Source organism: Melospiza melodia, chromosome 2 (assembly GCF_035770615.1).
Source record: "Melospiza melodia melodia isolate bMelMel2 chromosome 2, bMelMel2.pri, whole genome shotgun sequence".
Lineage (NCBI taxonomy): Eukaryota > Metazoa > Chordata > Aves > Passeriformes > Passerellidae > Melospiza > Melospiza melodia.
The window spans coordinates 15,125,991-15,232,450 of record NC_086195.1 but is presented as its reverse complement, the minus strand read 5'-3'; the positions used below and the strand labels follow the sequence as shown (position 1 = coordinate 15,232,450).

General features: G+C 40.2%; 2 protein-coding genes across 9 annotated transcripts; one reads left to right on the top strand and one right to left on the bottom strand.

Moving 5' to 3' along the window:
- Positions 1-11,804: 11,804 nt before the first annotated feature.
- Positions 11,805-53,116, bottom strand: SMPX (small muscle protein X-linked). Of its 4 annotated transcripts, none has more exons than XM_063182504.1 (5): positions 52,965-53,116; positions 49,361-49,420; positions 44,332-44,421; positions 40,594-40,747; positions 11,805-12,296 (listed from the first exon to the last, which is right to left on the bottom strand). In XM_063182504.1, the coding sequence occupies exons 2-4, from the start codon at positions 49,397-49,399 to the stop codon at positions 40,607-40,609; spliced, it is 270 nt and encodes an 89-aa protein (XP_063038574.1). In that variant the 5' UTR covers positions 49,400-49,420; positions 52,965-53,116; the 3' UTR covers positions 11,805-12,296; positions 40,594-40,606. The 4 variants fall into 4 exon arrangements, with proteins under 4 accessions (XP_063038574.1, XP_063038594.1, XP_063038582.1 ...); XM_063182524.1 differs by having other exon boundaries at positions 52,945-53,099; XM_063182512.1 differs by lacking the exon at positions 11,805-12,296 and adding an exon at positions 31,887-32,725.
- Positions 53,117-63,711: 10,595 nt separating this feature from the next.
- MBTPS2 (membrane bound transcription factor peptidase, site 2) lies at positions 63,712-104,335 on the top strand. Of its 5 annotated transcripts, none has more exons than XM_063182476.1 (11): positions 63,716-63,839; positions 68,692-68,840; positions 70,515-70,653; positions 74,436-74,539; positions 76,891-77,018; positions 80,799-80,917; positions 81,754-81,934; positions 84,362-84,456; positions 86,689-86,884; positions 97,091-97,166; positions 98,471-104,335. In XM_063182476.1, exons 1-11 carry the CDS (start codon positions 63,765-63,767, stop codon positions 98,691-98,693), a joined length of 1,485 nt encoding a protein of 494 aa, XP_063038546.1. In that variant the 5' UTR covers positions 63,716-63,764; the 3' UTR covers positions 98,694-104,335. The 5 variants fall into 5 exon arrangements, 4 of the variants coding, with proteins under 4 accessions (XP_063038564.1, XP_063038546.1, XP_063038552.1 ...); XM_063182482.1 differs by lacking the exon at positions 63,716-63,839 and adding an exon at positions 64,111-64,229; XM_063182487.1 differs by lacking the exon at positions 63,716-63,839 and adding an exon at positions 64,144-64,240.
- Positions 104,336-106,460: the final 2,125 nt, after the last annotated feature.

The following is a 106,460-nucleotide window of genomic DNA, read 5'->3' as shown; positions in this document are numbered from 1 at the left end:
GTTTATACATGTAGAACAGTAGATAATCTCTCTGCCTGCACCTTCATTTAGCTCACAGTAACATAAAACCACCAAAAGAAAAGTTAAAATATTAACTTCACAAATTAGACTGGAGGCAGACTTTCAGCCCATCATTATTCAGGCAGATACTATGCACTGCTGGTATAGCACTTCATTATAGCAGCTAAGTCAAAACTTCTAAAAAAAATGGATTGTATTAGGCAAATTCTCCCATACTTCCCAACAGCAGCACCATAACATAATTTCCAGGGTTTGAAGATTGCACTTTCTGGGAAGAAAACACTCAAATTCAGGACATACCTTGAAATAGCCCTATGCACTCACTTTTGACACACACCAGCTGTACATGTAAAATAAACAGTCTGTGCACACAAACTGCACACCCTGATATTTCTGCTATTCCTGACTGTGATTTAGAGGCTGTAAGTTGAAAGTAGAAACAGAATATGAAAGCAGTCACCATACAATCACCTGTCTCTTTTTCCCCAAGCAGGTTATTTGCCTTTGATGATATAAAATTGCTCTCAGAAGTTCTAACAGATCTTCTGCAGGGAGCTATATTTTGCAATTTTCTTCAAATGAACCTTATGGTTGAATAAGTGTTTTTCAGTCCAAAGTTTCCAGAGTTGTATGGAAATGGAGATTGGTTTTGGTTCCTTCAAAGCCAATAGAAATTTTGCCATCAACTCTGGAACAAGCAGAAGCAGAAACATAACTTTCTTAGCGCAGATAAGCTTGGGAGGCTCTCTCAGCTTAATTTTTCAATTATTATTTCAATTATATGCTGTCTTTCTCACCTGATATGCAGAGTATAATCAACTCCCAATGGTCCTGTTAGAATAAAGGTCATTTTAAAGATCAGACCCTTTACAACTGAGCCCTTATCTCCCAGAGAAGAGAGTCTGGTGAGTTTCTGCCTACAGCACTTTATTTTTAATGGGTTAACTCTTGCTGTGTAGAGATTGTCAGTGGCTTGTATGGAGTGAGAAAGGGTGGGGAAGGGCATAATAATCTCTGCTAGGATGTTTCCATTCTGCAGCCTGCACTGATGCTTTGGGGAGCAGAGTCCTCAGGCACCAGTGTTATGGGGGTGCCCAGCTGATCTCACCTGGGTTACTCCAGAAGTAATATTGTTTCCTACTGCTTCAACTTCTGGAAATGTTTAATTAAATTTTTAATAACAATAATTAATTTTTAAAAGTTGATTTTTTTTTTCACCTGCTTGTCAGATCAGGCATTCTCCTGATCTTCCTCTTGTTTTCAGAAAAGAGTTATTGGAGAAAATACTGCATTTCTACAGCTTCTGGAACTGCAACACATTGCCATAAGTCCAGAAAAAAAAATCATTGCAGAGAACTTAATTTCCTATAGGCTATCTGTGGTTTCCCATGTACTGAAATTCTCAACTGAAAAGACAAACAAGAGGATAAATAGGCAGAGCTAAGCATCAGAAACAAAAGTATTCAGGTCACTTTCAAAGGCAGAAAGAGCAGTGAGAAGCCAAGGTCCCATCAGGCAGCTAAACAATCCTAATGGCCACTGCTCCTCATGGCAGTGTCCTTCCTACTCACTAAAATGCTGTGATTCTGTCATCAAGGTGACACCAAACTGTTGGATTTGCTCAGGACAGTGCACGGGGCACTTCTGAAACACTCAGAAGGTGCTGGAAACTGCCCTCCCATGAGACCACTACTGTAAGGCACTGCAGTCAATAAATCCTTTTGCTCTTAATTGTTTGGGTTTCTCTTAGAAACAAATATTTACCAGCTTCTGGTTTGGACAGTGTTCTAAAGGTCACAAATGCTATCTCCAAGGGGAGCCAGGCTATTCAACCTTCAGCTATTTAACCTTGGCTTCCTGGGGCAGCCTGCACTGCCATAAAAGCAGGCATCACTATGGGATGAATGTGCAGGGATGGGAGGTAAAGTTCTTCTCCCCTTGGCCCACCTCAGCATGTTATTTTTAAAAGCTTATGTGTTCAGTGATGAAAATAGACATCTTCCTTCTGCTTATCCTTTTGGGTGGGTTTAATGTGTTGGGTGATAATGGTACGCCAGGAAATTAGAATTACTTTCTCATTTAAAAAATGTGGATGGAGGGAAGAGAAAAGGATTTTTTTTGATTGTTATTAGTAGTGAAAATTTGTATTAGGAATAAAAAAGGGTTCATGTTCTCCAAAACAACTTTAGTCCTTCTACATCCCCTACACTATAGGTGGGAAGCTGTAGTTCCAGCAAAGCTTCAACTCAGCTACTGGTCTCAGCTTCCTAAGATTATTCAGACATGAAATTATCTCTATCAGTATTACTTATACCTACCTTTCACTTCATCGTGACCAAAAATTCCAACCAGGAGAATCGCTGGGGAAGGTATAATCCAACTTTGTGCCTTGACTCTTTTCAGCATAATTTCTAATTACACCAATCACTGCACACTCGTTTGGGCTCCTCACTTGTGAAGGTAAAAAAATGTGTTCTGAGCTGCACTTTCTGCATGGTGAAGTGGTTTGGGGTTTGAATTTTAAACTTTAGTCATCTATCCTCTTCCTTTTTTCCTTGTTTTGGTTCTGGTCTGTTCTCTAGTGGCATTAGAGAAGGTGGAGCCTTCTCTCCATCCTTCTCTGGACTGGGAACCACTAGCTCTTCTGAGTGTGAGCCTTCTTGCTTGGGTTCAGCAAGAACCAGCTCACTTTCCTTTAAGACTCATTATTTTTGTCATCTGACCTAGAAAAATCACAAGAGACCAAGGTCCCCCCTTGCATGTAGATCAGTCATGCCTTGGGAAATACAGGGTTTGCTGTCTCACCTCAGGGAGGGAAATTGATATGGTTGTCATAATTTTCCAATTTGCATATGCAGGCCAATAATAACAGCTTTAAATCAGGTAAGAATTTCTAAAAGTAAAGATAACAAAAGGCTAGGACAAGTTGCCTAGGGAGGTTGTGAGGTTGCCATCGTGCATGGCATCATCTCTAAAATGTGCTGCAAAAAATATATTCCTTATAAATCTGCCTGGAGGCAAGGAGATGGATTAGATGGCATTTTGAACCCCTCTGAGGGCTGTACTTAAGGATCTTCTGCTTCTAATAAGTGTTCAGTCACAAAGTCCTCAGGCTTTGGTGATTCACACAAGTGATTTTCTAAATAGAGGTGCTTTACTGAAAAACAAAAGCTTTAAATAGGAGAAAGCCTGGGATGCATGCTGGTGTGTGGTGCTTAGGAGACATCATAATTGCTGTTTGCAAAATTTACTAAGCATGTCAGCAAGCTGAAAATGTACAGGACAGAGGGCATGCAAAGTGTCTGCCTGAAAGCACAGCCTCTCTTCACAGGAGGAGCCATTGGAAGGCCAGTGCCCAACATCACTGCTCCTTATAAAGCTGCTTCCCAGAGATGTCATGACTTGAGAACTTCTGCTGAGACAGATCCATAAAAACGTATTTTTGACAACTGAATGCAGTAGTGTGGAAATGAACTCCACCATCACTGATGTCAGAGCTAGTTTTTTCTTGTTATTTCTCCTACATGTCATAAAGATGAATAAAACAGGTAATTTTCTTTTTTAGATTGGTAGAGGAGAAGTATTTCTTGCTCTGGATATTAGTAATTTGTATTTCTGGATGTCACTTTCTTCTCCCTTTTCTTGAGAGGGAACAAGGTGTGCAAAATATCACTAAGCCAAAAAAAACCAACAAGCAAGACTAACAACAGCCATCTGCTTCTGATTCATGCTGTTCCTTACCAAGCTGAAAGAGGTGCAGCACAGAGACCCCCCCTTGAAGAACTGGAAGCTGCTCTTGGTAAAGGTTTGCCAGACAATGCAACAGCAGTGAGACTGCTGGGGTACAATGAGACAAATTCTGGAGGAATTGTCTCCACACTGACATACATTGTGTTTCCTGAAATCCTGCAATGCAAAACCACTTCCCCATGGTGCTGGTTCACTTCTGCTCCAGCAGGACAGAATGACCTCACAGAGGCAATCACAGCCACAGTAAAGAAGCTCATGGAGGGATGAGACAGTCCCAGCTTTGTGGGAAAGGACTGGAAATCCTGGCACTGGGCTTTTCCCTGAGAGGTGTGAGGAGCTTCCTGAAGGACAGCAGGGAAGGAAGCCCCAACCAAGCAGGCTAGATGGTACCATCCCAGGAGAGGGTAGCAGAGCTGGCAGAGCTACCAGAGCCTGGGTCTTGCTGAAGGGAAGGGAAGGGAAGGAGGAGAGTTCCTGGCCTGCCTCCACTGCAGCAGGAAGGGGTTTTGGAGGCTGTGGTCCCACCTCATGTCCTTCTGGATCAGGCTCCTCCAGAATTCCTGACCTGCTGGGGCTCTGTTCCAGGTGGAGGCTGGTAGTAAATCCATGGTGCACAGCAGCAGAGCTTCACTTGCAGCTGCAGCTGACCTGGCCTTTGGGTTTAGGTGAGAACAACTGATTTCTGCTGCCTGGCTGGATGTGTGGCCTAGGCAGAGCACGTTCCTCTCCTCTCAAAGGCAAGGGAAGATCCCACAAGTCCCATTTGAGTCATGACTATATGAATTTGATGTCAAATGAATTTTCTCAACTCTGTGGTGCCGTCCAGTGTCATTTTCCTAATCTCCACAGAGCTCTTACCCCTCACACTGCCCCACCTGTTTGCCCTTACTGTGAGGATGCTCAGTAACATTTTATTGTAGAAGCAGCCATAGCAGGGAGTTAAGGGGTGGCCTCATTCAGAGGTGTTAGTCGCTGAGTCACTGGGATGTCATTCAGGCATGGGGACAGACTGTGAAGGCCTTCAGATCACACGCGTGCATGACATTTAGAAGAGGTGGGTGACCTCACAGGAGATTATCTGTGAGCTCTAAATTGGCCATAGAAAGTGGCATTGGAGGCCTTCATTTGCCCTCGATAACCTTCAGCAATAAAAACAGAGGATGAGCATATGGATGTGCATGCAGGGAGCGTACAACGAGTGCTGAGAACGTTGTGAAGGCCAGAGGGCTGGTAAACCATACCCCAGCTCCAGGGACACGTGTCTGTCATGGAAAGAGGGAGGAGGAGGACACTCTGTGCTTCACAGGGCAGAGGAGTTTATTGGTTTTATTTGATTTTGTGTCTGTATGCATTTGCTACCTGTCTGTACAATAAGACATTTAAGAAATTGTGGTTTTTACCTAGTTTCTGTAGGAAAGCACAAATCTGGATATTCCTCTGACCCCTGTAATTCTAGGGGTCATTGTAATTCATCAGGTCAGGGCCAGGCTTGTCAGCAATGGTGACAGCAACCAGCAACACTGAGAAGCAGAGCCCTATTTATTCAAACCTTGCTGTTTCCTCCATTCCTCACCAGTGTCTCCAAATCAGCACCTCAGCACACACAAGCACTCTTGGGGGGAAGGAAGGAGAAAGATGGTTTTCCTAAGTTGAGTAACAATAATGATCCAAAGGGCCTTAAGGTTTGTCTTCAAGTCTTTGGCCTCCTCTAAGCATTTTTCTCTCATGGTTCAATCCAGCCCATATCTTTCACCAACCTGCTGGACCTGCTCGGGTGAACCTGCTGCATTATCTGTTCGAAAATTTGGGAAGAAAGAAGTGGTATGGCAGCAGGGATTTTAGAATCACAGAATCATAGAATTGTTTAATTTGAAAAAGACAGGATCAGTAAGTCCAATCTTTAACTCAGCACTGTTAAGTTCACCACTAAACAGTGTCCATTGACCTTCTTGGACTCACTCCAGCCCCTCAATGTCCTTCCTGTAGTGAGGGCCCCAGAACTGGGCACAGGATTTGAGGTGTGGCCTCACCAGTGCCGAGTACAGGGGGACAATCCCTGCCTTGGTCCTGCTGCCACTCTGTTGCTGACCCAGGCCAGGTGCCTTTGGCCTTCCTGGCCCCCTGGATGCATGTTGGTTCATTCTCAGGCGCTGTTGACCAACACCCCCAGGCTGAACTGTTACACCACACAGCTTTCCATCCTTTTTTCTCCAAGTTTGGAGTGTTGCCTTGGGTTGTTGTGACACAGGTGAAAGACCTGACAGTTTCCCTTACTGAACCTCATACAGCTGGCCTCAGCCCATCAATCCAGCCTGTCCACATCCCTCTGCAGAGCCTTCCTGCCCTCCAGCAGATCAACACTCCCACCCAGCTTGATGTCATCAACAAATTCTGCTGAACAGGACTGGCTCCATAGCTGAGCCCTAGGGATACCAGTTGTGACCAGCTGTCCTCTCAAAGTCGAAGGTGGCAGTTCTGCTGACCCCCCTCCTTATGTCTCTAAGAATCAAAAACTTTTATTGTTTCATGATGGCTTTGCCCGAGACACCCTCCAACCATCACATCACCCACGAGTCCTCTGTCCACAAACAACAGTTCCCCCAGGGCACCTGCCCTGGGCAGCTCACTCACCAGCTGGTCAAGCAGTCTTCCACACACTCCAGGAACCTCCTGGACTTTTTCCTCTCTGCTGGAGTGTATTTCCAGCAGACAACTGGAAAGTTGAAGGCCCCCATGAGAAAAAAGGCCAGTGATCGTGAGACTTCTCCCAACTGCTTATATTTCATCTGTCTTATAAGGATACTTTATCTGCCTTACCTGAAATAAATGTTCTCCCTGCCCCTTTTCTCAAAGCAGTAACCTAACCTAGGCTGTCTTCTGCCTCCCAGCCCCACCTTCCCCATCCCATTTTCTATGGTTCATCCCTCTTGCACTATTCTCCTGCACTTGATGTGTTGATCTGCTGTGTTGGGTTTGCATTAGCCTGGCTTTCCTGGTAGCAGGAAGGCCACAGACATGGCTGTGAGAAGCTGCTGGAAGCTTCCACTATATCTGGCAGAGCCAATCCCTGCTGGATCCAAAGATGGACGGGCTGCTGGGCCAATTAGAGATGGTGGGAACATCTCTGTGATAACATATTTAAGAAATCAAAACAAAAGTTGCGCCACAGTTGAAATTTTTGGCCAGAGAAGAGCAAGGTGAGAACACGTGAGAGTAACAACTCTGCAGACACAAAGGTCAGTGAAGAAAGAGGGGCAGGAGGGGCTCCGAGTGCTGAGCAGAGATTCCCCTGCAGCCCCTGGTGCAGCCCATGGTGAAGCAGCTGTGCCCCTGCAGCCCATGGGGATCCACAGGGATGCAGAGATCCACCTGCAGCCCATGGGGGAGCCCCACACCTGAGCAGGAGGATGCCTGAGAGGAGGCTGTGATCCTGTGGGAGACCTGTGGAGAGAGGGACCCTGCTCCTAGGCTGGAGGAACCTGTCCTTGGAGGGCTGCACCCTGTGGAAGAGTGACCCACACCCCAGCAGTGTGAGGGGGATTGGTGTCCATGGGATGGGTTCATGCTGGAGAAGTTCATGGAGAGCTGTCTGCCATGGGAGGGACCCCAGGGTGCAGCAGGGGAATGACTCCTCTCCCTGAGCAGAGGGAGAAGCCACGGGAGATAAACAGATCATAATCCCATTCCCTGTCTCCCTGCACTGCTGGAGTAGGAGGTGGAGCTGAAAGGAGGGAGGGGTGGGTGGAAGGTGTTTTTAAGGGTTTACTTTACTTCTCATTATCCCACTCTGATTTTGTTAGCAAAATCAGCTAAAAAAATCAGATAGCAAGGGCAAAACAGGCTCAACTTCATATCTCTAAGTTGAGCCTGTTTTGCCCTTGATGGTATTTGATGAGTGATCTCTCCCAGTCCTTACCTCAACTCATGAACCCTTCATTATATTTTCTCTCCTCAGTCCAGCTGCAGAGCAGACTGAGTGAGCTGCTTTGGTGGGTGCCAGGCAGCTGCCCAGTGTCAACCCATGACATCTACTCATATGGATCCTCCTCATGCCCAAAAAAATGTGTGAATCCTGCCCCTTGTGCCCAAACTTGCCTCACAGGTTTGACAGCTATGTGCTAAGGATAGAAGATCCAGGGCTTGGATTGTCAATCTCCTGTTGGAAGGGAAATGTGTTATGGACCACTAAAACCCTGCAATGGTTCAGCTAGGAAAGAAAGTATTAGATGGAAGTGAAGTACCCCTGCATCAGATGAAGATCATTCTCAACAGAAACTATTGCAGTACCTGTAAAAAACATTCACTGTGGATGCAGCATGTGTAAGAAAGACAAATTTAATTCCAGTTTCACTAAAGATACAGTGGACTAAATCCCTTTTCACAGTATGATATCCAGACAGAATCAAATGTGATTAGTTACCAGACAAGATTTACTATCCACCAGTGCTTAAGAAACCCCCAGTTGGTATCAGGGCCAGAGAACTCTCACTTCACTTGCGCTTGCAGTCAGTCACCAATCTTCTGCTGGATGCCTTTGAAAGCATCCACCTCACAGATTACTGCAAAGTAATGTAGTGGGAAGTAAATAGAACATATGGATAGGTGGGCTTACTTTATAAATGGCTTGAAACTTCTTCCAAAGACACAGGAGAACTGGATTTTACCAGGTTTGACTCTTCTTATATCCAACCCTCAGGGTTTTTTTTGTCTCTACAGAATATTTCATCTTGGGGCTGCAGTAATTTTTGAGGACTGAAAACCTGGCTTTAGGGGAAGTTTTCTTTGTAATTATTTATGCACCAGTAGTACTAGGCAGCCCATATACCAAAATTAGGATCTTTTTTCCAAGTGCATTATTTAATCTGTAAAAACTCACTCGAATTAAATATGCACACATTAGAGAAACTGGGACTTAGTCACAAGGGCAAAAGAAAATTGTTTCAATATTCTGTCCCTGAAGCTAAAGAAAAGATACAACTATTTTTCTTGGATCCTCTTCCGTGATTCTCTTCTCTCAACATCAATTTTTTATAATAAAAAATGGTCAAAGTGCCAGATTTTTTAATGCCTTCACATAAATAATTTACAGATTGCATAAAACAAGAGATAAATAAAAGGACCTTCTTCATCACCCTTGTGAGTACACTGAGCACAGTCCTGGTGAGATGCCATTGAACCCAGTGAACTGTGCCTCCAGAATCTGATTTGGGGAACTCACATCCATAAACACAATTGCATATAACTACAGATGTTATGCTGATACAATATGTAAAGCAGTACAGTGGGGAAGAACTGCTTGCTTTTATTTTTTTTAACTGCTTGCTTTTACTACTAGCTTACACCACCACAGAAAAGATAAAACTGCCAGTTTAATTCTATAATTCAAATTAATGCATAAATCCAAGCCTCCAGAGTTTTAAGACAAATAACACTATTTGCCTCAGAAATGCAGAAGCAATATGATCTTTTAACTGAAAGTGATTAAACCAGAGTAACCAATGGAGATACATTCAAACTCCCCAAAATTTTCAAGAACAGTAATTATTATTTTACCTCTATCTTTACCTCTAAGCTAAATGTGTTTGGATTTTTCTGTGCAGATAACCAGAAAAATCATTAAAGTGTGGTTTTGTTCACTAGCCAGTGAATAAAGATCTCTTCCCAGATGTGTTGTGGTCTTGCTGCCTCATTAGACTAAACCCTTTGCTGTGGGCACTGCATGACACCTATTTCTGTTTTTTCTAACAGAACATGTTGTCACAACATCGTTGAGCAATTCCTCTTAGATTAACAAAATCTCTTTTTTGGCATTAGGAGAAAAAAATTTTCAATGCAGAGCTCTGGATAGGGAGTTAACAAAGGAAACTCTCCCCCAGCTTTCATGCCCAGTGCTTGGTGACACAGGGGCAGAACTGTCCCTCTGATTCAGTCTCACACCAGCACCACAAGGAGACCAGGCACAGAGATAGCACTGAAATCCAGGTCATCATTTTGCTTTGTGTCATGGGTCTCCTTCTGGAAGGGTCAGGCACAGGGGTGGAGGGGAGCTTGTCTCTCTGTGTTTGCTTTGGTGCAGCCATTGCTCTGGCTCCACTCTCTAGGGGTGATCACCAGGGAGGTGCTCACACACTGACCCTGTCAGTGAGTTTGGCTCACTCCCACAGGACAGGGAATGATTTTAGCATGATCTGTTATTACGTGTGCTCATTCTTCACTGCAAGACCTCAGTCCTTCCCTAAATTTGTGCCAGACTCTAACATCTGGGGGATGGAATGTCCCATGCCAGAAGCACTAGGCTGCAGAGCTGCCTGGGACAGCTTTCACTGGCCTGTGTGCACCCTACAGTCAGAACCTTTAATAAGGCTTAGATGAAAAATAACTTCACTAGCACAGGATGGTTCAGGCCAGCTGTAAACTGTTTGCTAGCTGAGACAGAATCTTCACAGCCACCTTTTTTCCTAGTGCTTGGTTGCTAATTTCATGTTCTATTGAGGATTTCTTGTAGTCCTTAGACTTAACTCAGGGTTCTCACTGATCCCCACTCCCCACTAGTTGTCAGTCTCAAGGGAGTGTAAAAATTTTAATTTAAAATAAAGACAAAGCTCAGAAAAAGTATTCTTTGCCTCTGACTGGTCCCTCCCCACTCTGAAGATGTTTCAGTGGCCCCCAGTGGTACCCTTCTATCTGGAAGCAAGGATTTGAAATCTGGCAAAGGAACCACACTGTTTGTCAGGGGTAGGTTTTCCTTCTTCCACCTACACATTCAGGTGTGAAGACTGGAATGTAGCCCCAACTCTCTCCATCCCCTGGAATTTATTCTGTGAATTTTCCTAACTATAAAAGCAGGAGGGAAATGAGGCTTTACCTTCCCCCAGTTCTCTGAAATTAGTATTTTTTAAGTGAGTAAAGAAAACAAAAGCCAAGGCCCTGACTCATCTCACCTTCAGTGTGCTTTTGGATCAATGTGTTTTCTCCTTTTTATCGTTTCCAGACTGGTAGGAACAATGCAGTCCAATATCAGTGACTGATAATGCAGTGTTGGGGAAAACTGTTCATTTTTGATTGAACAGACATGTTAATCTCATTGTGATGTAAATGAAAACTGCCCCTGGTACATTCCATCTCTTGACATTTCCATTTCAACCTGTTCTTCAGGGATGCTCACCTTCAAGAAATGTATTAAAGGAAATCAGAGCATATAAGGATGAAGCAGGACAGTAAGCAATGTTGATATTGCATATTCAAAGCAAAAAGTACAATAATGTCATTTTAATTGAGCTGCAAAGAGTACAGCTCCTTTCTAATTTCCTGTACAAAGTAATGCAAATATATGGAAACTTAAAATTCAAAAATCATTTCAGTTAGCTCTGGTATTATCTGATAGAGCAAACAAGAATTAGATGGATGTCATTGTAAGTAATATTCAACTTGAAATCTGTTTTCTAACCAGAATAATAATCTTTATTTTATTTGAATAAACAAGAGCCAGGCAGAGAGTTTCAGAGTATGTAGAATAGTTTCAATCAACATTAGAAGAATATTATTAAAAACAGCTCCTCATATCCCTTTACAGCAAGTAACATAAAAGAGACCATGGAGACACAGTGTATTAAATTTCTCTTACAATAAGATCTCATTTCCAAAAATGGAATATGCATCAGTGTTCTTTTATGTACAGTCCATATACTGCAAGCATCAAGGATTAATCACTCTGTGTAATGGGTGCTGTGATCACACATTACTTTAGCCCAGCATCCATGTTCCAGTGTCCCCTTTTGATTTGAGTTTTGAAGATAATGATCCTTCAAGCTGTATTCATGAACATGTTCCATCAAGGCTGGATGACTCTTTATTTGAATAAAGGTTGCAGGTTTTCTGTCAGAGATGTTTTACCTCACATCTTGTATATTCATTGTATAAAGGCGATGTATAAGTATCAGAACAGCAGTGCATTTTAGATTCCAGAGGAAAAGAAATACTTTGTCTCTACAACAAAGGAAGAATTTAGCTCAACTCACCAGAAAGACCATTGCTTTTAATATTTTAATTTCCTTTATTACACATGATACATGATTCCTCTTCTATAACTAGGAGCTCATAGCAGAACATAAGATGTTATATCACTCATTTATTCTGCACTTTCTGAATTAATTTAAAAACTCTTTTGTACACATTGACATTTTTCAAAAAGAAAGAAACCAAATTAATTGAAAATAATGATGTAATTATTTTAAGTTTTTTCTATTTTTGCTCAAACTTCAAATTACACTACTCCCCATTCTCAGGTCAAAATCATTCCTGTACATACACATATTCATTGCTAGTTGCTTTGTTCTGTTTTATTTCAGCACTACTTTCCTATGTTAAACAAAATGGACAAGGAGAAAGCATTGATATAAATGTACAAAGAAGATGCTTCTTATGGGGTATTGAAGAGTTGGGAAGTTCATAGTCTTCATACAAATATATAAAATATTTGAAATTTCCTCCATTCGTTGGAATCCATTCTGTTTCACTTGTAAGACCTGTGCAACAAATACAAGACCAGAAATTAATCATTATCAGTGCACTCACAGGTATTTTCAGATCATGCAGAAAAGCTGTGAGGGGGATGACACTCCCCACACCTGCAATTTTTCCTTCTCTGACAGCACTTGTTTACAGCCAGGCTTAGGAAATACAAATCTTTGTGATCCAGTAGCTCTTCCCACCTGCTCTCCAGATCTCTGTCTGATGAAACTTCATGATTCTGTCAAGATTGAGGCCTCTAAAGCCTTGAGTGTTGCCCTTGGTACAGGGTGCTGGGGCTCTGCCCTATCCCATCCCATCCCATCCCATCCCATCCCATCCCACCCCATCCCACCCCATCCCATCCCATCCCACCCCATCCCATCCCACCCCATCCCATCCCATCCCATCCCATCCCATCCCATCCCATCCCATCCCACCCCATCCCATCCCATCCCACCCCATCCCATCCCATCCCATCCCATCCCATCCCATCCCACCCCATCCCATCCCACCCCATCCCATCCCATCCCATCCCATCCCATCCCACCCCATCCCATCCCACCCCATCCCATCCCATCCCATCCCATCCCATCCCGCAGAGCCTGGGGCAGGCAGGTCCAGCCCTGCACAGACCCTGAGTGGGGCTCAGCCCCAGGGAAGCTCTGCCACTGCTCCAGCAGGCACAGGAGGCAAATCCTGCCCTGTGGCTCCGCAGTGTGGCTGTGCAGCAGGGAGCAGGGATGCATCAATTCATAAAAATCAAAATGGTATTTAATTTTACCATTAAATAATACTTACTGATATATACATATATATGTCCGTGCATTTTTAATTTTTTAACTGCTTTGGTTTTCCCCTTCTCTTGCCTTTTCTGTTCTACCCATTAGAGTCTTCACTGGTGAGACTCCACACTCCATCCAAACTGAATAGTCCTGGGAAATTTTTAGCCTCTCTTCTTTTGGTAGTAACTACTTTTGTCACAGCTCCACTTCTCCCTATTTCTGCTTTAATTCTCATGACGGACCAGCACTAAGGACAGTATTCTAGAAACAGTAGCAAAGTATCTTCTGTGTTCTTTTCCCACTTATTTCTTTATTTATCTAAAGCAAGGTTGAGGGGGTACTAAGCTTCTGTCTGGGGAGTGATGAGAAATTTCCTTTGACCCACCTACAGACTTTTTTCTGCACAGTCACAGCTAATTTGAAGCCCAGCATAGGGCCTCTTTCTGCTGTCTTTGAAGTTAAAAAATACCATGGTTGCTATTGAGATCAGTGGTTCTAGACAGCTCAATATTGAAAATCCTCAAAAGGTCAAGACACTAACTTTCTCAGCATCCATGTTTAATCAGCTAAGATATAAGTATTTGAAGTGGAGGAATATGTCTACCTTTGGTAAATTTTATTGAACTTGTGAACCTTTAATAAACACTTAGAAAACAGAGAAAAAGTCACAGGACAGAATAAAAAATGACAACCTTCTATATCTCACGATGAGTTACATGAAGGGAGTTTTTTTGCTGTGCTCCTGAACACATGCAGGCTGTGCACATTTGAGCAAACAGTGGAGGGACATTCAAAAGGCTGGGACTGCTTTGCTTTTAGAAGAAACTCTTCCCTGGAGAAGAGAGGTGCTATTAAGAGAAACCTTGCATGGCTTACACTGACTGCTTGAAAGTGATGGCAACCTTTAAATAAAGAAATGAAATGTTAATTAACTTGTCTAGAAAGAGAGTGAGAGGGAGTCATTGCCCACATGAAGTGGCTGTAGCACCACAAGTAGTGTTACCAACACTCTGTGGCCATTAGCAATCAAACAACGTGGCCATCTCATAGCTGGGCTCAGTAAGGCAATGCACTGCTCTGTTTCAGCTGAAATTTCCTTCCAGTCAGGTAATTTAAGGTGTTTCTCTTTCTGCTCTCAAAAACAAAACCCAACTTTAGGGCTGTATTTGATGGCTCCCTGGGATACACACGCACAAGTAATCCTGTCCTATATAATTACCTCCTGCCTACACACACTCTCCATGTGCTTCAGCATTCAGGATTATCCTCCTTTCTCTTTCAAACTCTTCTGTGCCTGTTCCTGAGTATCACAGGGTGGCTGTTTTCAAGTGGTATGTAAATAAAACATTTCTGGCTATGCCTGAACTCAAGGGCTCAAGCCCGGGATCAGGAGAAAGGGTGTGCAGGGCACAGCAGGCAAATCTGAGCACAGTGTGGTCCTCAGCATCACAAGCGCTTTCTGATCCTTCTGCTGAAAGAGGCCAGTGACAGGTTCTGCCTCCAAACACATCGTGGGCAGACTGTGGCATGATGGACAGCTGTAATTTAGCAGTTTTTTAACCTTTCTAGCAGATTCAGCATGTTAGATTTAAGGCTGTGTTTTCTGCAGGTGTCACTCTGGAGGACGCATCTGCCTTGCATGGGAGCTACATGCTTATCTTCTTTAAGTAGTTTAATCTGTCCTTACTTCCTGAGTTCTTCATGACAGCCACCCTGTGCTGGGCACATCAAGCACCCAGGGATCGTGGTAAGACGAAGAAGGTGGGTACAAAGCTTTTGGGTACAAAAGGATGGAGACAGACTTTCCCCACTGAGCTGAGTGACAGGAAAGGAGACAAAAGGCACAAATTGAAATAAAGGGAATTTCATCTAGATAGGAAATAAAACTTTTACCATCAAGGTGGTCAAACACTAGTCCAGGTTGCCCAGGAAGGTTGTGGAATCTCCATTCTTAGAGATACTCAAACCCTGACTGGACATGGCCCTGAGCAATGACCTGAGTAGGACACTGGACTGGATGTTTTCCTGAGGTGGTCCAGGGGGTCAGGCAGTCTGTAAGTCTGGCAGAGGCTTTGCTTGTCCCAGGGGAAGCTGTCCTCTGCTCAGGAGGGCCAAGGTGGATTCATGGGCCATGTGCAGGGGCCCTCTTGCCCGTGCCTGGCCTTGGAGCCATCAGTGAGTTTACAAACTAAAACAGCAAGGTGCTGTAAACTGTATTACTGTGTTGCTAATAAGAAAAGTAATCTGGTTGATGGGATTACTTTTGGTCACATGCTCCATCGTTTTTAATACTTTTTTGTCCTTTCTTTGTTTTCTCATAGTTTGCACACCTTTGACCTTCAGCTCCCATTGAAATCAATATCCCTTAACACCTTCATGATCTGAGGATTGAAAGGTCCAAAGTGGCACTGTGTCCCATCCAGCCAAGCAAGCACCTCTCTGTTCCCCTTCTTCCATGACTCAGATCTCTCACTAGGCAATGGACCACCAAAAGACCTGCTGTGCCCAGTTCTTCCAGTCCCAACTGGGACACAGCAGCTCCAACCAAAGGAAACCCAGCCTTCTAGGAGACCATGTGCCTACAGGAGTAGCTAGTTAGCAGGAGGAGCAAAAAACCCCAAAAACTAGAGTTCCCAGGAATGATGCCACTTGCCACCCAAAATAAACAAAAACCAAATGGCCATGATAAATATTTCCATGGGGTTCAGGTGCTGAGGAAGATCAAGCCCACTTTTCTAAAATCTTGTCTAAAGCATGCTGCTTGCAAGTGGTGCTATCTCAACACCTGGTAACTGTATCCTCTTTCTCTCACGTATACTCTCTGCTCTCTGGTTGCTTATAATTACTACCTGAGCTCCCTTTGCAGTCAGTGGACTCTCTATTATCTCCCTGTGATGCTCTAATCCACTCAGACCTCCCACTGGCCAGCTGCAATTCTCCCTGTCCCAGCTCCCAAAGGCACGTTATTTTTAGAGCACCAACTCCTCCAGAGAGCCATGGGAGCCTGTAAACTCAAAAATAGGTTGCTTATGGTACATTAGCAATGCTCACAGTTATGTTCTCTGGTGATTCTTTCAGCTGCTGCAGGTTATCACCAGACTCCCTCGCTGCTCCAATCAACCTCGCCCCAAACAACCCTCAGACATTTAAAAACAGAATATACTTGAGAACAAATGCTTAAATGTTATCCTGATTAAGGGTGGACACAAGTACATGCTCAGGAACACTTTGAATCATGGAATTAGAGGAGTTTACAGCCCTCAAGACCTTCTCCATTCCCTGAGTGAGAATCTGCAAGGCTGTGATTGCAGTCGGTTGGATGCCAGTGTTGTTTTCTGGAAGAAAAAAGACTGGATCCCTGAGGTTTCTGACCACAGAAAAAAGCAGTAGCTATTTTTATATAAGAAATTATTTAATGTATGTGCTGTTCAACACAGATGCAGATTCAAAAATAAATGCAAATAAAGAAATGAATTGCAAAAATCTCACTATTTTTTTTCCTTTTTCAAAATTACAGTTTTTAATGCTGCATCTCCCTTTTATTCTCTGAACACACTCAACTAGTTAACAGCAAGGACACAAAATATTTATTCTTAAAAAAACACTAGTAGTTCCAGTTGTCAGTGTTTTCTGTTCTTAGAGAGCATGCTAGCTGAAAGAACAAGAAATATGAAATCTATCCAGATTTTGGCTGTGTCTCCATATATGCAATTAAATGACCACATTTGGTGCTAATATTATATAATTAAAGACCATGCATGAATCACTTGAGCACTGAATAATTTTTTTTTTTTATTTCAATTGTTCCCAGCCCTATATATTTAACCCCAAAATTCTGTTAAGGCATCCTATTTTATAAGAAGTAGCTTTACACAGGATGAAAGAGACATTAGCACTTCGAAGAAGATCAGTGATTACAGCAAGTGCACCAAGGTTCAGTAAATGCCTCCCACTCAACAAGCTTCCAAAGTGAACGACCACATGATGTTTACTCCTCACCAGAACCCATTTATAGATCTCTTACTCACCACTACCTCAGCCATAAATGCAACCCTCAAAAAGAGGCAGCAAGGAGAGCTCTGTTTGGGAGCACACAGGGAGTCCACAGTTGGAGAACGGGCCCTTGTCTTCACAGTACTCTTTAGCCAGGCTGTGGATCATGATTTAAGTCATCCACACTCTAAAGATCCCAAACTACTGAAAGTGTTTGTTACATACCAGGTGGATTGCACACAGACAACAGGTGTGGCTGCTTGGGGAAAATTCTACACCATTTGGAAAAATTGATAAAAAGGGTTAAAAAATGCCCCTCCAAAAGTGCAAGTGGGAAATGCAGGTAATGACTTCTTATGGAATTAGGAGTCCTAGGAAAGAGTTTTGTTCCCATTATGTCATTTAAAAGACATCTGGCCATTCCCAGCAGATAGCACACTGGGAATGAAAAGAGTATCAGTTACAGTAAGGTAAGAAGGGGACAGAGGTCGTGAACGTCTGTGAGTCTGGAGCAGAATCAGCCTAGAATTACAAACACACTGCTCTACAGAAGGAAAAACCTGGGCAAAAGGTAAACCCAGGGACATGTCTCTTTTCATTGCTCTAGTGAATTGTCAAGGTGAAATAAAGCCAGACTATCTCCTTAGACTCTCTAATTCTCCTGCACATCTGGTAAAAGCCTTGACCTTTTGGAGACAGTAACCTGGAGTGCCAGGGGATCTGCTTTAATTCCTCTCCCCTCACTTCCCTTTGATGGGCAGCCCTTGCTGCAGTCAGCTTCTCCCATGCAACTCCTTTAATATTTATGTCATATCAAGATCAATGTCCACACAGATGCCAGAGGAAGCAGTAGGAAGTCAAATGTGCTCCAGGTTAACATATTAATACTGTGATGGGATGCCAGAGAGATGTTTTAAGTTGCAAAGGGGAGGGAGTTCATCCCTTGACTCCTTTCCAACAATATCTGGTTGACTAAATGAAAGATCCTACTTTAAATTCAACTATTTTAATTTCCTGTGTGGTTTTTTTACAAATTATTTCAACACATTTGTTACATTTCTGTTAGGATAATGAGAGCAGCTCTCATATACCTGAGCACATATCATATGTCTTTTAAAATATGCTTTCTCTCATTATATTTTCTGAGCATTGTCCCTGTAAAATATAAAAATTCCCTGGAAAGATAAAAATTTTTGCCTTTTTAAAAAATTATTTTTAACTCCTTTGTTTTTTTTGCCCTTTACCTACAGTCAATAAAAATATGTAAGAAAGCAGCTGAAAATTGAAATGTAGGTTGCACATACACATACATGCAGGGTTTCGAAACAAAAAGAGAAAGGTCAGAATTTTTATCCTTCCAATTTGTCTGACAAAGAACACTAGGCAAAAAATATTTTCTACCAAAACACAAAAATAATCTTTTAAATAACAAACATTGCTATCTTCACTATAAAGAAATTATTGAAAGCCATCTGCTCCTTTTGACATGCATATGTTCTTTCTCTAATTTAATCTCAGTTCAGACAGAGTGACCTGGGGAGTGAAGGACAGTTTTGACCCTTTCTCTGTTTGCAGCTCGGTAGTGCACACACAAAGGAGCTGCAGCCAAGTGCTGTGTAACAGCAGGTCTAGCCAGACACAATAAACCTTTTATTAACACAGGAAAAGTCAGGTGGAAACATTCCTTGTGTTGCACTCTTATCAAAATTTCTTGTTACCTGCACTGACACAAAGCTCTGGCACCAAAGGAACTTGGAAATGACACAATTCCACTCAGTGGTTCTGAAATGACAGCTGTCAAATAGAAGTCTTTCAGGTCAACTTGAATTCTAAATATGTGTTCTCCAAAAGACCTAATGTCCATAAAGACATGATACCTGTCATTTATTCTGTTGCCTTTTTTTTGTAAGTGGAACCCCGATGCCAATGATGCACAGGTATGTGGCCCAAGATCTTGCAATAAGTAGCAATTCCAAAAGTGGAAAAAAACCCCCCTCAGATATCAGCATTTTCAGTGAAAAACAAACAAATAACCCTATCTCTTGACTAGTACTAATTCAGAAGTTTTGGGATTTGTAGTGGGCTACAAACACTACAGCCTCTAGAGCATGGAAATGTGTTCTGAACTTCCACATCTCTTTAGCCCTACCAGTTATAATTTTACTTTTTTTGGGCATTTCTTAGCTGAGATCAGAAAGCTGCCTAAAACATTATGCTGGGCTGCCAGTTCTCATTTACATGAAATAGAACCTTAATGAGCATGGGGGTTTTTTTAGCTAATGGATTCACTACAAATGCTGATACAAATATATTGTCTACAAAGATAAAAAATCAACAGTTTCATAAAGCTGGTAAAACATATTTTGAAGTTTATCATATCTGAGTAATTAAAAAAGAGACTGAATTTTAAAGGACTGATTATGCAGAGCGCTTAAAATGCTATTACAAAGGAAACCCTATATAAATTCTAGTATACTTTCTGTTATTTGTATCATTACTACTTCTGCAATGACTTTTTCTAGAGCTATCCTTTACATTTTCTCTCTATCCTGTACAGGTTTAAAGCACAGTGGCTGTAACAAATGCTTACCTCACATTAAATTCAAGTTTTAATTCAATTTTCTGCTTTTCATTAACATTTTTACTACAAATTCTCACAGCTTAAAGTGTCCCCCCTATAAAAAGATTCTGCAGACCCATCTTCAGTTGCTTTGGGACTGTATGAGGTAATTTGTAATTCATAATGGCCAGCAAAGATTAAGCAGCATATAGCATATGCTGTGATTAAAGTTGTTGATAAGGAGCTGCAGTGGCTTTTTTTACCTCTGTTAATTAGAACTATGCTGCAGCACTTTCTACCTTTTAAATTAGTGTCTTCTGAAGGAAAAAAATAAAAAGATTTTTCCTTTCTAGCTCTTCAGTAAGCTCTGCCAAGTCCATGCAGGTGTGTGCCTATAATTATTACTCTTTGCAATTATTTATCAATATAGGGAAAACTGTTCTCTGAGTTTATGTTAAGTGCTTCTCATTCACCTATACAATCTCTGCATTAAAAAGCATTTGATTTCCAGTGTAGGCATCACTCAACAGCTTGGTCACTGCTGTCAGTGTCATCCTGACCATATTAGCAAGTATACCCAAGTTGTCTGTTAATGAAGCCAAATTACTTAAAGAGCTTAAGTAGCAAAAAGTTTATGTCAATGAGATTAGAGAGGGATTTCTTGGACAGTTTAATTGTATTTCATTTTCATTGCCCATAACAGCAGACAGTGAAACTTCAGTAATCATCATTGTGGCAAATTCATCAGTAAGGAAGCCAAAGCCTAATGGCTGATCCTGCAAAGTGTTTATTACCTCCTTTGAGGTGCAACAAATCCCATTGATTTCTCCAATAATAACCATAACCACCCAGCTGCTTGCAGGCACAGAGTGGAAAATAGCCAGTAGCAATGCACCTGGGTGGTGGAGTAGCATCAAAAAGAAAAGAGGTTGCTAGGAGCCATTATGGAGTGGTGATATTGATGTCTATAAGGCAAAGACCTGTAGAGAAGGGACCAGATGAAGTGTTAATACAAATAAAATAATGATTGGTAAAATATTCGGTACAGAAAAGCAATCAAACAAACAAAAAAACCCCAAAATAAACAATAAAAATATTAAAAGAGGAAGTAAAAGAAAGCTGTGACATTTAAAACAATGGGACATCTTTCTTATACTGAGAGCATTGATGCAATATGAAATCCACTCTCTGAGAGTTAATTGCCTGACTGGGGTTTTCCAGCCAGGGAATATCTCTGAAAACAAGTTTCCAGCTAGGAGAAAATGTGCATGGTGCTGAGTGCTCTTGCTGCAGAGGCTCCCTGCAGCCAGCACCTGGCAGCCCAGCCCAGAGATGATGTGGGGAAATAACCTCAGAGGTGTCTGCAGCGGGAGTAAGGGCAGGAACACATCACTGGTGCTGTACTCTGTAACCAGATCAAACACGGTCAGATTGTTACACAGCCACACCACGGGATTCCTGCTGTGAGAGATGAGTAATGCCATGATTGACTCTCACAATTAACAGACAAATATAGTGTATATAGGTTAAGAAAAGTTTTGTAGATTTATAGTTATGTTTTACCTTGTTGCATTGTTATCAAGGGACAGCCAGGGTTGGGACACTTGGGAGGGCTGGTTTGTCACTCTGGTGACATCTGACCTCCAGCTAGGATCTGAGGAAGAGATCTCCACTGCTGGACAGAGAAGAAGGGATCAATGCACAGAACTTTGGGAAGGATTAAAGGGTTGAAAGGCAAAACCTCCATTATGTGGGAGGGAGAGCACATAGTGGGGAAAACCCTTTGCTCCTAGCATTGTAACATTTTCCCTATTCAGTCTTCTGTTGTATTTTTTATAAGGTTTAATAAACCTTTCTAAAATTAGAAAAGTGAGTAGCTATTTGTCACACTGCATTGCTTCAGAAGTGCCTGGTGAGTGTGGGGCGTGGGGCCACAGCCTTCAGGCTGGATGGTGAGGGAGCCCACCAGAAGCACTACAGTTCCAAAAAGCCAACCCCTCTCACATCCCACCTAGGACAGCACAATCAGGGGACCAAAGCCATTTTGCAGCTCCCAAGCCATGGTCCAAAGCCATTGTTATAGATGGATAATGAGATGATTGGCTCTCGCCATTAAAAGATAACTGTTGAATGAATATTAAGAAAAGCTTTAGTGATGTGTAGTTATGTTGTTGTAGTTTAGATGCCCTCTGTTCTCCCCACAGTTCCCTTTCCCCCCTGTATTGTTGCCATCACACAGCCTGGGCTGTCCAGGACAGGTACCAAGAAGCTGCACATGTGTCCCTTGCCTGGGGCAGGTGGGAATGGAAAAGCTTGGTGCTTAGGGGGTGAGGCATGGCAACACCTGACCTCCAATCTAGTTACAAGAAAGCAGTTTTCCACTGATAAATGGCAAAGAAGAGCTGTCTGACAGACTTTGGGAGGGGCCAGGGCTGGCTGATGCAACCCCCAGGGGTATAAAAGACTGAGACTCCATCTTGAAGGTGAACTGGCCATGTGGTATTCATGAGGGCAGTTCCCAGCACTGCGAATTTTTCCTTATATAGTCCTTTTGTTGTATTTTTGTCCAGGTTTAATAAACCTCTTTAAATTTTCAAAGTGAGCAGTTGTTTCTCTTAGGACAGCACAATCAGGGGACCAAAGCAATTTTGCAGCTCTCCAGTCCTGCCCAAAGCCATTTTGCAGCTCCCAAGGCCTGGCCCAGTGCCATTTTGCAGCTCCCCAGCCCTGGTCTAGAGCCATTTTGCAGCTCCCCGGCCCTGCCCAAAGCCATTTTGCAGCTCCCCAGCCCTGGCTGCCCCTCTCGTGGCAGTCCCTCTCACTCAGTGCTGCGGGACCCTCGCCCAGCAGAGCCCAGGCCAGGCTCAGCTCAGACCCAGCAGCCCCAGCCGTGCCTGGCACACATGGGCACGCTTGGGCAGGAACTTCCCAGCCTTGTAAACCCTCCGGCAGCCTGGAGTGGAAAACTTCATCATGATCTTAATGCTTGTGTCTGCACCAGACTCACAGCATCCAGCACTGGAGCTGCTGAACAGCTGTGGCAAGCACTTAGAAATGTTGTTTGGGGTGTACAGAGAGCTGGAAATCGAACAAATCAAAGTCTCTTGACAAAAGGACCTGATTTAGGTTAAAAATTTGGATTCATTCTCAGGCAATGGAAAATCCCCAGATGTGGAGGGATAGAATGTAAGAAAATAAAGATAGTGCAGAAGGTAGTCTCATACCTGAGGAGTTTCAGCTGTGCTAATCAGCAAAGATTAGGAACAGGCCTGCCCTCAATAGGCCACAGCTGTGTCCAATAAGAAGACAAGTGCTATAAAAGAGTGGGTTAACGTGGTGAGGAGAGAGTTGGAGTTTGTTGTCTGTACTGAGAAGGAGTCAGTGCTGTGAGGAGATGTCCATGAGAAAGCACCAAGAAGTTATGGGAGACTTTTGCAATAAGATGACAACACCCTGCTCTTTTCTGGGAAAATTCAGGCCACCCAGTTTTTGTTTTGCTAGAAAAATACTTGATTTGGGGAGGCTGAAATTTGGAGAAAGATGATGTTACTTTTACTGACATTTTTATGGTAGGGGAAAGACTCTTCCATGTGACTCCTTTTGGCAGTCTTGTTGTAGTCCCTCAGAGAGTGCAATAAAAGCCACTCTGGGGTGGGCTATCACCCTCAAGATTCTTCTGCCTCGTGCCATGTGAACTCTAAAAGGCACAGCTGTGTTACATAATTAAATTATGAGCAATGATTTTCAAGCTGTTTTGTACAAAGGAGATTCTGGAGGAGGCACTGGCCTTGGACTTCTTTTATGCTGGCAATTCAATTGTGCTGGCTCTCCAATCAAATATTAAAGCTTTACCTGAAATTATGTATGAAACATTCTCACAAATCCAAATGCAACCTATCACACAGCAAAATGCTGCTGCTGGGAAGGTTCTATGATTTCACACCTGAATGCTCATGTCTTTTGCTATTGTCATGCTGGCTGCCACTTCAGACTCCTGATAAGCTGGCATTTTCTCCAGAGACACACACCCAGTGCTAAGCAGCACTGCTTCCTGTCTGGATGATTTTCACATACAGAGAAGGGTTTAAATATTGTTTGCATTTTTTAAATTAAAAAATGGTAAGCAAAAGGTTAAGGATTTTTTTTTTTTTGCCGGAGATGGTAGAGCTGCAGGGACAAAGACTGTGGAAAGTGAAATATTTGGCATGCTGCTGATTCCTATGGAGTCCCTCACTAATGGCATTTCTAAGGTGCTGTTGGTCTTTGTTGACAGCTGACTTTTGTGGCTTTTTCTTATTCACAAGAAATTGAGGAACTTAATGATAAAAAGCACATATTAAAATAACATTGAGTTGATAAATGACTCATATAAGCATCAGTTAATCAGTCAAAACTGAACATGAAGCCTAATAGTGATTATTAATATATAAATATTAAGAGATCAATACCAAGTTTTTTTTTCCCCTATACTTAAAGTGAGGTAGGCTACTTCAGAGGCTTACTGGTATGTAAAAAGGATGATTCAGCATTGCTGTGCTTGTTTTGCAACCACACATAATTTTGTAGCTATGAGATGGTATGAGGAAAATTGTTATGAATCATAAAATTCAGGCAACACAATATAAAGCAGACTGTACAGTATGCTAATTCACATGCAGTGACAAACACACTTACCCTTAGCTTCCATATTGTCTGATTTTTTACTTCCTATCAGACTTTAATATTTATTGTCCAAAGATTTTTGTTTCATTATCCATAGGAATTCACATATTGTCCAGGATCCTAGCTCTGCCACTCATTTTTTATTGTATATGCTTTCTATTTTCATGCAACTTTAATGGTTGAGAAGAAAGGTCTAAGCACTGGGTGTTGACTGCTTAGATTTTCAAAAGGCATGTGCTCAAATTTTGGCAAGGCAGACTGTTGATTTATGTTGGTGCCTGAAAAATAGGCACATTTTATGTTGATTTTGGAAATGACTATGTTAAAAAAGTTTTATATAAAAAAGTCTAATCATGTGTATCCTGTAGGTAATTGATTTTGGGGTTATTAGTGTATGCTTACTTCGGGATTAAAATTATATATATATTTAGATCATGACTTTTTATGAATTTCAAGTTGCTGGGAAATGGAAATAGAAGCAAACGGCATCTTGGTGTGCTGCAAACACGCCCTTTCTTCCTTCAGTGAAGCAAAAGGGTGAAATGACAAGAGAATTATCAGGTTGGATAATTACTGGAGAAAAAGCCCAGTTTGCTTGATTTGTTGCTTGAGAGTTGGCATGGGCTGAGGCTGCTGAAATTTATTTAAAATGCAATCAGTTTTTGTACCTTAGAATATGCCAAGAGTCAAAATGGTCCAACATTTTTCTGATGGAACATTTCTCCACTGGGAAAGTTTTGTGATTTGAAAATATAACTTTTTATGGAAAGATTTTTCTTTCAGCAATTCTCCTGATACAACATGGAACACTGAGAATGACTGATCTGGCCAGGTTTTTATCCCAGCAGCTGCCCAGGAGGCTGGTGCTGCTCTTTGGCTTTGGGAGCTTCCAAGGGTCAGCAATTTCAGGTCTGACAGACTCAAAAACCCTAATCCCTGCACAACAGTTTTAACATGCAGAAGCTGCTGGACATAGCTTCCTAAGTGAGAGGAGAAATATCCAATTTTTAAAACTGTAAATAGTATGGTTTAACTCCAGCTATTCCTGCTCCCTTGTGGTTCAGCTGAGAGCAGGGGCTAAATCTGCAGAACAACATAAACTTGGCATTTCCAAACTGGTTCCACAGTCTCTGCCTCATCTCAGTCTCCTGCTGCATTGATCTGCACCTTCATTCAGGTGTGTGATGCCAAACACTTTAATGCTGCCCTTCAAGATTCATTTTGACAGCTACAAGCTCTAAAAATGAGCTGTATACCCAGTTTCCCCCAGACACAAAGACTGACCCACAGGAAATGAAAAATTATTTTTATGAATAGGTCAGAAGCCAAGCCCCATGTAGATGCTAAGCAATACTCACACATACAACAATAAAGATAACAACAATAATAATAAGCCCCGATTTGGCCCACAGTGATTTCTAGTACACAATAAGACACAATTCATGGCACAAAAATTTGAGACAAATGGAGGGATAGGCAAAAGACAGCTCAGTTATGTTGGGTATAATAATCAGCAGACTTAGAATAGGAGCTGCTTGACTGCTGACACACAGCAATGACTATTATTTTTATGCAGCAGGCTTCCTGAGCCCTCCCAGGGCAGTATTTTGAAAGCATTTAGCTGATTAAACATGCCAGCCCCAAGGAGTGAGGCACTTAGCATTTCTTTGGGAAGCTGAGGAGATACCTAATTGCAGGTTTACAGAGCTCTAAGTACTTTAGAAGTTTGCCCTCTAGTTTCCCTGAAGAGTTACTGCCATGATGCAGTATTTACCGATATATTTTGACTGGGATTTATCTCACTGTAACAGTTATTTCCCCTGTTTTTTTTTCCCCACCAAAAAAAAGAATTCCCAAACCACATCCTACCAACAATCAACAGTGTAAATTAACTAGATTCACCATTAACCCTTTGGGCAGTGTTTTGTACTAAATCCTTATATCAGTAGAGCTGACAAAACCACAATTCATTTGAAAATTAGTGCTTGGGGGAAAAAACCAATCTTTATTAATGGCAAACTCAGAAGCATAAGAAGAAAAAAGACTGTCAGAAAAGAGTCTTTTGCATTCTTAGCACTTCAGATTGCTGAAGGACACACTGTTCCTTTACTTTATTACTAGTGAGAAGAGGCTGGGGAAAGTCAAACAACCACATTTCTGTGGTAGCCAGGGAAACACAGAAGAGCAGCAGCACAACCTACCCGCTTCTGCTATTGCAGTTAAAGGGAAAAAAATGCAGCAGTGTAACCTGTACAGACCCTTTTTGAACAAAGGGCTGCTGCCCCTTGACCTGCCACCCTGGGGAAGAGGGATCATCCTGCAGATGCTCCCCTGCTGCTGCCTGATGTGCTCCCCACTTTAAAACTAAACTGCAATTGAAGTTACACAGAGAATCCACTTCAGAAGCTTCCCAGAGGTGAGCACTAGTGAGGGCTTTGCCAGGATCTGTTTGTTTGGAAACCTCAGGAAAGGAACACAGCTCTGCTGTAATTTCAGCTCTTTCAGGACTTTGCAGGGATCTGGTGGGCACTTGGACAGGCTGAACCTCTGTGAGAGTAACACCCAGTGTTGTGTGCTGCTCTGCTACTGAAGAAGATGAGCCCAGAGATCCCAGTCAGCTGCAGTGAGATTCAGTGGTCCCTACTGGCCTCTGAAGGCAGGGGAAGTTCCTTCTTCTCGACTGTGAGGCTGGTGTGGAGCCAGGTGGCTCCTCAGTACAGCTGCACTGCAGGAACAGGGATGGGCAGTGTGGGGCTGGGACAGCCAAGTGCTGCCAAACCTGAAGCAATCCCCATCCCTAAGCTCTCTGTCTGATTTCTTTGCTCTCAGTGCATTAGCAGCAAACTTTGTGATCTTGAAGTCACTGAGAAGAGGCTCCTCTCCAAGAAAGACAAAAGAAATCTCAGCTATCTCTATTTGAGCAGCAATACCCAATTTATTCATCGTGAGTTCTGCCTCTTCTGCCACTTTACCCAGTCTGTACTGCAAATAACCCATGTTTGACTTTCTGTGCTAGTTACAGTTTCTAAAAATGCTGCTTTCTCCTGGTCATATGGCTGCTTCTCACAGAATTCATAATGTGTGAGTGAGTGTTGTTCCATATAAATATAGTGTATGTCTGATATGCCTACAGATAATATCACAGCACGACTGAACTATGATTAATTGTGGTACTTATCATCCCCCTGTTTTCTTTCAACATAACTCTGGCACGTGCAGTAAAAAGAGTGGGCCTGAGACAATGGTCACATCCCTGCAAATATACTCACAGATGAGACAGAAGTTGGCTCTGGTTTTATTTTCAAGACATTTAAATTGAGGCTTAGTGGTCTCTGGGCACTTTGCAAATACTTTTCCTGAAATTCTTAACACTTTGTATGAAGCAAAATATATTGAAAAATACAGCAAATGGGAGGAAAAAGGAAAGGGCAGTAAGAAAATGATTGCCAACTCAAAACCCAACATAGTTTTTACAAAACCCACATTCTCTGCAACCTCTTCTGCATATCTAAGTCTCATTCTAGGTTTTATTGCTCCTTTGCCATGGAAAAGTGAGAGTTCTTAATCAGCTTGGGAAATTTGACAGCCGTCTTGCTCCTAACCCAGAGGATCGCCTCAGAGATGGAAAAGCATGAAGCCAAGACATCATATACAGGCTGTTAATTTAACTTGACATGTTACTGACTGCATCAGAAAACTCTGCATTCTGACATCTGGTCTGTACAGGATATGCTCAATTCTTCACATTATCTCACTTCTGCAGGTAGTGGGGCAGTTTTAATACATAAATCTACAGCACACATGTTTTCATATCAATAACCAGTATATATATATATAACCAGTATGTATATATATATATATATATATATATATATATATATATATATATATATATATATGTTGTGTTTATAGAATTTTGTCATTTATTAGGGTTTCAAAGGTAAGCCCATATTTTTCCAAGGAATAGACAGGTTTCTTCAAAACATAAATGAAAGTGTTACAACATGTTGCCTGTCGTGTTAATACTTGATTTGCAATCTGTGACAAGTGAGCATTTAGAAATGAGTTATTAGGATTGACTGGAAGACATATGGGAGAACTAAACTTTCTCACAGCACTGTTTCAAAATAGAAAATTGTTTTTTGACTATACAAATTGAAAAGGAAAAGAATATGTTTCCACAGAGAAATAGAAGGAAAAGCTGTGAGGAATCACCTGCTGTTAAAACACAGGCACCAGAGACCAATTATATTTTGGTTTTGAATTTGCATGGCCATGATGTACAGTTTCTGTGGAAAATATTTCTTTAGCTCAGCTTGGCAGAAAGGCTCCTCTCAGAGGTGAGCAGCAGCTCCTGCTGGAGCACTCACACAGCTGTACCAGCACAGCTGCTGGCTCTGGCTGCAGAGACAGAGCCCCATTCACTCTCAGCAGTGAGCAATATGCAATTGGAAGATTCAAATTTGGAGTGTGATTTTGACATGCTCTTAAGTGATTTATGAGCACAGTTCCCACTGAGTGACCTTGGGGTTGAGCTCCTTACCACTAAAGGACAGCCCCAACAATCTGGAGGCCTCAGGTGCAAATGGGATGCAGGTACTTAAATCCAAAATTGTGGTCCTCAAAACCAGCTACACCATAATCTCAAACTGTGCTCATGCCCATCTAAAATGACCTGAGTTTAAATAACCCTGCTCATCTGAGTGCCAGGGAGATGTGTAAACCTGAGCAGCACTCAGAATCTTGGTGGTTTTCCACAGAGCCTGTCCTCCTCAGCACCTATTTGATTGCATCAGACTGTACAAAAACACAGCAGCAGCCATCCTGGTTTCTTTCAAATCATAGCTTGAGGAGACTGTTGCTGTTGTTGCTACACAAATTATCCTTTAGACATGGTACACAGCAATCCACAGGCTAAGGCACATGGAAGCAAGTTTCCTCAGTGCCAGGTGAGCTCCACATTGCTAAGCTGCCATCAGGCTGACTTATCTAGAGATTAATTCATTTCTGCGCAGAAGGTGAGCTTTAGCTAGAAGTCTAGGAAGGGCCCCCCTGCCAAGCTAGCCTGGAGTCTCCAGGGAAGGAAGAACTGTGGGTTTTAATCCTTTTGAGGCAAAGAAAGACCTGACCTGGTTTATTCATGCTTCCTAGCTGTGTATGTGTGATAACCACTGAGCAAAGGCAGAAGGGAGGGGCCACCAATACATCCCTTCTCTTGCATGTTTGCAAATTTTTCTACTTGCTTTTTTAAAAATTTGAAGCATATCTGGAGGAGACAGTTCACACTTTATTCAGGGTGACGGGAAATGTCTCCTGGCTTTACTGAGAACATTGCTGAAGCTCCAGGGGAAAAAAATCTGATTGTTTTCATTTTTTTTCTGTTAGCTATGTCTAAACAGCTTTCCACACAAGCTTCACCATGCTGCTTGCAGAAATGTTTCAAGGGTTCATAACAGCACATCCAAAATCATCTTCTCGAGATGGCAGAAGTGTGGGTTTCTGCAGGGCAGAAAGTTTCTGAAGGGATCTATGTGATCAGAGGCACTGAGGACTATGGGTGAGACAGGACTCTCTGCCTCCATTTTCCTCTCTCTGTAACCTTGTACATCTCTTTGCAGCCTGTTGGGGGAAGCCAGGACTTATCCCTGAGCAATGCTAGAGCACCTGGAGGGGAAGACAATTCTGGCCTTCATCCGTCCCTTGGGATGCTGCAACTGAGGCAGAAGGCAGTGCCATAACGTGGGCCAGCTGCACTCCACTCCTGCCTGCTTTCAGGGTCTGAGGCACTCAGCTCCCCTCTTTAGTGAGGGAGCCAGTGAGCCAGTGAGTGTTTACAGAAGCTGCAGTTCAGGCAGCTGTTCCCCCTGGTAGATCCTGCAGAGGATCACCTCCCTGGCCAAGAGAGCACTGGGGGACACAGAGATGAAGTGTCTCCCTGAGGCAGGTCAGAACAGCAGTGCAAGGTCTGTTCTGCCACCCTGGGTGGCCATCTGGAGCTGCCTGCTCCATTCTGCCCAACATGGATCTGGTCCCTGTGCTGCTCATAAAGTTCCAGACATTGCTGAGGGATGTGAACTAAGTCTCCATTGGCTCAAGGTATTCCTCTGCCATTGCACATGGTTTTTGTACCATGGGTTTGCCTTGATGGAAATGGTTAAGATGCCAAAAATCTCACTGGAGATGGAGCCCCAAGGACTTGACTTTGCTGAAGCATGGTTAATCTTTAGTTCAAAAATGAGGCTTGTAGCTGCAGGTCAGCACAAGCTTCTCTGAGAGCCAGCCTCTACTCATCTCTATAGTGTCTATTAAAGCAAGGCATTGAAGCTGACACCCTACTTGTCATCCTGCCTTAGGTGTTCTTAATTTCAACCCAACTGCAGATAACTTCACACCTGGACATGGCCCATGACTGCTTGTCAAGTGAGCTGTGGTGTTCTGTGGCCAGGATTAACACAAGTTTGGCCAGGTTCTTGTTCTCCACACATGTAAGGCAAAACACAGACGTGGTTTGTGACAGACTTTGAAGCGTTCACAAGCTCAGTCGTGGCTCAGGTGTTGTCTGCTAATGTGTTAAACTGTAGTAACTGGAGACAGACAACACTTAGCTGCAGAATTAATTTGCCCTAGAGTAATTATTCACATATATAGCATATTGATTCTGTTCCAGAATAAAAAACTTAGAAGCATATAAAAAGCAGAAAGAGATGCACTACTACGCTATTCGTTACTGTTTTAATTAAGGGTTTAAACTAAAAAAAGGGTACATGTGTGACAGACCCATCTGGACTCGCTTTCAGCAAAATGGACTGAAAAACTGAAAGTATGCCTCGTCTTGACAGAGACAGCTCTTCTTTTCTTGAGAACTAAAAGAAAGAAATATTACATATTTTTCAAAAATAAATGCTTCTATTCAAAGCCTGGAGAGACAGATCAATTTAAGTGTTTTCAGACAAAACCACAAAACCAAGGAAATTGAGAAATTCAAATTTAAAAGGTTTGGGATCTTTCATTAGGTATTTAATGGAGGTCTGAGATCCTTCATTAATTTTAGTAGAGGACATACTGTATCCCATCTTTAACAATCTTTGGGAAAGGTACTGCACTCAAGAGCAGTGTGAGTTGTAAACACAGAAAAACTGAAGGTATTATTTTCCCTGTATTCTGCCTATTTCAGCTCAAATATTTGTTTTCAAGTCTTTGCATATGCATTTTCTTCCATTTCAGTACATACTTCATGTTGGTTTCATCTTCTGTACAAAGGCAGCAAGCACGTTTCAAAGCTTTGAAACAGCAATATCCAGTTATTGTCATCATCCTTCCCTCAGAACGGGAGCAGTTTGGCTTTGGGGGAAGCTTTTGGTTCTTTGATGTTTCCCCAGTAAAAGCCATTGCTGTCCCTTTGTCCCAGCCCCGTTCCTGCATCGCTGCCAGCGGGGCGATCCCGGCCAGCGCCTCCCTCCCCGAGTGCATCCCTGCCCTCTGCCATCACTGCTCCAACATCGCTCTGCTCTGCCCTCAAAGGCTCTGCAAATTCACGTAGGAGGAACAGCAATTTTAAGACAAGGTGTGCTCCAAGGCAATAAATGAGAACAAAGACCCAGGAGAGCTGGAAGCTGAAGGACTCGATTTATTTCTTTTATCCACTGAATAGCTGAATTATTAAATTAAAAGCAATGCTACATCAGCTTTACCAAGGTGGGGGAGTGAGTTCTGAAGAGCAAGACTGAGGGTTTTATTCTGCTATTATGGAATCCATGTCTGTACATGAACCTCAGCCAATTGCAGTCAGAAGCAAATACAGCCCTACTGTTATGACCAGTAAATGGCAGGACAGAAAACCAGGCATTATACTTGTTCCCAAGTTGAAGTAAAGGTTAGTTCAGCTGAGTCTCCCTTCAGCTAGCTAAAACCCATAGCAAATCAAATTTGAAAAATAAGTTATGAACAACACTGAGAGTAAAACTAATACATATTTCTGCAGGGAAACGCTCATTTATGCTGTGTCCTTTGTTCACATGGAAATACAGCGTATTTGAGACTCCATTGGCAAATCAAAGGGAAATTAGGAGATTAAACCAGCAGCAGATAGGGTCGGCAAAACCCAGCTACATTGGAAGCTTAGCATTTCCTCTGCAGTGTTGACAGTGGGGCAATGGATCTTGGGATCAGTGTCATGGTGAGCTCCACCTACATAGGATGTTCTACCCTAACACACAGGGAGCTCAAGCACTACAAAATGTTATTCTCTGAAGAAATTTGCAAACAAGTGTGACACAGAAGTAGCCTTGGCACTAAAAGAGCTACATTTTTTTTAAAAGAAGGCACACCAGGAGCAATTTGGTGGCTGAAGCAGATGTAGTCCTGAGTACAAAGCAGGGCTTGGAACACTTGTAGATGGCCTGCTCCTGGACAGGGGGGACAAGGCTCATGCCACATAGAGCCAGTTCTGCAAGAGATGACAAAGTACAGTAATGCAGCAATTTATGTGGTTTTTAAGCACAAGGCTGTGAGAACATAATTAGGTAGTCTTCTATCAAATGAAATGAATAAAATCTATAAAACAAAATGATGAGGCACTAAATTTAGAAGAAAATTCGTTTGATTATCACATCAGAGCTGAGATATTTCAGATCATACTGTCAACTTAATTGGCTACAATTTATGTAGATTTGATAAAACTATCTGAGCTGTTACTAATGTGGGAAGTCACACTTCATGTGTTCCAAAGCAGTTAGCCTTTTCACTCTGATGTAGTGCTTGAAAACCTTGTGCTGAACACATTTTGAACTGTATAAGGTGGGAATGACTGGAATTGCTTATTATTTTGTGTTTCAGATGATTTCTGTCATTGCAGTGTCTGATTGCTCCAGGCATACCTAACACTGGCAGGACAGTTCCCAGGAAGAGACAAACAGCATTGCTCTCATCTCGCTCATACCCATCTAGCAGTGATCAGTAGGATCTTGTTCCTGCTCTCCAGCTTCTCATGTCCACAGTTCCCTGGTCACAGCTAGTTCTGCATGGATTTATATGAATATGACTTGGGATAGGCGCCTTTCAAGTCACAGTATTCATCTAAATACTTGGACCTGTTCACACGGCAAATAACTGAAGTTTTAGGGATTCCTGATATCCTGTTCTGAGATTTCCAAGAGGAGTACATTCCAGTAGTACCTGTTGTTAGATGCTGTAGTTCATGGGCTAAATCTTAACACATCTAGCAGAGATAAGCCAAAAAAAGACTGTTGACTGTATTCCCTCTTCACATTTTACTGATCCCTCAACATCTAATATCTCATGAGACCTCCTGCCTTTCTGAGCTTCCTCTGAGGGATGTCACCCCAGAAATTGCATCTCACTCAGGCAACTGAGTGTAAAGTTTATTTTTTATGAAAATCTTTCATGAACAGCACCAATGGAAAGAGAGGGGTTATTTTTTATAAAAGAGTTCAGGACTAAGTCATCAACAGAATGACTACAGGGAAGCAGTTATTAAATAGCAGTGAGCTATGAAAATTTTCAGCTTTCAAAGAAAACTCTTCCAGAAATGGTTCTCACTTGAGAACAGAGCAGAGATTTGTGGGTCCACATTGCTAGCATTGGAAATATTTTGTTACTTTAAGTGCATTAATGTTTCAAAGGAGAGGGTCAATGAAGACATTGCTCCTGTCCCTGTGTAGAGGCCTGTTCATCTCCACATGTCTGCAAACTCTCCTGTGTATGGTGTGGATAGAGCAGTAAACAACATGCTCATCTTCCAAAAATTAGGACAGACTTCTTCAAGTTATTACTTTATGCTTGTCTCCTCCAGAAATAATAATTTAAAAATCTCTGTTTGAATATACAGTTTGGAAATAAAAGGCTATTTTTTTTCGTATTTGTTTTGAAGAAAATACAAGCATCTATTCTTGTAGTTTGCTTTGAAGCAAAATATTTTCTGATTCTTCAGTGTTTGTTTCGAAGTTATTAGTCAATTTCCAGAACCACAAAGCAAAATCTTTTCCTAACTAGTTTATGTAGAAGCATTTGTGGTTTATAAGAATATGCCCTGCTCTTTACTTGGCAAAATTAACCTCCTAACACACACCTTCAAGCTTTCTTAGGCCTCCAGAAAGCGGACTCTCTCCAGTCTGTTTTCCCCCTCCTCTTCCACAATTCAGCTAGAGAATGAGAAGGAAATTTCTCCTTGACTTGCAAAGGACTGATGTGTGCTGGGCTAGAGACTCAATCCAGGACAGACAGCTGCAAACCACGTTACAGGAAATTGGGCTGGTTTGGATGGGGTGGAGTTAATTCTCTTCACAGTGGCTGCTATGGGGCTAAATTTGGGATTTATGCTGAACACAGGGCTGATAATATGGAGGTGTTTTTGTTATTGCTGAGCAGGGCTTGCAGAAAGCCAAGACCTTTTCTGCTTTTCCTACATCCATGCTGGTGGGAAGCTGGGAGGAGACACAGCTGGGACAGGGGACTCCAGTTGTCCAAAGGGATATTCCAGACCCTATGGCATCATGATCAGTATATAGTGGGGGAAAAAAGGAGGAAGAGGAGATGTTTGGAGTGCTGGTGTTGCTGGTGTTTGTCTTCCCAAGTCACTGATGTGTGCAATGGGGCCCTGCTCTCCAGGAGATGGCTGAGCTCCTGCCAGCCCTTGGGAAGCTGTGAATGAATTCCTTGTTTTGCTTTGCTTGCTTGCATGATACTTGCTTTACCTATTAATATGTTTTTATCTCAACCCACAAGTTTTCTCACTTTTACCCTTCCAATTCTTTTCCCCGCAATACTGGTGGGGGAGTGAGCTCCTGTGTGGTACCTGGTGGCTGGCTGGGGTTAAACCATGACAACTAAATTTTTTGTTCTGCTCACAGAAACTCTGGGAAACATGATTTTTTTTTTCTTAAGGAGGTAATAGGATTACAGCGGTTCCTCTGATACTAAATAATGTCCTGGATATTCCATTTTTCTCTTTGAAAAGAAATTTCTAGCTCTTCCATTTTAAAGTCTGAAAGCACATCTTAAATACACCCAAAAAACCTGGAAGGCAAACCAAAAGAACTTTAAATATGCTATTAAAAAATCCTACAAGCCTTCAGCTACCCAGTTTCTTAGGACAGTTTTACAAGAAGAAGGGACCTGACAAAGTTGATGGCTGGCCATAAAACCCTCGAGTGCGGCTGGTCTGGGAGTTCTGAATCTAAAACAGCACAATGCTGGGAAACCATAGATAGAGGAAGACAAGAAGACTTTGAAATTAACACAGGCCACATAGCGAGTATGTTGGGGGATGCCACTACCAAGAAGAGCCTGGCTCTGTCCTCTTTGCACCCTGCCTTCAGGCACTCATGCACACCGAGGAGATCTCCCCATGACCCCTCTCACTTTCGCAGAAGGGTTCTGTAGAAATTCTTGATGTACATCTTCCCTCTTCACCCCATAGTTCCCACTCCAGGAGATTTTATATCCTGACCTACCCTGGCATCCTCTGGAAGCAGGATTCCCTTCTCTCACAGAAGCTTTGGCTGCTGGGACTCAATTAAATGAACACATATTCCTAAAACTGCAGTGCTCTTTCAAGAGCTCACAGCAGGTCAGAGTTCCTCTACTAGCAAAGCACTGTTGTGTTTCTGAGAAAAAAGCAATAACCTTGCTTGTGACTGTTCTGCAGTTTAACTGTAGCCCTCTGATCCATGTGAGCACAGGGACAAGATGCAAACACTAAATTGTGTGTAAGAGCAGGGACACCAGGAGAGGTAAATGGCTGCTGCAACTGAGGGGCAGCTTTAGAGCAATATATAGCAGGAAACTGTAATTAAGTCTTTAGGGGGCAAAGTTATAATGTGCATTTTTAGCCTGAGGTGGTAGACAAATTTTTTAAGGTAAATAATTAATAGCAACACCAAGGAATAACTAATAGCACACCATCTTGTGTGTATGGATATAAGACCTTTATTCCCTTCTGGGACTTCTGTTATGGCTTTTCCCCCTTTCTTTTTTCCCCAAGTGATGCCAATCTCAGAGGCTGCTCTGCTGACAAGATTTCTCATTTTATGTGGGGCAGAATTCTCTGCATAGTGCAAAGGCTAAGCTGCCCTAGAAAGCATTTGCTAGTTCTTTAGACTTCAAAATAGAGTTCCCTTGCTTCTGTAACCTGACAACAGAACTACCTTCTGCAATCACACCACCCTCCCCAGTAGAGCTCCAGGTAAAGACAATGATTTGTCTGCAAGTACTGCATTAGATGGTGAGAAACCATCTCATCAACATTGTGATGGGGATCCTGACAATCTCTTTCTCCAAACACAACCAGAATACAGTGCTGGGAGTGCTGCCCCATGTCCATGACAGACTGTTTTGTAACTTCAAGATAGTAAATTTCCCTTTTTGCCTTTTGAGAAGTTCTTCCACTAAGAATGCTTTCTTCAAGAGGAAAGGACGAGACCCCTTTAGCTGAAGGTTTAGGTCCTCTGAAACCAAAGTCCAGCATTTAGATTCCATGGCCCATCACCATAAAAGATTTGTTACACAGCCCTCCACATTAGGACACAAAGGTGAAGGGATGCAGAATGAAGAATGAACATGAGCTGCAGAAGTAACTGGCTGCCATTATCTATATTCTCAGGGGAAATGCCAGTTTGTGCTCAGTCCCATTTTCAAGTACAATCACCATGCTAGTTATCACATGAGATATCACAACAATTGGCAGTAAATCTCAGCCACAGCAGGCTCCATTTGTCACAAACTGCTTCCTACCATTGCTTATTCAATAGAGCATATATTTTTAGTGTATGATATTTTGCTACTATTTTATTTTGCATATGCTTCATTCCTGTGCATGTAGAAATGTCCAGGTGTGAAAAGAGCAGAAAAAAATTGTAGATGGAGAAAAGGAAAATTGATCATATCTCACATTGTATATTAAAACTAGCTGCATGTAACACATCATCTACAGGTATGGAAGAAAAAAATCTTTACTACAGATTATGCTAATTAGCTAATTATAGATGATAGACCAGATCCCCATAAGGGATGACTACAGTAATATCTTAACTGAGGAGCACTTGATGACCTTCAGTGGATTCAGCTTCATGACATCTCCCAAATTACATTTCTCCCACAAACTGTTGTAGTCACCACTATGATCCTAGCAAGTCTATTCATGTTTCCTAATTTGGCGAAGAGCAAGACCAAAGACATTTAACAGAAGTTACTCTAAAGTGAAAATTATGTAGGAATGGGTTTGCAAATAATGAACCAGCCTAATGCTTTGTAGGTTTCTTATTTTTGCTACTGGGTTTGCATGCTAAACTGAGCAAGAAAACATGGGTCAAAATTAATACAAAATTAATCATGTCAGCTTACAATTTATTGAAACTAACCATGAAATATGAAAATACAGGAGGTAAAGCTGGAAATACCTGCTGTGGTTCTAAAAGCTTTGATATCTGTGGCATGTTAAAGTGTATTTGTGATTTTTTTTATTGCATGATATTATAGGATCACAGAATAATGGAAATTATCCAGAGTATTTGGAGTTATTCTAACTGTTTCAAGTAGAAACAGAGTTTCCTATAGAGTACCACAAGAAAGAAAAAAATAATATCAAAGGGAAATCCCTCAATAGTGAATATCTGAGAAGATTAAACTACTGATGTAAGAGAGAATTAATTTCCAAACTGTGAAAACCAAAGAACACTCTCATCTATCAGTACATTCTCTGCACTGGCATATTCTATTGACCAGTCAGCTCACCATTCTTTTGAGACCATCACATCCAAAGGATGATCTCTAACCCATTCTTGTAGATGGAGCAAAGTATTAGGTATATGTGATTGTGAATTTCTTGCAGACTTAGATAATCTTCTCTAGATTTGTACAATCAATCATAAAACAGCTCTCTGGCAATATCACACTTTATACAAGGCTGCAGGCAGGAGGCCTTAAGCACTGGATCTGATTAATTTCCTCTTACAGGGGTCAGTCCTTACATTCAGTATCACTCAAGGTTGCTGGATGTGGCACCTGATTAATTTACATCTCAATTTTATGTGGAATTCAGGCACATGCTTAGTTTTGCACAACATCCAAACTCACAGGCTACAGTGAGAACTGCACCTGCAGCTCCTGTGAACACTGAGTTTTCAGATCTGATCTGTGACTGCACTACCCAAAATCTAGAAATCTATATCCCTATCAGGACCTGATAACCAATACATCAAAAGAAGGACAGAGACGGAAATTACTTCTTAATAACGTCACTGCTTTCAAGATGCCCTTTACATGGCTGATGTTTCTGTAGAAAACTTTAGAGTGAACATCTGAGCCTGCCCTAAATGTTTCTGTCAGATTCTCAGTAAGGTAATTACTAAAAAACTTTTAAATGTTAAAAATAGCAATCATCTGAGAATAAATATGGGGGTAGATTTATGTTGGAATATCTCTTATAGGAAAAAACCTCCTTAAAGCCTCACATTAAAAATTCGTATTTCTCTGGGCAGTGCTTTACTGAAATTACTAAAATGTTACATTTTACAAAATGTTTTTTCCCCTCCCCCAAGTTTCCTGAAGAGAGAGACTCTGTTGCATGTTTAAAATATCAGGAACATTATGACACAGCAGGGTAAAAGCAAGAAAAAACTCAACACTCTTTTCTTCCAAATGGCATATTTATGCTGTACATAAAAAATAATTATGTTAATGATGCAGAGTGCACTGGGGTAATGCACTCAAGTTATACACAATTTCTTTTCATATTCTTGGTTCTTAGCATTTCTGCATTCCCAAAACCCCTTTGCATGGCTTTCTGTTTTCCTCTGTTTTTCATTTATGTTTCTGTGCAGTAAATTCCAGATGATTTTCTCCTGCTCAACTCCTCTGTCTCTCTTCAGGATAAAAAGGATTTATCAGTCAGCATGCACAACTAGCAATTCAGGTGAGTATTATGTGACACAACTATCTTTTTCTTACTGTAGCCAGGGTGGGGATTTTTTGGAATTAAAACTTCTCTGTACATCTGGGTTTTCATTGTAAGTGCCTGACACATCTTTACTGACTCAGGCTTTTCAAAGAAATCAGAGGATAATTTCATGGACAGAAGTTATCATAAATTTCTATAAGGTTCAGAATGTAGAAGAACAAAGGCTTATGGGTCTAGTTTGAAATCAGATATAAATTTTTCTGAAGTTGGCACTGAAGTGCTGAATACTTCCTTTTGGAAATATTCACTTGGCACTGAATATTTCCTTTTAAATAAAATGATCATAGAATCATAGAGTGCTTTGGGCTGGAAGGGATCTTTAAAGATCATCTAGTCCAACCCCTCTGCAATAAGTAGAGTCATCTTCACTAGAACTAGACCAGGTTGCTCAGAACCTCATCCAGCCTGATCTTCAGTGTTTACGGGGATGGGGCATTTATTTACAACCTCTCTGGGCAACCTGGTCCAGTGTTTCATCAAACTCATTGCAAAAAACTTCTTCCTAATATCTAGTCTGAATCCAATGCCCTCAAGTTTAAAACCATTACTCATTATCCTACGACAAGAAGACCTACCAGAATTTCTGTCCCCTTTTTTCTATGAGCCCTCTTTGAGTACTGAAAGGCCACAGTGATGTCTGCCCAGAGCCTCCTCTTCTCCAGGCAGAACAACCTCACTCTCTCAGTCTGTATTTCACAGAGATGCTCCTGCCCTCCCTTCACCTTTGTGCCCCTCCTCTGGATTCACTCCAACATGTCCATGTCCTTCCTGTGCTGGACTACAGCAAGCCCTGGAGTGCCACAAATAGCATGGGGTATGTTTGTGTGGTCAAATACATGGAACCATTTGTATGTAAATTTTCAATTACATAATTAAATTATTATCAAATGACTAATGTTCCAAAGAAGCTTTTTAAAAATACTGACCTACTTGTCCACCACTGCAATAAATTTATTTGCATTGTAAAACATTAATTTCTAGATATATAGTAAAAATACACGTTCTATATTTTACAAAACTGGAACTTATGCTTATGAAGCAATACATTCTTATTAAAGTGGTTTTGATATTCCAAATGCACTGAATTCCTAGTATGCTGAACAGACTACTTCAGGCGGGTTGGTGGGTGCCATTTATCACTGGATTTAGTCTCCAACGTGTTTGAAACAACAGCAAATCCTAATTATGAGTTCTAATATTTTCTAATATTCTGATATTCCTTTGAATTATGGTGTGTGACTCCAGGTCCACTGGAGTAGTTGAAAAACCATCTTTTTACTTAGCTTTCTGGATCAGCCTGCTTCTCCCAGAGCCATGCAGAGAACCTCTCTTCTACTCACCTGCTTCTTCCAGCTACTGTTCAGCTTTGGGGACATATTTCAGCTCACTCTTTATGTTCTGAATCTCTGACAAGTTGACAGCAAGACCTGGAAGTTTCTTAGCTCCTGGGAGCAGTTTCTTCTCTTTCTCCTCCTCTGTTGAAGCAGGAACATTCTGCACAAAAGGACACCAGTGACCTTCCTGCTGCAATAGCAATCTCTTGAACATGAGCATAGATCAGTTATTTGAAAAACAGGAAATGATGTTTTTATTCTAAAGGCAATCCCAGTGGAAAAAGGGGTGGAGTCATGAAGAGATAAGTTATTTTGTTGGTTGTTGTCTACAATATCTAAAACCATTCTAAAAAGAATGGAAGATGCTCAGTGTAGAGGAATGAGGTTTAGAATTTATAATGCCAGGCAATTATATTTCTAGAGAATAACTGGAGAATTAAAGGCAACTTTAAATCTTTAATATTTCAAATTATAAAAAAAGCAGAAAAAACATTTTTTATCATCTAATTCCTTTTAGAGTTTCAGAGTTGCCCGACACTTGGAGAGGAAGATCATCATGTACTTCTGCAGCTCTGGAGAAGAGCGTTGATAGTGGGTTATGGACACCAAAAGCTTCATGCAAGATCAACATGAGTTGAAATTTAACTTTTCATAACTTCAGTTGCAAGACCAGAAGGGGTTTTATCATTTTATATTTGAATTAGGGTAGTGCTGCATGGCTATTTTGCTGACATGTAAAAATGCTAGTTAAATAACAGCAACTACACAACAGTGAGCAACTCAGCTCATTTCCCAATGGACCACAGTATTTCAGCCCTTGGTACTTCCTCAGCTCTACTATTGCTTCTAGATGAGTAGAGCAGGTATTTTAGACCATTTCTACTCTAGACTGGGTAATCTTTCCAAGGAGTAGATTTCCAGACATGAGTGTACTGTTGTTCCAGCCTGGTGTGTATTTTATAAAGGTGACATAAAGGAGGAATCAAGTACATGTAGAGATTAATTTCTATTTTACTATAAATAATTTCATTATGAAATTATTTTTTCATTTTTGATTACTCTGTGAATGTCCTCTTGTGATGGGCTTTTTAGAGTTCAATCATGATTCAGATTATTAGCCACCCTTTTTGAAAAGGGGAATTAACTGTGAACAGTCAATTCTTAATATTTAACTTAATTTTTAAAATTCCAACATTACTTGTCAAATATTATTGGCCAGTAAACCCCTCTTTTTGTTTCTCTGTTGACTAATGGACTAATGCTAATCAGGAAAAAGACTGCAATGTCAAACAAACAAGGTATTGGAGAAAACTGTCATTTTCTTCCTATCTGATCTTTAAGGACTTTCCTAAGATCACCAGATATAAGAAAATGGAATTGATAATTACATTTCTTGGCTTGGTAGACTTGTATTATCTTTTCTCACATTTTAGCCAATGCACTATTAATTATTCCAAGATAATAATGATAATATTTGACTATTTTTTGCTAGATTATTTCAAATCCCAGCCAGTAATTCATCCCCAGGAACTGTATGTACTGCCTGATACGTGGTTTAATGATCTAACATCCTGAAACAGTAGCAAAGCACAGCAGGAGTATAAGTAAATTGATACAAAAGCTGTTTGGAAGGATACACAAAATTGTATCAGTAGTCAAAGATGTAATGAGCTTGTACTGTTTCCTTTGACAGTTTTCCTAGATAATCTGAATAATCAGGGGAAACAAGTACTCCCTGAACCCAGCCATACTTATTAGTACATAGCAGAAACTATCTAAAAAAATCCCATTTCAAGTCATGTGCTATACCATTCCTCTTGTAGAACAAGTGGTGCAAGCTTTGCCCACATTTTGGAGATTTTGTGCTCCATAAATTGTTGTCAGCTTTCTCTTCCATCTCAGATGTTTGCTGTTTAGGACCTCACTGCTCCCTGTATCACTCACTCCATGTGCAACACAGAGCTGAGCTTAGACTAAAGCCTTCAGTTTTATGGAAGGAAGCCTGAAGAGTTCCTTAGATATACAATAAGGGTTAAAAAATACAAGCATGGGAACGCTCTGACTGAAGAAGAGTTATTTCCTTTTCATGTTAACATGTCTGCTCCACTGACCTTCAAAAATAGACATTCCTATCTGACTCCACCACCCCTTTGAGTAAGATCCATATTCCCCTCATCTCCTATGTCAAGGCTTTAAAGTTCAGTGGATAATGCACTGTTAGCAGTGATTATGCACGGTTAGCAAAAGTTGCATTTGCCTAAAACTGCTCTGAAAAATCATGAGCTGTATGGCAAAACTTAACAAGATGAGAAAATTGAAATGACAAGTTCACTGGTAGCATTTTTATTCTATTCCTATAACAAGATCTTTGTCTGTAGTGTTTAATCCCATTGGTTTGGTTGAGTATTGCCCATAAAACCTGGGCCAAGATCTTCCATAATGTCTGTCTCCTATAGGTATTCATGCAGCTGAGAAACCAACATTCAATTCCCCAAACAAATGTAATTATCAGCACCAGTCATTTATTTTATTTCTCAAACATTACTAGAACTCACACATGCTATATTAGTTTCTGCTTAATAACACCCACTCCTTCACCAGTTTAATTACTGCAGAGAGAATATGCTTTGATTCCTTTCCAAGGGAGAAAGCCACAATATCTATTCAAGGTCATTTTGTATGTTTGTTTTCTAAATCTTCTGAAGTGCCAAGTCAGCCTAGGTTTGATTATTTCAGGAAAGTTCTCTGTGAACAGAGCTCTGTTTATATCAAAATATGGCAAAACTCAGAGAAAAAAATCTGCCTGAGACAGGAAAAGAAGAATTGGCTCTTACACAGCCTGTCCTGCCCTTGGCTGTGAGGAGCAGTGGGAGCTCTGGCCCAGCAGGATGAGTTCTCATGTGGGGACTGTGAATCCAAATAATTAAACTGGCCAGGAAAACCAGGAGCACCCATCTTTTTTATCTTGCTTGGAATATCTACAACTACATTTTCTTCCACTGTAGGTGTTAGGGTCTCATTTATTATTGAAGTTAATGGTAATTAAGATGCTCTAATATGATTCAGAAATATGATATCTGTGTTTAATCATAAATTTTGTGATCAATGTTACTTAAGGTATAAATTGGATTTTATATTCAAACCTCAGTGTTAAACGCTTCCATAAAACACAAGCATGAAAATACAGAATTCAGTCTAAAACGGAGTATTTTCACCTCTGGGCAGATAAATAGGTTTGGAATTTCTGTTTTAACTTACAAGTGTCTTCACAGTCAATTTCTTCTTGTTGATAAACCTTCTAAAAAGCGTTGTGTTTGAAAACCTGTTCCAATATTGTTAAGCTGTAACAATAAATCACACCACAGGGTGACAGATAGCAGCAAAGTCTTCCAAAGCCTTGCTATAACTTTTCCTGCTGTATCTCATCATCTCCCATCTAGAGAAATACTGCTGGTGAAATCCTGGCTCTCTCCCCTGACAGCAGATATCATCCTCCTGGGAAAGCAGAGCTACACACCTTTAAAGCTGTTTATGTTCCTATAGGTGCCTTGGCACCAAAAGCAGAACTATTTATACATGAAGTGTTAGTAAGTGGACATTTATTTCCGTGAATGATCAGTGCATGTCCGGCCGTGGTACCTAAGAGGGGTATGTGGAGCTATAAGATCACTTTAAAGGCTTTTTCCATTTTATGGCAGGGATTCTCCTCAGAAAAAAACAAATCAAAAAACCTTTTTTGCTTACCTCCTCTACTTCTTCAGGTGTAACTTCTTTTCTTTTATGAGGGTGGCCTGCACCAGGGCGAAATGCTCCCATTGGGATGTTAATATTAGCCTGTGAGAAGGAAATTTGATGCATTTAATAGTGACTGATAAATGAAGATACAGTTGGTAAATGGCAAAACTCGAAAGGAGTGGGACAAGCATACAGACATTATCATGCTTTTTCCAAGCACTTATGTCTTCAATGTATGCATCATCACACCACTCCTGTGGAAAGAGAAGTGCTTTCATCTCCATTTGCAAGAGAGAAAGTGAAAAAACAAACTAGAAAGCTTTCAAATTTCTGCATTTTAGACTAATGCTTTCTGATTTCATTGAACTTTAAAACAAATGAGTACTGGACACTAAAGAGACTTTAGGCACCTAGGTCTGCTTCAGTTTGGTCAAGGTCAAACAGAGAGTGACTGCCAAAAACAATGTTTAAGTGTAAATCATGCAAATCCTTCAATAACAACCAATGACTGGACCACTCTCCATTCTCTAATGACACCACTTTTCACCTCACTTAATCACAGGTATCTTAGAAAGGAAGCCTGTCCTGTGTCATCTTAAGCCATAAGTATTTAAAATGTGATTTTACCAATAAAATTTACCCACAGTTGCTACGAACTGCAAATACTTGAACCAGCTCCAACACCGGGCAGACCACTGGCCCCTGGCTTCTGCAAACTCCCTCCAGAATTACACCCACACAACTGCATCAATCTCATCCTTTATCTGGGGCAGAAAGCCAGCAGCCATAACATAATTGGGGCTGATAATAGATATCTTAAAAGTAAAAATTTTGGGGAATAGAATAGCACAAAACACTGCTTAGGAAAGAGCAGCTGAAAAGTATCCATTTCCCAATGTGACCCAGCCAAGATTGTTTTAAAAGTCAAATGGCACGATCAACTAAATGCACAATTTATACTTATTCTTATCTCGTGATCTCAGAAGAGAATCTGCTCCTAGGAAATGTCATCAAAATACCACAACTCCCACTGGTAAAACCAGGGGTTGAATCGGTAATGTTACAGAGCAGAAGCAGAGAGCCTTCTAACAGAGAGCTCTGCTCTTGTCCTTTACCACCTGACTGATCTGCACTAAATGAAGACAAATAATCCCATCCTCCTGCTCAAGTTATGGTCTTGCAGATCATGACCCACTTGGGCAACCACAGGAAAACAGCTCACGGTTTTCAGTAACAACAACTGTTCTGACAGCTGTAATCAAATGACAAGCAAGTCAAAAATCCATCTGCCAAGAAATGAATGCTTTTCCCTCTATTCTGCTTACCTGTTTCCCATTATCTTATTCATGCAAGATGACACTGTCATTTCAGCGGGGCTGCCAAATATCTGCAGGGTCACAGACAACCAGGCATTTGTTTCATAAAGGTCTTCCACTGGGCATTAGTTTAGATACTGTGAAACTTTTCACCTGCACTTTTAAAGTTCCATGGGGACAGGGCATTTTCAGCCTCACAGTTCCTAACTCTCTATTTCATTTATGGGTGAAAAAAACCCAGCTTTGCTGTTTCTAGTTTTAAGTAACTGCCCCACCAAGCTCTCGTATCTCCAGACAGCTTCGATTTTTGGAACAGGAAACTTCTCTGCTAATTACAGCTAGCATGGTCATACAAGTTTGCAGAGTTGAACCTTTAAGAGATATCTCTCCTTGTGGTGCACATCTGGAACTTGGACATTTCTTCCCCTTGGAGGCAGCCAAAGCAGAAGCCAGCCTCCCACAGAACACTACAGCCCTTGCATTTCCCACTGTGACTGACAGACCAGCTGCAACTAAAAGTGGTTCAGAAAGCAAAAGTCCCAGGCTGCTAATTAAATTCAATAAAGAACTCTTTGGTCTGCTTCAGCACTTTCCCAGTAATCTGTGTCACACTAATGCAGTTTGTACTTTTTTGTCTGCAGTAGGGACATTCATGCCAGAGTTTGAGCAAGAAGTATGCAGTTTTGACAAAATAATTTAGTAAAATGAGCATCCTTTAAGACATAGTTAAAAACAGTTTGGATCTGATAATACATACTGTAAATTAAAATATTTGCAGTATGAAATGAAAATATGACATTTCCAAACAATTCCTGACCATAGGTACCAAAGTCCTGAGCTGTCAATCTCTCTTAATCTGGAGCTGGTCCTGTCTTGCAGATGAGCAGCTGTGTAATGTGTGTGCCAAATTCTGTACAGCAGCATAGCCCTGCAAGGACTTGTGCTGTGTTGCCTAACAACTTCTGTTGTTTAACAAAAAGACAATTCTGTTTTAAAAATATGTTTCAAGACTTTTGTCACCTGTGAGTTGAGATGGAGATATGACCCTAGTGTATCTCCATCCAGTAAAATGCTAAATAGGAAATTTTCTGTTCTAGACTCTGGAAATCCTAAATTATAATTGCTTTAATCAGAGTTTCTAGGTGTGATTGTTATGTTTATCCATACTAATTATGAAAACTATTGAGATTGCCTCTTCCTTTGTTTGAAAGACATACCATATTTAGTGCCAGGCAGTTTTTGCAATGACTGGATAGGTGGGCGCACTGATGTACTCTACCAGGCTCCTTCTGAACAGACCAAAGGAAAAATACCTGTACAAATGACATACTAATATATTGCTGGTTTGACAATTGAATTGGTACTTTGAGATTTTTTTGTGTGCTCTTCTTTCTGTTTTTTAGAGAGAGGGCATTAACGTTAGGATTCAGCAGATGCAGCTGTGCATGAGTTGAGGACTGTTATGGATAAGTCCTTCACAACATCACAGCCATTCCTGGCTGTGCAGATGAATGACTGAGTAATCTGCAAAGACACTTTTGTATAAAAAGGAAGGAAGGAAGGAAGGAAGGAAGGAAGGAAGGAAGGAAGGAAGGAAGGAAGGAAGGAAGGAAGGAAGGAAGGAAGGAAGGAAGGAAGGAAGGAAGGAAGGAAGGAAGGAAGGAAGGAAGGAAGGAAGGAAGGAAGGAAGGAAGGAAGGAAGGAAGGAAGGAAGGAAGGAGCTGGAGAGAAAATGGAATGAAATCCAGAAACAAACAATAACAAAACACCCGGAAACCTCCTCACCCTTACCTCTGGGCAAAGCCAAGAGTGTTTAAAGATAGAATAATTTTCAATCAGAGCTGTTCACAGCCTTTAGTACAGTGAGAAGGGGAGGTCAGCAATTGTTTCCAGAAATTAACATCCTTTGGTCCTCTATTGCCCCAAACTACTCTTGGGAACCAGTTGCTGCCTTTAACTCTAACACATCTGTATTTAGTAGCTATTGGGAAGTGAACATTTTTGTCCATATCTAGCACAGTCAGAAAAAAGCCTTTTCAGAGACAGAACACCATGAAACACTTCAGTTAGTGAGGTGCCACTACTTTCCCTTTGCTGCAGCACGATATACATTCCCCAGGGCACATCAGTCCTATTATACCAGCACACAATAGCAAAGGATCATAAGATATGAATCACAATGTAGAAAAGTAACGTGACATTTTGAGTCATAGTTCTTAGACTGCTCAAAGTGTAAAAAGCATGAATTCAGGTGAAAGTCTCCCTACTAGAACCACCTTTGACCCAATGCTTAATAGATATATTTTAAATTTTTGCTGTAATTTTTCTCATTATTCAAGTCACCTTTGCAAAAAAATAAAATTTCTTAAAATATAATACTTAGTGCTTAAATTTAATGCATTTTTAAAATGAACAACCTAGGAGCATTGTTTATATTTAGAAGTTGGAAGCCATCCTAGAAATAAAATGCAGCCTATCATTACATCTCTAAGAAAAAAACATAAACCAATTAAGTCCTTAGAAATGTTTGTATGTACCTGTGGAGATTAAAGGAAAAATGTAAATAAATACTTTTCAGCTATTGAAGATCCATATTTTTTCATTAATCCTACAAACATTTCTATAGTCATTGTAAAAGAGGGATTTAAATTGAACTGAGTGAATTCAAAAGTCTGGCAAAATGTCATTTTTTTCTAATTTCAAGTGTACAGTATTTTTCATGCCTATTTTGGTAGAATTGATGATGATGATAAAGAGAATCTGCATTTTCACAGTGCCTTGCATCTTTAGTATGATGCCTAGCCCCTGGCTGATTAATCTTGATACTCTAATCCATTGCATTGGTATTATCTCAAGAAAACAGAGAACAAAGAAGACTTCAGAAATTCCATTTTGTGTTTCTTAGGTAAGGCAACTTGAACTCCTAGTAAAATTTCATTGGAAGTGCATTTTACAAAACACATGAGAATTCTGTAAGATTCTTCAGTTGAGAAGATATTTTGGCCTTTTGACAAGAACCAATGATAACATGAACTAAACACGTTCTTCATGACCTTACTTCATGATGATGTTGGAATAATTCTCCAGCTGTTTATTTTATAAGTATGCAAGTATCCTTATAAGCAAGAAGTGTGCAACAATCAACTCCATCTTCCTTCAATATATCATTGAAGAAGTTATGTGGCAGACAAGAATGTTTCAAATTAAAAGATCTGTGTTCCTCTCATTTTCCTTGGGTTTCTAAATAAAATGCTTCTTAAACAATTATTTGAACTTGAAGGTTTTTCTCCTTAAGAATGCAAACATGAAAAACTTCACAACACCCATGCTATCTTTTTAGCCTATCATTCTCCCAGCATTATATTGGCTTTGTGGCAAATCTAATGGTTGCAGGAATTATTTTTACTTAACAGTTACACAGATGCATTACCATACTTTTCTTAGATGATCTTCCACTAGGCATAACCTAACACTGCAAAGACCAAGCAAACAAGTGATTAATGAACCTATCTGATCCAGTTTTTCTATCAGTTCAGATCAAAAGATGATCTCCAGGTCATGCTTTTTCAGTGCTTTCATATCTACTAAGCTTTTCACTTTAACAGAATAACCCCAGCTAGCACTCCTATGGTGCTTTGTCTGAGTAAAAATGCAATCTGCCAAGCAATGGAAGACGATATTTATTATTTTATTATATTAAAAACATAAATGCTATCTCTTACCTGAATGGCTTTGACATGTGATGCTGGTTGTTTTGACATTTTTACGACAGAGGCTTATCCCTGCAAGCAAAATTGGAAAGTGTTACAGGCTCTGACATTCTGATAGCTGTGGAAGATAAGCTAGAACTTAACCCACGCTGCCTCTTGACAGGCATCCATTTCATCTGCCCAGCTCCAGTTTCCATCTCAGTTTCCAAGCTGCTTAGTTATTCCTTCTGATATCAGGAGGAGACAGAACACCTGAGCTTCACCAATTAATCTTTCATAGCCACAAATGAAGCTATCTCTTTCACATTAAAAACAATAATGAGTAGAGATAAGGAATCTCTCAAACCTTAACAGCACTGTAAAATGAGTAAGAATTAAAGGAAGCTTTTGAGGATAAACAGTGTATGATTAGCTCAGTCACAGTATGTGGGAATTATTAGAACTTTCAATTTTATTATTATTTCAGTAGTATTAGTTTAAGCCTTCTCTCAAATAAAACATAACTTGTTAGAAAATATTGATAAATGCAGACATAACCATTTTCTGACTCAATCCTTGCAAAACTTTAATGCCTGTGGACTGAAAGTTATCAAGATGGTCAAACAGAAACATTCTCCTTGACAATTGCTAGAGCACAAAGTAGCCTCCCTTCAAAGTTTTGGATCATATACATTCATCCATTTTCTTAAACAATAAGATCAAAAATAACATATTTTTCCATATAATTTTATGCAGGTGGAGAAATACAGACTGATACACTATTATTATACAATAGCAAAGGGAAATACACCAAAGTAAAAAGGAAGAAATTTTATTAGCAGATGATTTGAAACACCATCTCAGCCTTTCATTCTCTCACTGAGAAGTTACATTTTACTGGACTAGAGTTTCATCAAAGTCTTGTTATTTAACTATTACAATATAAAGTAAGGCAGTAATTCTAAAGGCTGAGAAATTAATTCACCAGAAAAGTCACAGATCACCACCAAACTACAGCACATTTTTGATACTGTATTTAATCTTAGATAGGAAGGGAATAATGAGAACAGAAATAAATTACATAGGAGAGAATAGCAGAAATACACTGAGAAATTAAAAGTGTGTAAAGACTTGGCTACCTCAAAGAGTATAACTGCCACATGAGGCAGTCCCCAAAATACCAGATGAGTTGTAGGTTGGCTTCAACTTAGAATATCAGCAATATCAGCCTGAAATTGTATTGCTGGGACTGACTAGAAGACTTCCTTCTGCATATTCTCACATCAGTTTTAAATCTGTGCAGGATGCTGAGCAGAATTAAAAATACAAATGACCTGCCATTAGAGGTCTCCCTCTGGTCACACTCTCAGCTGCAAAAAGTGGTGTGCAAACCCACACAGCATTCAGACAGATGACAATCATATTCATAAATTGTTTGGGTTTAAATTGCTTCTACTAAATTAATAAATCAGAAAAAATCCCATTGTGCAAAATAAAATCAGCATTCTTTTAATGAGCTTTATATTGTGGTTTTATATATACAATCTTCAAATGAGAGGGAGTTTTTAAAACTTCAGAATTTGCTTTAGGGGATGTAATCTCAGCCACTGACATTTGTGATAAAATTCAAACACATTTCAAAAACACAAAAGGATTTACTAGACTCTATCTCCTTTAGTTTTGAAAATCTTTCTTAGGCATATAAATAACTGTTCCATTGATCAGTGACTGTATTCCAAAATAAACACAAAATAATTCCCCAACTGACTGGGAAGATAGAAGTCATAATACAGAATGTTTAATTAATTTTTAATCAAATTCTCATCTTTCTAATCAGAATGAAAAATGGAAACAAAAGCACATTTAAAAATGTTTAAATAACATTAAACATTTTGAAGCACAGTGGATCTACTTCCCAAACACTGTCACAAAGAAATTCTTGCCAAGATGTATTTCATCTTGCATGCCTGTGCATTGCAGAAACACCCATACACACCTCTTGGGGCACTTAGAGATAAATGGCAAGGATTTACCCTGAACCTCAGCTCTGAAACAAGCTCAGCATTAGTGCTCCTCAGCGAGGTGCTCTGGGTTCACAAGCAGCCAGTGCTGGAAATTACTGCAATCAGACACCGGTGCCTAAAGAGGGATGCATGATACAATTGTGTAGGACTGCTTTTGGAGGAGGTGATTTTCCTAGCAGACTGTGCTGTCCTCATTACCGCCAGAGAAATCAGGACAACAGCACACTACTGAGTAAAAATAGATCTCTGGCTCTTTCCCCTTCCCTCCCTTCCCTGAATTTCCTTACAGAGCAATACTGACCATCAATCACAGGAAAATAAGCCTTAGATTACACAAGCATCCATTACAGAAGTGATAAGTTAATTTTTATCAATTCCTTTGCTCTTTCACCATGTGTCTCAGAGAGAGACAGTCAAGAGTGCTGCACTGATTGTATTATTTCTGGTATTCCAATCAGCTCTGCAGACTTGAAAAAATCCCACTTCACCCTCATTTCTACAGCAGGATTTAACATCTCTGGCAGGCAGAGAAATGCAGACATGCAGCCTGTATTCCCTGGTGTCTTTTTGGCCTCCCCACACCTTACCTTTTACCTTTTATGGGCTGCATGCTGAGCCAAACTTAGAAAGCAGTGGCAGCATTAGTTCAATTTGGAGCTGGTTTATGGCAACCTTCCCTTGCAAATTCCCTCGCTTTGCAGTGAAGTACTCACGAGCAGGACTACTTGTGAAATACAGGACTATTGCAGGGGAATAAATGAGTGTTTTGAAGCAAAACTTTGTAAAACAAAGGAACCTATCTTCTGTCTCTCTGCTAAAAATAATTTCTGACAGAGCTGCAGCAAGATAATAAGCTGATTTATTCAATTTGCTTTAAATACGATATCATAATGCCATCTTTTGTAATGCACACAAGAGATGTACAGTAGCACACAGACAACAGCAAGAGCCCTCCCCCTGCCCCAGCTGGAAGCTGTCCTCTCCCCCCACTGCATGCACAGCATCAAGCACAACGGGCATTTTGGAGACAGAACTGCAGTGTATTATCTTATTAAAAGACTTTGACAGGAACTACATGACTGTGAGACCCAAGCAATTTAATGAAAGAAGAGAAACCCCTACTCTGCAGCTTTCAGCCTGTTACACAAAAACTTATTACAAGCTCTAGGCAAATGTGGTCACATTTTCCGTAATACATACACAATAATCTGTGTTACAGCTGCCTGTTAGGCTTAGTGAAAGAAACCTCTTAGATCAAAACCATAATATTTCACTAACTATAATAAACATACAGAAAACAATAGCCTTCTGCCTATCTACTACAATATTCAAACTCATACACACTTCTTATGAGTCATGAGGTATTTAAGTGACTTTTATTTTAAATTTTTAGATCCCCACAGACTATGAAGTAATAGCGATCTGCTCTGAATACTCTGATGCACTGCATGAGACATTAAAATAGGCAGAAAACCACAACTATTGTAGTAAACACAGCAATTCCTAAAGAGTTTTCATGAGGGTCTTTCAAGATTTTAATTGACCCCTTCAAGAGTAGCTAACTTATTTACTTATATAAAAAAAGTTCCAAACCGTCAAGTGAGTATGCACACCTCCTTTTGATGCTGAAAGAGGTACCTTCTTCTACCAGCTGAGGTATTGACTGTGACCCTTTTAATGTGTCTGAAATAGCTCCGATGCTTTCAGCCTGGACGGCACTGAGTGCTGCTCCAGGCTGGAGTGGGACTCGGCAGAGAAGCAAAGTGTAAAAGGGAATTCCTGTCATAGCTTCCAGTTGTTCTTCCTAAATATAGAGTTTGATTCACCCTGTAACTTGGTCCCCTGTGACACTTGACCATGGTAAAAGCAGGGCTCAACTGTCAAGCAGGAGGTGTTGAAGGAACACACCTTTAGGTCCTTTTTCTGCCCTCCCTCTCCCTGTCATTCCAGGCTTTTCCCAAGTGCCAGGCATACAGCAGTAGCAGGTAACACAGAACTCCTCCCACAGCATTTGGGGCAGTGTGTGCCTCCCTACGCCACACTGCAGAAGGAAATAATTATGGAGACGTAATTATGAAGAAGTCACCTCAGAGGAGCTATCTAGGGGAGGTGAATGATGATCAACATGACCATATTGCTGCTGCTTTGGCAGCAAACTCACCCAGCAGCTGCCCTGGAGTGTCAGCAGAGCCTTCCCCCTGCAGGACAGCCCTGCTCACCAGGGAGGGCTCCTGAGCCTACGAGGCCACAGTGACCAGCTGCTGAGCCTGTGGGTGTGGGGATGAAGAAAAGCCAAAGGAGGAGTGTGTATGTGAGAGAGAGAGAGACAGAGTTGTTATAGCTCATGAGTGAAGTAAAACATTACATAACTATGCTCATGCTGGCTGGAGTATTGTCTTAGTGAGGGCTACTGATGGAGCTCTCACAACAAGTCATGTGTGGGGCATATCCTCAGGTTTCCACTTGCAGAAGTGCAAATTCCTGGTCATCTGTGCATCTTCACAAGAATGAATTTCCCTCTTCCTCACTCCTCTGCTGTACCTGATCTCCACTGGACCCACAACAGTAATGGTGACAAGAGCAGTGTCATTATGGGTAATAACTGTCAAGGATCTCCCTTGAGTTTAACTCATTTGACCAATAACCCTTTTAATTTCAACTATCTGAAATACAAAGGTGGCCAAGCAGGCTGCTTCATTAAGCCTATGACTCACTCTCCACTGCCCTCTTTCCCAAAAATGTTGTCATCTGGAAGCTGATAAAGCTGATGACTTGCTCTGGGAGATTGCTGACTACCTACAGCCACTCCCTTCCCAAGCAGCCACGAGAAGATGAATGACACAGAAACAGGCACACAACCAGGACATGCATTTGTGTAAGGCATGATGGGTGTACACCAGCCATCAGCTCGTTCCACAGAGACCTCCACTCCTCAGGTAGGCTGATGCCTGTTATGCCTGTTGCCAAAGATTTTGAGCCAGGAGAGGACTACTGCACTTGAAACGTGGTGGGGTCCCCAAGAGGGCTCACAAAGCTGCTCCTTGGCCAGAACAGAGCAGTCTGCAGTCAGTTGAAGGCCCTGCCTCCCAGGTGGTTGAGACCACATTAAAACAAAGCCAGACTCAGGTAAGTGACTTTACATACCTCTTCTGAAGGTTCATATTTACCACAAAAGTACCAGAAGGCAATGGAAGAGGCAATAAATTTTTGTAACACGGTCCTGTACATTAACTTATTTCAATTTATATTACAATAGTAATATTACAAACTAGCTCTTGAACATATAGTTCTTTCTTCCATGTGTCATTAATTAAGCAAAGGTAGACCATTGTTTAGATTTTATAATTTCTTCATTTTGCAAATATGCCTAAGAAATATCAGCTCAACAATGTTCCCTTCAACAAATTTTCATAGCAGTGACAAGTAATTTAGTAGTCTTAGTGAAGTGTAAACAAGAAAAGAGTCAGTCACCCACCTAACATCCAGTAACTATCACTACACCTGAACTATATTAAATTGTGAGGATAAAAGGAGTAAACTTAAATCTTATCACTAATATCAGAAAATGCAGATCTGAGTAGATTTTTAAGGGAAAAACAGTCACTCAGCATTATTTTGCAGCATATCATTGCCTTTGAATACCCTCTGGCATGCACAACCCCATGACTTGCAGAGTTATCTGGTAAATGCATACAGCAGATGAATTAGCAAGTAAATAAGGAGGCATATGTGCATTTCACATGATGGATTCAGTGTCTGGCAAGTTAGGGCCCTGTACATTGACACACATGGCATAAAATTATTATGTCTTGTGTATAGAGATCCAAAAGATATAGTAGAAATGCATTTATTTGAAGTGTAAAATCCCAATATAGTTAAAAATAGACTGTTGTGGCATAGCTAGAAGCTTGTCTAATTAATATGCTTCCTGGCACAACTTACTAGTTTTGAAAGTGAAGTTGATGGTGAACAGAAATGTGTATGTGTCTTACTTCTCCACTGAGATATTTCACTGCATAATGTCAGAACTGTTTTTTAAAGCTGTCACTACTTAATACATTTACGTAAATGTTTTGCTTTTTGAGAAACCTCATGAGCATAGATAAAACTTCCTGAGCATGCCAACAGAACTTATTTTTCTATTGTAGTCCACAATGTTTCAGTGTAATGCAAACAGTGTAATACAGTTGAAAGTGCAAGTCCATACATAAGAAGTCCCAACCTCAGTTCACTTGAAATAAGACTTCTTCAAAGTAAAAAGTTAAAAAATACATTTCTGGACTTTTGCTTCAAATTACAGATCTTTAGAAATGCAAAACTTTGCTTCTCTGTCTTAATCTTAGCTCCATAAATTATAGTTTATTATCAGGGAAGAATAGTGGGCCAATGATATTATGTATTTGGCTAATTAATTCCTATCTTTACCTTCATTTGAATTTTTTATGAAGAATACGCAAACTAAAGTTGCTGTGTAACTAGTATAACTATTCTCCTCAGTCAACACACCAAAATTACTGGTCAAGATGTAAAAATAAGAAACCTGCTATGAGACAGATTTATCAGAGGACTTATGCAGAGGATCCTGAAAAAATCCCAGACTCATAATCCATTTTGTAAGTCACTCTGGTTTTATTTGTATTTTTGGGCTCTTTCTCCTTAGTAAAGATGCATCCAGGTAGTAATGACTTGGCACATAGACTTGATGGAAGGCAGAGAATTTTAGCAATGGTACCCAGTCACATGCAGTCAGAACTACAGAAATTTAAAATATGTGGAGCTATCAATTTTACCAGGCATCACAAACAATTCCTATGCTTGATTTCAACAGAAAGCAACTTCGAATCATAGATTGCAGAAAGAGTATCAAACCTCAGTGATTTTGTCAGAAAAAATATTGTTTGAGGAGGTATCATCTACTGGTTGTATATGCCTTCCTATTTTGCCCAATCTCTATTTCTTAATATCAAGAAAAAAATCAAGCACTTGCTCTTGAGTTTCTACTTGTACAGTTATTCCAACAACAATAACAGCAATTTATTTAAATAATGAATGACATAAAGTAGCATGCAAAAATGTTTGCTGTTATCTAGTAGGCAAGAACTCAATACAAAACATATCTAAATTAGCTGATTTTGTTTCTGTGGCATTTCTGGGCTACTAAATATTAATTCAACTCCCGCACACTCTCTTTTCCACAGAAAAGTATGATGATTATTATCACAGACTGTTCCACAGAGAAATAATTAGTCTTGTATTAAGGAGATGGTCTCATTAAAGGCTCGCAGTGACCTTGTTCTGAATTCCAGAATTACAGCATCATTAATGGTGTTGTTAGCATCATCTACCAAATTGTGTTAAGTTCTGAAAACTGCCTTATGAATGCAACCCATACAAATTCTAGAACATCATAGCTTTGACCACTATTAACCAAAAGCCATATTCTCTGTTGCTTGGTATTGTGTAAAATTTCTAGTTATCCAAATGTTTTCAGTAACCAAAAGATGATGATGATGATGATGATGATGATGATGATGATGATGATGATGTACAAGCAACAAATTTGTTTCCACTTTTCTTCTGGTAAATTTTAACCAGTATATCTGGCAAAGCTGGTAGCATAAGAAAGAGCAAGGCTAATGGCAGATTTTGAATATGAAATTTAAATTACATGCTGATTTTTGTAAACATCCTGTCTACTGTAATGATTCCGGATTATTTGGAAAAGAAACCAAAAACATGACACTGCCCCATCAGATACTGTTCTCAGCAAGCATTTTGACAAAACAGGAACTACTAAATCACAGTTGAGACTTTCAACAGAGAGACTATTAATTGTTTTCACAAATCAAGATAATTCAAGTAAGCATCTACTATCTTTCTCAATCCCATCACACACGTATTTGATGATGCCCCTCCCCATCAGCTGATCATATCAGCTGTGCACTATTAGATCTTTATTCAGATTAAGATCTTACCTGACTGCAGCAGGGAATTTTGCTGTTGACTCAGTACAGAGATATATATGAGAACTAGGTACAGATGTACCAGAGGACTTAGGAACTCAGCACCACACAAAGTACCTTATTTATCTGCTGTGATAAAGCAGGACAAAAAACTGCAGCTATGGTCCCTCTGTGAGTGCAATCATCTGCAGTCCAACAAAAAGAACAATGACTAAATTCTCCTGATTTCTCATCTGAATGGCATATTGAGAGGAAAGAAATACATGTTTGGGACATTAAAAATCTGTCTGGTAGAAAGATGCACCCAGAACAAGATGAGGAAATGGGCTGGAGGAAACAGAATTTCAAGGACTATATAAATAAATTAATGCCTTTAGATAAAAAGTTACCAAACTCAAGTACAACTGCACCAACCTGCTGAATTGTATGTGATTTATCAGTTGCTATCTTTGGTTTGTACCTGTTGGACAGAAAATAAAAGATGAAAATAATTAAATCGTGGGTGTGAAGATTTTAAGTGTTTGAATCAATATCAGGACACTAAGCTTAGTTGTCAAGAGTCATTAGGAAAAAATCCTTACCTTGTCACACCTGTTGTGAAAAACTAGAGCATTAAGAATGATTGCTTTCCATGGTGAAGATATGAATAAATCTACTAGCCATACCTATCTATGAAGTAGTCAAACATGATCTCTATTTATAACCTTTATTTTATTGAATCAAATCTGCTACAGAAACATTTTTCAATTATCTGACCTCCTGCCATACAAATATTGCAATGTTCAAAGAGAAACTGCCAAAAGAATTCAGTGTTGGCACAGGAAGACAAATCCTCCAGCTGCTCCACTGGGCAATGATGTTTTCCAATACAATATCAAATCTCTAGAATCAAAAAGTGTTTCTCTTAAGAAATTACACAAAGTATTTTATAAAATCTTCACATCTTACTTTACACCCATGTGAATCAGAGTTGTGGACAGGCAGTATCTTCTATAAAAATAGCCTGGAAAAAGAAACTATGTTAAGCTGTTTCACTCCATCTCCTGTGGCTGCACAACACAGCTCTTTAAAATACAGTTCAGTTCTCAAGATCTGGAGCTAAAAGTGATGCTTGAAAATCATTTGTCTTGGAAATTACTTTTGAGAACCACAGGCTGCTCTGTGTTCCTGTGCCCACCAGCTACTGGTGAGGTAGCTGGTGGGCACAGGAACTGGTAGCTACTGGTGACTATACTCTGACTAGCGTCTCCATGAAGATGTTCCCTGTTTTATTGCAGCCAGCTCTCAAATTATTTGTTTTCATTAGTATGAAAGGAAATGCTCTTAGCTTAGGCTCCTAACACAAATGGTCTGTGTAAGGCAAACCCACAGTTTTGTCATGGAGAGTTCACAGGTGCTCTGGCTGACAAGGGGCAGAGTGGATTTGTAGTACTGGGACACCAGTTAAAATTAGTTATCCACTGTGTGCAGTGCTATGTAATCACAAAGCTGCTCCCCTCTGTCCTTGAGGTAGAACAAAGCCAGTGCTGGTTTAACTGAGTGCTGTGCTGCCTGATGAAGCAATTCAGGAGCTGCTTCAGCCATCAGTGATAGTTCTGGGGATAGCCTCACTGATCCATCCTTTGCAAGACATTCCTATTGTTCAGAACAGCCAAGTATCACAGATTAATCCAGACTGGATGGGGCCCTGAGCAACCTGGCACAGGGGGAGGTATGCCTGCCCATGGTGGGGGACTAGAACTGGATGGTTTTAAGGTCCCTCCCAACCCAACCTAATCTATGCTTCTAAAAATGTTTCAGGCTTTAACGGTCTGTGAAATTATGAACTACAGACTACTTTGTCTCAAACTCTTACCTCACTTTGAATTGCTAATGCTAAGGGCATTTCTTTCCCTTTCCCTTTCCCTTTCCCTTTCCCTTTCCCTTTCCCTTTCCCTTTCCCTTTCCCTTTCCCTTTCCCTTTCCTTCCCTTCCCTTTTGAGGTTCAAAGTTGATAGGTCTAAAGCTTTCAGGTGCATTTATTTCAGGTTACAGTAGGAATGAAATAATACCTGTTAGACAGAAACTATTCAATTTATTTTGCATTCTGCAGTAGAATAGGGGATTGTGTCCATAGGAATTTCACAGGTACTTTAAAGCAAAAAAAATCCCTCAAACCTTGAAACAATTTTTTGATATTATGCCCTTTTATGGTCTCCTCCTTCACTGACTAAGCCTTTTATTTCCTGTAATTTAGGTAAACTCACTTTCATGGATAGAATTTTAAATCTGTAAAGGGCTCCCAACATAAGAGCTAACGCTGAACAGCTGTTCTCCAGGAGATTTTCCTCATGTTTAACTTCTAAATTTTTACAGAGGATGCAAGCATGACTATAATCTAAAAATGGGTAGCATAAGCCTGAAACTAGTATTTTTATGGAACTGCATTCTAGAATAATATTCAAGCCACATCTCTCAAGTTCCTCCATTTCCTTTGCTTTTCTTTGATACTTATTTCTCCTTGGAATGCAACAGCTTTGGAGGACCCTCTCTTAGATGTAATTCCAGCTGAGATTTGCCTAACAGAGTAAACACAGAGAGGTAAATGCTGCAAACTCACAGCAGATAAGAAAAACCTTTCATTTGTTTTGCCATAGATCAGCACTGTAAGACAACTGGTGAAAAGGCATGTACAACTATTATTTTTTGCATCATAATCTAGTAAAGGCATGTTTCTAGAACACTTGTGCTTTACCTATGTTTTCATGTGAATAGTGATTTAAGAACAAATTTCATTTGTTTTAAGAATCAAAATCACACCTTTCCAAAAATTCCAAGTATTTTTGGTAACCAGGTTAAATACTGCAAACAAATTCTGAACCTTAACAGAGTATTTTGACCTCATTTCTATTTAAATAAAGCAAGACTGTTTTATACTGTAATTGGAACATAAAAAACACCCAAACCAATAAAATAGTGTAACATCCTGCTATTATCTGTTTTAAACAGAGCAAAGATGATTTTTTTTATTATCTTGTTTGGATTTCAGTTTAAAATATCACACATATCACCTATCTTCATAATTCCCACTACTTGAGTTTCTCCCTATCTTGAGAGTTTTTTATACAATAATATTAGTAAGGTAATGAAACTAATTTTCCTTCATACTTTCACAACCAATGCTACACATCTCTGTAATGTGCCAGTCTCTGTATGTCTCGTCCTGTGTCTCAGATTTCTTCTTTATTCTGACTCTTTATTTCCTCCAGAAGCAATCTCCTAACCTGCAGAAGTGCTAAATGGACCATCTATTTCATCTTTTCCCACGGATTTCTTCTTTCATGCATTCTAGTCTGTACTTTAAATTCTCAGGTAGGCTTGGAGGCTCATTCTGGAAACATTCCTGCACTCTGTGAAAGCACCCCTTCACTTTGAGTTACAGAGGCACATAAACACTTGCAGAACCACATTTCATCCCAGCACTCCTTTGCTGTCCTTAGCTCATCTCTATGCACAACAATCTAGAGATGAAAACTACTCAGAATATATCTAATATCCCATTTTCTTTCCCTGAGGCTCAAACACTTATCCAATCAATTCATGTTCTGATTGTAGTATCTTCAAACTGATAAAATTCACAACCTCTCCTTGACAAAATCAACATCTTAGCTGATTTTAGGTCTGAGCTTCTGATGAACTGCAATTGGCTACAATTTCCCTGAAGCCCTGCAAACCCCTCTAACTTAGGAGTTTTTGATAGTGCTGTTCAGGCTAGTTTTACTTTTCATTACGCAACATGTCTTCTATGGTAATATCTGAATAATCACATATCTCCTTCAATAACAGATCAAAGTTGAAGATATTAATTATTAGACATATTGTTAATTAATCTCAAGATAAACGTATTTACTATGTGTAGAAAAAGATGCCTATGATATTAAATCACTAATTGAACTTGAATATCTTAATTACTGTATTATTAACAGATTCTATTTGGTATTTACTTGACAAATTATATTTAATCGGTAGTATTGTTTATGAGAGAATTTTTTTCCTGTCTAAGCTTTTTGCATGAACTTAGATATTCTTGTGTGATGACTGATGTTTAACTTTTTCCAGCATTCTTTTATACTTGCCCTGCTGAGGTCCAGCCCTGCCCTCCCCTGAGCACCCCTGAGCTGTGCCTGCTGACACTGTGGCAGCTGAAGGGCTCTGAGCAGCGTGGGGACACCGTGCTCTCCCATGGTGACTGCAGGGCACTCTGCTCTGGCCCCTGCTTCAGCTCCATACCAGCTCTGAGCACAACCAAGCAGGGGGAGAATGTGTATCAGAGTCTGTGCTACCCCCTGAACCATTCTGAAGTGGGAATCTTTAATCCTGAATACCTTTGCTTTAAAATACAACCACTCTGTGTAACACAGTCCACAACAATTTAACTCCATGGGAACAAGGATAAACTTTGCCTCTCTGCCTTGGGCAAAACACCTGCTCAAGTTACCCAAGTCAGAACTGGGGCTGGCAGCTCACTCAGAACTGATGGAACTGTTCATCCATCTTCTGCATTTTAGAAAATTCTTATTTTTGTTTTCTTGAGGTAAACTTTCCAGCAGTAAAATACGGACTGTGTATTTTATTTTCATTCCTTTTTTAGTTGCACTTCCAATTTCCATAAAAACTTAATAAAATTCAAGTCTGTATTTTTATGGTACACTAACTGAATGTAGAAGCAAAAATAAAATAATGTTACAAAACCTGGTCACCAACTGGTTTATTTAAACATGTCCATTTTAGTTTGCTTTATTTCAGTGAGGATATGACACTAGGAAAAGTACTTGTGTTCACAACTGTTTGAATACAATTCCACTCCATTGCTTCTGAAGACCACCACTGGTTTACAGTCTGTATATTTATATTAAATTCATGTTGGTCTATGGAACAACTTGAGTTTTCAACCAATAAGGTGTAGAATAAACCATATTTACATAATTTCTCAATGATTTGATAAATTTGTTAGACTGGGAACCAATGCAGAAAAAAATCATTATCAGATCTCAATATGCTGTTACTGTCTGTAAGTCCTTTTAGATGCTGGGGACATCCCAAAGTCATCGATGTCAGTGCATAAACTCAAATTCAGCTGCAGGCAGGGCTGGATACACTTCCTGTAATTCTTCAGCTTTTATATCCAAAGTTCCTTCCAACCTTCTCAAACGGCATCAGTCAACATGGACGGCTTCCATCAAAAAGTAGAGTTGTTAGAATGATGGAAAATCTAAACGTAAGGGGTAGATAAGCCCCGAGCTGAGATGAAAGACAAAGGAATTGAGGAAACAGAACAAGTGAAAGCCAGCATGCACTACTGGCATCAGCTCCTGCTCTGTGCCCACAAATGCCAACGCTGAGAGGCTGCCCAGGGCTGTTTTCTCTCACTTGCTCTGCAAGTCAAACACTGTAAATAACAAACACCTCCTCCTCCTTTGCTTAGTTTCTTAATGTAATGCCACACGGTATGGAATATCGCTTTGGTTAATGTGGGTCAGCTGTCCCAGTAGTATCCTCTCCCAGGACCTTGCCCACTGACAGGGACAATGTCGCAGGGACAGCGCAGATGCCGTGCACACCCCGGAGTGTCACCAACACCTCCGCAGGCACCGATGCAAAGCCGTGAGGGAAAGTGAGCTCCGTGTCAGCTCCGTGTCAGCCTGACCCAACACAGGCACAGGGCCCGAGAACTGGCACTGAGCGCGGCCTGGGAAGGAAACTCGGGGCCCAGGAAGCATCTGCTTAAAAGCCGCGCTCCCAGGCAGCCGCACGGAATGATTCTGTTGTGCATCGAGGCCGGTGCTAAATTTGTGACAGAACGCCAGCGGTTAAAGCGAACCCCGTTACTCTCTCGTTACTGAAGCGTTTCCACAATGCGCTTTCATCTTGCCACCACAAAAGACTTTTATTCTCCCGCGCAATCTCCTGACCGCTGCCAGTGGAGCCTCTCAGAAGAACCCACTGGAGCAGGCAGGAGAGGGAAATTTAACCAGAGGAGGGGCAACGGCCCTCAGCGCCCCGGCGCCCTCAGCCCCACGAGGAGGGGGAAACGCCACGACGGCCACAACCCCCAGCCCCGCGGAGCCCTCAGCCCCGCGGCGCCCTCAGGCAGTTCCGACCCCGCCCCTCAGCCCCGGCCCCGCCCCTCAGTCCCGGCCCCGCCTCTCGGCCCCGCGGCGCCCTCGGGCAGTCCCGACCCCGCCCCTCAGCCCCGGCCCCGCCCCTCGGCCCTCCCGCCCCACTGCGCATGCGCACCGCCCTAACGCCCCGAGCGCTGCCCTGCGCCCCGGCCTGTGACGTCATGCCGCCACCTGCCCTCGCTCTACGCGCCACCCGGAAGCGTCCGCCCGGGCCGCAGAGCCGGTGGGACAAACGTTCCGGGCCGGTTGGGTTCCGGGGCTGCCGCGCTGAGGCGCGGCGCGGCCCGCGATGATCCCGGTGCCGGTGGTGGTGACCGTGCTGGGCGGCTGGTGCGCCGTGTACCTGGCGGACACGCTGCTCAAGGTGAGGGCCGAGGGCGCAGGGCCGGACGGGGCCGGGAGGAGGCGGCGGCAGCCCCGTTCCCCCCCCGCCGGGCGGCCCCGGGCCCCGCTGCCGAGCCCGGGCTGGCGGAGCGGCCACGGCCGGGCCGGGCCCGCTGCGCCCCGCGGGCTCTGAGGCGATCCCGGGCCCCGGAGCCCCTCCCGCCCCGCAGCCGGGCCCGCCAGGCCCCGCTCCGCTTCCCCCGGGGCTGCGCTCCGAGCACGGGACAGTGCACGGGCTCCGGTGTGTGCTAAAGGGCCGGAGCCGCGGAAAGTTGGGGAAAACAGCATTTAATAGATTGCCTAAGCGGCTCCGTGGCAGCTTAACGGGGTGTCTGGAGTTTATCATTAACTAAACCTAACATACAACCTTGTAAGTCTGCGGTATGTGCCTTATAATGATGATTTTCCTAAAAAATGTAAAAAGCGATGCATATTTATTACTTTTGAATGTCTTTAGTTCTACTGGAGAAAATTTGAGACAGAACTGTATACAAATACTTTTTTTTAAGAAATAAACTTTGCTCCTCGGAGAGTATTAGGAGAGTCATCCTTTTCCTTCTGATATAGAGGAGAAGTTTTAAAAAGAAAATACACCAAGACATCATTTGTTATATCTGGGATGCAGCTGTGCATTGCTCAAGTTTCATTAAGTGGTGTGGCATTGTTTTGCGTTTGTTTTCTTTTTTTACAGATTCAGAGGTATGATTTCTAAGATATGACCAAAATTGCAAAGAATGCATACAAAGTAGGCTGTGTGCTGGTTAAATATGAGGGAAAATGAAATGAGAGGTTTGATCTGTAATTCTTAATTTTACAGCATCTGTTTCTGCCAAGGCAGATAAAGCTTAGTGATATGAAAGTACAAAATGTGCATTTTGTCACTTCTGTAAAATACAGGAAGAAATACAAGAAAATTCAGGTGCTTAGAAAACTTGGAAAAGTGTCTCCCCCTGCAGCTAATTGGAGAGCAAATGTAGCTCTGTTAGTGATGAAAGCTGATAATTGCAAAATACAGTCTGTACAATAACGACAATAACAAATACAGTCATTTACCTGAAGACTTCTCAAATTTTCTTGCAGCAAGTCTATGTTAAGTATTAAAAAAACAAAACAAAAGAAAACAGCATTGTTTTGAAACACATGAGGTTAGCCAGGTACCAGAGGAACGTGCTCTGACTGAAGGTCAGCCAGGAGGCTGCTGCTTCTCTTTTGGCAGCAGATTTGTGCCTGGTGGAGACTCCTGGGCTGTGAAGCAAGAACTGAGCTCAGGTGCCAGACCTGTTGTGCCATGGTGCTGAGACCATTTGCATCTCTGAGACTCTGGAGATCTCCTTCTGCATTAGACCATAAAATCATTTATTAGACCATAAAATTACTTCTGTAAATAAGGAGAGCCACTGCATTTCTTGCAGCAGCAAGGGAAGGAAAAAAAAAAGAAACAAACCCTGGACTGGAGCCTACTTAATCTGGAGCCTACTTAATGTCTGGTTTATGTTGATAAAGAAGTGGGGATGCCTAGAATTCTATAGCAAGCATGAGAATCCAGCAGTTAAATTTTAATTCTGATATTTTAACTAAAAGTTGACCTAGGTTATTAATCCTGAGGAATTATGTGGGAGCTGTTGAGTTTCGGTGGTAGATTTCCTGTACATCTCAGTTGTAAGTTTCACTGTGAGTACCACAGCTGAAATAGAATTTAGACTAAATAACCAGATTTATATCATTAGAAAGCTCAGGTTGCTTGTTTTTCTGCTGGTACTGTAAATCCCCACCACAGTCACAACCCAAGGCTGCCAGCAACCACAGCAACATTGTACTGTTTAATTAATTGTACTGTTTGAATCTCAAATCGCTTTCAGTGTAATTACACCAAGAGGATGTACAGAGCATGAGTGAAAAATAACATAGGAGCACTTTTCTGTGTGTGATCCTGTTGATATTTTTGGCAAGAGCAGGATGTGTGCTGTAACTTGCAGTTAATGTTTATTCTGTAAACCTGTTCAATGTGCAATATTTTTTTGCTCAATTTGTTCCCTTACTGGTTTTGTTGAGATTTTAACTATTTTAATTTGGCAGTCTCACTCCTAGACTACAATATAGAAAGTAAAACTGAGTATAATGTATTTTTTCCCAGCTAAATCCACATTTTATAATATTCCTAGAACTAAAAGATACATTTGTGTCAAGAAACTAAAGCTATGCCAAATCAAGCTGGAATTTTGGATGATAAGTCCCCCTTGTTGCTCCTCCTTGTACCACTGCCACCAACATTTTCATTGAAGCCTGAATTCTGTAAGAGGGACTCACTCAGACCCCTAAATTCCTTCTCCCCAGCATCCTAAGTCTTCACATTCCATTTTGCCTGAAGGATCAGGAGTGAGTGAAGTGCAGGAGGTTGTCCCTCCTTCTGCTGTGGGAAATAAAGGATGCATTAGACACGTTCAGTCAAGGTTGGTTCTCATTTTTTAAGGTCAGGAAGCTGAAATGATGCAGAGCTCCTGAGCAGATTCTGCCAGCAGAGAAGGATGTTAAGGACTCCTGCTTGCTGGCAGGTTCCTGTGGAGCTCCTGGGGTGTTTAGCAGGTGTCCAGCATTTTAAAGGCTGCATAAATAAATAAGTGCTGCTTTTATAGTAAAACTAATCTAACAAAGATCTCTTAGATCTCAAAGAAGCAGGGTCAAGGCCTGTGTGAAGCAGCTTGAAATGAAACAAGGGCATGAGGGTGTTTGTTTAATGTGGTGATCCCACTGGGACCCGGACAGAAGGAGCAAAAATTTGCAAAGAGCTTTTTAAGTTATTTTGCAAAAGTTTGCAGCCATTTAGTGATTATGAATAACATTTACACAACTTGTGAGGAAAATACAAAAGGAAAAGTTTTGGTACCTTTCTTTTCCACATTTGACAGCTGTATGGTCAGTGATTCCATATTCCTCATGGAAAACTTTATACTTGTTTGTCTTGCTAGGACAGTGGAGCTGTGATGTTGGAATGAATTCAAAGGGATGAATTTGTGGCAATTCTAGGGAAAAAAGTGGGATTTGCATAAGATAGAAGGAGCACATTTTAAAGTGTCTAATCAGTGTATCTGATTAACTTTATTAGAATAATGTGTTTGGGTTCTGAGGTTTTTTTGACTGTGAATGAATAGGACTTTTTTTCTTAAATTCACAGAAGACAGTTTCTCACATCAGGGGCTCTTAATGATATATGTATTTTTGTTCTTAATTATCTGGTAGATTATGTGAGGTCTTTTTCTTTGTTTCCTTGGCTTATGTATCACTAATTGTGTACAAGTCCAATCATCTTTGTGATCTCCTCTGTTAAAATTAGCAAAAGTGAGCACTAAACTTAATGGTGCCATAGGGAGTGAGTGGTGTTGATGGGAGTGCATTACAGTGAAAATTTCTGTTGGTGCCCTCAGCTGACAGAACGAAAATGTGGCTGAAATCAGTAGGGTGAAGAAGAAGGAAATTATACAGAAATATATAGGCAGAAAGGATAAATGGTGTAATAGGTGATATGTGAACAATGGCTCAAGTAAATGGGTCTCACAGCTGAGCAAATTTGTTATTTGAAATAAACTTTTAAGTGTTCAAGATTTAATTCATTTGACACAATGAGAAAATCTGACAAAATGAGAAGTGTGCAGCATGAGATCCTCAACCCCCAGCACCACTGTGGTGCAGGGCAGGAGGAATGCAAGGAATTGGCAAGTTCTAAGTTTGTTCAAAGGACCACAGACAAGAGCCAGAAACTGTGGAGTTCCTTGTCGGGGAGAGAAGGGAGCCTGTTGTGAACTGCACGCTTGGATGTCTTCAGTAGGTGCTGCTGCTTGTGGGGATCCTTGGGAACAGTGCTCCAGCTCAGACAGCTCCGAAGACTTGTCTGGATTTTATCAGAGACACTCCTGCCTTGGGAGCTGCCCAATGTCAGAAGGCTCAAAGCTCATCTGTGCTTTTCCTGGGCTCTGAGTTCTCCAAGGAAAGCGTTCCTTTATCTGGGAATGACACAAGCTTCCATGAAGCAAGTGACTAAAGCCTATTGAGAATGCAAGCACCATAAAGTAAAGTTAGCAGTTGCAAAACCCATGTCTATAATTCCAGATAATGCTGCAGATAGGTATTCATAGGTCACATTAATAGGTCACATCTCTCATCAAGAGAAATCTTTGGAACTACTAGAAGTACCTTGAAATGCTGGAAAGTTACCATAGTGAAACTGCTATGGCAATACAGGTTGATAATTTTAAATTTCTTGTGGTGTTTTGTCAGCCTGATCAGATATTCCAGACCCTCTTTAGGCATAGTATTTGTGTTTGAAAAATAGACCCTGTTTTTGTCCTTACTAGCAGGTATCTGCAATAGTGAGCCATATCTCATCTATATTAGAAAGTTTTTTTCTGGAGACAAAGAAGCATTTTTCATTATTGTAGTTTTTAAAATGTTTATTGGAATATAATTTTATGTTGAAAGACTACCATCAACAGTCTTTAGTGTTCTAACCAGAAGGTAGAACTACTGAAAGGGATTTAACACTAGGAAAGGTGATGCAAGACCTTGTTTGTCAGATAACTGGATACCCAGTCTCTCTCCCAAACCTACAATTGTTGGAAATAACATCAAAACAGTGACATAACTTTTATGACATTACATGTGACATAACTTTTTCACATTACAAGTCACACCTATATGTCAAAATGTAAGTAAGGTGTAGGACATCTACTTGAAATTATATATCTGTTTTTATACAAACAGATCACATTTGCTGCTTGGTCACATTACAAAATCTTCCCAGAATGTTTTGGTCAAGCTGCTTTTCTGTTGTTTTGCAGTCCTCCAACTCTCTGAAGGCGTCCTACGAGGACTGGCTGCTGACGTACGGCCTGAGCGTCTCTCCCTTCCACCTGCGCTGGCAAACCGCGCTCTTCAACCGCCAGTTCTACAGCTGGGGCAGATGGAAACCCAAATTCCTCTACTTATGGTACCAGTTCAGCCTCCTTTCTCTTCATCAGAGTCAACAGCTGAACCACGTTGGTGCCTTTCAGCATTAGAAGGGCAGTGGGTAGACATGGATGTTTTAATAGGTTAATGATAAACCCAATTGGAGTGGTTGCTCTAAGCCAGTATAAGTATTTAACCTCTTCTAAAAAATACATAAATGTAATACAAGTTGCATATTGAGCTTCTATAAAACCAGAAATCCTTAAACTATTTTTATCTGTGGTTTGAAGTATGCCTAGTTCTGAAGAGTACAGCTGTTACATGCAATACTGCATACAGAAGTAGGTCTGAAGGCGTTTGCTCAGATCCTAGGTCATTCCCAAAGCTGTAGACTTAGCTCTCCCAATCACTAGAATTTACAAAGTATTCAGGGCCAGCTCTGTACCTGTAGTTAATAACTGCCCAGACATTCAGCAATGATACCTGCTCAGGAGCACCTTGCTTACCTTCTGTCTTTTATCTGCCTACATCTTTCCATGCAAAGGTTGCAGAGTCCTGGGAATGGGTAGATAGTAGGGTGGTCTAATATGGGTGCTCCTGGACTGGTTTAGAAAACTATTCTTCAGTTGCCTCCATAGCATTACTTTGTATCTGAAAATATAAAATGAGTAAGGTTTGAATTTCTTTTCATTTCCTGTATTGCTACCCTCAGTGAGAGAGTAATAAAAGAGAGGTCTGCTTCAAATTGGTTTCTCTAGTATGTAATGATTTTGTAATAATCAGTCTGAAATAGCTCTATATCAATTACAGTTTTTAATGTGTATAATTTATTACAGTATAATGTTTCCACTAGTCTCTTTAATTAACATTACAAGTACATGTTGCTTAAAATAAATCTACTAATTCCCAGTGAGCTTCATTAAGGCTGATAAGAGAACAGTTGAGCTGTTATGAGAGGAGGAAGGATTGGTAGTGAGGTGTATGTGCTGGATTTACATCATGGAAGTTTTTTTTTGTTAGAAAAAAGAGTTATCACATCTTTCAGCTATAGGACAGTGTAAAATAAGAATAATAATATTAATGCTGAATAAAAATTTGTCATTAAGTGGAGTGACATGAATTGAAATTATTTTCAAAATTGATTTTAATGAAAAATTGGTGAGAAGAACAATGTAGCTTAAGAAATCGGTGTTAATGTGGTCTTGCAGTTGTACTTTTTAGTTACTCTTTAAAAAAGATTGAGTTTCATTAATTGTTCTTTAGTCCATTTTATTGTTTGTGAGAATGCTGCAAAATGTACAAAAGAAGCTTATATATAAAAGTGCATTAGCTGCCCCATAATTTGATCCAGGTCTCTAAATATGTGATGCTGTTGTGCAACATGGCCAATTATGCATTGTTAGTTAAGTTTCTATATTCTTATAAACTTATATATTCATTGCTACAGGCAAGTTACATGTATTGGGTAACAGAATAAAAGTATTTGAAAGTTGATCAGGATTAAACAAGGAGAATATAAGGTATTTGTGTATATTGTTGTTCTTAGTTTTCTTTAGCATATTTGTACTGGATTGTTGGTGAATTGTGCATCAGGTAAGTTTTGCCCTGTGTTTTGTGCAGTAACTTGTGCTGTAAAGCAGAGATTTGCATAGCCAGAGATGACACCCTTTTTCTCTTGGCTGTGCATTGCTGAACTCTTTGCTTCTCTGTGTAGGTTCAGTGTAGGAATGGTGTTTGGAATCATTGCCATGTTTGGCTCTGTTATCCTGCTTGGGAAGACCCTGCTGCAAACACTGACCCAGATGCTCACCGAGGCTCCGAAAGCCCAGAATGATCGAATGCTGCAGGTTGTGGTGAGTGTTCTCCCCTCAGGTCTTTGTTTGAGAGCTGTGTACAGATCTAAAGCAGCTTCTTAATGGGGTATGGGATGCTAAAATATTCCTATGCAAGAATAACCCAACTCCTGGTGTTCATCTACATGAAAATGTGCTGGTTTTTTACCAGCCTTAAAAATGGGAGAGTGGGTATAGAAAAAGGGAAAATGAAGGCAAACATGTGGAAGAGTTTATGTTGAAAATCCTCAGGAGTGGGAATTGGATAATCATTTTGAAAAGCCCTAAATTATAGTACTAAGAATAAAATTATAGTACTGAGCATATAAAACTGAGTTAAGAACTCGTTTCCTGTAAGCTGTGCAGTAGCTCTGGTGACCTTACAGTTTGCAGAGCTCATACATATGTGACAAGAGGAGACAAGTTCTGTTTCTTTTAACACAATAGAAAACAGCAGTGGAAAAGGAAAGAAGGGCAAAAAACTTTGTGTGATATTAGAAGCAAAGAGTCAGTGAGGAGTTATTTTTTGATTCTTCAAGGACTTAGGACTTAATTTACTATGTGAAATTTCAAGTGCTGTTTCTGGCAGTATCAAAGTCCAATGATATATTTAATTGTTCTGTGCATTTCTGGTGCTGGACAATATATTGTATGGTTTCAGAATGTAATATTTCACAGGATGGGGGAGATTTCAAATACTGTCTTTTTAATCTCTTTGCAAGGCAGTAATGGAAGAACTGACATTGCCTTGCAACAGTTTTAACCTGGAAGGATTCCTAGTCACCTTTTTTATACCAGGAGGGCAATGTGGCCAAAATGTATGGTCATTTTCCTGAAATTCAGAAAGTGTTATGGGGTTGCTCTGCCTTCTGCTACATGGCTTAGAGCAGAGGTGCCCAGCCATGTTACTCTATTTCAGTACTCAGCTGTTCAAGTGACCAGATGTTGAGAATTGTGTGCAGACACAATAGACCTTCCTGTAAGCACTAAACTGACTGCATGCAGCTAGGCTGGCATGAGTGCAGGAAGCCTGATTTAGCATGTGCCATAAACACAGTGCCTTTGGATGGGTCTGTTTCACACAGGCAGAGTGAATATACAGAGTTCAGTGTGTGTTGGAAAAAGCAGGCAGTGAGACCTGAGGGGGAACCACTGTCACTGCCACTGCCGTCCCCTGTCCAGAGCCTGCTCCTGAATTACCTCCAGGGGCAGGCAGGAGTGGGCAGTCTGTGCATCTGGGAGGGCATGAGCTGAACATGAGACAGAAAATTTTGTAATTTACATTCCAACAGGATCTGTCCTAACTTTTCTGGAGTTCCTTTACATCTTCATTTTCTGAGGTCATTGTATGGATCCATCCACTTTTGTGACACCAGAGTACAGTGGTCATTGACAATATATTGCTCTTTGGAGAAAATAACACAGACACAAGCAAAGTAAAGATGAGCCTTTGGAATCAATCTGGTGTGAACTGGAACAGTGAAAGTAGAAATGTAGGATAATGTTCACAATTTCAATGTGGACTTGTTTCCTCAGTGACTGCCTCCTGGCAATATCACTGCGTTCAAACCAAGGATTGACGGGCTCTGAAAACAGTTTAATAGATAGGGATAAAGTAATGTCATGTGTGGGGATGAGGTTACTTCTCCTAAGTTGAGTTGTGCTTCTCTTTCTTTCTTACCTCATTCTTTCAGTTTTGAATGGTCACAGTTTATAATTCTGCCTTTAGCAAGTTTCAGTATTCTTTATAAGGGGAATGTGCTAGTGTAAATTGACACCAGAAACAGATTTATGTGGTTGCAAAGAGGTGAAGAATGACTTAGGAGGACCTTCCCATTAAAATTGTTTACTTGTATTTGACTGCCTGGAAGAGAGCAAATTAGTTTTAAAAAAACCCAACAAAATCCCACTTTTTAAACTTAATTTTAGCCTGTGGCATAAAGCTGTTTAGCCTTTACCCTCTGGGTGTGGAGAGAGGGAGAAACAGTTGTACTTATATTTTATTAAGATTTTTGTATGCTTCCTCTTTTGTTCAGTCATGTACTTGATGTAAAATACCTGTCTATAGGTAACTGGGCTGTTTCTCTTCAGCTGCCCCCTCCTGTGTTGTTTGCCTACTTACAAAAGTAGGAAAGAGGCAGATTAGTTACAAGCAAAGGATCTTCTTTTACTAAAGCCATTTCCAGAAGGCCATAAAATACAAGCCAGCATGCTTTTTAACAAAATCCTGCTATTGATTGCAGAGCCCTTCATGAGAGGTAACTTCTGTTTTAGGTGAATCTTAAAATAGCTCCATTGACGTAAAGTCTGAAAGCATCTGGTGCTGTGTTCTAGCAGGCTGCAGTCATGGTGGAATGGAGATGGCAGCTCTTGCTGCTGCCATCTGTCCTCCCACTGCAGAGAGAGGCAGCACCACTGAAGTGATGCATTAGTGCCACCAGCTGATGCTGTAATGCAAGCAATGGTGTTTCAGAAGTGAAGTGTGGCTGTCTTTCATACTGAGGTACCACAGCTGAGCTAGTTAAGGTAAATTCCTTGGTCACCATCACGCTGGACAGAATTTGTGAGGTGATTAACATTAATAAATCCTTTTGAAGGATTTAATTCAGCTAGATTGTGTCAACCAACTCTTGTAGAATTCTGCTACATGGGTAGGTAAATGCATATAAGTGAAGAATGTGCAGGACTGAACAAAGGTAGAATCCAGCCTACCTAGCTGGATGTGCAGCATTTTTTTTTTCATTATGCTGGGTTTTACAGAGTTCTATAGACAGGCCAGGAGTTTTTGCCCACAGCATCTGTTTTGTGAGGCTGGATTGCAATTCATGTTGTGTTCACATCAATTGTTTGTGAGCATACTGGAGTGCAGCCTGCTATGGGTAGAAAAAGCTGTAGATCTGACAGGAGGAATGTCCCAGAGCAATCCCACTGCAGCCCAGCAGCTGAGGGTGATGCAGCTGAGCAGGATGAAGGTCCATCAGGAGGAAGGAGGGGATGGCTCCTCATGCTTTCATTAGTGACCACTTTGAAGCCTGTTTGGAAGCAGTTGGTGTCTCATGACAAGCACAGTGAAGGACCTGGGAGTGGTGGGAATCCACAGCAATGGGAAGAATATGAGAGGCCTGCATATTGTCTTAGGTAAATTAAAAATCATTTCAAGGTGGGGTTTTTTTAAGGTTAAATTGCCATATGTAGACTAGTAAAGCCTGAAGAATAGATGAAAATTACTTTTTTTTTTTGACACTGTAAACTGAAATAATTTTGTGATTTCTATAGGAAGAGAGAAGGAAGAGACTGACTGTTCAGCTGTCAACTCATTTTTGAATTTTTCATGTTCATACTTTTTGGAGTGCCTTACAATTGTTACTATTTTCTTTTGAAAGGTGGATCTTTTCTGTAGCTACGTGAGTGGCGGCAGGAAATTGTAAACTAATGTTCACAGTGCCAAGGCTGTTTCATTTGAATGGAAGTCTGTGTACATTTTTATAAACTTGTTGAGCTTAATATAGAGTAGGACATGTTTGGTCAGAACTGTGGGGAATATATAGGGCAGGGAGAGGGCTTTTGTGCCTGGAGAGCTTTTTCATGTTCCAAAAATAATATATATTTAATATACTTTAAAGTACATTGAATAAGTTGGTAAAAGAGGTGCAGACTGATCGTGCTGCATTGAGAACAGCCCCTGGTCTGCTATGGATGTGAAGGAGTGAGTGAGAGCAGCAAATTTAGGAGCAGAATGATTTGTCTTTGTACCTCTTGTTTTCCTCCTGTGTTTTGTTTTGTTGTCATGCCCACATCAACAGGTGCCTGGTGTCAATTTGCCCATCAGCCAGCTGACCTATTTCTTCTCTGCAATCCTCATCAGCGGTGTGATACATGAAGTCGGCCATGGGGTGGCAGCTATTCGGTAATTTCTGTTTTGCTTTTCTGCTACTCTTGACAACAAAGCCAAATATTCCAGAGCAGTTACCTAGCCATGAATGTTGTTAGCTCTGCTTTGTTTTATCTAGAGAGTCTGTAATTCATAGCTTCTTTAGATTTGAAGTTTGGAAGGGTGTACAAATTAGGGATAGAGTTTTAATGCAGTATCTATTATACAGATCATGAGAAGGGACTTCTGCTGTGCAAATATAGCATCAGGTTTAAAACAGTTTTTTTAGTGGCCCTGTTTTCTACACAGCAATTTGATTTCTGTGCCTGTGGCACTTGAACTCATACTATTGCACAGTGAAAATAGATTTTTAATTGATTTGTTTAAACATAGCTCATGAAATATGATACAAACAAATTGAAGCAATAACTTGGTCAAATGTGATTTGTCCCTGTTAACCTCAATGATTTATTAGCTTTGATCAAAAATTATATTTTTAATGTCCTTAACTATGATGATTACTTCACCAAAATTATTTGACAGGTTAGTCATTACTGTTAAATGCCACTTTAGCATAAAAAGGTTAAGCAGTGATTAGTGGACTGATGATCAGGGGTCCTCCACATTTCTCCTGGGCAGTATCATTCTCTCTTCTTTGAACATAAAGCCCTAAGTTGTTTCTGTGATTTTCCTGAGTGTAGGGAGTCATGACTGCATTTGAACCCATATGCTACCACAAAGGAGTGTTTTGAGAACCTCTCTCATATGCTCTGTTTGTCTTTCAGCTTTCTTCCCTCAAATATTCACAGGGAATTTTCTGTGGAGGGTGAACCTTTTGCTTATCCCATCACAGGAAGAAGCAACAAAATTTTCTTTCTAGTGCATGTTGCTGGCAGACTGCAGAGAAGCTAGGAGTTACTACAGAGCTCTTTTTATGCAGAAAGGAAGAATAATTCTTGTATCGTAATGGTGTGATATCTTTATTCAAGGTCTAGAGCAAAGGCTTTGAATATTCAATTTTGGATTATATTTTCATCAAAAAATTATTTTCCAGTATTTCCAAAGGAGAAATTAGTTGATCCGATGTACATTGGCAGCTAATGCTGCTGCTGCTGTTTTCTGCTTGACTTTTTTATTTTCCTTCTAGCACAGGTTGGGTCTATAGCACTGTTACTGTAAATTCTCAGGGTTTCAGCTTCACTAAAAAGCTGTGCTGTGGGCAGATTTTATAATTCTGGCAAGCCACTTAGCCTTCCTGAAATCTAATACACTTTTTGCCAACTTAAGTTCTAGAAAGCATTAGCTTTGAGCTATAAGAGCTTAAATATTTGAGCCTTAGTTTAGTCAAGGTTTATACCAAACAAGTCTTTTTCTTCCTCCCTGTGTGTCTTCTACCAAAGTCATGAAATCCTGAACAGGCATTAAACTGCCTGTTATTAATTGGTAGCATGGGCTGAGTTAACTCCACAGTATTAGTGTGAGAATTAATTCTGAATAGTTTTGTATAATTGTCTTCTTTTGGTGTATATACACATTAAATAGATAAATGTAAATAAGGAAAAGGTTAGACCCAGTATATTGTCCAAGTAAAGATAGGGGATTAGCTGATATGTGCCTGGTTTGTCTTGGAATATGATTTTGCCATGCTCCTCTTAAGTCCCTTGTACAATTTCTAGCTTAAAAAAAACCTTAATGTGTTTGTTAAAAAAAATCCATTTAAAAGTAATTGCAAAACCCTTGGGAAAAATATTATCTGTGTAATAGTGTCAGCTACTAATATATTTCAATAGAATCATGGAGTGTTAAGGTTTGGAAGGGCATTAGCATTTGTCCTTTTAACCTCTTGACTTGTTTTCATTTTTTCAGATGATATTTCACTCATTTTGTTAGTTTACAATGTACTCTAAGGTCCATTTATGAGAAACAGAGGAATTAAAAATTCCAGAACTGTGGAAGTATTTCATTAAATGAAAAGCAATTGATTCTTGCAAGTATTTTTACATAGATGAGTTTGAAACTGCTTACAACAAGCTGCCATTTTTTTACTTAAAAGAGCTATTACCGTAAATGTTGAAATATATGTTAACATTGAAGTTAGGTAGGTTTTTCAAAAGTATTTTATGTGTAACTGTTACCAGGAGACAGAAAAGAAGTTTATGTTTCTACCAAACTTAAAAATCTATACTGCTTAGAAGTGGCAACTACTGCAGAAAACATCCTTTAGTTTAATTATCTTTCAATTACTGAAAAGATAAAAAATAAATTAGTTTTATAATTAAAATTTTGTCATTCTTGTTGTCAGTAACTGTATGCTTTGTAGACTCTCTCAGTTTTTCTTTTGTTTGTTTGCAGTTACACCACTTCACTTTTCTTTTCTTCTTTTTAAGAGAACAAGTACGATTTAATGGATTTGGAATTTTTATCTTCATTGTCTATCCTGGAGCCTTTGTTGACCTCTTCACAACTCACTTGCAGTTGATATCTCCTGTTCAGCAGTTAAGGATATTTTGTGCAGGTAATAGTTTGTGGTTTTTTTATTAAATCTTTGCTTAGCACCATTCCAAGGCATCATTGTGAATCTTTGATTGAGTATTTAAGGTTTAGAGTGACTAAGTACCAAAGCTTCTCTTTACCTAATGGTGATCCTCCTGTTCTGGACCTGTGTTGGCATTTGATCATTACTGCCCTCATTGAGCTGCTTTCTGGGCTAGAGATGCTTTCTGGGCTAGAGATGTCACTTTCTAGGATCTTAAACGAGTGCAAATTTCCTGTCTTGAAGAACTTTATTCTATTCTAGATCCAATTCAGAATAGTTGTGCATAAGAAATTCCAGTTGTGTGGTTGGGGAAAAACTGATTTCTGATGTTCCTCTCATTAGAAAGAGCTCTTGCACTAGGTGCAGAAGTTCCTCTGTCTTTTTTGTTTGTTTGTTTGGGATGTTTCTGCACATTGTATGGCCTAAGTAGCAAAACTTTGGAGCACACAAGCTGGGAAATACTGAGCCAGAATGGTGCTATGAGGAAAGCTACTTCCTGTCAACACAGGTCAACATCCTCGAACAATTCATTGCTGTTTTCTGCAATAGGAACAATCTATTTTTCAAAAGTATTGTGATTTTCACTGACCTGTGAGTTGTGTTATTGTACAGGTCACTGTGTTTTGATGTTGCCATCGGGAGGAAATAAAGGTTAAAACACAAACATCCAAAGAGGGTCATAGCTTATGGCTCCAGATAACCTCCAGATGTTTTTGAATTGATGTTTTCTGAAGTCTCTGGCTACTGGGAAGTAGACCCTCATTGCTGTGAGAAGTCAAACTGAGACTGTGTTGTTCTGCCTGAACCACTTGTATGATTATTTCTAGAGACAAGGTGCCTCCCAGAGAACTGAAATGGAAATAGAAAAGTTACCATCTTGGTTCAGTTCTTGATACTGGTGTTTTTTCTGTTGCAGGCTACCAGCCAGCCTGTTGTAATGTTTAGTTATTAACATTGTTTCTTGAATATTGTATCTAAAACATCATATAGAGGGTGAACATACAGAAGCCTTTAGCATGCGTGTTTTCAAGCTTTCATAAATCAAGTAAATAATTACAAATATTAGGTAAGTAAATATATCTGTATTCCAAATACCCAAATCAACAAAAGTCATTCACATACAATAGGCTAACTTTTAGGAAGCCCTGTTTCTCAAATTAATCTGTTTCCATTTCCATCTACTGGGAACAGAACTGAAAGAAAAGGCATACTGAATTTCAAAATTGTTTGCTTACACAGATTCCTAAGACATTATCTAGAAAAATAGAATTCTCAGCTGTAATAGAAAATAATTGCTTGCTTGTTTTGATGACAAGCAAACACCTGTAATAATTTCTCATGTTTCTCAGGAAACCTGAGATAGGGGAATACAAGGCAGGAGCAAACATGTTGCAAGACTGGTCAGCATGAATGGCTTGCTTTCAGTTAGGTATAATAAAGAAATGCGTTTTTTCACAGTTTATGATAGATATGCTTCAGAACTAGGATGCTTGATAATGATAAAATGCAATATTCAATAAACAACCAATTTCTTTTACTTTTATTTGTCAGAACAGTTGAATGAACCTGTTCCTGGTGTTCAGAAATCTGAATTTAGGGAGATATGCTCATATTATTGTACAGCAGCTAAGTAACAGAGCTAGACTAGAGCCCGATACCAAATATTCTTTTTGTAGTCCAGCTATAGTCTGGAGATTAAAAAATATATTTTTTGTACAGCAGATGGCATCATATGTTCAAGAATAGGAAATGAGTGTTCTTGTAAGACTTGTGATATTTATAGCATAATTCCATGCCTACTAGATAGATGAAAAGGGATTCTGTGCAGCACCTTCTTGTAATTAGTTCAAGTATTTGTATTACTTTCTGAGATAATTTTTAATACATTTCATCTTGTCTTTAACAGGAGTTAAATGTTTTTGTTTTCTTTTTTAATTAAATAATAGTTAATAAATTATTTTAAGGTGTTTTAGGGTTGTGTAAAGTGTCTCTTCTCAGATGTAAGGAATTAGGTGTCCAAGGATGAGGTTTTTTTAGCAAAATTAAGTTGAAGGTAGACTGAGCAGTGTGCCTCTACAGGTATTCTGATTTAGAGCATGTTTATTTTTCTGTGGATCACCTGGGATGAGTTTATAAACCTTTCTGTATTCCACACAGCAAATGGTGTCAATTTTGGTAGCAAGGCCCTTTTTTCCTAACTGAAAATATTCCTTGTCACTCTCTAGCAGTTCCATTACCTCTTATTATTATTTCAAGGGTTGGGATTTTTTCAGTTTACTCTTTGTGGCTGCCACACTGTTGAAAAGAATTTTGTTTCCATTTCCCATTTTTTGTCTTTTGTTAAGCTGAAAAAATATTTTTAAGATAAAAAAGTTAAAACAATAAAGTTAAAATATTTGCTCGCTACTTCTGGATTTGTTGCAAATAAATGTGTGTATGTGAGATAAGGAGAAGGGATTACAAAAACATTTCCTCTATCTGAGTGCCTTTCCATCAGATACAATTAAAACTATTGAAAAAAATTACTTTTAAGAAGCATGTACCAGTGGAAATGGCAACTTCAAGAACTCCAAAAATGTCTCTCATATCTGCAGCAATATAAATGTGAAAGAAGGTGAGGTGAGGTGTGGAGATAGACAGGGGACATAAGTCTGCCATATGCTATGATTTCTGTGTTATATACACTGCAGGAAAGATAGGTTTAATACATTTGTGAATATATTTAATTGAATTCCTGTGCTGTAACTGCACTGTGAGTACAGAATTGAATCCAACTCCTCACAATAGGATGAAGCACTGTAAGAAGGAAATAAAGACTCTTCAACGCTGAAAAGTTTTCCTGCATTGTTCATACAAAACTGTTTGTCCAAGAACACAAACGAATGAGAAAATTTGTGTAGTGCTGAATGTGGAAAGCCACAAAGCTTTGATGATGAACACCAGCTGTGCCTTATAATAGTGGTTCATTGCTCTTATGGAGAACCACATACTATAAAGATGGCAATTGCAAATATGTTCCCCAAAACAACGTGTCAGGAAGTGCTGCTATTTGGTTTCTTGATGGGCTTTTAGGTCCATATTTTCTTGTAGAAGAAGCCATCTTTTTCAAATAATTTCCTGAATTCATTTGGCACATATACATGTAATAATTTCAATTGAAATAATGTAGGTTACCATCATAAATACTGAATTGCAAGTAAATTTCAGACATCTTGCTCTCTAGGACAAACAGTATTTTTTCAAAAATAAGCCCATGTATTGAAATTCTTAATTTCAACAGTTTATTGTGTTAGAAGGTAACACGTAATGTATTTCATTCCACTGATTTTTTTTTTTTTAATATTTATGATTGAAGACAACTCTGTAGATAGAAACTGTATTTTAATAATTGATTCAGAGCCCAGTTTCTCTTCTGGGTACACTACCCTCTCATACTTAGAAAAGTAGTGGTACATGAAATCTTACTCTGGTGGAATGGCACCTTAGAAATGGACTTACTGCTCTCCTGTCTTTTTTGATAGTATAATTGTCAGGGGCTTAGAGTTTTCTCTAAAACTCCCTTACAAAAGGGCATTATAGAATCTAAAGTTTGTAATCTATGTACTCTTCTTTTATGCCTATGTTCACAAATTAACTTTTCATTTATTCTTGCAATAATAATTTCAGGAAAGTTAATTAGAAAGCAGCTGTAGGATCATTTAAAAACCAGCTTTTTGTTATTAATGTTTATTTAGAAACTTTTTTTTGCCTTCTTTTTAGGTGTGTGGCATAATTTTGTTCTTGGTGTTGCCAGTTTCATGGTGTTGTTTCTGCTGCCAGCCATTCTTTTTCCTTTCTATTACACGGGTGTTGGGGCACTTGTCACTGAGGTAGCAGAGGTAAGAAAGATATTTGCTGTTTCCATATTATATGCTTTGTGATCTGAAATGTACCTGTATCTCTGATTATCACAATCAGAATTGGTCAGTGCAGCTCTTTGCAGAATCCAATATAGTGAACTTCTTGCTGAAAGTTTTCCTTTCAGTCTCATGTATCTTAGTATTAGTAAATAAAGGAACATGGTGTGAATAATAATAGACTAATTAGCATACTATAAAACTGTTGAGACATTTGAGATGAGTTTGCAGGTTTCTTTCTGGTTTTAACTGTTTTTTAGTATTAGCACAAAGCAAATCTACTGGAAATTGTGTTATCACCCAGTTACTGCTATCTTTTTTCAATGTTAAAGATTATTTTGAGCTGATTTCCTCGTTTGGTCAGCTGGAAGCAAAGTAGAGATAGATTTCTGGGATTCTGGAAAGGAATTATTTTTTTCTGACTTAATCAAATAGAGCACAGTTGAACAGCAGAGCTGAAAGGATTCAATCTTTCTTGGACCTAAAAATCAATTGATAAAACTCAGGAGAGAGTGACATTTATAATGCTTTATTACTTTTGAAAATATAGGTACACCTGCTTTCTTGAAAAGTTCAGGGTATAAGTTTAAGTTACTTGAACTTAATATGTTGTGGATTTTCTTAGCATTTTGACCCATATGAAAATAATTACTCAAATCTGAAGATGTGTCCAGGACACTTGAAGAGTTCCCTTTCCCTCCCCTTCCCCCACATTTTTTAGTGTCTTAACCTAAAGATTTCATAGTATTCAGTGAACTGTAAACTAATCCTTGTTTATCCTCCTATAGTAATATGATTGACTTCACTGTTCTTCTCAGGATTCTCCTGCCAATGGACCAAGAGGTCTTTTTGTGGGAGACCTTGTCACTAACCTACAAGACTGCCCAGTCTATAATGTGGAAGACTGGAATTCCTGTCTGGGAGACATTTCAGAGAAGTCACAGGTCGGCTACTGTGTAAGTGCAGCCACCCTACAGCAATTAAGCTTTCCAGCTAGAGGTATGACTTAAGGTGCTCTCCTCATTATTTCGTATGTTAATTAATTTCTATTTTAATCTAATCATGTCTTAAAAGACTTTTTGGATTTAGAATTTGTTGTTGGGGTCAGATTTCTTGTAAGTCAAATCTGCTGTCCTGTCTTAAGCAATTACCAATGTGCCATGCTGTTCTGTGAAATCTGAAAGTGAGAGAGGGCTACACATAGGAATTTCTCTTGTCTTTCAGTCATCTTGTACAAATATCCTGTATGATCTGAATAATAAAATTTGCTTCTTCAGGATATTGCAGAACTTGGTTCTTAGCAGTAGTACAATTATCTCCTCTATTTTAAGTTCTGTAAAATAGATCAACTCAGTGATCTTTTGCAGATGTAAATTTCATATTACCTCACAGCTTTGATCAGCATGACATTGCAAATGGTATTATTTAACCTAATGATGTGCTTTATTATGGTCATTTCTTCATATGTGTCTCCCTATAGGGTTTTATGTCATTGCCCATGAACTCAGTTTTGTCTGGATTGCACATACTGCTTCTAGAAGTCAGTGTGCTTCCTTCTGTTTCCATTTATACATTAGAGTGCTTGTTGCTATAAGAGCTTATGCCCAAGAAACCGAGAAAAAAAACCAAAAAACCGAACTGAGCTAGAATAATAAACAAAAATTGAGTAGAACAAAAAAGAACAGTCAAGTTAAATTGGCTGAGTGTCTTGTGACATGCCCTGAAGCTCTCTAAAGTTTCTTTCATGCAAGCACTTATGGAAACTGAATTCCAGAGGTAAGGGGCTGCTGCTGAGCAAAGCTTGTGGGATGTTAGTCAGAGCTTTAAAATTGTCACTGCATTTTTCCATCATCCTGGAAATAAACAGGAGGTCAGGCAACTCGACTGTCCGTGGTTTTGATGCACTACAGAATTTCCGTGACACTGGAAAAGTTGTTTTTTTTAATTATGTAAAGAAAGTGATCTTATAGCTGATACTGAGATAAATATTTAAACTGGAAACTAGTGGAGTATGGGTAAGAACCTGCTTTTAGAGGTCTGACACTTTGGGTTATGCCTCTGAAGAGGAATGCAACTTTGGCCCATGCTTTCAGCTGGGCAGGGATGACAAGAGCCAAATCTCAGATGTTGTAGGTATATATATCCTCAGATTGTGCTGTTCTCTGAAGTGCAATTTTGGAGTCATGGGTAATAAAACTGCATATTTTGCAGATGAACTGGTCCTGTTTAGATTGGAATACTAGAGGCTTACTGCTGGAGATTCAATATTGCTTCCAAGCCTGCTTGCTGTATTGTGTTAGCAGCCCATTGTGCCCATTGCTGCCTTCTAATCAGACCAGTCTGTCTGCATTTTCAGAGTCATAAGCCTCCAGCAGTGAGAAATATTCCTCTGAAATTAAATGAACTCTGTTTGGTCTTGAGCAGCTGTCATTTATCAAAATCTTGACAGTTCACAATTTGACATAAATGCAGAGTATTGATAAAAATGTATATAGCAAATGGACTCCACCTAGTTGACTATAAAACAAATGGAGAGTGAACTATCTGAGTATTGAAGCTAGAGAGAAAACAATGCCCTAAGGAACTTTTTGAAATTAAAAAAAAAGTGGTTTCAATGTAGTTTATAAGAATACTAATTTCATGGTCATTTGCTATTCAAAAATATCTGTGGTTTCTTAGCCTCAGGGTACTTGAAAAAAGGTTTGTACGGTACAGTGCTTGCACCTGTAAGCCCCAGGCATAGAGCTCCATGTCAGTGATTGCAGGTTGTGCAGAGGTAAATCAGCAGGCAGTATCACAGGCTGGATCTGCCTGGGAAGGGACTGCCCTTGCTGTGATACAGATCCTTACCCTGACCATTCTTCTGCATCTGTGTGGTTTTAGCTGGACAGCAAGTTAGGCTTAATTCATTTCAAGAGCACATATACAAAGGTTCTTTACCAGACTAGTTAAATCAAGGTTTAAAACATCATTTGTTCACTGCTGCAGCCTTCAAGGCTTGGAAGGCTTTCATGATGTAAAAAGTATGTTTTGAGTCTTGGCCATTTCCATAGCCAGCCAGTGAAATCACTACAGTAGTAGCTAACAAATTTCCATTCCAAATATTGGTGCAAGTTAGGGGAAATGGATATAGAAGTGTTTTGCAACTTTTAATAGTCAAAACAATGCAATGTTAGATCTCCAGTATCTCAAGGAGGTTTATAAAGGTGAAAAAATCAGTATGGCACGTGACTGAAATCATGGGACATTCACATGGTGGTGGTAAAGCTTTATTTTAGTTGTGACTGAGCCTCAGCTAGACTGAATTAGTGTAATTCTTGAATGCTGCAGGACAATTAATAATACAAATAATGGTTTTACTTCATTCAGAGACTAATTTTTCCAGCAAATAATATTGATTATTTGCTCTATGCCTATGTTCTTTAGTTTACAGAAGACTTGATGGCACAGTAGAATGTTGTAGTAACAACAGCCTCACAGACATTTGCTTTTCATACAGCAATAAGTTGGACAGCCACCTGGTAAGTTACTTAAACTGCTGATTCTCTTTGGTAAATCTATTTTTTTTTTGTATTAATTTAGTAATATTTGCCCACACCTATACAGCATACTCAAGTGTTTAAGGGTATCTAAGGGTATCTACAGTTTGTAATAAAGGTGTGCATGTATACAATTTTCCCAATTACAGCTTAAAAAACTACAAAATGCTAGTTACAATTTTTCCCATAATCAAACAGGAAGTCTCTGGAAGAATCATAAAAAATCTTAGACACCTCATTCCTTTAGGCAGAAAGACACCTCAGTCATTTTCAGTATTCTGGATGCACAATACTGGTGAGAAAAAACAACTTTTGAGAAGAAGTCGAAATTGCTTATTTTGGTGTTTCAGTCTTCTAAAAGTATTCAGCCCTACAGGGAAAGCAAAGCCCTGGACTGTCTGTTCAGTTATTTTGTCTGAAGCCAGCAGTGCTGCTCCCTAAATTTAAATAAAAACATGCAGGAGAAGGTCCTAGAGATTGCCCAGTTTCTCAAAATAAGGACCTATACTTTAATTTTTTTTTACTATGTTGAATTTCTTGTCACATAGAAACAAAGTTTATCAGTAGGATTTTGCCTTACTCCCTTAGAAAAGGGTTTAGCAGCATTCCAGTGCTTAAAGGGGCTACAAGGAAGCTGAGGAGAGACTTTTCACAGGGGCATATAGTGATAGACAAGGGGGGATGGCTTTAAACTGAAAGAGGGCAGGTTGAGATTAGATGTTTGGAAGAAATTCTTTACTGTGAGGGTACTGAGCCACTGGCACAGGTTGCCCAGAGGAGCTGTGGATGCCCCATCCCTGGAAAGGTTCAGGGCCAGGCTGGATGGAGCTCTGAGTAACTGGTTCCAGGGGAAGGTCCCTGCTCATGACAGGGGTTGGAATGGGATATCTTAAGGTCCCTTCCAACCCAAGCCATTGGGTAGCCATTCTATGAAAATACATCAGTGTTTTTTAAAATATGTTTTCCATACTGACAGTGATGGAATATTTCTGTTGGCTCTTTACAAGCAGCAGAACACACGAATCAACTGTGTAAACTTCTACACATACCAGTTTGTTATTGTTCTGGCTCTAGTGATAAATACCTGAAGAAATTAAAATAAATTTTTTCCAAATCTGCTATGTTTACAGTTTCTGCAGTGGTAAACTTCCCACTCCAGGATATTTAACCACTAAGAGCTGAACACATTCCAGTGGTTCATTTGAAATATGGCAGTGGCAGCAAGATTTGATAAATCACTATCCCATTGAGCCTGGGCATTCTTAAGCTTGTAGTTGCTACTTATAAACAAGGAAGAAATAAAAGCATCAGGAAGCTTGAGACCTTGTGACTTTCAGGTGTCTTTAGAATGGCAGTGATTTTTGAACTTTTTTTTAATGGTCTTTGCAGTGCTATGCAGCAGTTTTTGAAAGTGTGTCTTCTCCCTCATTAGAGTAGAAGGAATTTATATCAAGGTTAATGGTGAGGGTCTGACACTCATGTGTTATGGGGAGTGCAATGATCAGGCTGAGAAGGCAGAAATTACTTTTGCTTTTCCTCCTAAGGCAAATAGTAGATTATGATTCCTTACTTCTATTTTTAGAACAAAAGGAAAAGTGTCACTGAGATTTTTCCAAGAGACATGAAGGGGAAAACTAATTTCCTGTTCCCCTCCTGCTGTACTGTCTTTGGCCCATGGGGAGCAAGAAAGCTCTGGTCTGTCAGAGAGTGAAAGAGTGTTACAGGCAGGGATTGGGGCACAGCAGTGCACTGAGTCCTGTGTTCATCTTAGTTGAGAATGATTTCTTAGCCACCACACACCAAGCATGTTTGTTGGTTTATTTGCTAAAACTTCATCTTGAGCAGGTAAGTCACTAGGCTGTTAATACAGGCTCTGTCCATTAGAAATCACTGACCTATGTTTAGATGCCATGGTGTTTTGTTGTGCATATGTGTACTTTGCTAGAAAAAGTTTGCTTTTATCTTGGAATATGTACATACTCTCTCTTCCATACTTCAAAATATGGAATGACAGGTTGAATATGCATCAGGTAGAGATTTGTCAGGATTTCAGAACAAAAAACTAAGGGGAAAAATTAGATTTTAGTTCTTCATGGGCTTATATCAGTGAGGCATTTCTTTGCTTAAAAAAGGAATCTTTTGTTCCTTTTAATTTGATGTGCTGGAAAATAGCTTACCTTTACCTTTCACGATGAATTTGAATGCCCTTTGCAGTATGCCTGTCTGCCAGCACGAAAAGTTATTGAAGCCAGCAAAGTTTGTCGAACCAACATGGACTGCCAGAAGGACTTTGTTCCAAGCTTTTGTGTGACTCCTTCTTTGGAGAACCAAACAAGGCTCATCAGGGTAAAGCATCCTCCCCATATTGACATGCTCTATGTAGGACACCCCATGCATCTTCAGTACACAGGTTGGTATCATTTATTGGAAGTTTAGCAAAAGCAATCTCTAATATGGTTTCCTTTGCCTGCCTGCTTAAACCAGGTCTTAGAGTGCTTCTCAGTTAATTTGTTTAAAGCAGAATCCATTTCTTGTTACAGCCAATGGAGAGACATGGACTACTCAGACCTAAAATAAAATGTTCACAGTGCAATGAGTTATGAAGGTAATAGAAACCATACGTGATATGAGATGGTTGTTTTTTCAGAAAACTATGAAAGGGCTATTTCTGGAACTGATCCTATTCAGGTTAGTCATAGGAACCAGGTGCGTGCGTTTTCCTAGCACACAAATGTCTCAAAATGCTATGGTAAAATCTCTAGGGCACCTTGCTGCAACGCCTTGCCTGGAATATTAGCATGACAGCTTAAATCACGCCTAATATCCAAGTATCTGTGACAGATTCCCATGACTGCTGAGCCACAAGAGTTATCACAACATTTATTTTTTTCATCTGACTGCCCTAAATTAAGTAACATATAAAATTTTAGTTCCTTTCTTTGAAGTTCACTGTGACTCTCCTTTGGGCATCTCATATAAATAAAAAGTTATTCTGCTTCTGAAGTGAGTATGGAAAGAATGAACAAATTCATCAACATCTGACTTGATAGCTTGAGTGGCATGGTGAAAATTAGCTGCAGATGGGCTTTAAGAAATTTGAAGTGTTAAATTACTATCCCTTCTTGTGAGGAAGGTATCTGTTCCTCACAGACAGCTGAAACTCTTGAGGTGAGTTTAGACATACTACCTTGGAATTATCTCCTTAGGAAAGCATTGTACTTTTCTGAATAAGCAATGGAATTAGGTGCAAAAGAGTTTTAGAAACAGTGATGAAATCTGCTGGGGTAAATCCAATAACATTCTTGGATACCCTATTTTTAATTAATCTATCAGTCTTTATTTTTCCATACTGGTAATTTGATACTCTGTGAGGAGTTACTTATTTCAACTTTTTTTTATAATTTAAACTTTTTTTATAATTTATAACTCTAATTTAAGCCCAAAATATAATCTTCATTTTTTACTTCTGGCCTTATGCCATTTAAGAGGAAAACATTTTTCACTTGTGTGTTACCAACACACACTACTGTATCTGATGATATTTATTTCAAATGCAGCAACATATTTTAAGAATAGTGTTTTATAATTATTCAGAATTCCTTTTCTTGGTCTTTAACAATACAAACTATTGGTACTGAAGATCAATTGATGTTGTTCCCTTTTCAATACATTGGAGCAATGGAGTTTTCATTGGTGTGATAATTGAACCTGCCAGTCTTTCAGAAGTCAGAAATAATGGTATTGCATTTAAAGGGGTAGTTCTTCTTTAAGAAGTTATTTGTAAAAAACTGTTTGCATACACACATAGGAGTAGAATTTTAAAGTGATTTACCCTTGGAATCGTGCACTTAATGTATTAATTTGAAAGCTAGAAGTTTAATTTTATTAACAGCTTTGCTGCAAATGTAATCTGTGCTCTTATGTTCCCTTTGGAAAAACACTAGACCAAAATGATAGGATGCTGGCTTGGGTAGCAGGCAGTCTGCTGTGCCATTGTAGAGTTTCATTCCAGTGAAACAACTTCTAAATATTTCAGGCTTAGCATTGCACTGTACAAGACTGGCTGGGGCCAACAGGTTTGGTGTGGGTTTTTGATTTATTTTTTTTCCCCAAATGTGATTGATCAAAATGTGGTAACTGTTTTTTACAGTTAAAAAAAAGAAAATAATTTCTTCCTGTACTGTGTGAGCTTTGAAATAGGAATATGTTTTAATGAAATGCCTATTCTGTAGTGTGATCTTTCTGCCTGCAGGAAATGTTACTTTTTAGAGTGGGGCTATATTTAACACACAACATAATATGGGAGTTGTAGTACTAGTGTGTACTATGACTATACTTTCTCTAGAAATGTCACTGAAGCAATGTTTGAATAACATTCTAAAATTATGCATGCATTATTTTCTGCTTAGGCTTGTATTGTTGTCATGGTAGTCCTGGTTTATGGAAAAGCAGTAATTATTTCATATTTTCATTTGAAGGTAACTTCAGATGACATGTATTTTTTTAAAAAGTATTTCTGTATTAGCTACTTAGAAGAAATAGTCTTAACAGTTTATTTCTATTAAATCTTTCTGTTGCCTCAAATTTAAATATCCTAGCAAAAATACTTTTGTTGTTATGGAGGCAATAGATACCACTTGTTTCCAGTATTTAAAAATAGCAAAATTTTCAAGAATTATAATCCTAAATTAACTTACAGGGATGGAGATTTGGCCAAAACTAAAACAGAAGCATGATTAGGAGTGCATATTGTTTGGGGCAGACACATTAATGCTTTTAATTAGCATTCTTTCTGTAAAAAGTATCTAATGTTATCCAATATAAATTCATACTGCCAGTTCAAAACACATGGTATTAAGTCCTTTAAACTCTTCCTATGGCAGGCCAGTTATGTTCTAAAGTCCCTTCCTCTGTTGGACAGTTGCTCTGTAAGGTTGAAATGGAGAGCCCTGTCAGTACTGCCATGCAAAATTGCAGTGTTTCTTCTTTATTATATATGAGGGATTTTATTCCCTCATGTCATTTCTAATAGTGCAATATTTTTGCTTCCTTTTCTGGCCCTTGTTGGTTGGGAAGAATCTAGTGACTAAGATTTATATTAGGAATTCACACTACTTGAGGAAACATCATATCCCTGAATGTTACTCTTACCCATCACAGACCAAAACTGTAAGATTTTCTTCACAAAAAGAAGGAACTTACCTAGAGATCATTTCCTCAAGCTTGACCAGCCACCTACTTCTGTTGTATCCAAGTCTTTTAAAATAAAAAAGGCACTTCCTGGCTTTGGGCGTGTTTATGAGCAACGACAATCCATGGTGAAGGTCTTTCTGGTACAGCCTGCTCTCTCAGTATTTCCATGCTTGTTTACCCTTATAACTGAGGATGGTCCTTCATTGCTTTTAACCCAGGCTTAAAGGATTACACATACAGTTCTTCAGGAGACCACACAGAAGTATCTCATGCCGTGCTGTCTGTCTCTTCCGTGGCATACATGCCCTTTCCCCCATGCAGAAGTTTTGAAAAGCTCTTTGGTCAACCTAGTCTACAAGTCACTTCCAATTAAAATTGTATCTGTTGTGAATCCTTCTCGATATTTGCCAACACCATCTAGCATGAGTCAACAAAAGAAATGTTATTTCCAGGTCAAAGGATTGTTTAATTAGAGTGGGAAAACAATGACTGTTTTCTCTCACCCGGGCTCATTGCTGTTCACCTCTTCCCAGCAGTGTCTTTGATTGGTACTGAAGATCAATTGATGTTGTTCCCTTTTCAATACATTGGAGCAATGGAGTTTTCATTGGTGTGATAATTGAACCTGCCAGTCTTTCAGAAGTCAGAAATAATGGTATTGCATTTAAAGGGGTAGTTCTTCTTTAAGAAGTTATTTGTAAAAAACTGTTTGCATACACACATAGGAGTAGAATTTTAAAGTGATTATGCCTGTAGAGCATAATTTCTGTAATTCTTTTGTTATTCCTCAGAGGACAGATTTGACTTCTACCATTAGGTTTGATCCATTACAACCACAAAATTCATTGCTTAATATTATAGTCTCTAAAGGTCAGTCCAGCAACTTCCTGAAGAGTTTCTCTGTGTTTGGAGCTTGCTTCAGCAGCAAGGTTTGGAGTTTAGATCCATGCAGGTGGCTGTCAGTGACAACAGTTTATTGTAACAGGAGGGAAGAAGGGCAATGATCCATTCTCAATGTAGACATAATTTCAGGTTCAGGGTGATAGTAGCCATTAAGTGTTTGTCAGGAGGCAGTCAAGCTTTGAAACTCAAGTTTTGCTGTGTGTGTCTTTTGAAACCTTTGAATACACTGTCTGTCTCAGCCATTTTGCTATTTTGGCTCATGAACAGGAGTTTTGATCAGATGTTCTGATACCAGTCTTCAACTTGACAAGGGGTTTGCATTGGATATCACTTGACCTCTGCATACAGACAAACTGTGTCTGTGTAATGCAAGGCTGTAGAGCAGCCCCGCAGGAACACATCTGGGTGTCTTGGTGAGAGGCAAGCTGAACTTGAGCCAGCAGTGCCCTGGCAGCCAGGAGGGCCACCCGTGTCCTGGGGCCACCAGGGACAGCATTGCCAGCTGGGCAAGGGAGGAGGGGATTGTCCCTCTGCTCTGCACTGGGGCAGCCTCACCTCAGGTGCTGGGGGCAGTTTTGGGCACCACAATATAAGAAAGATATAAAGACATTAGAGTGCATCCAGAGGAGGGCTACAAAGAGGGGGAAGAGTCTAGAATGGAAACTATTTGAGGAGCAGCTGAGATCACTTCCTCAGCCTGGAGGAAACTTCATCATGGTCTACAAACTCATGAGGGGAAGTGGAAGGGCAGGCATTGATCTCTTCTCTTGGTGACCAGTAACAGAACCCCAAGAAATGGCCTGAAACTGTGCCAGGGGAGGTTTAGGTCAGATATCAGGAAAAGGTTCTTCACCCAGAAGGTGGTCAGGCAGTGGAACAGTCTCCCCAGGGAAGCAGTCTTGACAGAGACTGTCAAAACACCAAGCTTGACAGAGTTCAAGCAGCATTTGGACAATGCTCTCAGGCACATGGTGTCTCTCCTGGGATGTCTTGTGCAGGGCCAGGAGTTAGACTTGATGATCTTTGTGAGTCCCTTCCAACTCTGGATATTCTGATACTATACAAATACTTGTGTGAAGACTGTCCCTTTTATTGAGACAAAAAGCCAATCCCTGAAGCTGTTGGTTGTGTTTCTGTCAGTTCAACCCCTACACTGGCAGGCTCACCTTCAGCTTTGTCCAGAGGACTGGGCCAGCAGGTTTGGGGGTGGAGGGGGCTGTTTCTGTTGTGGCTGGGGCTGGGCAGTTCCCACACCTGCTTGAGGGCAGCCAAGGGCGGGCAGGGGAACAGGGACAGCTCAGGGATTAGATGTGTGAGTTTCTTAGGGCTACTGCTGGGCAGGTTCAGGTATACTGGTCTGGCTGTCTGAGTGTGTGATCAGGCGGGCGCGTTCCTGCTGGTCTCCAGAGAGTTGCCTGTGGAGAGAGGAGGTGGCTGAGCTGCGGGTGAGGCACAGGGACTCTCCTCCACAGCAAGGCCCAGAGCTGGCAGGGCTCACTGCTGTGAGTGGAGCTGCTGGCACACCTTGGCAGAGGCATCACCAAGCAGAGGGACTCCTTCAGGCAGGTTCACTGGTCAGCAGGAGGTGCCAATGCATCTCTTGCTTTCTAGAGCAATATTACCCCCACTCTTTCTCATCCTGACTTTGTTTTGCCTCTGCCTGTCGCTCATGAGAGCTGCTCTTATCCAGGCAGGCTCAATTTGAGCAAACACTGGCTCCAGTCCAAGTAGGCCCCCCAAGAGAAGACCCAGAAAATAAGAGGCCAGTTAAAGCTGCCGACAGCTGCAAAAGCCTCAGCAGAGTTTTTCAACCAGCCACTAACTTGCTCCTGCACAGCAGCCTGACTAGAAGCACTTTGTGGCTGTGAGCTGCCTTTGAGGGAAGCAGGAGCTGTTAGGGGATTGATGACTCACCGTTTTTTCTCACACCAGCAGATTGCGAGAGAGCACACCAGTATCCCAACTGTCATAGCAAGCACGACTAGCACTATGGCTACTGTGCAGGCTGGTCCATGACAGAAAACACTTCCCATGTGGTACTGGCCATTAGGAGCTTCTTTGGTTGTTTCTACAGCCGTTTCTGCAGGGCAGTTCAAAGTGTTAGCCTGTCTGCTGCCTATTTACCACTTGTGAACTTGCAGCATGTTTGATATCACCAGAATGTTCTTCTTTTCCCCCAGTGCTGGTCCTGGAGGCATACTCCCACCCTTTGGGGATGGTTGTCCCTCTGAACAGGGCTCAAATGATCAGGAGTGGGGGGCATTGCTGCTTGGCCAGTCACTTCTTTGGCAAAAACTCATCAGGAAGTTCCACGTGGAATTCTCCCTCTCTGGGCCAGCTCCCACGCCCCAAGGGGATGGAGTCAGGCCTTCAAAAGAGATCCTCTCCCTGTCTGTCTTTTCCCCACCATGTGCACCCCTTGCAGCCACTCTCAGGTTTCAGGATGTTTCCCCATAAGGGACCCCAGCAGGACTGCTCAGTACCTGCATGCTTTTGGTCTGCTTGAGGAGATTCACCAGCTTTCACATTCTTTTTTTTTCTCCAGACTTTGGTAGTACTGCCAAAAGCAGATACAGGTAGAGCCTCAGCATGGCACAGGCACTGAGGATATAGGAGGATGGGGAGGTTCCCTCTAGCTTCCTTGCCCAGTATACAAGTCAGAACACTAATGTGGACCTCAGCTCATGAGAGTGATCCTGCCTGGGGCTACTTTGGTAGCTTTGGTCACCTAGGTACTCAGGACAAGCTCTGGGATGGAGCTGCAGGGGAAGCGGTAAATGTACTTTCTTCTAGCTAATTTACCTGTGGGATTATGCATATGCTTGGTGGCTGCAGATTTCTGTGAGCCATCAGCCTCAGCATCTTAAAGAAAATTGCTCATTAGTAAGCTATTGACACATTAGTGATAATTGTTCTTTTAAAAGAAGGGACATTGAGAACTTACATGGTCCAAGCTCGCCCAAGGGCTCCAAACCATCTTTCCTCCAAGCTGCCAGAGAATCTGCTAGAGAATCAGCTAGAAGCAAACACAGAGAAGTGTTTCCATTGTGTGTTGGGATCTTCTGCTCTTATGTACAGAAGTCCTGGATGGGGGTCAGGTAACAAAGTGGGAGCCAGATGTCAGTGGGTTGCCAGAGCTGCAGAGGACCTGGGGACCTCTGAGCTGGCAGTTCAACACTCTTCAAGCACAATGTGCAACCCCCCTGCAGGAGAGATGAACCCTTGGGACTCTCTTAACAGGGGAGTGCTCACACAGAGGAAACCCTCACTAAAGCACTGGAGGGAAGACCCCACTAGCCCATGAAAGGCTGGACCAGTGCTGGCAGCTTACCCGCTTCCTGTGATTTCTGTGGAGCATAGTTGGCAGCCCGAGAATGCAGGACCATCAAGAGAACAAGGAGGGAGAGGAAAAGACGCTGGACGAGGGCCATGGTCCCCCTTCCGCCACACTGCTGCTGCTGCAGTTGGGGTTGGGGGCTGAGCAGTTGGTTGTTATGGCCAGTGCAGTGCCATGGAGTTCTGTGACCTCATGGTCTTCTGCAGCCAGGGCAGGGCTGTGTGGGGATGGAACTTGGGGTGCTCCTGGGAAGCTGCCCTCCCAAGCAGGGGAGCACATCCCATAGGGCAGCTCCATCCAAGGGCTGGGACACGGCCTTCCCACTGCAAAATCAAGTACACCTTCTACAAGTCTGCAGACAATGCCAAGCTGAGTGGTGCAGTTGGCACACCTGAAGGATGGGAAGTCATCCAATGGGACCTGAACAAACTTGAACCCTCATGAGGTTCAATAAGACCAAGTTCAAGGTCTTGCACCTGCTCTGGGGCAATCCCCTGTATCAAGCTGCAGAAGGCTGTAGTGTTTGCTTGGTTAACAATAATTTTTAAAATAAGACTAAAAGAGTATTTTAATAAAATATTGCATTTAGTTGAGTAATTCTGTATGTAGAATAGGTAAAAGAAAAAAAATGTATCTTTGGGGCTTTTTTGTGGTTCAGCTATTTTTTTACTTGATACTAAAACCTGCTCAAAAACCACGAAGAACTTCCCAGTTGTATCTCTGATAATCAGTAGCTTATCATACAGGCTTTCTTCTAGAAAGAGATTAGATACAATGAAGAAATTCTTCACTGAAGCGGTGAGGCACTGAAACATGTTGCCCATAGAAATGGTGGCTGCCCCATCCCTGGTAGTGTTCAAGGCAAGGCTGGATGGGGTTTTGAGCAACCTGGTCTAGTAGATGTTCCTGCCAGTGCCAGGGAGGTTGGAACAGAATGATGTTTAAGGTCCCTTCCTACCCAAATCATTCTATGATTCTGTGATTGACTTGACTTTCTGAGCTGGGTAGTATCCAGGATTTCTGTCTGTTGTGGTCTTCACTCTGTCATCCAACAGACTTATTTTCTCTCAGTTCCCCTAAGTCAAAGGTCAGTCTTAAGCTTTAAGCAAAAACATGACTTTCAAGCACACTGGCAGTTTGGATACTGAATAGCTCTCTGCTTGCTGCCACACCAAGCCCATTCTTTTTTTGGTTCTCCTTGCTGTCCATATCTTTCCAACCCATGGTGTGTTTGTTGGCTGGACGTCTCAGAAGAGCATCTATTAACAGAAGAAAATGTCTTTATGTGGCTGAATGGACAATATTCTCTGCCTTATGTGACTTTAGAACTGCTTTCCCCTGTCTTTGTTACTGTGTCCTTGAATTCTTTAGTGAACCTGAAGAAATCTGATCTCACTCTTAAGGAAGACATACTTAGCAGTACTTTTGGTATGTTATGTTCCCAGTGTTCTCTTAGCCTATGGTTAAAATTTCTCCAAGGGTGGGTTAAACTGTCCTTGGAAGTTCCTTTCCCAAGGGATGTTTGTATTGAGTGGATTTGAACTCTTGCCTTCAAATATCTCTTTGTGAGGTATATCTTTCTTATGGTTATAACTATTCTCCACATAGGTAGGGAAAATTCAGGCCATTGTGGCTAGCAACTCACATCTGAAGTCATTCTTTAAAGACAGAGAGTATTGGTGATACTCTGCAAGTTTATTCTCAAGGTGGTTTTCTAATTCTGCATTAATTTACCCTTACCTCTTCCTTCTGGGGATAAGAGCCTGCTGTGCCTTCCTTTTAGTAGGAAAGGCATTCTTCTTGCAGCTATCACAGAATGGTTCTCAAATGGTCCCTTGTGCTGGCAGACCCTGAATGGGTGGAACATCACTGTACTAACATAGTGCCTTCTGGCAGGTCTCAAACTACTGCAATTGCCCTGAAGAATGTCTCAGAAACATTTGACATGCAGTCTACTGAAGGTTCATGTACACCTTCAAAGAACAGTGTGCAGAGTAGTATTCAAGATTATGTGATCCTCGACACTGCAATTTTCCAGTCACTATTTTTATGGATGCCAAGTCCCACCTCCCAGGTTTTTGAGTTGCACCAAGATATATCTTGAAGTCACTTATCATCTGAACAGAAGAGAAGCTACTTATGTACTGACTATGATGCCCTGTGAAGGCTGATCTAGAACAGAGGCTAGACAGAGTTGAAGAATAAAGTAGGGATTTATTAAAAGGCCTCAATGGATGCACCTTGGGCAGTACAAGAGCCCAGCCAGGACTACACCCAAGATGAACCTAAAAGGGTCACATAATGGATGACAGGTCACAAGGTCTCTCACTTTTATGAGTTCTGGTCCATTGGCATATTGGAGTTAATTGTCCAATTATAGCTTTAGATTATGAAGTCCTATACTGCTTGTTTTTCTCTCTTCATTCCACCATTGGTTATGCTCTTGGGCCTGAAATTTGGGTCTATTGTCCTTGGTCCCCAGCTAGAGAAGGAATTGTTTTGTCTGCCTGCTCTGTGAAGAGAGCTTACTATCCCCTGATATGAACCCTAGACCCAGACCCGTACACTAAAGCCGTACAGAATTTGAAAAATATAAAAGCTAAAACCTGAGGCATCAGCTAACTGGTGGTGTGTGATGCAGCTGTGAATCCCCTTGTAGCCTTTGCTTTCTCAGAGGGACTTTGGAATTCTGCTCTCCATCTCCCCCTCTCCTGGTGCACTATGAGCTCGGCCTCATGGGCTGGGGGGTTCTTCTGCAGGTACTGCCAGAGAAAATTTTTTCTGGCCAAAAAATCACTGTGTGCACCCACTGTATGCATGTGGACTGCATATGTTGAAAAAGTCTGGTAACTATAATGTCTTTTCTTTGAAAAATACTGGAGTCATACAGTTGGGTCTTTATGACTAAGGATGCCTCTGAAAATATGTACTTTAGATCTAGTTTTACTGAAATGCTGATTGTGCTTTGTGTAGTGACTTTACTGTGACAGTGGACACATTTAAGAAAAATATAATAGCTGCACTCTTGTAAAAACAAAAAAACCTAATCAAACCCTTATTGAGATTGATTATTTGTCCTGGAAGAGGGTCATTTCACGTGATTTTTCTGCAAAATTATAATCTAAAATTCATAATTTTATAACCCTGGAATGACTTTTCCTGCTTTGTGTATTTTCATTTCAGTAAGTCTCAGCAGTTTTGTACCACGACAAAACTTTCTAAGTATCGATCTGCCTGTGGTGATAGAGACATTTTGCAAGTATCCTTTGAAGTATGTTTGTTCTTTTAAGGTAAGAAGGGAGCTGTTCAGAATTCAGTGACCTAAAAGCTTCAGTTGGATGTCATTTTAGACAGGATGCCCTAAAATATTTCTGTAGAGATTTGACATCTTTATCCCATCTCTGCATTGATTATTGTCTATGTGCCAAACTAAAAATGAAATCTCTCACTTTCTTGTGCTTAAGAGCATATTTTTGGTCAGTGTTTTTTTTAACTCTTGAGGGTGAGCCTTAACAGATGTGACAAGAAAGCCAAAGTAAGCCTGAATTTAAGTCAGGAAAAAAGCTATGTGCTTGCTAGCTTTGCAATATCAGAGTTTTATTATTTTTGTGTCATTATACTGAACTAAATAAGAGGATATGGCAGTTTTGTTTTTTTCTTCAAAAGAAAATAGAATAGCTGTTCAAAAAACAGGATAATTCAATTAACTCTTGCTTATTAATGAACAAGATTATATATATACACATACTTATAGATTAGTAGACTTGAATGTGGGTAATCTAGGAATCCTTAGCCTTAGGAACTGAAATGTTTATGTATGGCCATAGAATAACTAAACTGTGTAGTTCAGTTTGATAAAAGTCCATAGAAGCAGAGGAAAGGTACCACATAAGCTGCTGTTTTCTGAGATCACATCAAGGTTCACTCTGCCCCAGCTGCTTTCTGGCTGTGTTCTTGCCAGGCTGTTCAGGATGGAGGTGGGTACTGCAGTTAGCAAGCCTTTAACCAGCAGTGAAAATTGCCTGCCCGTGCCTCATTCCCACGTGCACACACATGTACAGAAATCCACTCAGCTTTTCTGGCCAACAGGTAGGTAAGAGAGATAGGTCAGATTTCTGATGATATTCTAGTCATTTACTAGGGAGTGTTTTGGAAAATATTCCTAATCATGATTTCATACTTGGGTCTAGAATACCTTCTTAGTTCAGGCATGGCATCAGAGCTATAAACTTCCTCCAAAACCACACAAAGCAAGCAAAGAAGATGATGGTTTTGCTGTCTCCTGCTTTCACTCAAGTTGTGAGGAGTGCAGGTTTAAGTATCCCAACTTAGCTCTTAAAAAACAAAACAAAAATCTGTAAAGGCAATTCCCTGAGTGGGTATGTTATGGCATAAAACTAATTTTACTCATATAATTTCTGTGAAAAAGAATGGTAGCTAGAAAAATAATCTTTTTATGTCACTTTCTGAATACTAGAAATACAATACATATATCTCTATTTTTTATTAATTTTTTTAGCATTTTCTCAGATACTTTCAATGAACCTTAACTAATTCAACCAGGTACCTCATCTCACTATCAGGAGCACTGGCAGTTATCAATGCTGTGCCCTGCTTCGCTTTGGATGGTCAGTGGATATTAAATTCCTTCCTGGAAGCCACACTGAGCTCCCTAATTGTAGAAAAACAAAACAGAGAGCTTGTTGGCTTTTTGATTTTGCTTGCTGGGAGTGCACTTTTGGCTGCCAATGTTGCACTGGGACTTTGGATGGTGACAGCGCGATAGAACATTGGATATTCTTCCATCAGTTCTCAAAGTACACAGAAATAATGAATACATTACATTTCAAAATGTGTCCAGTACTGAGATTGAAATAATTCCCTTAATATGACACTGAAAGAACAATCAACTGCTGGTTGCTGTTTTAATTTAAAACTTTATAACACCATGCCTGTGGTCATGGGAAATGTAGTAGGAAAAAGTAGGGGCCTTTTTATTTACTCTTTAAGCTCTGTATTTATTCTGGAGAAATTTCATTTTAAGATTTCATAGGAAAAAATCAGACTTCATTAATTCAGATCTCAAAATAAGGGAATTATTTTGCCTCAAACATTTGTAAAGTGGGAGAAAAAAACAGTTTTATTTTATAATTTAAATAATTGTCTGTGTAGGCTTTGATAATTTCTTAATCAGCATAGTCTTCAGTGGCTTGTTTTGTTTTTTTTTTTAGTCTGGTATTCTACCAAACTGGATTTTAAGAAGCCCTAAAGTCTGTTCTCAAAATGGGGAAAAGCTAGGTAAATGCTTACCATGTGTTAATGGGGAGAGAGCAGCCATTTGGGTTAATGGCTTTCCTTTCCACCTGGCCAAAATGACTGGAGGAATGTTGTCCTCAGGATGTAGATGAGGGGTGCCAATGTCTGCTAAAAATGAAGCATGTGGGGGGATAACAAAGCCCACATGTTTGTGTTGCTTACACTTTCAGTTGTATGTTATCAGACACAGCTGAAGTTTTTTTAAAGGCAATATTTGTCAGCAATAGCTACAAGATAACTGAAATTTAGTTTCTGAGTGCTGAAGTATGCTGTGCACAGTTTTCCTAAGTGATATGTAATGTTTGTGGTGTTTTACTCAGAAAATAATACTGTATTCTACCTGTTCACAGTTGAAAGTGAAACCTGTTGTTTTTATGGTGTCTATCTTCTAATGCTATGCATGCAATATGTACAGTAACTCACTGATGGTTTTCTGTATTTCAAAGGGTAATTTTCCTTTGCTAGGATTCATTCTGTTCAAAGATAGCTAACAAAGATATTTAGCTTGTCTTAGACATGAATTATTTAGAGGAAGAATATGATTGAGACTTGTACTATTTAAACATTTGGCTTTGTTTTCTGAGATTAATACAGACCATTTCCTTGTTCTTAAATCAACAGTGGAAGGATAGTCAGTGTTTTACTGACTGGAGTATGTCTGATGTGCTTTGAAGTTCTTTAGGTTTGCAATGTTTTGTACCCAGTAGGATTATATATTTCATGTCTTTTCCTCCTGTGATATATTGCCTAGTTTATCTAAACCAGGTTCAGTCAGAGCCTTGCCTCAATATAGGCTGATGTCTAAACAAAAATGCTCTGGTTTGGGAGCCTAAATATTTGGAATAGAAAATTTTAGAAAAATACCCTGCAACTTCTGCCTCATACAGTGTTCCCCATAGGAACTGCTGCAGCTCAGAGTTCCTTTACAGAATGGCCTTTCCACCAGGAACTGAAGTGGAACCAAAGCTCACAGATGCTGGCTTGCAGGGAGCACTGAAACATCCAGGACCAGGTAAAATAGATTCTTTTGGCACTTGAGGTGAAAGCCTGGATATTTTCAAAGGGGGCTGAGCCCAATTCCTGGTGTTGCTGCACAAATGTATAACTCTATGATGTTTGCATTTGCCCACTGATGTGTACTTTTGCACAGTAACTTTCACACTTCAGATGCACTCCTTTCCTACAATGATGCAAGCAGTAATGATTAAATAAACCATGTTTATTTCTTTGTTGTTGGCTAGTTTGCATCCACTTCCAGCACTGCCACAGGCTGGGTGGCCCCTTGAAGTTCACCTCTGTGGGGTGGCTGGCCTATGCCTCTCCTTTTCAGTCATTTCAACCCAGGCAAACTGGGACAGTTCCTTGTAGGAGAGAGTGAACCCTTCAGTCCAGTGTGAGCTGGCCCCTTTGGGGACCATTAAAAGTAAAACAAAGTGCAAGAAAGGAAAAGCAAACTACACTCGTTAAGTCTAACTTGTCATCACTCCTGGAAACACAGAGAGGATCCAGGGTAGCAGATGGGCCACTCTGCCATCCCTCAGTGGGCAGGAGGACAGGAGCAGCCTGGTCCTTGCACAAGGCCTGGCTCTGAGACTGTTCCAGACTGCCCTCTCACCTCAGTGGCTGTTTACTGACCTGAGCTCTTCCTTTCAGTGGCTCTATAACACTTTCCTCTGTATCATCCAATCTACAGTGCAAAATAATTTGGACTTAAAAGCTTTAATGTAGTTTAGTAAGACAGGATATTGACTTTCAAAACATGTCAAGTTTGATATTTATTTATTCATGTTGACTACAATGGCTTGGAACAATCCTTTAGCATAGTGCCTCTCATGGAAATGTAGGCAACAGATTTGGGAAAACCCAAAGCTTCTGAATTGGCATGCACAAATTTCATTTGCTATAATGAGGCTGGCTGGCTGTTCCTGGTTATTTAGTGTGTTACCAAAACATGAAGTTTTATCAAATGAAGCAAAAGCCAGTGTACTTTACACAGTCAGTGAAAGCCACAGTTCTACTGAGTAGAACTTCAGTCTGTGTCTGACCTCATAAGGAAGAAGAGGGTGGAGAAGCCATTGGTCATGGCTTTAGCAAAACAGACCCACTAGTGCCCTGTAAAGACCCTAGATACCATGTATGGAAGAGAGAGGACTAGAAGTGCTTAAAAATAATTCATGAGTCCATTCCTCCACATGCTAAAATTTGACTAAGGGTTGATTTAGGTATGTACAGGATCTTTACATAAAGACTTTAGGCAAACTGAGTATGAATGGTGACCCAGCACATCTTAGATTAGTGTAGACAAAGGTAATAGTCAAGTTGGACTACTCTCTTAAGAAGAAGTTGTTCAGTGGGTCCATTTCATTCTCTATAATCCTGACATATGGATTACATTCTGATAAGCATGTGCCATATGTACACTCACTGGGATGATTTTTCCTTGGGTTTTAGTCATTTATTTAGCAAGAGAAAACACAAAAGTACAGAGTGATTTTTGTGTGTTGGATTTTTACATCAGTATTTCTGATGTGTGTTTTGTTTTTGTAAAATTAGAAAGTCCTTAAATTAAATCCTTCTACATCTTATTCTAATTAGCCCCTCAGAATCTTTACTACAGAATCCATCAATATAATTTTAGGGCATATTGACTGGACTATAAAACACAGCACTCTTAAAGATTGGATGGCTGCTATTATTTATGTATATACTATGCATTTTAAATCTGTATCAGATGGAAAAAGTAATGTCTAATATTCAGAAATGTTATACTTAGCTTTTGTTTGAAAATTTCCAGAAGAATTACATAATTATAATCATTGTTCTACTTTTTTTAAATGAAGTTGTTTTTTTATATCAGCAAATATTTACATAGCATTTTCTGATAGTGCATGATATGACATGAAAATGGCAAACTCCTTAGCATGGGGGACGTTACATGCTCTTTGCTAACTTGGGAATTTAAAAACAGCTTGCTTCTGTACAAATTAAATTATAGAGGCTTCTGTAGAAAAAGTATAGGCAAACTTGCAGATTAGTCATCCCAAATTATGAGCCACGGTGGAAAATGTGTTAACTCATCCTTTTTATTTAGAATGAAACAACCATGTTATTAGTTTCTGTGACAACCATGTTAATAGTTAATGTGATCATTTTACATTTCTGGATATGTGTGTACACATACATTTGTGTAACAGATACACACATAGCCATAGGGTGGATTAGTGCTTTTTTAGGGATAGCTTACAGCAATCCTCCATATCCTGCAATGTAGGCTTTTGTTTTTCTTTTTCCACCTCTCTGTGAATTCTCTCTATGGTTTTCTCTGGATTTAAAAAGAGAAACTTATGTTTTCTTCCCAAAAGCAATTCTTAACTTCTTTATTAACAGAAGACAAGTGATGGGTTCATGATGTAACCACAGCTGCATGAGATTTGTTCCGCTGATGTTTAAAGCATGTTTTTTATTTCTGTGAAGCCTCAGCTACAAGCATGGTAAACACAGATTTTTCAGGGCAACTAAAAAAGGTCAGCCTTCACTCTTTACTGCTGCTGTTTGTGCTGTTCTGGAGAAATGGGATGAACAAGGCTCTGTAGAGCATAGTGAAGAAATAGTTTTCAGGACAGAACTCTCCATGGCAGTCAGGGTGTTTCAGCTTTCTTTTAATGAGGATATGTTTTGTTCAGTTTAGCACATCAGCAATCCCAGCATTCCCATACTTCCCATACATTTTACGTGATGCCAAAGGGTGACCTGTAGGAATATTTTTTAAATAAATTATGTATGTTTTACAAATTCAGAGCTTTCATACACATCTGGATATCACTAATGACCGATGAAGAAGGCTTATAAAGGTTTATATAGCCTTGTCTGTATTTAACTGTTTTTAAAATATGTCAGTTAAACTCTAGATATAAGTACTTATTTGTAAAATATGCTTTCTGTACACCTGCATTCAGACCAATTTCCACAACCAGTCTTGCCTCAGCTTTGTTCTTGTAATTTTGTGAGTAAGGTATCTCGAACCTTAGCACAGGTAAGACCCAATATTGGCAAATATTTTATACCCTCTTGATCCTGAATTTCATGTGACATGTTCTGTTGATTAGTTATTTAATGTGACTGAGTTACCTGGGATACACACCCTGCACAGTGCAGCATTTGGGAACATTGCACTGGGGACTGCCACAAAACAGCAGCTCTGTGACTCCTGGGCCTTGGGCTCATCCACTCCATCGTGTGAAGAGCAGATGGCAGCGTTTAAGGGCAGTGAAGGACTTGAGTTCGTGGCAGCTTTATGAAACTTTCACACTGCTGACCTGGTGTGAAAGGACAGGAACAAAGAGCAGGATATGACACTGCAATTCCTTTCATTCCATTTACATTGTCATGAAACCCGAAAAGAACTTGTAATTAACATTTCAGAGCAGGAAGATATGTCTTCCAGCCTTTCACTGAATCATTCAGTGACTGGTGGTCAAACTTTTGTCTTAACACTTTGTCATTCCTTCAATAAATATGTGCTGATAAGTAGCATGAGTAGTTGAAGCATATTTTGTAAAATGGACTTGGGTATTTCTCACCTCTTGATATTCATCCTGGGATGGTTTTTGTAGCATCATAGTATAATTTATCTTCATTGATACTGGTTGAAAGTTTGGAGGCTATTTCCAAGCCTATTTGGAAAATCTATTTCCAAGTTGTTTGTTAATATTTTAAATTCATCTTTTCCTTACATTACTTTGTTTTTAAATTGCATATACTCAGTTGATCTTATCTGAAGCCTGTCAATGGAATATGTATTGTTTAAAAATTCACTGTGGGATTTTTTTTCCTTCTACATGGCCTTATTTTTCACACTGACTCACAGCTGTGGAATGTTAGATTTCTAGACCCTTTGTTCCCACTATGCATTGTTCATGATCATGGGTTTTTTAAAAAACAGGAAAAAAAGAAAGCTTCATTTTGAAAATGTCAGCTAACAAATATATGGAACACTGAATAATGTATTGTGGTTTTGTTTTGCTTTTTTCTCTATTTAATTAACCAAACAATAAGTATTGTTTTCTATGTATGATAAATGTATCCTGCAAATAAATTCATTGTCTGATTGTTGATGTGCTTAAGTCTGTTTTTAAAAATAAGGTAGAGTGACATAATTCCTTACTAGTGGTAATTGCCATATTCTGTCATATATTCTGTTCTCTTCATACGTGATGCATATATTCTCTCTGGGTACCAACAAGATACACCATCCTTTTCAGTATCTGACCACCTAAAAATAATAACTATAACTTTACTGTCCCTTATTTATCAGCTTATCACAGTAAGTAGTAGTTGAAATATTGCATGCTGGATGTCATGGTCAAGGTAAGCAAAACCACTGCTCTGGCCAGTCCTGTGTGAAGAACTTAGAACGTCAGCTCTTCCAAGGTGAACTGACATAGGACAACCTCTGATTTGTTTATCCAGGCCAGCCCAGAGCTGGGCACATCCCCTGGGTCTGGACAGGTTTCCTTGGATGTCCAGGTGGTGTCTGGGCTGTGCTGGCACCCAGCTCCGTGTGGGAGGGAAGTGTGGTTGCTGTTCCTTGAGCAAGCTCATCTGGAGCCAGCCAGGTTATTTGTTCTGAGAACTGAGCCAGCCTTTGTTGCCTATTGGACACGCTGTTACTTTATACAAGCAGAGCTGTTTCAGCAATTGTGCCTTTGTTCCCAGATAAAAGATTGCCATGACAAATGGACACAAAGCACAGATTGGACACATTGGTAGGATTTCCCAGATAGGTTGCTATGCAGTTTTTACAATTTTCTGAATTGCATTTCTCTGGCATGAGGAGATGAGATCCCTTTCCTCCTACCCATGTTAAAGCTAGATACAATAGCATTTTTTTTCTGAAGCATGTAAGCTTTTAGGAGAGTTCTGAGGTTTTTCAGTTGGTTTTGCAAAGCTTTTCCTTTATTGTGATGAGGTAGGTTCCTCTTGTAATCTGGAAAAACAATCAATTATATCCTAATGTCATCCTGAGGAATGTTGCCTTATTCACTAATGTAATTTCAGGGTAAAATTTAAAAAGAAACCCTGTATCTACAAGTCTTATTGCTGGTAACTTTATAAAAAAGCTAAATATAATTCTTCCTGTGATCATACCAGTTTGAACCACCAAGCAGAAGCATTCCTAAGTATCTGCAGTAGATCTGTATGCACTGAACTCAAATATTTTTAAAGTATTTTTATGATCTTCTGATGTGACCTACACAACAAAATAAAATTTAAGGTTTGATTCTAATCTTATGGTGGTAAACAGATAATTCACAACATTTATGAGGACTTAGCTGATAAATGTCTTGTAGCTGGACCAAAATTTCCCCCTTTTTTTTACCTCAGAGAGATGTAGGTCTGATGTTTGCTTTCATACTTTTAAGGCTCTGCTGTTGTTGAAATATAGTTGGATATTAATACCAGTTATCTATCATATTATTTACATCTATGATTAGTTCTACCTCTTTTTAGTTCTTTGCAAGTATTTTAGTGGCTGCATTCTATATCACTGCCACTTCTGCCTGTCTTGAAAACACATGGTCCTACATCCTTTTTTATTTCCCTCTCAAAGGAATTTTCCAAACTGAAAATAAATACTTTTTTCCCTTTTTTTCTTTTTAATGTCGTCCTTTTAACTTGCTATTTCATTACAAAAGTTCCTGTCCTTTTACCTTTTATGGCTCTTTGAGGACATCTATTAAAATATTACCGGATATTTTTTTTTTATTTCCCCAAACCAACTGAATTTGATTCAGTTGCCCACGCAGGCATCTGTTGTGGTCTGAGATATCCTAAGGTGTTCTTAGGTTAAAAATCTGACTTGAAAGAACATTTTGAAACTCATCCCCCACTTGTCTCCTTTTGTCTCCTGGTGGATGAGTCCCAGGGTTTCTGAGATCTCCACATGGGGCTTCCAGATGTGGGTGAGACCCTACAGGAGATCAAAGACATTCTGGACCAGCTGCTGGATACTTGGAGAGGTACCTGAAGGCATTTTGTATCACACCAGATGCTTGCACGTGGGCAACAAATCAAGCCAAACAGATTCCTTTCCTTCCTTGCATTTTTTTTCTTTTTGGCTTATGAATTACAGTAGACTATGAGGCTTTTTGAGCAAGTATATCTGACATAAAATTCATCTAAGCTTTTCTGTTTATGCAGAGCAGTGTGATCCAGACTGTTACAAATGTCAGGCTGG

Coding starts and splice junctions, on each gene's coding strand:
- MBTPS2 (XM_063182476.1), top strand. CDS start 63,765: ATGATCCCGGTGCCGGTGGTGGTGACCGTGCTGGGCGGCTGGTGCGCC. Junction 74,540..76,890: donor CATGGGGTGGCAGCTATTCG/GTAATTTCTGTT, acceptor CTTCTTTTTAAG/AGAACAAGTACGATTTAATG. Junction 77,019..80,798: donor GTTAAGGATATTTTGTGCAG/GTAATAGTTTGT, acceptor CCTTCTTTTTAG/GTGTGTGGCATAATTTTGTT.
- SMPX (XM_063182504.1), bottom strand. CDS start 49,399: ATGTCAAAACAACCAGCATCACATGTCAAAGCCATTCAG. Junction 44,422..49,360: donor CACATGTCAAAGCCATTCAG/GTAAGAGATAGC, acceptor TCCTTCTCACAG/GCTAATATTAACATCCCAAT. Junction 40,748..44,331: donor CACCTGAAGAAGTAGAGGAG/GTAAGCAAAAAA, acceptor CCTTTTGTGCAG/AATGTTCCTGCTTCAACAGA.